At 37.2% G+C, this 144,179-nt stretch overlaps 3 protein-coding genes and 1 pseudogene across 3 annotated transcripts; 3 read left to right on the forward strand and 1 right to left on the reverse strand.

The window, feature by feature from the left end:
- Positions 1–23,218: 23,218 nt before the first annotated feature.
- NAP1L3 (nucleosome assembly protein 1 like 3) lies at positions 23,219–26,103 on the reverse strand. Its single transcript, XM_059157890.1, has one exon. It carries the CDS (start codon positions 25,685–25,687, stop codon positions 24,293–24,295), a length of 1,395 nt encoding a protein of 464 aa, XP_059013873.1. The 5' UTR covers positions 25,688–26,103; the 3' UTR covers positions 23,219–24,292.
- A 933-nt stretch (positions 26,104–27,036) lies between these two features.
- On the forward strand, positions 27,037–83,154 carry FAM133A (family with sequence similarity 133 member A). The gene is made up of 2 exons (XM_059158390.1): positions 27,037–27,173; positions 80,269–83,154. The coding sequence occupies exon 2, from the start codon at positions 80,378–80,380 to the stop codon at positions 81,119–81,121; it is 744 nt and encodes a 247-aa protein (XP_059014373.1). The 5' UTR covers positions 27,037–27,173; positions 80,269–80,377; the 3' UTR covers positions 81,122–83,154.
- Positions 83,155–98,507: 15,353 nt separating this feature from the next.
- Positions 98,508–108,768, forward strand: LOC131821001 (putative ribosomal protein uL13-like; annotated as a pseudogene).
- On the forward strand, positions 100,645–105,929 carry LOC131822088 (uncharacterized). The gene is given in 2 exon segments (XM_059158478.1): positions 100,645–101,530; positions 101,533–105,929. Coding segments are annotated over 2 exon segments (5,259 nt in total). The 3' UTR covers positions 105,906–105,929.
- Positions 108,769–144,179: the final 35,411 nt, after the last annotated feature.

The following is a 144,179-nucleotide window of genomic DNA, read 5'->3' on the forward strand; positions in this document are numbered from 1 at the left end:
TAAAAGGTTTGGGGCACCTGGGTGACTCAGTCAGTTAAGCACTGGACTCTCGGTTTTGGCTCTGGTTATGACCTCAGGGTCCTGAGATAGAGCCCCACATGGGGCTCCATGCTCTGCCTAAAGTCCGCTTGACCTTCTCTGTCCTCCCTCCCTCAACTCATGCTCTCTCTCTCGAAAATATACAAAATATTTTTTTAAATTAAAAGGCTCAAAGGTTTTCAGAGATCCTGTAAACTAGTAGTAACATCAGATGATCTATTTCATTAAGGATCAGGAATATTTATACATTCAGTAGTTATTGTGTGTTTAGTAGGGGTTGACACTCTGCACAATAATGGCAATTCATATAAGGTTAAACAAAATGAATACTCTTCCCTGATACTATAGAGGTAACAGTAATAGCAGGGAGAGAGACATGAGTGTATCACACAACTCCACGTTACTTAATTGCCACAGAAAATTAAACAGCTTACTTGCATGTGTATGTGTGTACAAAATTACACACATACACATGCAAGTAAGCTGTTTAATATGATAGATATGATATTTAATATGATAATATCATAATGTGATTTAATATGATAAGATATATTCTCCCAAGTGTTTTACCTTACGAGTCAGTCAAGGTATCAATATAAACTCTAGCTTTGCATTATAATACAGTTCACAAGACTGGAAGGAAAAAGAAACTTTCTTTCAATTATGTGATCTTTCCTTTCCTCCACATAGAATATTGTCTTTGTCTAAAATACTTTTGTTTTCCCATTTATGTTCACCTGGAAAAATTCTACTCATCTTGCAAGACACAATTCACATTCACAATGTCACATTCTCTAGAAAGATTTCCTTTATCCCTCTCAGGCAGTTAGTTAGTTTTTCCTTAATCTGTGTTTCCATAGCATTTGGCATACACAGGTTTTTATTTCTTTTCATGCTAGATTTAAATGACTTGTTTACTCATTTGTCTCCCCCACCAAACTATGAGCTTCTTGAGAATAGCAACAATGTGTTTTTGAGCTTTTCAAATTAAAGTCCAGCAGAGAATCTGTTGATACATAAGAGGTATATTGAATAAATAAATGATTGCAAGAATAAACAAATCGGCATGTCCTATAATTGAACAGCATGCTGCTTGGATGTTTGCAATGTTTATCAGTCAGAATCAACTGGGTTATGTTGTAGAAACATAGGTATAAAACAAACTTTACTTATACTGTACACTGGATCATCTATCATGGATCTACGGAGAGGATCATTTCACCATAATCATTTTACAGACATCTGCTGTCCTGAATTTTGCTAGTCACTAGGCCAAAAGGAAAAAAAAAAAAAAATTAAAGGATCTTACACAGAAGTTAAATGTTGGGATTAGAAGGCAGTCGGGTTATATTTATTCACAGTCCATTGACAAAGTGGGTCTGCAGGTTACACCCAATTATAAAGGAGCAAAGAAAAAGCAATCCCACCATTTGCCTGTAAGAAAAGACCAGTAAGCAGCACTAATTTCTGCTACACTTTCTTTAATTAAGAAAACCATCTATCTGGGGCGTCTGGGTGGCTTCAGCTCAGGTCATGTTCCTATGGTCATGGGATCAAACCCTGCATCAGGCTCCCTGTTCCTCCGGAAGCCTGCTTCTCCCTCTCCTACTCCCCCTGCTTCTTTTTCCTCTCACTTTGTCTCTGTCAAATAAATAAATAAAATCTTTTAAAAAACAAAAAAGGAAACCATCTTTTGTATCACTAGAAGACATATGTTTAAGAGTCATAAAAGAAATTGTAGAGCAAAAATTAACCATGAAACGCTGTATTTAAAGATTTTATTTATTCATTTATTTATTTAATTTCTTTATTTGACAGACAGAAATCACAAGGAGGCAAAGAAGCAGGCAGAGAGAGGAGGAAGCAGGCTCCTCACTGGGCAGATATCCCAATGCGGGGCTCGTTCCCAGGACCCCAGGATCATGACCCAAGCTGAAGGCAGAGGCTTTAGCCCACTGAGCCACTAAAAACCCTGTTTACTATAGCACTATAAAGTAATATTTTAATATTCTCTAATTTTCATTATTGTCTTTTTAAAAAGTTTCATGTTCTCTATTCCAGTTTATGTCACTTTTTTTGGCCACTAATATTGCCAGAATTTTCAGGTGTAGATAAATATTGCAAAAATGTTGTAGTGGGAGTATCACAAAGCAAGGACAAAGCACTAATATTATAATCTGACACTGCTCTAACAAGTAGTTAACCTAGACCCCTTTTCATCAGACACTCATTTTAATTGTTCTAAATTAATTGTTTTGGGGCTGATTTTCATAAAGTTGTGTTAGTGTCCGACCTACTTATATAGGCATAGTATATAAAACTGTTAACCCAAGTAAAGAAGGACAGATAAGATCACAGAAAATAAACCCCAAAGAGCACAATTTCTACATCTTCCCTAACTAGTACAATATGGAGAAAGGAGAGGGAAAACACTTCTTAAAAATAATTTTACAAATATGATAAAGCAATACGTGGTGTGATGCAGTGGGAGGAGTCCTAATGTTAGATCTGGAAGACCTGATTTTAGTCTCAGCACCTCTGATTATCAGCTGTATGATTCTGAAACTTCTTTAAACTTTCTTTCCTTTTAAATGTTTTATTTATTTCCCAGAAAGAGAGAGCACAAGCAGGGAGAGCAGCAGGCAGAAGGAGAAGCAGGTTCTGTGCTGATCAAGGAGCCCAATGCAGGACTTGATCCCAGAACCCTAGGATCATGACCTGAGCCAAAGGCAGACACTTAACCGAGCCACCCAGGCATCACAACCTTTTTGAAACTTTCGAAACCTGTTTTCTCTATTGTGAAATGGGGAAATTAATACTTGTTCTATCTTGTTCCTAGGATTCTTTAAAGACTTTTTTGAGACTAAGTATGAAGGATGTTTTGAAACTGTAAAACAAATATGTCATATTAGTAGTAGTAATTACTACTAGAGTAGTTACTACTACTAGAGTAGAGCAGTTACAACTACTAGAGTAGTTACTACTAGAGCATCCCACAAAAATCACTGAGAGACTGTGTATTAGATTCCATAGTGTTCCTCAATATTTTAAGAAAAAAGAACATTAGTTTATAACTTATTTAAAATCAGAAACCAAAGAACAAAACTATTTTGTATGATATTGTAGTGGTAGATACATAACATTATGCATTTGTCAAAACCTATAGAAATTTGCAATACAAAGAGTGAATGTTAATGTATGCATATATTTAAGATATCATTTAAATAGCCATTGGAAAATATATCTCTTGTGAAACATTCATGAAAGTGTTTTGTTCAACAGGTATGTTACTTGCCTGAGGAAAATCTCATCACAACGTTTCTGTATTTTCGTGTAACTTGAAAAAATCGTAGTTTGAGGCTGTTAGAGTCAAATGGATTGTTTTTGTTTTGTTTTGTTTTTCCCCAAATGACAACTGGAAACATGTTTGAACCCCAAAGTCTAAAGATCGGTGAGCTGCTAATTCCTGAAATTTTGGTCTTTTTTCTAAAGTGCAAATTCCCTGCTCTCTAATAAGTGGCCCATAGTAGACTCAATTTAAATATATGACTTATTTTACTCTATGTATATATGCACAATTTAACTACAAACATGAATAAATAATATAAAGAATATGGACACACAGACATGATCCATAATTCTATATATACCTTCATTTTAAAAGTGATTCCCTTGCTCAAGATGACATAACTGATTAATTAGCACAGCAGATTTGAATCCTTCTTCAGGTCTGAGTCACTTTAAAGAATGTAAAAAATGTATGAACTATAATCAGTGGGGCTCCTGTGTGGCTCAGTCATTAAGCATCTGCCTTCGGTTCAGGTCATGATCCCAGGGTTCTGGGATCTAGCCCTGCATCACATCTGGCTCCTCTCCCTCTATGGCTCCACCCTGCTCATGCTCTCACTCTCTCTCTCTCTCTCCTAAGTAAATAAAAATAAAATCTGAATTATGATCAACATCAAAATTTGTTCTATTTTGATTTCTATATTTGATTTGTTATATTTTTAATTTGTTCAATATTATGAACATGTGTGTGTATATAGAAAAAAATTAAAATTTATCCATGCATAAGTGTTGGTTTTTGTCAAAATGCTAGCAATGATTTACTTGAACAACTGGAATGTAACATCATTAATAACTTTCCCTTTTCTTTAGAAACTCCTCAAGGATAGGTTATTTTATGATAGGTAATAATACAGTTGTCAATTTTGGAAAATTTCATTTGCAATTTCCTCATATTTTACCCGCATTTTCATGCAGAAATTCCTAGGTGTGCACTTTATATATTGCTTCTTCTGGCACCACAAATAACTCTTCCTGTTTTTTAATGAGCTCCATCACAGGTTCTCAGAGATCAACTTAATTTACTGAAAACCTACTTCAAATCAAGTGTTTGTATCAGTATGCATTGTATAATTCATACGATGATTGTATGAATCATACAGTGCATACTGATACATACATACACACAGTGCATGTGTCAGTATGCATACATGCATACAGTGTATGTATCAGTATGAATCAGTATCAGTGTATGGATCAGTATATGTATTCTCTGTAGAGCAGGAAAAATCAGCTAGATTTTCCAGAGTCGTCTCATATATAGCACTAAAAATACACATGTTAGAAATAAAGAAACAAGCTAGGAAGAAAAGGGATAGCATTTCATTGATCTCCTTAGTTTACTGAATAATAATACTGTTAGTACTCATTATAGTTAGAATTTACTTATCATTTACTATGTGGCAGAGACCCTGTGCTAGGAGTTACCCACAATATCTTATTCAGTACAAATTTATGAGGCGGTTGCTATTATTATCCCCATGTGCTGCTAAATAAACTGACTTTGAAGAAATTAACTGCCTCACGTACCTTATTCTTGAATTTAGTTCTGAACTCCAACACCAGTTTTTTCACACGTATGTGTAAGCAAAGGCACTGCCAGAGAAGAAATCAATGCAATTATGAAACTTTGGGTTTAGTTATCCTTTTTCAGTGAGGAAAAATTGCCAACTAAATTAAAGTTGACTTCCAGTTGTGATGCCAGGAGATAGAAGGCCAATTATAGTTTTAACAATCGGAATTGCCTGGAAAATACAAAATAATTTGTGAGTGGAGGGCTACTTCTTAGGTAGTGATAGAGAGATTAGAATATATATAACATATATATATATATATATTAGAATATATATATATATTAGAATATATATAAAGTAAAACTTTCCCTAGAAGGGTGGGGGATATTAGACCTTAACGACTCACTGAAATTAGCCTCTATCTGAGGGGTCATTCCAGGTTGCATTAGAATTATGAGAGGGGAAAATAAAAAAAGTTTTCCCAAAGTGAAGGTGGGGAGAGGAGTTACTGTAGAGAAAAATGAGTATAAAAACGAGTGTACTGGGGGTGCCTGAGTGGTTCAGTGGGTTAAAGCCTCTGCTTTTGGCTCAGGTCATGGTCCCAGGGTCATGGGAGCCTGCTTCCCTTCTTCTCTCTCTGCCTGCTTCTCTGCCTGCCTGTGATCTCTGTCTGTCAAATAAATAAAATCTTAAAAAAAAAAAAAAAAAAAGAAAACAAAAACATGAGTATACTGGCTGTAGTAGTCAGGGTTCTCCAGAGAAATAGAACCAATAGACTTTATATTTGTGCATATATGTGTAGGTCTATATGTATTATACACACATATACAACACAGAAATTTATTATAAGGAATTGTCTTATACAGTTTAGAGGCTGACCAGTCCCAAGCTGCAGTCAGCAAGCTGAAGACCCAGAGGAGTCTATGGCATTGCTTCACTCCAAGTCCAAAGACCTGAGAACTGAGAGAACTGATGGTATAATTCCAGTCCAAAGGCCAAATGCCGCTTCCAGCCGGCGACGGGAAAAGAACTAGGCACAAACAAGTCAGCAGCAAGAGACTGGGAGCAGGGGACAACAGTCAAAAAGGACCGCTGCCATGAACAACTCCACAGTCTCACTTTTATTAGATAGAAAACAATGGACAACAGAAGAATCGATGAAGGTCAAATGTTAGTCCCGTCTTGCAGGAAAGCAAGGAGGAGGATAAAGTTTATAGTTAACCAAGCACATTCAAAGGACTCATCTAACTAAGGACACGTGCTTCTGGGAAGAGAAAGGAGCAACAAGGGAAAAGGGAAGCAGGCGGTTTTCGTTCCACCCTGAGCTGACCAGCGTTCCTGGTTCACGGGTGCTCGGCTTCCCTGAAGCAGGCCGCGTTCCGCCCTGGGGGAGCCAGGCGTTCCTGGCTGCCTGGCTTCTGTGAAGGGGAGGCCTTCTACCCTGAGAAAGCCAGGTATCCCCAGCTACCCAGCTTCTGTGAAGGAGCGGTGTTCTGCCCTGAGTGAGCCGGGCATCCCCAGCGGCCCAGCTTCACGGTGGTACATCGTCTTTCTCCCCAAAGACCTGTTGCCAGTATATGTATTTCTTAAGGCCCTATCTAAATGTGCTTGGCAACTAGTAAAATCCTCCGGGATTACAGTTTAAGTAACAAATTGTTCCGAGAGGCAGCAGCAGCCAACAGGCTTGAGACCCAGGTAGAGCCGATATTTTGGTTTGAAGTCCAAAGGCAAGAGAAAATCAATGTCCTAGCTGCAAGGCAGTAAGACAGAAGGAGATCCCTCTTACTTGTGAGACAGTTGGCCTTTTTGTTCTTCTCATCCTTTAACTGATTGGGTGAGGCCCACCCACATTAGAGAGGGCAATCTACTCTGCCTGGTCTACCAATTGAAATGTGAATCTCATCCCAAAACGCCCTCACTGGCACACCCACAATAATGTTTGACCAAATACCCGGGCACCTCATAACCCAGTAAAGTTGACACATGAAATTAACCATTACAGTGGTTATAAGTCATTAAAGTGGTGATTGCTACAACTAATCATCCTCACACAACACTCCTAGGGCAGGCAGGAAATGGTTATGTGGAAAAAACGCAATGGCTAATTGATAGAACAGCAATATAATGGGCTCCAGCTACAAGGCCAATAAGACACTGACACTGAATATCTCCTCATAAAGAATTGCTGAAGCAGAGCTCCTTATAGTAACCAACTGAGCAGTAGACCCAGTAGAGTTTTATGGGTAAATACTCCTTAAATATTGCCTATAAGAATGAGTCTTGTCCTCACACTGTATATTAGAAGGATACTAAACAATAAATAGTAGATCTCTGACCTCCCTCCCCTATAGCCCAGAACTACTTAAGTAACTGAGAAGGATAGGGGAGCATCCCTTAAAGTAGTATGGAAGTCAGGCATTTCTGTGATGGACCTAAGTTAAAGGTCTATATGGAAATGGGAACTCTTTATTGAAAGAATTATTCTCCTACCACTCTCCAAGAGGAAGCATGCAATAAATAACTTTTTAAGGGAGAAATACAGATCCTTACACAAGACATAAAACAGACAAATCCTATGGAATACTAGATGGTGGATAAAGAAACAAAAGATAGATTTAAATAGAGGACCTATACAAAGAGAGGAAAAAAAAAACAATTTCAAGAAAAATGAAAAGTATAACACTATATTATAGAATTGAAATTTGGTAAGAGGGTAGAGAACCTAAATGTTTTCACCAAACAATAAGTAAATAATTATGTTAGGTAAACTGATATATTACTAGAAAGTGGGAATCCTTTCACAATATATACATATATCAAATTCCCACAATGTGCACTACAAACATTTTAAAATTTTGTCAATTATACATAAATAAAGCTAGAAAAGAATTAAGAAAAAATAGGAAAGGAAAGCAGAGGATTTGCTGGCTTTGAAGAAGGAAGGGGCTCATGAACCAAGACGTGTGAGTGGCATAAGAGCTGGGCAAGCTGACAGACAGCCAAGGAAATGGAGAAGTCATCCTACAACCACGAGTAATTGCCAACAACTTAAATGGGCAAGGAAATGATGTTCCTGTAACACTTCCAGAAGGGAACCCAGCTCTGTGGACACCCTGATTTATGGGTCTAACAAGACCCCTAATGGACTTCTGACCTACAGAAATATAAGATAATAAATCTGTGTTATTTTAAGCTACTAAATGTGTAGTTATTTGTTATAGCAGCAAGAAAAAACTAATGCAAACCAGTGATGTGTAGAAAGTAAAAGAAGAGGAGGGACATGTTACTCAGCTCCCTTCTGTCTAAGCAGATTTCCAAGCAGCAAATCCTTCAACTTAAGGAAAAAATGCAAATGGTGCTGAGGCAAAGAAAATAAACGTCATTTGACTTGTCCTGAATGCAGACTCTTGGTTATGCCCAACTTTTAATTAGCCATGTAAACAGTAGTGAGGCAGTATTTTTAAAAGGGCAGGAGGATACAAAAAACATTTATATTTGGGTTTATAATTGATGTTGATTGCTATTAAAATGGAGCAGATTTTTATTCTTTCTTTTTCTTTATCCTTAAAAGCTAATCAGTAATCAGCAATTCCATGTCTTCTTTTAGATCTGGCAGAATATCATTGAAAATCAAAATCAAATCAAAACCATACTGAGATATTATTTCACACCCTCTAAAATGGCTAGAATCAGGAAGAGAGATAATAAGTACTGGGAAATATATAAAGAAATGGAACCTTCCTATTTTGCTGGTGGAAATATAAAGTGGTTCAGCCACTTTGAAAACAGTCTGGCACTTCCTAAAAAGGTTAAACAGTTATCACATGACCCTGAAATTCTACTCCTGGTATTTGCCCAAAGAAATGAAAACATGTCCACATGAATGTTCATAGTAGCATTATTTGTAATAGCTGAAAAGTGGAAACAACCTAAATATAATTAGTGGGTGAATACATAAACAAAGTGGCATATCCATAAAATGGAATACTATTTGGCCATTTAAAGGAGTGAAGTATTGATACATACTACAATATGGATGGACATTGGAAATATGCAAATTAAAATGAGTCAATCATAAAATGCCACATTTTATATTTTTCCATTTATATACAACATATAGAATAGGCAAATTTATAGAGATAGATAGTAGTAGATTAATGGTTGCCTAGGACTGGAGAAGGGAGAGCTGTGGGAAATAAGGAGTGACTATTAATGGGCATAAAATTTCCTCATGTGGTGATGAAAATGTTGGTTGTAGTGGTAATTGTACAAATCTAAATATACTAAAACCCATTGAGTTGTATATCCTAAAAGTAAATTATAATGTTTGTGTATTTCAAAAAACTTGCTATTTTCAAAAGAATAGAAAAACAAAATATTTTGAGGTTTGGAGAAGGGAGAAATGTTGATTTTTTTTTTCTCTATGATCTTGTGGAAGGAAATGAGGGACAATAAACAGGAGAAATGCTGGGTTCCTTTTACTTCAGTATTATTTAAAATAGAATGTTACAGACTTATCTCAAGGATTTAGCAACTACAGAAAACATATCTTGTCAATTACTAACAAGAGACTTGAATTCTTAAAGTGAAGAATGCTAAAAAGGTGTAAACTATGTTCGACATTAAAATTTATTCTGATCTCTATACTGGGGATGTTTGAAATTTTTCAGGTATTGTTTTCCACCAAGGGTGCTCCTGTTAATATATTTTGTATCTCTACGAAAACAGTAATCTCTGTTGGATAGTCATTTTCTAAGTTGGGATTTTTAGAATTAGGTTAATTGGTGAATTTATCTTACCCAATTTAAAATTAAAAATAATCCTCCCGAGACTGCCAATTCATCTTTACAGATTATAGTGCACTAAACTAGCATCAACAACAAAAGGTAATAGAAAAGAAATATCAAAGCCAAAATTGACTTAATCATCTGTCCAGGAAGCCAATAGCAAGCAAATATGTGAAAAGAGAAAGAGGAGTGAAAGAGACAAAGCTAGAAAGTAGAACACTAGAAAAAATGAAAGATAAGCTGAAGCAAAGAGAAAGAGAGGAGAGGCAGTTGAAAAGATACTTCAGGACCTGCAGTTAAAAATTATTTTGTTGGTTCACAGAAGGAAATTCACATACTCCGCACATATATGAATAATCTGGACTAAGAAATGTGCTATTATAATTGTTTTATCTGGAACATAGTGACTAGACCAGTTGTGACAACTGTTAAATATCTCTTGAAGGAACTGAGTTTTTCAATTTCCTCATTGGGAAAATAATAGGCCTTTGACAAGAAGAGGAAGAGTATCCTTTTTCTTTAATCCCCAAGAAAAATGAGAACTCTAGTGACCTGTTACGAAGAAAGAGGTCACTCTCCAAGTGGGAAATAAGTTGACACAACATATATGGCATCAGGAAGGACTGTCATTAAGAGATACCTGTGCAGGGGCATAGATGAAGGATCTCTGATAGCTATCTCTGATAGCTACTTTTAAAACTTCCTTTTTCTATCTGGTAATTTCCTTCTCCTATTCCCAAATCATCAGTAAAATTTTGTTAAGCATGAGAGTCACATATCAGCTTGTCTTTTAGGGGTTTTCTTTTTGGTGTGATGTGTTAATTTTTAGAGTAACATGGATTTGGGTAAGTAGCAGCAACATAGAGAAGTGCTTATGAGAAAGCACAATATGACCAGTGGAAAAGTCTGAAGCACTTGCTCTAAGAAAGCACTAAGTGACCAGCAGGCACAGGTTTGCAACATATAGCCAAGCATTCTTTAGTTTTCTCAGAAATACTTGGAAATGGAAACGAGCAGAGACTACTGAAGTCCCTTGAGTGAATGAAGGCTGAGATTAGGTTTTCTAGGTATTAAAGGGAAAAGTAACCATTGAAAGTCAAAGATGTTAGAAAAACCTCAGTTTTAGAGTAATTGTTAATTATCAAAAAAATGAAAGGGAAAGCAGCATAATTTATGAACTTTCTATTACTACCTGTTGTGTGACCTTGGATAGTACTTAGATACAATGAGCCCAAGATTTCTTATCTAAGAAATGAGAAAGTAGATCATCTTTAACAATCAGCTCTAATAAATTGGTTTTTTTTAAAGATTTTATTTATTTATTTGAAAGACAGATCACAAGTAGGCAGAGAGACAGGCAGAGAGAGAGGAGGAAGGCAGCTATGCTCACCACTATACCACCAACGCAAGAGAGAGAGGAGGAAGCAGGCTCCCCACTAAGCAGAGAGCCTGATGTGGGGCTTGATCCCAGGACACTGGGATCATGACCTGAGCCGAAGGCAGAGGCTAAACCCACTGAGCCACCCAGGCACCCTAATACATTGTTTTATAAAATAGTCTCTATTTCACTCAGCATAATCTCTTCCAGTCCCATCCATGTTGCTACAAAAGTTGGGTATTCATCCTTTCTGATGAAGGCATAATACTCCATTGTGTATATGAACCACATTTTCCTTATCCATTCGTCTGTTGAAGGGCATCTTGGTTCTTTCGATAGTTTGGCAACCGTGGCCATTGCTGCTATAAACATTGGGGTACAGATGGCCCTTCTTTTCACAACATCCGTATCTTTGGGGTAAATACCCAGGAGTGCAATTGCAGGGTCATAGGGAAGTTCTATTTTTAATGTCTTGAGGAATCTCCACACTGCTCTCCAAAGAGGCTGCACCAACTTGCATTCCCACCAACAGCGGAAGAGGGTTCCCCTTTCTCCATATCCCCTCCATCACATCTTGTTTCCTGTCTTGTTAATTTTGGCCATTCTAACTGGTGTAAGGTGATATCTCAATGTGGTTTTAATTTGAATCTCCCTGAGGGCTAGTGATGAACATTTTTTCATGTGTCTGATAGCCATTTGTATGTCTTCATTGGAAAAGTGTCTGTTCATATCTTCTGCCCGTTTTTTTTTATATGATTGCCTGTTTTGTGTGTGTTGAGTTTGAGGAGTTCATTATAGATCCTGGATATCAACCTTTTGTTTGTACTGTCATTTGCAAATATCTTCTCCGATTCCATGGGTTGCCTCTTTGTTTTTTTGACTGTTTCCTTTGCTGTGCAAAAGCTTTTGATTTTGATGAAGTCCCAAAAGTTTATTTTCGTTTTTGTTTTCTTTGCCTTTGGAGACATATCTTGAAAGAAGTTGCTGTGGCTGATATTGAAGAGATTACTGCCTATGTTCTCCTCTAGGATTGAGATTATGCTGAGTGAAATAAGTCAAGCAGAGAGAGTCAATTATCATATGGCTTCACTTATTTGTGGAGCATAACAAATAGCATGGAGGACAAGGGGTGTTAGAGAGGAGAAGGGAGTTGGGGAAAATTGGAAGGGGAGGTGAATCATGAGAGACTATGGACTTTGAAAAACAATCTGAGGGGTTTGAAGTGGCGGGGGGTGGGAGATTGGGGTACCAGGTGGTGGGTATTATAGAGGGCACGGATTGCATGGAGCACTGGGTGTGGTGAAAAAATAATGAATACTATTATGCTAAAAATAAATTAATAAAAAAATAAAATTAAAAAGAAAAAAAAATTAGTCTCTAATACTGTGTAGTTCAAATATGTGCCTATATAACACCTTCAAAATTCTTTGTTTTCTGACTCTACAGTTCCACACAATTGCCTATAATTCTAACATAACCCTGTTCCTCCCACTACACATTTTCTGATCACAATAGTTAAACTCTTGTCATTATATAAAATTTAGAATCCCCAAAATCATGACTATAAATTACCTAAAACCCCATTACACACAGATAACTAGTATCAACATTTTTGTGTAATATATATTATTTGCATATGCATGCATACATTTCCATATTTTTAAAAAGATTTTATTTATATTTTTGACAGAGGGAGAGAGAGCACAAGTAGACAGAGAGACAGGCAGAGAGAGGGGGAAAGCAGGCTCCCTGCTGAGCAGAGGGCCCACTGCGGGCCTTGATCCCAGGACCCTGAGATCATGACCTGAGCCGAAGGCAGAGGCCTAACCCACAGAGCCACCCAGGCACCCCACATTTCCATATTTTTGAGAGCATTTTCATTAAACAATTTACCTTAGCTATTTTTCAATGTCAGTATAGATCTACATTATTACCTTAAATACTTTATATTGTTCAACTATAGGAACAAATAAAAACATAAATTGAATCCCCTCTTTTTAGATATTTAACTTGTTTCTGAGATTTCAGTATTATAAACAACACTGAAAGAAGCATTCTTATAATTGGTTTGTGATTATTTTCAAGTTATGATAAATTTCTTGAAGATTTGTTGGGTCAAGTAGGCACATTTTTCACATTTTTATTAAGTACTGCCAAATAATACTCCAGAAAATATGTATTAACCTTTCCAATTGTGCATGTGACATGAGTTTTCTTCACGCTACGGAACACTGATGGGGACTTTAAAATTTTAATTTTATCAACCAGACAGGTAAACAGCAGTATCTCATTGTTATTTTAATTGTCATTTTTTTATTAGTAGTGCGTGTGAGGTTTTTCATATTTATTAGCCAAAAGATTAATATACATACAAAAATAGTTTTCTGATTTACCTATTTAGCTTTTCTACAAGTAGTTTTCTCCTCAGTTTGTTCATTTATCTTATATACATATATTGTCTTATAAATGGTGTTAGTATGGCTTTAAATAGAGAATATCAAGATAGATCCTAAAATTAGAGAGGAATGTCACTCAGTATTCTCTCTTCTACCTTTCCTTAGATACAAAGTGTCCATAGGACAACTTTCACAAAGCAGGTTGTTGGATAGAGAAGACAGCCCAACTAAAGCATTTAAACATCAACAAATTCTGGTACTTTTATGACATAATACATTTTTGGTGGATGGAGATTTGTGAATCTAGCCTGAGTAACAAAACTTTGACTCAACTGTACTTTAATATATGCAAACACTTTTTATTTACTGAAAATATTAAGAAAATATAGAGATCTAAGCTATATTTAATATCAAGTAAGTTTCTGCGTCAAATAAAACAACTAAACATTCTTGTTTCACATATAAATATTGTGGTAATTGAGGCATGCCAGTGCCATTTGTGATCTCATTTCCTCATGAAAATATCTTAAAATGAAAATCAAACTACTTGAGACGATACTTCTTCAAACATGTGGTTTAAAGTATAGCATTTATTTTGTTGGGTCTTGTGAACTTTTTTCTCCCCCCACTATTGTACCTATGAGAATATTTAATAACACAAGCTAAACAAACCTAAACCCATCTGAAGAGACCTAACTTATTTCTAAAACTGTTGTCTAGAAAATCAACTAGGGATTTCATTGCTTCAGGATTCTTGCTTTAGAACAGATTCAATTGCAAAATGTCAGGATTCATTTTCCTAAAGCCCCGTCATCTACACAGATTTTCAAAAATAGCTATGTTCTTTCTCTGACCCATCAGCCTAATTAAATACAGCTGCAAGTCTTGGCTTAAAGGAATTTCAAACAATTGGCAACCTGCTAACATGGTAAGTAGGCTGTGAAAATCCAATTCTTCCAAGTATATTACATTTGTTGAACTGTTTTCCTTGCATCATGAGCCCAGCCAAAAATAATAACAAAAAAAGATCTTAAGTGACCTATTTGTCCTGGTGCTTTTCCTTGTTTTGTTTTTCAATCCAAAAACTGAAGAATTTTATTAAAATTTGAATTCTACTTAAATAATTATAAGTAATGAATCTTATTCCCATAATCCTTTTGGGGGGATTTAAAGAGACTTTTTTTTCCTTAAAACAAGACAGGCTAGTATAAGTTAATACCAATTTTAGCAGCTCTAACATCATGATATTTTACCTGAATTTGTAATTAGTGGTTATAATTAAAGGAAAATATTACATGAAATATTTTTTACTTTCCTCAAATTTCATTTTTATGGGGTGTGGTGCAAATTTTTTAAGTAGATGTCATCCAATATGCTGTTCATTGCCTTTTACTTCTCACCTCTTGTGTTTCTTTCAACTTTTGCAAGCAATTCTTAAAAACTTCCTGACCAAAAAATCATTTTTAGAAACCAAGGCAAAACTGGAAGAGGATGTATAGAAAACATTCTGGAAATAGTTTGTAAATCCTTATTTTACATAGAAGTGGGCAACTAGGGTCTGGAAATGATCCAGTTGTATTCAACATTACTAAAGAAAGAGTTTATGTCATAGACTTTTGGTAAGGAAACGCACTGAGTAGAGTATTGGATCTAAAGAAATGGATAAAAATTCAAAAAGATCTTAAAAGACTGAAGATACAGTAAAGATGCAGGCAGTACATGTTTACCAGGAGCTGATTTAGGTAAGAAAAATCCAAGAAAGAACAGGAACAGTTACATGAAATCCACGAAAATGATTTTTTTCCTTGAAGATGGACACATCTGGATGACTGAATACTAATTGTAAAATATTTAATATCATGATATTTTACCTGGAATTCCAACTAAAACTCACTGAGCCTAATTATAGCAATAATAATAATTATTATCTGACCGGTTACTGCATGCCAATAAGTATGTTAAGTATTTTATAAAGAATATCTCATGTAAGCCTTACAATAATTCTATGAAGTAGGAAGATAAGTCCCAGTTTATAGATATGAAAAACAAAAAGAGGGGTTAAGCAACTCACATAAGACGGAGACAAACCATAGGAGACTTTTTTTTTATAATTTATTTTTTAAATTTCTTTTCAGTGTTCCAGAATTCATTGCTCATAAGGGACTCTTTTTTTTTTTTTTAAGGTTTTACTTATCTGACACAGAGAGTGATCACAAGCAGGCAGAGAGGCAGAGAGAGAGAGGGGGAAGCAAGCACCCTGCCAAGCAGAGAGCCTGAAGTGGGCCTAGATCCCAGGACCCTGAGCTCATGACCAGAGCTGAAGACAGCGGCTTAACCTACTGAGCCATCCAGGCACCCTCATAAGAGACTCTTAATCTCAGGAAACAAACTGAGGGTTGCTGGGGATTGGCAGGGGTGGGGGTAGGGTGGCTGGATTATGGACATTGGGGACAGTATGTGCTATAGTGAGTGTTGAGAATTGGGTAAGACAGATGATTCACAGACCTGTACCCCTGAAGCATATAATACATTATATGTTAATAAAAAATAATAATACAGTGCCAAAACAATAGAGTTAATAAAGTTAAATGAGTGGGGAAAAAAAAATCACAGAATCAATAAGTGACAAAAGTGGCAGTCAAAACCAGGTGTATTACAGACTTCGAATTTCTGCTTTCACCCTCTACAATGCCCAAATCCTATACATGTCCCTTTGGGTTCTCATCAAGGATGCTGAAGAGTAAATCACTTTTCAGCTTCTTTTGCTTCTTACATCTACTAGCTTAAAAGGCTCTTTATTGCTGCTGACTGTAGGAAAACAGACAGGGAATTATAAGTATATAAGGAGTCGGAAAGGTAAAAGAAAACTCTAATAGTAATAAATCATCCTGCATTTAATTAAAATATAAATTCACTAAGCCAGTTCTCATCATACCCCTGAATATGATGGATATCACCCAGGGCCTAAACCCTACTTATCGCCCTCGCCCCGCAAGGATGACAAGAACCCTGGTTCAGATGCATCTTCTCTCTCTTCTCTCTCTTCTCTCTCCACAAGTCTACACACTTATATATGCTTACATGACCAATCAGCGAGCAGGGTACAGGAGGGAGCAAATCAGGCTGTGCACCTAAACGAACAACTTCGCTAGCAACCAATGCTGTTTACTTCCTCTTTGGGCGTTCCGCTTAGTCTCAGGAGGCAATCCTAACCTGGCAACTAGCCAGGCGCCATCTTTTAATGGCGGAGGCCGCCCTGGCCAGGGGCCTGCCTCCGACACCTATTCAGTGGTCTAATTAAGCTATAACCTTGACAAAGTTACTCAGACATGAGCTACAAGCAGATTCAGGGTGCACCACTGTTAGATAAGACAAAATTCTTAGTTTTCCTCTATATATGGACAACCTGTTTGCCTCCAGGTTATATTTATTTTTTCCCTACTGTTTCCCTTGGGCCCTTGTCTAGTCCTGAGAATGGACAAGGAAGGTGTTTTTCTATGTGGTATAACATGGTAGAGAGTAGTGTAGCAGAGCAGTTAAGAACATGGACTCAAGGCAGATAGCCAAATTTAAAACCTGGCTTTGGCACTTATCATTTGTGTCAGTTTCGACAATTTACTTAACCTCTTTGTACCACAGTTTCTCCATTTGTTAAATATAGATAATAATTGTACCTATTTAAGACTGTAGCAAGAATTACATAAATAATAATTTATATTTTACTGGTGTATAGTAAGCATCACACAAGCATTTTCTATTGATACTATTAAACTTTTAAATTTTACAAAGACTTTGTAATTCCTTCTTTTATCCCTATGGGAGGTTCTGGGCACTGGCAGTCCTGTTTACTTTTCACCCGGTTTTATTCCCCTATAGCATAGTCACAGATCAGTTATTAACATACTGGAATACTATTGAGCCGTAAAAAGAACAACCTATTGATACTTGTATAGCTTGGATGGATGTCAAAGTGATTTTGCTGAGTGAAAACAGGTCAATCTCAAAAAGTTACATACTGTATAATTTCATTTACATAACTATCTGTTTTTCATTTCAATACTGAAAACAAATTATTGGTTTCCAGACATTAGGTACAAGAGGGAAAACATTAGTATGAGGGAGTTAATTTGTGATAATGGAACAGTTGAATCTTGATTACAGGGTTGTTCCATGAATCTGTACATGTGATAAAACTACACAGAACTACACGCACACACACACACACACACACACACACATATCCAGGAATGCATATAAAATGTGACAAAATCTGAATGAGGTCTGTAGATTGTACCAATGTTAATTTTCTGGTTTGGGTATTATATTACAGATAGTCATGTAAGGTATTACCATTTGGGGCAGCTGGGTGTAGGATGCATAGGATCTTTCTGTACTATGTTTGCAATTCTCTGTGTGTTCTTTGTCTCAAAAAGGTTTTTTTTTTTTTTTTTAAGATTTTATTTACTTATTTGACAGACAGAGATCACAAGTAGGCAGAGAGGTAGGTGGGGGGGTGGGGGGTGGTAGGGAAGCAGGCTCCCTGCTGAGCAGAGAGCCTGATGTGGGGCTTGATCCCAGGACCCTGAGATTATGACCTGAGCTGAAGGCAGAGGCTTAACCCACTGAGCCACCCAGGTGCCCAGAAAAAAAAAAAATTTAATATATATTTTTTAAATGTCAAGGGATGTTTTTACCAATAAATGAAGATGGGTTAATTTACATATTTAGCCAAAGCCAAATCCACCAAACTCATATTTCGGGTACACCATTCAATTAGGAGAGTTAATAGCTGTGTTGCAGAAAAGGTTTTCTGATATCAATACATTTAGAGAACATTATATACACCCTCCTTGGAGATTCTTCTCTACATTGCTCTCTGGTTCTCAATTCTGCATGTGCGACAGATTCATCCGAATAAAAAATAAAGGCAGAAATGATCTTCAACTCAAAGAAACAGCCACAGTCACAAGTGACACACACTGGAAAGAATATCTTTCAGTTTCAATGAAATTTTAACAACAACAACAAAAAAATGCAGAGCTATGAGTTAATGCTTGCTTTCACAGGTTTCTGGCAATGTGCAGATTTCCTTAATTTAGCCCTGAATTTAGGCCTGTGGCAGATAGTAAAACAGCAAAAATTGACCCTTTTTGGGAAAGCTCCATAACTCAGAACAAAAGGGAGCTGAAGTAAAGAAGAAAAGTGTACCAGCGCATCATCTTTATTTTCTGGCGATTGCTTCAATTTAAGAAAGACAAGCAGCAAGTGACTACAGATGCTGGACAGTCAGCTGAACAGAAATTTACTACATCAACACAGAACACCTCTAACTCAAGACATTTCACTGAGTCATGCTGAACTACTGTTCATCCTAAAGCTAACAATGAGAGAACAACATAAATTGAGAGAAATGGCCTCAGGCAGAAGATATAGTAATTTAGAGAAAGAATGATATGAGACAAACATGAATTGAAGCTTCTGAGATGCTCAAGCTCATTTCTTCCTACCTCTTCACACATCACCCTTCAAGAAACAGATGTCCTAATTCAAAACTGAAAGAAAGGGACAACACCAAGGTGTAGATGATTTAAAAACAAGAAGCAAAACAGCACAAGCAAAAGGCAGACTAAGGAAGAAGAAATTGAAGAACAAGTTCTGAATATTTTCGAAGTCTATTTTAATAGGTAAACTTTAAAATTTTATTGATTAAATGGGAAGACACAGCTTGTTATTGGATAAAAAGACTGAATAATATACAATTATTTATTCTCTGTACATTTATCTATAAATTCAAACAAACTCCAATCAAAATACCCATAGGTTTTAGGGAAGGACCCTGAAAAAAAGCAATACTGCTGCTCATCTGGAAAAATAGATAGGTGAAAATATCTAAAAAATAAACTTAAGAACAAGTTTTTTAAGGAACTTTTCTTACAAGATAATAAAATGTATATCAGAGATTTGTTTGAAAAGATTATACTGGCACAAGAATAACTATTTTAAACAGAACAGACTAGGAGTAGGCCCAAACACATGAAGTGATGGATTACATAATAAAGGTGGCAATTAATTACATTGGATATTTAATATTCATTAAATGGTATTGAAAAACTAGTGAGTTTTGTTGAGAGGGAAAAAAAAGGTGGTACATCTACCTCTATCTTTACATCAAAATTATTCCAGAAGGATTAAGGCATTAAATGAAATTATAAGAGTACTGTAAGAAAACATGGGCAATTAAAGAAAAGATCTTGATGTGTAAAGTTCTTTCTAAGTCAAATACCCAAAATCTATTATAGGGGGAGAAAGGATCAATGTGACTGTATTAACATTAAAACTCTTCTGCAGGGAAGAAAGGAATAAAATCAAAAGAGAAAATGTTTCAACATATGCAACATTTTTCCTTTGAAACAATTAGAAAAAGATGTTCCTAACCTAAATACCCATGACAAGAAGCTGATGCAATAAATTATGGCATATCCACTTTATATATGTTAAAACAAAATATGTTAAATGAAAAGTGATAGAGATAGTAGTTATAATAATAAAGCTATAGACATCTTTATGTAATTTGTGGTTGTCTTTGAAGGCCGAATTGTTTAAAATAATTTTTATGCTTTTCAGTATAATTTCCAAACTTTTTGTAATGAACATATTTCATAATCAGAAGATGTAATACAACAGAGATCAAGTGACAACTTTCAATGAAGCGTAGTGGAAAGAAAATAAACTCCATTACCTTAACTTACATAACTCATGAATACAGGTGAATGAAACACTTACAAACTCTAGCTTTTATCAGCATTACAAAGGAAAAACAACTTCATTATGTTTATTTTTTCTTTATAAATCTATGTGTCACACAAAAATTAAAAATTCATCTAGGATAATTGATATTAATGTGTTCTTGAAAGTTCTTAACTCTATGCTACTTTAATCAAATGATAAAATTTTGTAAGGTACCATCTCACAACAAATCACATTTTTACAGCACAGTAATGAAGGCACACCTGGAGCAAGCTGACTTAAACTCTCCTACTTCTGAGCTGGAGGCAAAACACACACTTGGATTGGCTCCCCAAGTACTTTTTTTTTTTTTGCTGCAAGTAAATATTTGCTTCAGTGAAGAGTTCTAATAATTTTCCCACTCTCTAAAAGCTGTATCACACACACACACACAAAAATCTTAAGGACTAAACTACATAGAAATAAGCAAAGATGCTCTAGAAAATTTATGTTCTGCATCTCTTGAAGAAAAGTATACTTCTAAAATGCTATGTATTTAATAATTAAATATTTCACTTTAATTAAAAAATGTACTCTACAAAAAGCACAAAACAACATCTGAAGTAGTCCATAAGCTTACTGAAATTATTACACGGCCCGTTGTCCTAATTAGTACGTGTGCTGGTGGGCACAAACGCCTACCTCATCAAGTGAGGATTTATACTTTTTTCCCAAGAGGCTGCAATTCCTTTTTTTTAAACATTTTAAAAATTCTTTTATAAACATATAATGTATTATTGGCCCCAGGGGTACAGGTCTGTGAATCGCCAGCTTTACACACTTCGCAGCACTCACCATAGCACATACCCTCCCCAATGTCTATAACCCCACCACCCTCTCCCGACCCCCCGCAACAACCCTCAGTTTGTTTTGTGAGATTAAGAATTTCTTAAGGTTTGTCTCCCTCCCGATCCCATCTTGTTTCATTTATTCTTTTTACAATTCCTTTTTAAATTTGGCTTCTAACTTATCGCATGGCCCCTTAAGGTTTTTTTAGCGGGGCGGACCAGTATTGCTAGACTCACACATATGGGGTAATTTGCACCATTTTGACTAACCGTACAGTCACTTTGTCCACTTAGATGGAGTTTCTTCCATTACCTCTTCAGCAGTCCTTACTTTTGCTTAGTCAGTCAGGAGGAGAAGAAGGGCATGGGATAGGGGAGGAGGAGTCCTCCTTGGTCCGGTTGGAGGCAGGAAAGGAGGTCGCCTGTTTCCGCCTCGATTCACATATAAAGGAAAGCAGCGCGCCAGAAGGTAGTCGCAGAAGACTTGAGTAAAAGCTCTTCTGCCTCTGCACTCCGCTCCTGAGTTTCAAGCTCAGTCAGCTCCTCCTTCTGGCATTAGTCATTGGCTGGATAAGTATGATGGACAAAGCGGTAGCCCAGCGAATGTGCCAGCCCAAAGATTGCTCTGCTCTTGCCAGTTTCACTAGCCAGGGTGGTAGAAGCACCAACCGCAGACAGCTTGCATTTCCGGAATTCTAGCCTTACTGATGTAAACATCTTTGGCACCTACCCTGCCCCTCTCTTTTCCTTACCCTGCCACCTGTGTCTTAAACAGTAAAGGTAAAAAATAGCTGCCTTTTCACTTCACTTTACATCTGCCCAACTTGAATTAATCTTTAGATTTGAGCCAAGAAGTTGTGAGAAAATCTCATTAAGAGACAGACTGGGAGAAAGTACACCAATCAACAAACAGGTTATCTTCCTGCAGCGTGTTTCTGAATGATTTTTATATTCTACATTTCCGCTGTAGAATATATATTCTACATATTCTGCAAATATTCTGAGATGTGTTCCTTTAATATTGGAAAATACAGAGTGGGTAGGGTCTAAACACTTCAGTAAGTGTTCTAAGATGCGATAAAGGTTTTACATTCCACGTAGAAGTTGTAAGGGCTCTGCTGTGTTGTCTGGCAAGCACAGTGTACCTCCAATTTGGGAAACTCTGCAGCAAAGATCCAGGTATACCATATTTATTATAGTCTTCACTTTGGCCCTGGTATATAAGTAAATCTGTTACCATACCCTTTCTTGATGGATACGGTATCTCAGAACTAAAAGAAAGACACTCTCAAAATTGCAGTGGTGTTGCTGAAAGTAATTCATTTGCTTCCTGATTTTGTATAAATCCTAACAACCTAAATATCTAAACATATATGATTGGTTAAATACAGTGTCATGGACTGTAATTTTTCTACATTTATAGGTATGAGGCTAGGCTAATGTTAAACAGGGATAAAACCAAGATATTAAACTATATGATGGGATTTGGAAAGATTTTCAGGTAATTTTATACCTAGAGACCCAGAATTCCCCAAATCCTCCTGTCACAGCTCTTTCCTTCAGGTTTTGAAGGAAAATATACATGGACAGGGAAAACAGCAAATGTGAAATAAAATACTACTTTACTCCCACAAACAGTAAGAGACTGTGGACTCTGAGAAACAAACTGAGGGTTTTGGAGGGGAGAGGTGTGGGGGGTTGGGTGAGCCTGGAGGTGGGTATTAAGGAGGGCACATATTGCATGGAGCACTGGGTGTGGTGCATAAACAACAAATTTTGGAACACTGAAAAAAAATTATATTTAAAAAACCTATTTTACTATTTGTTGTGCTTTTGCCTTTCTGCCCTGTGCAAACCTCTCTGGTAAGCTTTTAAGGAGCCTCAACCCCAAAATCTCAGGATTTCATTACCCTGTAACCAGCTGCAAGGTCTGAAGAGGTGAAAGTCTGTTGCCATCTATTAAAAAAAAAAAAAGCCACATCTGGGGGTCATTTACCCATCCTACTCTTGGAAGTGAAAGCAACAGCTTATACAGATGTCCTTTCTGGGTGAGGTGCTACTTCCCTCTTCCCCCTTCTGCCTATCCCCACTCCCTCCTATCCCTTCCACTCCCCACCCTCCTTCCTTTCCCTTCCTCCCCTACTACTCTCTTTCCCTTCCCCCTCCCTTCCACCCACTCTCCTTCCATCCTCCTTTCCTTCCCCTCTCTCCCCCCTTCTCCTCTCCCTTAGCCTTCCTCCCCTGTTCTCTTTCTCTCCAATCACTCGAATGTATATTATGCAAAGAAGAGCAAAGATCTGGGAAACATATCAGAATGTTAATAATAGTTACATATTCTTTTTAAATTTCCTTTTCTTCAGTATTTTCTACTTTTTCTAGAAGACCCACATTTTTTATAATTTGGAAAAATGTTAGATTTTTATAGCATGATATACTTTATTTGACATTTATTTTAGGATGCAATAGAACAACATAAAAAAATATCAAATGATATAAAGTGATCATCCCAGTGAAAGACAAAATACAACATATTACAAAGAAAATGTGGTTAGTAACTTTAGTTTACAATTACACGGTATAAGATGAGGAAACTTTTAAAAACTACTGTCATATTAACCCTTCAGTGGTAAACAATAACTTTGTTATTATTAATTTATAGACCACTATGTCACACAAATAAATGCCATAATATCATATATGGTCTTGATGGACATTCTTAAATTTATGCTAATTTTTTCAAGCAGCCAAATTTCATGGTTCAGCTGTTCTAGTTAATGTAAGTACTGTATATCTATAGCAAAGTAATGAAGGCACAGCTAGTGCAAGCAGATTTAAACGTTTAGTTTTCTGGGCTGGGAAAAAAAAACACACTTGTACTGGTATTTCAGGAACTCTTTTTTTTCAAGCCAATATTTGTCTCAATTGACATGACAGTTTTCACAGCTACATTCTAATAGGAACATAACTAAAGGACTTTGCAAAAACAAAACTCTATAGCACCAAAGGAGCATGCTTTAGATAACTGACAGCATTTACGTATTTTGAAGAATATTACACTGCAACAGTCTAGATACTGATACTTGGACACTGAAAGACAATTTTTTAGACTACCAAGAAAATATGAAAACACAGGACTGTAAGGAATGCTAGTGTTGAGGTTATACAGCAGTCCTCCCATCTTGCCTGAGGCTATATAAACCTGCTTCACTGCTACTTGACGTTTTGAGAGGCTTGAAAATTCTTTCAGGTAGCCTCTTTTTTATTTTCGATATTTTCTGTTTCCATAACCTTTACCATCATCATAGGTACCTTTGACTTCTCCTGTATAGTAATAGATTGATTTCAGAATGACGTTATCATGTAAAATTTGACCAATTTCAAAGTCCTCACCCAGGATAGCATCTTCTCGTGGTTCCAGCTTTCCAATCTTAGGAATCTCAGGAGGGCTAAAGAAATTGAAGAATGATGCATTAGGAACCACTCTTGGCTGAATTTCAATTTCTCCAGTTGCCGTTGTGCGACTCTGGGTGGTTGTCACGGTCACATCCTTTCCGCTTTTCCAATCTATCTTACAGCCTTTGCAATCTTGGATTTCCCATCCCCAAGAGAAGAAGGGATCATCGTGATCTGGTTTTGACTTTATTATATATGTCTTGGTCAGCATCTCATTTCTGAAGTATGGATTGGGTAGAAAATAAAATTCAAACGTGTAGCTTATAGGTTGGCCAGGTTTTGAGAACTTTAGGCTAATATCTGACAAGAATTTCAAAATAGGGGCATCATACTTCTGAATCATGGGCCCGAGCTTGTCAACATTCTTTAAAACAGTCAACCAGTAGTCAGGAATGCCTTTAGGATCTTCTTTTTTAGGCTTTCCTTTACGAGCTCTTTTAAGATTCGCTCTTTCTTTGGGCCTGACCTCAGGAATTCTTTTAGGAGCCTCTATTCCAGCAGTCTTTGCCTTAGCCTCGGCTTCTTTAGGCTGTTCTTTATCTTCTGCCTTAGGCTCTTCTTTCATTTCAGGCTTTACCCCCAGAAAATCTTTAGACTCTGCATTTTCTTCAGCCTTTGCCTCAGGAATTTCTTTTCGAACCTCTTTTTCTTCAGCGTTCACCTCAGGTTTTTCTTTAAGGTCATCATCTTCTCCATCACCCTCTAAGGCAGGCATTTCACTGTCTTCCTGCACTTCCTCATCACTGCTGAACGCCTCATCCTCTGAATTCCATTCATATTCTTCTTCTGCAGGTTCATATTCTGCATTGATTATTTGAAATCGCCGATCGTACAGAGGCTTATTGAGTTCGGCATATTTTCTTTCGAGATCGTGAACTGCCTCTAAAAACAGGATGTCTACCTTGTCACATTCATCTTGAATATTTCTGAGCGCCTGCACACGATTTCTAACTGCCTGAGGCAGCCGATCTACGAAACTTTTACCCAACTGAGTCCGCCGTGCTCTTCTGGAAGGTTCAGATACCCTCTTCTTTCTATATAAGCGGCTGCGGCTACTGCTGCTGCTGCTGCAACTAGTGCTGCTGCTAGAGCTACTGCTGTCAGATTCTTCCCCAGAATTACTAGCCGAGCTAGCCATCTTCTCTTCAGCAACCCCTTGGGCGGCTGGTTCTGAGACCATGTTAAGATCCGCTTCTGCCATTTTGCAACCCTGGAAACCTCTTAATGTGGTGACTACCACTGAGACCGCGCGCTTGGAGATGGACAGAAAATGACTCACGGATGCTTGGGTAGTGGCGGAGGCCGGGGCTGAGAAGGTTGCAGCCGCGAAGGTAGCAGCCGCGAAGGTAGCAGTAGCGCAGGGCGGGGCTGGGTTAGGCTGGGCTGGGCTGGGCTGGGCTGGGCTGGGCTAGGCTGCTGCGATCGCGCAGAGGTGGAAGCGGCAATGGAGGCTTGGGCGAGAGCGGCGGCAGCAGGGCCTCTCACTGTACCTGCGGCCAACCAACGCGTGCCGCAGCCTAATGGCGAAGTGTAAGACCCCAAGATCTCTCCAGACTTTAGATCGCAAGCCCCCACCCCTTGCAGTCAGAACTGCCGTTAATTTAGTTCCCAGTGTGCCCTTAGCTCGCGCCTCATTTGCTGGGCAAGTTTTGATTGACGGTCTCTAAGCCTAATGAAAAACCAAAAGCACCCGCCGCCCTCCAGGCCCCTCCCACCTTCCCAGATGCTCCTTGGTAGCTGAGGCACACACCCTTGTAAGACGTTTATTTCCCCTCAAAATTCTGTCTTTATAGTTATATAATTCAAAAACAAGCTTAGATATGAGGTAAAAATACTAGCCATCGTTCCTAACAAGGGAAGAGGGGTATCTTTCTCCCATCATCTCATCCTGAAATCCCGTTTGGTTTGTCAGAAGCCTTTTGACAAAAATCTGTTTTTAAAAAATTGGATGAAAATACTCCAAATGGCATCATTGGGTAGTGTGACTATGATTTTTCCAAAAAATATCTTTTTCTAAATACCCTTGGGCATGTATTTTTACACTGGAGAAAAAAAAAAAAGGGAGTCATTTACTGGCAAAGGGGGAAGGGGCTAGAAAGCAGGCATAATGTGTCCACGTATCAGTTTTAATAAGTACTATCTGTGGTGTTTGGCAAGCCTGGTTTATATCCATCTATTGTAGATGGATATACATGTTGGATATAACCCATGTTGCTGTGAGTCAGTTACACCATTTTTGCTATATTTCTCTTTTTAAACTGGCATATAATATATCCCAACCTTGCTACTGACTTGCCAGAATGCTTGCAAGAACTTTGTAGATGAAATACAAGGGCATTCAAACGTTAGGCAATATTATTTAAAAGCAGACGGTTTGCTCTATATTTCTGAGCAGCGGTTTTCAATTCCATGAACAGCCAGATAGGAGGGGGAATTTGGGCTGACGAAAAGGTGCATCCTCTGTCAGGGTATATTTTACAACGTCATCTGCCACCAATTTTCTTCTAACATTCTAATATTCCAGCCACACTAACGTATGATTTACAAATCCAGTGATATGTGAATAAACTTTTGTAAAATGAAGATTAAAAACAGGCATCTGTTATTTTTATTTACAGGAAACATTTCTGCTACAGAACACCTCCATTGGTACAATCCAAAAGACCAGTGTTTACTTTTCTTTAAAGGTAAGAAATATATTTAGCCCATTTTTATGAATGACAAGAATTACCTATCTGTATTTGGATAAAAATTCACAGGATATATTACAGTCTTTTAAAGACTTAGTTGGAAGATAGCCTGATATTTCTGTGGAAGAAAAAAAAAAACACATATTTGAGTGATTTGATATACTAATGTAGAAAATAACCTAATAAATCACATTCAGTGTCTAAATCTGTTCATAGAATACAAGTAGTAAATTAAAATATAAAACATGAATTATCACTTCAAATGAGTAAAAATATTAAAGTTTAGATTAATCTTTGTGTTACCTGTTTATTATAGAATTTATGCTTTGTCATTTAGTCATATATTTTTAAAAAGTTAAGGAACACTTTTCAATTTTGGAAATAAATTTACTTTTATTATTTCTGATTTTCAAGGTATATAAACATTGGAAAGAAAAAACATAGAAAATTCCAATGATGGTAAAAATACAGAATATTAACAATCAAATGATAACCATTGCTAGCATTTTGATGAATTTCCTTCTTTTCATATTTTTATTGTCCATTTGAGAATTACCTATTTATATCTTTTGCTTGCTTTTCCACTGAATTAAGAAATAAATTAATCAGTGGTGAAATCTTACAGAAAAATAATTTAAGTCAACTCCTTTAGGAAATACATCTTTCTGACTTATAACATTGGAAAATACATCTTAACTACAGCTTTCATTATAAATTACCTAATTTCAATTTAAATTGCCATCTAAACAATACTTTTCAGGGATTAGTACTTAATCATAATGAAACAATGACGTTTGGCATGAAACAAGGAGAATAAAAACAGAAAAAAACTTGTAAAAAAACCTCAAATACAGATATTAATGAACTATTTTAATTTTTTGGGTGTCCTTTTTCCCAAGCCAAAGACTATAGGTGGCTTCTAACCATAGTGGTCTACTTTTGATGTGTCTGTGCTACCTTAGGTTCTTGTAATGTACTTTCATTTTTGAGGCTTTTCTTGGTCTATTAGTTAACTTAATTTTATTATGGCAATTTCCTAAAAGAACATAAGTGTTTTCTTTATATAACACATTTAATTAATGCATTATATTATATATTTTCTACTGTGAATACTTTTGTAAGCATTCTAGCATATAACATGCTTATTATTCTTCATAAGGCCATCTTTAATTTATTTGCATAGTGATATGTTCTCTGTTTCATTATTTTATGATATTCTTTTTGGGGGTCAAATGTTCATACTTGTACATGAGATGATGCTTAACACAGAATCTATTGGTATATTCAGGCTGACCATGACTCTTAGATATCTGTTTATACCTTCCCTGTTATGAACATATACACAATCCCAACTACTACCAACCCTGTCACACAAACACATATACATAATATGCAATAAGTGCTATAGCATTATCTCTGTTATAGATATTTAAGACGCCAAGCATTGCAATTTCACTTATTTGTGGAGTTACTTTTTTGTTGTTTTAATTATTCATCTAGACAGCTTTTATTGAAAACACAAGTTAATTCTTTTTAAAAAATAATTTTATTTAAGTGCAATAGATACAACTGTACATAAAGTACACAATGTGATGTTTTAATAAATCTTTATATTGTGAACTCATCACCCACAGTCAAGATAATGAAAATTTTTGTCACCCCCATCGGTCCACCAAAAAAAAAAAAAAAAAATTTTTGTCACCCCCAAAAGTTTCATTATGCCTGCCCTTGTTCCTACCTAGGCAAGTACTGATCTGTTCTCTGTTTCTATAGACTAGTTTGCATTTTCTGGGATGTTATATAAATAAATTGATGACTCACATGCTATGTGTATATTTAACGTTTTAAGAATTAACTGTTATCCAAAGTGGTTGTACAATTTTGCATTCCTACTAGGAACACCAACACTTGGTATGGTCATTCTTTTTAAATTTAGCCATTTTGATAGGTATGAAGTAGTATCTCATTTTGGTTTTACTTTGCATTTCCCTAATGACTGAGGGTGCATTTAATTATATAATTATATGATTTTTTTGTAGTGACTTACCATCCACATATCTTCTTTGGTGAACTATCTATTCATATTTTGCCCATTTTCCTATAGGGTTCTGGTCTTACTATTGAGTCTTGAGAATTTGTTATATAATGTGGATACATGTCCTTAGCAGATGTAAATTCTGCAAGTATTTTCTCCTAATCTGTGGATTTTCTTTTTATCCTCTTAATAGTGTCTTTCATAGATTTATTTTTCAGAAAAAAAGAAGTCTGTAATTTTGATGCATTCCAATTTATCATCTTTGTTTCTTTTATGAACCATGTTTTTGGTGTCATCTCTAAGAAATCTTTGCCTAGCCCGAGATCAAAAACCCAAATCAGGAAGATATTCTTCTATGCTTTTTTGGAAGTTTTATACTTTGAGATTTCACATTTAGATCTGACCTATTTTTGTACCTGGTATAAAATATAGATTGAAATTAGGTATCGAATTGTCCCAGCATTGGGGACATTTCTCTACTGAATTATCTTTGTACCTTCATCAAAAATTAGTTGTCCATATATGTGTTGGCCTCTCTATTCTCTTCTATTGTGTATCTATTTTAATTGCCTAAATTGTAAACATTTCTTAGATATTTTTGGGAGGGAATGAGAAACAAATTGTGAGATAACAGAATTTAATTATAGTGGAGACAGTTAAATAGCTGGATCTTCATCCTTGGCCTTTCATTTTTGCTCTCAGATATCTTAGGAAAAAGGAAAATAATAGCACTGGTAACCTAGAAAACAAATCAAAACAAGAAACACAAATGCTTTTCTGTTTTTGTGGAATAGTCAGTGTGTGGCTATCTACAGCCCAGCCACAGGAGTGGTAGCTAGCATTATTCAGGAGCATAAATAATTCCTTTGTTTTCTCACCTGTGATAAGAGAGACCAGTTTACTAAAATGTACAGAAAGCATTTTCAAGATGTTAGTAAATTATGATTAAAAGACAGAATTGTCATAAATAACTGGTTATTATTTCATATTGTGAGTTTCAAATTTCATATATTGGTTATTATTTCATCCTGCAAGTTTCAAAACAACATTATCTCATTCAATACTCATTCCTAAAATAAAGATACACACAAATGAATAGAATATGGTATATAGCTATAACATTTGAGTTTTAAAGAAAATATTTGTGATTTACATTTCTGGCATGATAGCCTTACTTCATGGTGTTGAAAGGGGCAATTACAGGGCACCTGGTTGGCTCAATCATTAAGCATCTGCCTTCAGCTCAGGTGATGATGCTGGGGTACTGCGATGAGACCTGTATCAGGCTCCCTGCTCAGCAGAAAACCTGCTTCTCCCTCTCTCACTCCCTCTGCTTGTGTTCCATCTTTAGCTGTTCTCTGTCAAATAATAAATAAAGTCTTTTTTTTTTTAATTTTGAAAAGGCAGTTACAATTAATGCAATGACAGAAAAGGAAAATCAGTTACTAATTTGGGTATTTGTTCTAATGCTAGTTTTAAACTTAAAAATAGCATACATGTTCAAAAATGTAAATCCACATTGCAGAGAAACACTTTTACGAGGGTGTTCAAAAATCTTTTGCCCATGGTACTTATTTGAAGAATTCTTACATTAAAATTCAAATAAACCAAACATTTTTTTTATTACAGATGTGGGGGCATTTTATTTAACTCTTCTAAAAAGGAGTGAAAATTTTAAAGAACTTAAATGGTGACCAGTGTCCATGCATGTGTATATGATTACAGTAACTATTTCTAAATTTTGCATTACATATGGACAATATAGAAAAAGCCCAAATGGATGTTCTTTGCCAAATTTTTTCAGAATACTAATATATATTTAATTGATTTAGTGCAACAAATACATATCCCACAGCTCTTCAGAGTTGATGGCCATTTTTATATCAAACAACATACACACAATTCACAAAACCCTTTCTTAGAGTATAAAAGAGGAGAATCCCAATAATTAACAAGTCTTAGCATTTGATTTCCTTACTAAGACATTATGACCTGATTTTTAGTGTAGGTTCTAGAGTCAGAATTGCTGGGCTTGAATTCTGTTCTTTTCTCTTTGCTAGTTGCATTAGATAGTGGGCAAGCTACCTAACTTTTTTTTCTTTTTTTTTTTTAAAGCATTTATTTATTTGACAGAGTGAGAGAAGGAGAGAGAGCACAAGCAGGGGGTGCTCCAGAGGGAGAAGGGGAAGCAGGCTCCCCGCTCAGCAGGGAATCTGATGCGGGACTGGATCCCAAGACCCTGAGATCATGACCTGAGCCTTAGGCATAGGCTTAACCCACTGAGCCACCCAGGTGCCCCTACCCCACTTTTCTTACCTCTGTTCTCCCTCTCTAAAATGGGGCTAAGAATGGCACATAGAACTAAAATTCAATATTGTTTGCTACTTTTCATATTACTAATAGTACTAGATCTTGATAGTTCTGAGGCCAAATAGCCACTTATCCTGGTTGGCATTATGTGCCTACAGAATATCTTCTGTTATTTCAAAGGTAAAAAAATAAAAAATCAGCACAACACAAATAAAATTCCAAACCAAGTATTGTTTTAATTTTTATACCATACACAGCCTCCTTTCTTTCTTGAGAACTTTTAAACTTCCTGACAGTCCTAAATTATATAATCTTCTTTATCTCAACCTCAAACATATCTCGTGTTTATTTTTATGCCATTTATTTTTTATTCTATTATAAAGGTTAAGAGTATAAAATTTGTATATAATTAACTACATATATCTAAAAATATAATAAAATAATTCCCAATGTGTTAGTGACTTCTGTTCTTGGTATTAACATTTTTTTTACTTTTAATGTGTTCTTTAGACATAAAGTGCTATTATTGTGACTTAATTTTAAATACCCATCAAATGCCTTAGATTTTTCTTTTTTTCCCTTTTGCTTAGAGTAGTGGTCTCAAGCCTACCTAATAGCTGTGTCAAAGTATTGTCCTTGTTGGAGGTGGAAGGGATTTTAGAGATCCTTTAGTCCAATATCCTTATATAGACTGTGAAACTGAGGCCTTCCCTATTGGATGGACATTCTCTGTGTTTTTAAGTGTTTGTCACTACAAGCAACACATTTACAAACATTATTATGTATTCAAAGTCGTTCTTACCAATGTTAATGATTTTGGCTTAGGGGCAGATTAAAGAGTAAAGAAAGGTCCTCTAATAATGGATAATTATTCTAAGAATTATGTAGTAAGTGCTCATAGTTGTCACTGAATAATAGCTAACTTCATAATTTTCAATGTATCAGACACTGAATCAAGTACTTTACTTTTACTCTTTCATTCTAATGAACACATTGAGGGGTTCATTATTATCCTCATACTATCCTCATATAATATTATCTTCATATCATCCTTAATGTTCTTAATGAGAAAACTAAGATTTTAAGTGAATAACTTGCCCAAGGTCACATGGTTTATAATCAGAAGAGCCCAGACGTAAAACCAGATGGTTTGATTCCAGGTGTTAAATTCTTACTCTGCCATCTTTAGTGAACAAAAATGAATGAACTCTTCAACAGAGACGCTTAATTTGGATTTATTTAAGTGATAACTGCTGCTACTTTTCTGTTCCTCTGGTAGTAGTTGTTTTTATGATGTGAGTACCTTTAGGGGCACTAGTCCTCAAGTTCCTCTGATTTATACATGAGTGTTGTCTTGAACTGACAAAGTATACTAGAACAAGCTAATTTAACAAACAAGACGGTTTTCATTGGTTCTAGCATGCCTAACAGCTTTATTTGTTTAATAAGCAAACACTGGGAGGTGCCAATGTATCCAGTCCATAATTAAATGAAAAACATCCTAGGGAGTTTACCATTTAAGTACCCCTTATGGCAGAGGAACCTGTATTTTGACGAGCCTGAAGGTATGAACTGAAGCTACCCTTCGAAAGCAGGAAACTCTCTTGAAATCTATACATTTTAACTATAAACTTATTTTCAATATTTTATGTATATTTTATAATTTATTGACATTAGTTTTTATGTAAGACAAAATTTCCTGCCCTTTAGTAAAACTAACACCCAGGAAGATGTGTTATGATGATCCAATCCATTTTCATATTTCAGGCAACACCACAGGCTCTGGGGCTGTACTTGCCTAGATTTAAATTCTTTCACGTACTGACCATGTGGCTCTGGAGAAGAAGTCACACATCTCTAATTCTCAGTTTCTTTATCTATAAAAAGAGGGTAATGATAGGAACTGCCCTTTTGGTTGTTATATAAAAATTAAGGGGATTATATAAATTGTTTAGTAGATGCATAAAGGCTCAGTAAGTGTTATTATTATTATACACTTCACAGAGCCACATAGGGATTCCTATCTCAGTTCAATAAGTATGATCCACAGGCAAAGCTAATGACTTTAATCAGCTTAAATTGTGTTCTATATGTACACCATTCCCTTCAACTTAGAAAATAAGTTGAATTTGCCATGTGACCCAAAGTTACATTTTATTGTTAAAGTGAGAACTGATATCCTTGGTTTAGTTATTTTCCACTGTGGCAGGATTTTCAATTTAATTGTATAAGCATGTAATAAAGCCTAATGTTTCACTTTCAAGGCAATGATAAGTAACACTTCATTGTTCTTTGAAAAATCTTCCTGAAAACACTTATCATATGCTTTCTATAATCCAAATTTTAGTAATACTCCAGTATTTGGAATCAGACCTGTGTTTATATTATAAGCTGTATTTTTTAATTGTATTATGTTAGTCACCATACAATAAATCATTAGTTTTTGATGTATAAGCTCTATCTTTTACCTTCTGGTGACCTTGGGCAAATTTCTCAACTCCCTTTGCCTGAAGTTCCTCATCTGTAAAATAAAGATAATAGTACCTACCTCCTACAGTCACAATGAGTTTTGAATAATGTAATACAGCTTAGACCATGGTGAGTCTCAGCAAATTCTAAATTTCTTACTAAACTTATCCAAGAACACTTACACAATGGAATATAGTTCTTTAACTCTTCATTTCCTTTAGGGCTATTTACTCAGCCTACCTTACATTTTGTATGTTTTCTGAATTAATGACCTGACTTCCTGATAGTAGAACTGTTCCCACATGCTGCTGAAGTAGAAATAATTTTTAACCTTTAATTACACCCTCTTTTATATAACAATTGTCTCCTAAATGTGTCTAATATACTGGTATAACTGCTATGTAGCAAATAATATCAGTTTGATTCAATTTTCAGGATTTAAAGAGTTCATGTTTTTGCAGTCAATTTTTAAATAGAAGTATGTCACATATCTTATTAATAGCTAGAGACCATGCAGAGTCTTCTGAAGAAAAATTCTAGAAGATAATGAAGATCTATATTTAATATTAAATTGTTTAACCCCTTCGTTAATTAGCTATTACTCCATAAGACAAGATTTCTAGAAAATAATTATCTGAAACTTGCTTTACAAATAATAGGCATTTAAAGGTAAATATATATCAAACTATCAGGACATCGCCTTTCAATAAATTGCATAGTAAATATTATAAAAATTGCTACTCAAAAATTTCAGTTAAGTAAAATGAATAAGTCCTAAGGATCTATTGTACATTGTACCTGTAGTCAACAATATTTATTAATAGTACACTTAAAGTTTAAGAGGCTAGATATCATGTTGAGTTTTTACCATAGTAAAGTAGGGTGTTATATGCAACTGATGAATTATCAAACACTACATCTGAAACTAATGATGTGTTGGCTAATTGAATTTAAATTAAAAAAGTAAATGATAAGAAGGCTACTCAGAGAACCAGATTAATTTTTGTTTTTGTTATCAGAGCTTTGTTATCTGAATTGAGCTTTGTTATCTGAATTATCAACATGTCACACTTGATTTTCCTTTCTTTTAGTATATTTAAAAAAACAAATTCCTTAATTTTTTAATTATTTGAAACACACTTTTCCTTGGGAAATAATTTTTTTTTAATTTTGGGTTTCTTTTTGTTTTGTTTTGTTTTTCTTGTTTTATTTTTATTTTTAATGTTTTTTTTTACACAAAAGGCAGTTATTAAGACATTTAAGTGATTGGGAAAATGCCAGAAACCAGAGCTTGAGAACACATCTGCCAAAAGGGCTGGTTCTAAATATGTACAAATGATGTCCATAGTAGAGTGACAGATAAAGAAGGCAGACTGCAAAACAATATCTTCAGTATGATCTCATCCATATAAAAAAGTACATATGAAAAGATTATATATATATATGTGTGTATATATATATATATATATATATATATGGAGTGTGCATGTGTCTATAATTTCATATTCATTGAAAAATGTCTGAAAATATATGTAACAAATTAATGCAATCAGGTGAAAGGGAAACTTAACTTTTTATTTTCTATTCTTAAGCACAGTTTGAAATTTTAAACAATGAGAATATATTATTTTTTAACTAAAATTTGTAAAGAAAAATTTAAGGCAACAAGGCTTAACATATTTTTTAAAGATTTTATTTGTTTATTTGACAGAGAGAGGAAACATAAGCAGGGGGAGTGGGAGAGGGACAAGCAGATTTCCCACGGAGCAGGGAACCCAATGCAGGGCTTGATCCCAGGATCTCAAGATCATAACCTAAGCTGAAGGCAGACATTAACCGACTGAGCCACCAAGGTACCCCTATGCAAAAGCTTTTTGATTTTGATGTAGTCCTAATAGTTTATTTTTGATTTTGTTTCCCTTACCTGAGGAGAACATATCCATAAATATGTTGCTAAAGCTGACATCCAAGAAATTACTGTCAATATTTTATCTTCAGAGTTCTATGGTTTCATATCTCACATTTAGGTCTTTAATCCCTTTTGAGTTTATTTTTGCGTATGATGTAAGAAAGTGATCCAGTTTTATTCTTTTGCATGTAACTGGCCAGTTTTCCCAATACAATTTATTGAAGAGACTGTCTTTTCCTCATTATATATTCTTGAATTTTTGTCATACATTAATTGGCCATATAAGTGTGAGTTTATTTATGGGCTTTCCATCCTGTTCCATTGATCTATGTGTCCAGTTTTATACTGTTGCCATATTATTTTGATTATTACACCTTTGTGGTTTATCTTGAAGTCTGAAATTGTGATGCCTCCAACTTTGTTTTTCTTTCTCAAGATTGCTTTGCCTGGGGCGCCTGGGTGGCTCAGTGGGTTAAGCTGCTGCCTTGGGCTCAGGTCATGATCTCAGGGTCCTGGGATCGAGTCCCGCATCGGGCTCTCTGCTTAGCAGGGAGCCTGCTTCCCTCTCTCTCTCTCTGCCTGCCTCTCCATCTACTTGTGATTTATCCCCGTCAAATAAATAAATAAAATCTTAAAAAAAAAAAAAAGAAAAAGAAACTGTTTTAAAAAAAAAGATTGCTTTGCCAACTTAGGCTCTTTTGTGGTTTCATACAAATTTTAGTATTATTTGTTCTGGTTTTGTGAAAGATGTCGTTGGTATTTCAATACAGATTGCATTGAGACTGTAGATTTCTTTTGGTAGTAGGGATATTTTAACAATATTAATGCTCCAAACTATGAGCATGGAGTATCTTTCCATTTGTTTGTATTGTCCTTAATTTCCTTCATTGTTACTTTATATTTTTCAAAGTACAGGTCTTTTACCTCCATGATTAAGTTTATTCCTAGGGATTTTGTTTTTGGTGCAATTGAAAATGGAGTTGTTTCCTTAATTTCTCTCTGCTACTTCATTATTAGGGTATAAAACTCTACTGATTTCTGGATATTAACTTTGTATCCTCCAATTTTACTGAATTCATTCATTACTTCTAGTCTTTTTTTAAGATTTTTTTTTTTTTTTGACAGTCAGAGATCACAATTAGTCAGAGAGGCAGGCGGGGTGGGGAGCGGGGAAGCAGGCTTCCTGCTGACCAGAGAGCCCAATGATTCCAGGACCCTGAGATCATGACCTGAGCTGAAGGCAGAGGCTTACCACACTGAGCCACCCAGGCGCCCCATGTCTAGTCATTTTTTGATTGAGTCTGTCATCCTTAACTTCTTTCCCATTATGAATGCCTCTTATTTCTTTTTCTTATATGATTGCTGTGACTAAGATTTCCAGTACTAGGTTGAATAAAAGTGGTTAAAGTGGACATTCTTGTCTAGTTCCTGATCTTTAAAGAAAAGCTCTCAGTTTCACCATTGATATTAGCTGTGAGTTTTTATATAAAGCTTTATTATTGCAGTATTTTCCCTCAACACACTTTAATAAGAGTTTTTTTATCGTTATGGGTGTGGTGTTTTGTCAGATGCTTTTTCTGTATCTATTTAGCTGACCATATGATTTTATCCTTTGTTTTGTTGATGTGGTATGTCATGTTGATTGATTTGTGAATATTAAACCATCCTTGCACACCCAGAATAAATCTCACTTGATCATGGTGAATAATCTTTTTAATGTATTGTTGGATTTGATTTGCCAATTTTTTAAGGATTTTTGCATATATGTTTATCCAGCATATTGACCTTAATTTTCTTTTTTAAAATTGTGCATTTATTTGTTTATTATTAATTAATTAATATTATGATAGTCACCATACAATACAACTGTGGTATATGCATGGTTTCGATATAGTGCTGGCCTCATAGAATGTATTTGGAAGGTTTCCTTTCTTTCCATTTTTTGGAATAGTTTAAGGAGGATAGGTATTCACTCTTCTTTATGTGTTAGGTAGAATTTTCCTGTGAAGCCATCTGGCCCTGAAATTTTGTTTGTTGGGAGATTTTTGATTACTGATTAAATTTTTTTTGCTGTTTATCAGTCTTTTAAAGTTTTCTATTCCTATTTCACTTTTGGTAATTTATATGTTACAAGGAATTTATCCATTTCTTCCAGGTTGTCCAATTTATTGGCATAAAATATTTTGTAGTATTCTCTTATAATCCTTTTATTTATGTGATGTCAGTTGTTACGTCTTTCCTCTCATTTCTGATTTTATTTATTTAGGCCCTTTCTATTTTTTGTGGCTGAGTCTGGCTATAGGTTTATTGATTTTTCAATTTTGTTTATTTTTTTCAAAGAACCAGCTCTAGGGTTCATTGTTTTGTTTTGTTTTGTTTTTTTCTTTTTTTCCTTCCTTGTGTTCACCTTGGACTTTGATTGTTCTTCTTCTTTAGGTATAAATTTAGATTATTTATTTGAGCTTTATCTTTTTTTTTTTTTGAGATTTTTTTTTATCTTTTTTTTTTTTTTTGCATATTTATTTCCTTCATAGAACTGCTTTTGCTGTGTCCCAGAGTTTTTGGAGCACTGTGTTTTCATTTGCCTCCGTGTTTTTTTTTTTTATTATTATTTCTTCTTTGATTGTTTATTGGTCCATTGATTGTTTAGTGTCATTTTTTTTCCATTTTTTTCTTGTGATTTATATTTAGCTTAATACCATTATGGTTAGAAAAGATTCATGGTATGATATCAATAGTCCTATTTTTATTGAGGTTTGTCTTGTGACTAACATGTTATCTATTCTGGAAAATGATCCCTGTACATTTAAAAAAAATGTGTAGTTTGTTGTATTGGGATGGAATGTTCTGTATATATCTGTTATGTACATCTTTTCTAATGTTTCATTCAAAGCCACTGCCTACTTTTTGAGTTTCTGCTTGGGTGATTTATCCATTGATGTAGAGTGTTAAAATCCCCTACTATTATTGTATTACCATCGGATTCTCTCTGTTAATATTTGTTTTATGTGTGTAGGTGCTCCAATGTTGGGTTCATAGATATTTACAATTTTTCTATCCTCTATTTGGATTGATCCTTTCATTTATATATTGTTCTTCATTCTCTCTTAGTGTTATTTTAAGTCAGTTTTGTCTGATCTAAATATTGCTACTCCATCTTTATTTTTATCTTTGGCTTCCATTAGCATGGTAAATATCTTTCCATCCTTTCATTTTTAGTCTGTCTGTGTCTTTAGGTCTGAGGTGAGTCTGTTGTAGGCAGCACACAGATGGGTCTTGCTTTTTTATTCACTTTGTCATCCTATGTCTTTTGATTGGAGCATTTGGGGTATTTACTTTTAAAATAATTATTAATTTGTTATTTGTGTTCTGGTTGTTTCATAGTTCTACTGTATTCATTTTCTTCTCTTACTCTCTTTGTGATTAATGAGTTTCTGTAGTGTTATGTTTGACTTTTTTCTCATTTTTTTGTGCATGTACTATAGGTTTTGGGTTTGTTGCTTGCATGAGATTCATAACAACTTCCTAAGTATATAACTGTGTATATTAATTTAATGGTCATGTAACTTCAAACACATTTTTTTAAAAAGTTCCTTTCTTGCTCCCTCCTCCAATTTTATGTATAGGCGATATTTTTTATTATTTACATACAATTAATTAACATATAGTGTATTTTTAGTTTCAGAAGTAGAATTCGGTGATTGATCAGTTGTATATAACACCCAGCGCTCATTCATCACATGCCCTCCTTAATGCCTAGTACCTTTTTATCCCATCCCCCACCTCCTTCCCTTCCAGCAATCCTCAGTTTCTTTCCTATGGTTAAGAGCCTCTTTGGATTGTCTCCCTCTCTGATTTTGTCTTGTTTTATTTTTTTCCTCCCTTCCTCTATGCTCCTCTGTGTTATTTCTTAAATTCCACATATGAGTGAAATCATATGATAATTGTCTTTCTCTGATTGACTTATTTCACTTAGCATAATACACTCTAGTTCTATCTACATTGTTAGAAATGGCAAGATTTCATTTTTTATGGTTGACTAATATTCCTATGTGCAAGTGTGTGTGTGTGTGTGTGTGTGTGTACCAACTCTTCTTTATCCATCTATCAGTAGACATCTGGGCTCTTTCCATAGTTTGGCTATTATAGACATTGTTGCTATAAACATTGGGATATAGGATACAGGTACAAATCACTACATTTGGATCTTTGGGGTAAATACCTAGTAGGGCAGGATAGCTCTACTTTTAACTTTTTGAAGAGCCTCCATATTGTTTTCCAGAGTAGCTCTACCAGCTTGCATTCCCACCTGCAGTGTATGAGGGCTCCTCTTTCTCTACATCCTCCCCAACATATTGTTTCCTGACTTGTTAATTTTAGTCATTCTGACTGGTATGAGGTGTTACCTCATTGTGATTTTGATTTGTGTTTTTCTGATGCTGAGTGATGTTGAGAATTTTTTCATGTGTCTGTTGGTCATTTGTGTCTTTTTTTGGAGAAATGTCTGTTCATATCTTTTGCCCATTTCTTGACTGGATTATTTGTTCTTTGGGTGTTGAGTTTGGTAATTTCTTTATAAATTTTGGATACTAGCCCTTTATTTGATAAAACATTTGCAAATACCTTCTCCCATTCTGTCCGTTGTCTTTTGATTTTGTCAACTCTTTCTTTTGTCTACAAAAACTTTTCATCTTGATGAAATCCCAATGGTTCATTTTTGCCTTTGTTTCCCATCCTTTTGGAGATATGTCTAGCCAGAAGTTGCTGTGGTTGAGGTCAAAGAGATTGCTGCCTGTTTCTCTTCAAGGATTTTGATGGATTTCTTCCTCACATTTAAGTCTTTCATCAATTTTGAGTTTATTCTTGTGTATTGTGTAAGAAAGTGATCCACTCCCATTCTTCTGCATGTGGCTGTCACATGCACCAATTTTCCCAGCACCATTTATTAAAGAGACTGTCTTTTTTCCATTGGATATTCTTTCTATATTTGTTGAAGATTAGTTGAGCATAGAGTTGAGAGTCCATTTCTGGGGTCTCTACTCTGTTACATTGATCTATGTGTCTGTTTTTTTTGTGCCAGGACCATACCATCTCAATGATTACAGCGTTGTACTATAGCTTCAAGTCTAGAATTCTGATACCACCAACTTTAATTTTCTTTTTCAACATTCCTTTGGCTATTTAGGCTTTTTATTTTATTCCATACAAATTTTAGGATTATTTCTTCTAACTCCATAAAAATGTTGACTTATTTTGATAGAGATTGCTTTGAATGTGTAGATTGCTTTGGGTAATATAGACATTTTAACAATATTTGTTCTTCCAATCCAATGAGCATGGAACATTTTTCCATTTCTTTGTGTCTTTCTCAATTTCTTTCTTGAGTGTTCTATAGTTTTCAGAGTACAGATGTTTTACCTCTTTGGTTAGGTTTATTCTTAGGTATTTTATGGCTTTCAATTTAATTATAAATGGTATTGATTCCTTGATTTTTCTTTCTACTGCTTCACTATTGGTGTATATAAATGTAATAGATTTCTGTAAATTGATTTTATATCTTGCACTTCTTTAGTCCTGCTGCTTTTAGAATTTTTTCTTTATCATTGTATTTTGCCAATTTAACTATGATTTAACTATGTCTTGGCATTGGCCTCTTTTTGTTGATTTCAATGGGAGTTCTTTGTGCCTCCTGGATTTGCATATCTCTTTCCTTCCATAGATTAGGCAAGTTTTTGGCTATTATATCCTCAAATAAACTTCTGCCTCTTTTTTCTCTCTTCTTCTGGAACTCCTATGATAGGAATGTTATGTTTGATGGACTTACTAAGTTCCCTACATCTATTCTCCTGTTGCATAATTCTTTTTCTCTTTTGTTCAACATCATTATTTTCCATTATTCTATCTTTTATATCACTATGTTCCTCTGTTTATTCCATCCTTGTGGTCATTCTGCTGCTATATTTTTGGCTACTCTTTTCCTCAGGTCATTTGTCTGCAGAGTTTCTCCTTGTCTGCAGTGGGCAGTGTTTGGACCTTGGCTAGAGTACGGCCAGTTTTATCTAGTTGTTTCCTGGTCTGCTTGTTAAGCGAGACCTGATGCTACTTCCACTAGGACTGATGTCCTGCAGAACTCTCTGTCTGGGAGACAAAGTGCATCCAGTGGTTTCTACTGTCTTCTAGCAAAAGGGCCCATTGCATTGGGACTCAGGCACACTTGCCTGAAAAAAGCAGTACCAGCAAAGTACAGGAGGGCCAGACTTGGTGTAAGCAGGTTAGGCAAGTGTAGGCTCTGTACCACTACCTAAATCAAGTATAGGCTGTACCACTTACTATACCTGGTATATGCTGTGTGTGTGTGTGGGGGGGGTGGAAATGGTGTCAGCCAGTTCCTTTGTCCCCAGAGAGTGGTCTCTGTGGCTAAAGCTCTCAGGTAAGCGCTCCCAGAGGAGTGAATAATTTCCCCTTATATGACTCAAGCATTTTTCAGATCTCTGTTTTTAAGCTGTCTCCAGGTTGCTTGTCTGCCTGGAGCAATGCATCACACTTTGGCCTCTATCCCACCCAAGCCTGCTGCCTTTTAAAACTCCAAACCTTAGAGTCATCCTGTGGTAGAGGCCTGCTCTGGTCTTCTAGGAGAGGGTCTTGCTGCACTGGGATGGATGCAGGTTTGACAGAGATAGGTAGTCATGCCAGAATGCAGGGGCATGGGATTTGAAGCAAGCAGGCTAAACAACCAATGTCAGTATGAGAACCCTCAGCAGGTATGTCTGTTGCTTATACTGAGTGGTAAGGGAGCAAAATGGCTCCCCCAGCTCTTTTGTCCCTGGAGAGGCATCTCGGTGAATACCACCTATCACAGAAGTACTCTAAGAAGAGGGAAGAATCTCTCCCCAGTGCACCATAGGATCCTCCAATCTCACTGTGTGCCATAGGGTTGTTTGCCTGCCTTCTCTCCAGTGTCCTCAGTTCTCTATCCCAGCCAAGTCCACAGACCTTTAAAACTCCAGTGTTAGAGCCCTGCCGGTTGCAAAAACTCACAAGAAATCAGACCCTGTCATTTCTCCAACCAATGGCTTTAGGGAATTGTTCTCCTTGTGTGTTTTCCTCTGGGCTCCTCTCTCTCCTGCCTTTCTCTGCAACCAGGGCTCCCTTCCCTCCACAGACCTGCAATGACATTTCTCCTCCAAACCACATCATTGTACTTCCTACCTTCCTTGATGCAGCCTCTTCTCTCTCTCTAGTTGTGGAGTTTGTTCTGTCAGTCCTCAGGTTTATTTCTTAAGTATTCAGAATGATTTGGTAGTTATCTAGTTGTGTTTGAGGTAGCAGATGAGCCTAGGATCCTCCTACTATGCTGGCACCTTAGCTTTTCTGTATATGTTTAATACCACAGGAAATAATAGATGAATAAATAGTTATTGCTACCCTAATGAAATTCTCCATGTAGTATCAGAGTCTAAACTAATCGAAGTATAAAATAGACAGCCAAATGTGTGTCTCTTTTGAGCTCCAGGTGCATATAATCAACTGTCGATTCAAAATCTCTATTTGGATATCTAGCAGGCCTCTCAAAATTAACATGTGCAAAAGTGAATTTGCTCCCCATCTTTTGCCACTTATTCTCTTTTAGTGAGGCCCATCACAATAAATGGTACCTCTCTCTACCAAGTTCTAGATATTTGGTAGTCGTCTTTGATTCCTTTTTCTCCCTCACCTCATATCTAATCAGTTCCTGAGTCTTCTTAGTTCTACCTCCAAAATAGTATCTCTTAATTTCCCATTTTTCTCCTACTTTGGTTCCAACATCCTAGTCCAGACCATCATTATCTAGTACCACTACTGCATTCAAAACTGTCATACCTAGACTACTGCCTAACTCATCACCCTACATTCCTTTTTAGCCCACTAATATTACTTATTTATACAAGAGACAAAATTATCTTTTATTTATTTTTTAAGATTATATTTACTTATTTGACAGAGAAAGACACAACACAGCAAGAGAGGGAACACACGCAGGGGGAGTGGGAGAGGGAGAAGCAGCCTTCCCACCAAGCAGGGAGCCCAATGTGGGGCTCCATCCTGGGATGGGACCTGAGCCAAAGGCAGACGCTTAACAACTGAGCCACCCAGATGCCCCTAACATGGTCTTTTAAAGATGAAAGTATGATCACATCATTTCCCTGTTTAAAATTTTCAGTGATGGAATGCCTGGGTGGCTCAGTTGGTTAAGCATCTTCCCTTGGCTCAGGTCATGACCCCAGGACGTGGGATCAAGTCCCATACTAGGCTCCTTGCTCAGCAGGGAGTCTGCTTCTCTCTCTGCCTCCCTTTCCCCCTGATTGCGCTCTCTCTCTCTCTCTCTCTCTTTGACAAATAAATAAATAAAATCTAAAACAAAAAAAATTAAAATTTTCAATGGCTCCCCACTTGGCATACAATATGCTCAGTTAAGGGTATAATTTAAGAGCCATGGCATTCTAGCCCCAACTTAGTCCAAGTAAACATCATCTTTCTCACTGGATTAACATTTCTTTCGCATCCCATTTTACTTACCTCCTGTCTATTATTCATGTGATAGAATGATTTTTCTATATGTCTTTCTCCTTTATTCTAAACTCTTCCCATGGCCTTGTGGAGGAAGTTCAAAATCTTTAATATTGCCCACAAGATCCTTTATGATCATGCTCCTGCCCATTTCTCCATCATCATCCCATGCCACCATAATCATTGATCATTACCCTCCTGTCATATTGTCCTAATGTTTCTTTTTTTTTTTTAAGATTTTATTTATTTATTTGAAAGAGAGAGATCCCAAGTAGGCAGAGAGGCAGGCAGAGAGAGAGAGGAGGAAGCAGGCTCCCTGCTGAGCAGAGAGCCCAATGCGGGACTCAATCCCAGGACCCTGAGATCATGACCTGAGCCGAAGGCAGCGGCTTAACCCACTGAGCCACCCAGGCGCCCCTGTCCTGATGTTTCTTGAAGGAAGCAAACTAATTCCTATTTCAGTACCTTCATATGTGTTTTTCTTTCTGTCTTGAACAGGACCCTATCCACTCTACCTGGCTGAAGGCTGCTCATCTTTCAGGTCTTATTTTAAGTCCTACTTTCAAAGAGAGATCTTCCCTGAACCTATAGACTAAGTATTGGTTATGTGCCTCAAACTCTGTGCATTTTCTTTGTAGAATCATTCTAGTTTTCATTATGTTGTTATTTGTGGGTTATTTATTTACTATTAGCATTTCTTTTTTTTTAATATAATTTTTTATTTTTTATAAACATATATTTTTATCCCCAGGGGTACAGGTCTGTGAATCACCAGGTTTACACACTTCACAGCACTCACCAAAGCACATACCCTCCCCAATGTTCATAATCCCACCCCCTTCTCCCAAACCCCCTCCCCCCAGCAACCCTCAGTTTGTTTTGTGAGATTAAGAGTCACTTATGGTTTGTCTCCCTCCCAATCCCATCTTCTTTCATTTATTCTTCTCGTACCCACTTAAGCCCCCATGTTGCATCACCACTTCCTCATATCAGGGAGATCATATGATAGTTGTCTTTCTCTGCTTGACTTATTTCGCTAAGCATGATATGCTCTAGTTCCATCCATGTTGTCGCAAATGGCAAGATTTCATTTCTTTTGATGGCTGCATAGTATTCCATTGTGTATATATACCACATCTTCTTGATCCATTCATCTGTTGATGGACATCTAGGTTCTTTCCATAGTTTGGCTATTGTGGACATTGCTGCTATAAACATTCGGGTACACGTGCCCCTTTGGATCACTACGTTTGTATCTTTAGGGTAAATACCCAATAGTGCAATTGCTGGGTCATAGGGCAGTTCTATTTTCAACATTTTGAGGAACCTCCATGCTGTTTTCCAGAGTGGCTGCACCAGCTTGCATTCCCACCAACAGTGTAGGAGGGTTCCCCTTTCTCCGCATCCTCGCCAGCATCTGTCATTTCCTGACTTATTTTAGCCATTCTGACTGGTGTGAGGTGATATCGCAGTTAGCATTTCTAAAATCTACAAGTTTAGTGACCATAATTATATTTCAATGTCATCAGCACTTCCTAGGATAATGCTGGGCATAATAAATATAAGATGAGTGAATGAATGAACCTGCCATAAGAATATTAAAAGATAAAGAAATTATTCTCTTCTAAAAGGATCTGGAAAGTCAGAAATTGAAGGAAAAGTATTCTAGGCAAAGGAAGCATGTTTGTTTAAAGTCAGAGTTAGGAAAGTTCTTGGAATATTTGAATAATTGTAAGCTACCTGTTACTAAAGCATAAGGATCTCAGTGATACATGGAGGAAGAGGAAAGAATAAGAAGAATGGGGTAAATGGGAGATGAGGTTAGAGAAGTAGATCAAGGCCTGGATCTTTCTGCCAAACTAGGGAATTCAAGTGTAATTAAATAAATATTTGGGAGTGACTGAATGAGGTTTCTTTGTTTGTTTGTTTTTTGTTTTGTTTTTGTTTTTAGGAAGGGTAACTAGAATTGGCAGTGTGGAAGATAGATTGGACAGAGAAAAGAGTAAAAAGTATTATGTGTGCAAGTAGGGCATACTTGGTGCACAGTATTTGCAAAGCAAACTGTATTATTTATAGGACCCTCCTAAAAGCTTATTACTGTGTGCATGCAATGTCACTGAGATAACTATTACTTAATTTCAAAATTTTCTTTGAAATTTTTGCTAAATATGAATATAGGTCCTCCCATTATACCTTCATGATGTAATGATAATTCTTAATACTAACAGTTCTAACACTATGAAATTATATCAGCCTGACACATTTACCTTTTTGAAGTATATTCACATATAGTACCTTATTTGATTTTCACCAAAACTCATAGACTAGAGACAGCTCTTCTCATTTTATTGAAGTAAAAGCTGGACTCTCAGAGGGTAAGAGATCATCCTAAGTTTATATAATTAGTATATGTGAGATGTAGCATTAGAACTTCTTTCTAAGTCCAAGGCTGTTCTCAATTCAGCACATACCCATGCATATTAGCACCAATTTTACTGTCATTATTTTTTATAACTAATGTATTTTATAAAGGTTTTATAACAAGTTCTTATAACTTTGAAGTAACAAGGTTAACATTTGCTACCTTCAAGTTGCTTTTGAAATCTTTCCACAATCTATAAGACCTGAACAAAGGCTGAAAATAATCACATAGATAAATGGATTATGTATTTATTATTCATTTAAATTCAATGTTGGTTATTTATTAAAAATAGCACTTATATTTTAGATATTTAAAAAATCTAGGAGTTATTTTAAGAGGGCAAGAGTGAGTGTCCATGTAGAATAATTGCATTGTGTTGGCAGAATAGGGATTACCTCATTATCTTTAGAAGGTGAAGGATGGAAAGAAACTGGAGTAGAAATGAAGAAAGATGGAAATGGAAACATCTTTTGAGAACAATTACACAGCATGTTTATTATTTTTGGTAATTTTGTTTGGAATGTCTTTTTTTTTTAAAGATTTTATTTATTTATTTATTTGAAAGACAGAGATCACAAGTAGGCAGAGAGGCAGGCAGAGAGAGAGAGAAGGAAGCAGGCTCCCTACAGAGCAGAGAGCCCGATGTAGGGCTCGATCCCAGGACCCTGGGATCATGACCTGAGCCGAAGGCAGACGTTTTAACCCACTGAGCCACCCAGGTGCCCCTGGAATGTCTTTTTAAGACTAGTTTTTTTTAGAGCAATTTTAGCTTTACACCAGACTTAAGAGGGAGGTACAAAGATTTCACATATATCCTTTGCCCTCCACACCTGCATAGCCTCCCCATTATCTACATCACTCACCAGAATGGTATTTTTTTTTTTAACCAAGGATGAACCTATACTGACACATCATAATTATCCAAAGACTGTAGTTTACATTACGTTTTTCTCTTGTGCTCGCTTCGGCAGCACATATACATTAGGTTTTTCTCTTGATGTTTATGGGTTTGAACAAATGTGTAATGACATGTATCCACTGCCCTAAAAATCCTCTGTGTTCTGCCTTTTCAACACCCCACCACAGGAAAACACAGATATTTTTACTGACTCGATAGTTTTATCTTTTTCAGAATGTCTTATAGTTAGTATTATACAGCATATAGCCTCTTTAGATTGGCTTATTTCCCTTAGTAATATGCATTTATATTTCCTTCATGTCTTTTCATGCCTTGATAGCTTTTTTTTTTTTTTTTTTGGTGCTGAGTAGTATTCCAATATCTGGATGTACCACGCTTTATTTATCCATTCACATACCAAAGAATCTCTTCGTTGCTTCCAAGTTTTGCCAGTTATAAATAAAGCTGTTATAACCATCTGTGTGCAGTTATCTGTGGAGACATAAATTTTAAACTTTTTAAAGATATATACCAAGGAGCACAATTGCTAAATCATATGGTAAGAGTATATTTAGTTTTGTAAGAAATTGCCAAACTGTCTTCCCAAGTGGCTTATCATTTTGCATTTCCACCAGCAATGTATGGAATTCTTGTTGATCCACATCCTTGCCAATGTTTTGTGTTGTCAGTGTTCTGTATCTGGGACATTCTAATAGGTGTGAATTGATATTTCATTGCTGTTTTAATTTACATTTCTCTGATGGCAAATCTTGTTGGACATCTTTTCATAGGCTTATTTGCCTTCTTTGTACAGTGCCTTTTAACATAGGAGAAAGTTTCAAAAATATTCTCCAGTTACCATGATATAAGAGTTATAATGTAAAACTTCTGCCCTGATGCTTTTAACATTATAATATAGTATGATAGCATACTGAATATTCTTAAGAGCTCTTTACAGATTTATTGTTTATATTTTTGAAATTCCAAGTGTCGTATAAAATCAGTACAATGGTGTTAGAATTTCAAAGTGAAATTAAGAAAAGTGAAAAGCTACAGTAATATAAGCCACTTGCAAAATTATACAAAGGAACTGCTGGTGAGTAGATAATTTGATTTGGAAATGCTAGGAGTTTTGTTTGAGTTTCAAGGAAGCATTCATAGAATGTGATGATAAATTGAAAAGGCCAAATCTAATCATTTAACAGGAAACTGAATAAACAGAAAGAAAATTACTATATTAGGAAAAATTGGAGAGCTAGTTGTGAGTTTCCAGCTGTGTAGGAAAGGAAATGTCCTAATTATCAGATTGGAATTTTCTCGCCCCCAACCCAATGTTAGAGGTGGGTAGGCAGATCAAATTAATTTTTTTTAAAGATTTTATTTATTTATTTGTCAGAGAGAGCGAGAGAGAGAGTGAGCACAGGCAGACAGAGTGGCAGGCAGAGTCAGAGGGAGAAGCAGGCTCCCTGCAGAGCAAGGAGTGCAATGTGGGACTTGATCCCAGGATGCTGGGATCATGACCTGAGCCGAAGGCAGCTGCTTAACCAACTGAGCCACCCAGGCGTCCCTCAAATTAAATTCTGAAGCAGTAGTAATTAAGAATACTTACTGACTACTTTTCTAGTGATTCCTGGCTCACCATGGTAATTTCCCATTAAAACTTTTGCATGTGAAAAAAAAATATATATATATATATTAGATAAACTAGTAAAAAATCGTTAAAAAAGAAAAAGGTAACAGTTAAAAAAAAATTTTACCCGAAGGCGAGAAAAAAAAAAATGAAAAAGAAAAAATTAAATTAACTGCAAGACTAAAAAAATCACAGGAAAAAAGCCATGAGTTCCGTGCTTGGCTTTCTCCTCCTCTGGAATTCTGCTGCTCTCCTTGGTATTGAAACCGCACTCCTTGGTAGGTGAACTTGGTCTCGGCTGGATTTCTTGTTGATCTTCTGGGGGAGGGGCCTGTTGTAGTGATTCTCAAGTGTCTTTGCCCCAGGCGGAATTACACCGCCCTTACCCGGGGCGGGGGTGAGTAATCCGCTCGGGTTTGCTTTACACCAACAGCAAGACAGAAGAAAGAGATATTAAGGAGTCAATCCCATTTACAATTGCATCCAAAACCATAAGATACCTAGGAATAAACCTAACCAAAGAGACACAGAATCTATACTCAGAAAACTATAAAGTTCTCATGAAAGATATTGAGGAAGACACAAACAAATGGAAAAATGTTCCATGCTCCTGGATTGGAAGAATAAATATTGTGAAAATGTCTATGCTACCTAAAGCAATCTACACATTTAATGCAATTCCTATCAAAGTACCATCCATCTTTTTCAAAGAAATGGAACAAATAATGCTAAAATTTATATGGAACCAGAAAAGACCTCGAATAGCCAAAGGGATATTGAAAAAGAAAGCCAACGTTGGTGGCATCACAATTCCGGACTTCAAGCTCTATTACAAAGCTGTCATCATCAAGACAGCATGGTACTGGCACAAAAACAGACACATAGATCAATGGAACAGAATAGAGAGCCCAGAAATAGACCCTCAAATCTATGGTCAACTAATCTTCGACAAAGCAGGAAAGAATGTCCAATGGAAAAAAGACAGCCTTTTCAATAAATGGTGCTGGGAAAATTGGACAGCCACATGCAGAAAAATGAAATTGGACCATTTCCTTACACCACACACAAAAATAGACTCAAAATGGATGAAGGATCTCAATGTACGAAAGGAATTCATCAAAATCCTTGAGGAGAACACGGGCAGCAACCTCTTCGACCTCTGCCGCAGCAACATCTTCCTAGGAACTACGCAAAAGGCAAGGGAAGCAAGGGAAAAAATGAACTACTGGGATTTCATCAAGATCAAAAGCTTTTGCACAGCAAAGGAAACAGTTAACAAAATCAAAAGACAACTGACAGAATGGGAGAAGATATTTGCAAACGACATATCAGATAAAGGACTAGTGTCCAGAATCTATAAAGAACTTAGCAAACTCAACACCCAAAGAACAAATAATCCAATCAAGAAATGGGCAGAAGACATGAACAGACATTTCTGCAAAGAAGACATCCAGATGGCGAACAGACACATGAAAAAGTGCTCCATATCACTCGGCATCAGGGAAATACAAATCAAAACCACAATGAGATATCACCTCACACCAGTCAGAATGGCTAAAATCAACAAGTCAGGAAATGACAGATGCTGGCGAGGATGCGGAGAAAGGGGAACCCTCCTACACTGTTGGTGGGAATGCAAGCTGGTGCAGCCACTCTGGAAAACAGCATGGAGGTTCCTCAAAATGTTGAAAATAGAACTGCCCTATGACCCAGCAATTGCACTATTGGGTATTTACCCTAAAGATACAAACGTAGTGATCCAAAGGGGCACGTGTACCCGAATGTTTATAGCAGCAATGTCCACAATAGCCAAACTATGGAAAGAACCTAGATGTCCATCAACAGATGAATGGATCAAGAAGATGTGGTATATATACACAATGGAATACTATGCAGCCATCAAAAGAAATGAAATCTTGCCATTTGCAACAACATGGATGGAACTAGAGCGTATCATGCTTAGCGAAATAAGTCAAGCAGAGAAAGACAACTATCATATGATCTCCCTGATATGAGGAAGTGGTGATACAACATGGAGGCTTAAGTGGGTAGAAGAAGAATAAATGAAACAAGATGGGATTGGGAGGGAGACAAACCATAAGTGACTCTTAATCTCACGAAACAAACTGAGGGTTGCCGGGGGGAGGGGGTTTGGGAGAAGGGGGTGGGATTATGGACATTGGGGAGGGTATGTGATTTGGTGAGTGCTGTGAAGTGTGTAAACCTGGTGATTCACAGACCTGTACCCCTGGGGATAAAAATATATGTTTATAAAAAATAAAAAATTAAAAATTAAAAAAAAAAAAAAAACTTTTGCATGTGTATTATCTGAGAAATTCAGAATATGTTTGTTATCAAACTGAATATTCATGTGTTAATAGTATTTCTCATTATAAATTGATAGATGGACATATTATTTTATATGTTGTTATCTTATAACTATAGTTAGTTTAATTTAATGTCCCTAATCTTGGTACTACTAGAACACTGATTGAATAGTAAATAGTGTCTACACAGAAGGAAGCAAATATTATGTGGAAGGTTACATGGATGATATCCATTTGCAATCAATAAAACAACTAGGTAGTGATACAGAATATGCCAATTTCCTTATTTTTATAGTTTCTTTTTTTAAATTTTGTTTAAGATTTTTATTTATTTATTTGACAGACAGAGGTCACAAGCAGGCGGAGAGGCAGGCAGAGAGAGGGGGAAGCAGGCTACCTGTTGAGCAAAGAGCCCGATGTGGGGCTCAATCTTAGGACCCTGGGATCATGACCTGAACCGAAGGCAGAGGCTTAAACCACTGAGCCACCCATGCACCCTTTTTTTTTTTTACAGTTTCTTATTGAAATTTCCTTTATGGCAATAGTTTTCAGACTATAACCTCTAGCTTGATAACCTAAGGAAATTATTAAAATTACAAATTCCTAGATCACTGACTGCCAGAGATTCTGATACATGTTAATCTAGGATGGAGCACAGGAATCTGCATTAAACACACACACATGCACACACACACACACACACCCTATATGATTCTGATCTTGAAGGTTAGTGGGCTACATCTTGAGTAGCACTGTTCTACAGAGAATTTTACTTTCTTTAAATAACACTGTGGTGCTTAAAGCATGGTTCACTGCTGGGCAAAATTTCATTGGTTTTTGATAGGTTTCTGTTAATTGGTTAAATCACTAATACCATAACCATTTCCAGGCCTCTGACTGGTCAGAACTGTGCATGAAAATCACAGGAAACATTAAGGAAGTAGAAGATGGCAGCTTTATGAGAATAACTGATTTGAGGTGGGGCTAAGGTAACTGATTTGGGGTGGGGCTAAGGAAGGAAAAAGTGGCCACCAGCTTCATTGTGCCATGTACTCCAAGATGAAGAACAGAAAATAAAATCCTTTGAGGAGGACTTTCCTGTTTAGGAGCAGAGGCAAGTAAGTAAGTGGTTATGCCCATGAGTAGCCTAGGGGATATTTTCCCTCTACCAGATACCTCTCTTAATCACCCCAAATAGAAATACTATATAAAAGCAATGTGCTTCCTGTGGAAGTGCAACTTTAAGCCCCTACCTTTCTAAGATACAAATGATAGCTGCTTCTAAACTCCTGTTTCATAGAAATTTTGGAGCTTCCTCTGGAAATGAGGAAATATTTAATTGAGGACATGCAGTTGGAAGAGGATTCAGGGAGGGGAAAGTAAGATTAGGTAATCAGTGAAGGGTTTTATACCCTAGGGTTATAACAAGGAAGCAGCACAACTAGGGTTTGAATCCATCAGACTCCAAAGTCAATATACCTCTTTATTAGAATTTTCTAATATTAGTATGTATAAGAGTCACCTGAGGGATATGTTAAAATACAAGTTCATGACCCCTGAATTTCTGATGTCCAGAAATCTATCTATCTATCTATTAAAGACTTTATTTTTTTGACACAGAGAGAGAGATCACAAGTAGGCAGAGAGGCAGGCAGAGAGAGGTGGGGAAAGCAGTCTCCCTGCTGAGCCATGTGGGGCTCAATCCTGGGACCCTGAGATCATGACCTGAACTGAAGGCAAAGACTTAACCCACTGATCCACCCAGGTGCCCCCAGAAATCTATATTTTAAATAAATATCCTAGATAGCTATGATACAAATAGTCAGTGCACATACTCTGAGAAACATTTTCTCACAGCAATGGTTCTTGATGTTTTGTGTTTCAGGATTCCTTTACTTCATTATAAATTGCAGAGGACCCCAAAGAGCATTTGTTTATGTGGTAAATAATACCTGATAAATAATAGTTATTGATCTTTAAGGTATAAAAAGTGAAAACTGAGAAATGTTTAAAATGTTTATTAATTCATTTGAAAATAGCAGTTAATAAGGTCATTGCATTTAAACTGAATAACATTTTCTGAAAAGTAATTATAGCTTCCAAATTAAAAGTATTTAGTGAGCAGGATGTATTATTTTACATTTTTAAAATTTTTTAAATTACTTTTCAGTGTATTAGAATTCATTGTTTATGCACCACACCCAGTGCTCCATGCAATATGTGCCCTCCACAATACCCCCTACCAGGCTGGCCCAAATTCCGACCCCCCACCCCTTCAAAACCCTCAGATTGTTTTTCAGAGTCCATAGTCTCTCATGGTTCATCTCCCCCTCCAATCTCTTTAATGCTAACTTAATAATTCTCATATATGTTTCAACATTTAATCTCTTGTAATATGATGTTTTGGTTGAAGTATATGAAGAAAATAAGGCCTCATAAAAATAACATAGTTGGAAAAATGAGAAACTTGCAGACCCCCTGGGAGTATCTTGGAGAACCCCATGGATCCTGGTATCCCAGTTTGAGTTATAATCTTAGAGTAATATCTGTTTGTTGCTATCAGAAGGGTTTATATTAGTCCAATTTGGTCATGAGTATTTAGAGATATGGACATTTATTCCATAGATTGTTTGAGATTGTCAAATTATTTCATAAAATTTACTCTCATATTTCTTTCATTAATTTACTCTGTAAATTTGAAAGCACTATAGAGATACAAAATTAGGAGTCCAGATGGTGGAATAGAATTTGTTTAAGGAAATTGAGTCTCAGAACAATGATTCCATTGAGGCTAGAGGAATTTAAGCAATGAGGAAGAATACATTAGATGACCAATTATAGGAAATATGTGATAACAGGGATTGATTTGTAGTTACTTATAGTAGTTATTTACAATTGATTAAATAATTACAATAGTGAGAAAGTGCTAATCATAACCTTTTAAGGAGGATTATTACTTTGCCTGAATAAAAGAACTTTTTGTTTTCATCAGCATACCTTTCAAATTTGGTTATTACATATTTTTTAATTTAATTTTTGTTCTGCAACCTAAAACTTACTACCAGTTTAGTGCACAAACTTTAACAAATATTATTTTTAATTTATTTTTGACCAGTGTGAAAGAACCTGAAAAGGAAACAGGGAAGGAGCAGCTAGAATGTGAGAGGAAAACCAAGAGTGTGTTTAATCCAGGAAACCAACTAAAGTCAAAATGTTTCAAGGAGAAGGGAGTAATCCACTCTGTCAATTGATGTTGATTTGTGAAATTAAAATAAAAAATTAAAATCGATCATTAATTTTAGTGACATGGAAGTCATTAGTGACCTGGACAACAAAAGTCCTCGCAGAGTGGTTGAGGTAAAAGCCCCAAACTTGTGTGCATTCAAGAGAGAATGGGAGGAGAGGAGTTGAAAACAGTGTATAAACATCCCTTTCCAGAGGTTTTGCTAAAAAAGGACAACAGAGAAATGAAGTACTAGATAATAGGAGAAATGGGGTTAAAAGAGGTGGTTTTCTGTTGGTTTTTAAATGAGACAATTAGCATGTTATATGCTAATGTTTTCTTGAAAGCTTCCCTAGTGAACATAGTACACATAGAATCCTTTCCTTACAGAGCTCATAGTCTAGTGGAGAAAATGGTTTTAAACAATTACATAAATTAGATAATTATCATTGCAATGTGTATTAAAAGAAACACTACAGAGTTCTATCAGAGTATACTTGTTAGACCTAACTTTTTCAAGGAAATCAAGTCAAGCTTCTCTAAATAAGTGATTTTCAAGTTCCACTTTGGGAGGGGAAATAGTATCTGCAGAGGTCCTGGGTAGGGTGTGTGTGCGGCATATCAGAGATACTATAAAAGGCCATTGATTTTGAGGTGCAGAGGGGGAGGAAGATGAGTGAGGCAGAAGGTAAGGAGGAAGAGATAAGCAGTGAGGAGATCATTTAGATCAGAGCCTAAAGACTCATGTAAGTCTTTGGTTTTATGTTAAGGTCATTAAGGATCCTTGACTTTATGTATTGCCCACAAAAAAAAGTGAACCAGCCAAAAGTGAAAAGTTAAAGGTGTAACAGATAGGAAGCAAAATGGAAAAGTGAATTGCATGTTTACTATTTTTACTGCTGTAGACAGGACATTAGGCCAAGTCTATTTGCAGCTTCATAATCAGTTACTTCCCAATATATTCATTTTATTTGGTTTTCAGCAACTGAGTGATTTTTGTCTTACTTATCAAATCACACAGTAAGCAAGTCAAATTTGTTAAGGTGCCTAAAAACAATTGACGCTATCATTCCCTATTTAATGTCTTCCAATCACTCTCTTTTTTTTTTCTTTTTCTCTTAAAAAATAACATACAACTTTTTGTGAAATTTTCAAGAATGTAGAAAGCTTATAAGACTTTTGTTGTGAATACCTATATGCCCACAACCTAGAGTCAAGAACTTTTATCATTTTATTGTGTTTGTTTTCCGTTTGGCTGCACAATTTGAAAGTAAGTTACAGACCTCATAATGCTTTAGATGCAAATTTTCAACATGTATCACCTAAAAATAAGGATATTTTCTTCTATACTTTCAATGTTATAATCTAAAGATAATAAAAAAAATAATTTCCTGATATTATCTAATACCCACCAATATTAGATACCTTCAGTGTCCCCTCAAAATCTTTTTTTAACAGTTTTTATTGGGGTTATTCATTTTGACTGTGTCAATGATTTACTGCAAATTTGCAAAAGTTGAGTATTCAGTTTCACAATCTAATTTTAGAACATTTCATTTACTCCCAAAAGAAACCTCATATACTGATTTTTTTTTTTTATTGAAACAGGATAAAATCAAAGTTCACACATGGTATTTAATTATGTCTCCTTAAATAATCTTTTTTAAAGAATATCTTCATTTTCCCCCATGTAATTTCTGGAAAAGACCAGCTGTTTGTTTTATAGACTGTCCCACATTTTGGTTTCATCTGAGTGTTTCCTCATTGTGTCATTTAACTTGTTTCTTTATATCCCCCACACAGTGTTTTCTATTAAAGTCTCGATTAGATACATTATGACATATTTGGAATAAAGCCCCAATTTTTTAATTGCCTTCCTCTTCTAAAATGTATGCCCCATGAAATCATTGACTTGATCTGTCTTGTTTAACATCAGTGCCTGTCTCATGGGTTATATATTTCTGCCATATAGATTTATAACCTATGTATACATAGGATTATGTATTTCTGCCATATAGATTAAACCTTAGTTTAACATATTTTAAATTTTAGTATAGTCAGAATAAATTTATGGATCCATGATTTATTTTCCCTTTTTTAAAAATATTTTATCTATTTATCTGACAGAAAGAGAGAGCACAAGCAGGGGTGAGCACCAGGAAGAGGGAGAGGGAGAAGCAGGCTTCCCACTTCACAGGGAGCCCAATGAGGGGCTTGATCCCAGGACCCCAGGATCATGACCTGAGCCAAAGGACAATGCTTAACAGACTGAGCCACCAAGTGCCCCCCATTATTTATTTTCTAAGCCAGTAATTTGAACTGGTGAAAAGCAGGTTTTCTTCCATTTTAACATGTCATAAACATTTTAGATGTTCCTCTACTTTTTAAGGTATCAAGTTGATTTCCATGATAAGGAATTTCATGCTCAAATATTTTAAAATAAATTAAGCCCAATAGATTTAAGGTTTTGGTAGGACTGTTTATTATAAGATTTAAGGAATTTCATTAAATAATCAGTACGGTCATATTCAAGGCTGTTGAACAATTTCAGGTTAGATAGACTTTTTCCATAGAGAAAAAGTTATCTGGAGTTATTGAGTTTGTAGTAAATCAAACAAATCAATCAAGCAAAGTTATTTGAATCTTCAGATTTCTAATTTAGGCAATTATATAGGCAGATTATTTCAGTGTCAGTCAAGTGGTCAAAAAGATTCAAGGGAGTCTAGGCAAAAGCAGCTGACTTCCTAGTGTCAAACTTTGCTATATTTCTGAATACTGTATGACAACTGGCAATGATATAATAAATAGGCAAAAATAATGATATTAAAAGTTGTTATGTGTCAACTTAGCAAATTCTTTGACTCAGGATATATGCCAAAACAGTAAATAGAGCATGGTCGTCAGGGCAAAGCTATGCTTTTATCCTTTATGGATCTTCAGTTCATGGAGGGAAAAAGAAATTAGAAATGACTATCTATAATGTTCATAGCAGCAATGGCCCGTCTCCAAACTGTGGAAAGAACCAAGATGCCCTTCAACAGATGAATGGATAAGGAAGATGTGGTCCATATACACTGTGGAGTATTATGCCTCTATCAGAAAGGATGAATACCAAACTTTTGTATCAACATGGATGGAACTGGAAGAGATTATGCTGAGTGAAATAAGTTAAATAGAGAGAGTCCATTATCATATGGTTTCACTTATTTGCAGAGCATAACAAATAACATGGAGGACATAGGGAGATGGAGAGGAGAAGGGAGTTGAAGGAAATTGGTGGGAGAGATGAACCGTGAGAGACTATGGACTCTGAAAAAATATCTAAGGGTTTTGAAGGGGTAGGGGGTGGGAAGTTGGGTGAGTCTGGTGGTGGGTATTAGAGAGGGCATGTATTGCATGGAGCACTAGGTGTGGTGCATAAACAATGAATTCTGGTACACTGAAAAGAAATTTAAAAAAAATTTTTAAAAATTAAAAAGTCAAAAAAAAAGAGAAAATAAATGACAATCTATAAATACAAATGGCAGAAACATATACAACTGTGCAAAGAAACAGAGATAAGTAATAAGTAACCTGTAATATAAAAGGAAGAAACTGTTAGTGGAGTTTATCGATCACCCGGGCTGATTTGGATAGTTTCCATTTCCTTTTTTGCTTCTGGTAGTTAAACACTGTTCCTTAGGCATCCTCACACTTGCAAATGAAAAGAGAAGGGAAAACTTGAATCAGTCCATTTTAACTGTTCTGGTGATCATCAGGTTGGGTAAGAAAAGAAGTTGAACTTAATAGCTTACGTGGTGTTTTTGAGTTTTCCATGCATTTCCAATTTCTCAAGTTATCCTTGTTATCATAAAATTTAGTTGTATCCAGCCACATGCTAATGCAGGAAAAAAAATGCTGATTAGTGTAGGCTAGGCTCTCATCCCCACCCCCACCCCATGAGAGATTTATGCTTCATGTATCTAAAAATTTTAGATAGATTTGATAAATTAGTGGAACTCCCACTTCAAGTTGTTCTAGTTTATAGAAACTTATAGTATCAACCAATTCAAATTTTATTAACAGTAGACTCTTTTCTGCCCTTTGAAGTAAGTACTTGTCCTGCAACCTTCTAAACTTGAGGGATAGAAGAACAGCTACAAATAATAATCATATTTTCTTTAAAGATTTTATTTATTTATTTGGCAGAGATCACAAGTAGTCAGAAAGGCAGGCAGGAAGAGAGAGGAGGAAGCAGGCTCTCTGCAGAGTAAAGAGCCTGACATGGGGCTCCATCCCAGGACCCTGGGATCATGACCCAAGCTGAAGGCAGAGGCTTTAACCCACTGAGCCACCCAGGCACCCCTCATATTTTCTTTTTAAAGTTATTTTATTTTATATAACATAAAATTTGCTACATTAACCATTTGTAAGCATACAGTTCAGTAGCATTAGTATTTTCTCATTGTGTGCTTCTATCACCACTGTCTATCCACAGAACACTGTTCGTCTTTCTTACAGGGTTTTCAAACATTTTGATGACAGTGATTGTTGCAGGCTTTAGTTTTCTCATGAAGCAGAGTTTGAGTTCCTTCTCATAGCTTTACAGAAATGAACTTCTTTTTATTTTAATTTTTCAGTTAAATTGTTTTACAATGAAACATTACATATACAACGGAGTATATAAAACATATAAGAGTTTAAGAAATTATAATGAATAAAACACATATGTAGTCACCATCCAAGTAACGAAATAGAACATTACCAGCATTCTGACAGACCTCTATATGTCCATTCCTGATTACATTCCCTTTCTTTTTTACTTAGAAGCGACCTCTATCCTGGCATCAGTGCCTTTCATTCACTTCCTTTATTCCCCAGCCTTACCACCTCTGTAATGTACACTTTTATTTTTACTTGCATTTCTTTTTTTTTTAGTACATCATTAGTTCCTGATGTAGTGTTCAAAAATGCATTATTTGCATATAACACCATAATGTTTTCATTAGAGTTCTCAGTGAGAATTTGCAGCTATTTTTCATGGTACAACTTTCTTGAAAAATGCAAGTTTTAAATCAGACTCATAGGGGTCTAATTTTGGTTCTAACACTTACTAGCTAGGAGACAGACATTTTACTTAACCTTCCTGAGAATGGGTTTCCTTATCTATCAAATGGGGAAAATAATAGTATCTACTTCATGTGGTAGTGAGAATCAAATGAAATAGCCATGTAAACTACTTGGAAGAGTTCCTGTTTATGGTGAATATTCAGATCACTCTTCAGTATTCACCATGAACAGTGAATGGTAGCCAAAGAGTATTCCATTTGAACCTGGGGGCAGGGAATGAAGTTGTAAATGATCATATATCAACTCAACTTTCAGAAATAAGAACTGAGACACAGAGAGGTTATATGATTTGTCTGAGAGCATTCAACAATTGAATGGAAGAGCTAGGCCTTCAACTCTAATGATAATGAATTTTAATGGTGATTTGCTGCATGTGTGAAGTTAATATAGCCTGCCTAGTGAATTTTCCTAAGATATTTTATGTGCTTCATCAACCCAACCCTTCTTCAGTCTTCTTCCTGGAATTGAGATACATTTTTGTCATTCCCTGAGGATGAAAACTGAGTCATATTCCCACGTGAATACTCATATTAGGTAAGTCATGGAAATATAGTACCCTTTGATTCTGGCATGATAAAGCAATGCCAATACAAATACAAATTTTTAGTTTGTGATGCTTCCAAGCACAGCTTACTATTGTTCCCAATAAATACCATAATTTAGTTATTGTAACAAAGAAGTCTAAATGCACTGGCATTTGAATTTTTAGGAACTATGCATATGTAGTCATTTCTAATATGAAAAGAAATGTGACTCATTTAAATGTAGCCAGCTTCAGTAAATAACTGTGATGCTCTATGCTATTTAACAGCCATTATATTCATATACACAGATTACATCAAATTATCTATTCTCTTTTTAAAAATACATTTTAAAAATTGTGTTAGGGTGGCAGGTTATGGAAGGTAGTGATTGAAACACTGATTCATGTAAAACTAAGTAAGACTACTTAAAACCATGCATAAATAGATGTATCTTTGAACTGTGCTCTCTGACAAAAAAGTAAGAAGTTCCCCCTGGTATTTTGCTTCCTATGTTTAGGGCCTTATTTTTGTTTATAAACTGTTAGAAGAGATGATAGGTGTAACCTGGTACAACTAGATCCTAGGGAAAAGTTAACAGATTTTAGACTGTAGATCACTTTGGATACACAGTGTATTGCCTCAGGAAGCATCTTATGATTCTCTAATATAAAATACATCACTTTTAGCACTAAAATATTTATTAAATTATAAGGACTATGAAAGGTACATGCCTATCTCACTTTTAAAGTCTAATATATAAATGATATTCCATTTACACTCTGGTCAGATATGAACAAAATTGATTTTAGATGTTTAATGCTAAAATACACTGACTTAATAAGATTTGGGACTTAAGGGATCTTGTCAAGGGTCTTGTCAAGGGTTTCTTCAAAATTCATATTGTGAGACATTTGCTAAATGAATAAAAACTGGATTAGTATGGAGAAGATATGTGGCTAACCCTATTTTGGGAGTATATTTTCATTGGAGTCATCATGCAGATGGAAAGAAACTAGTATCCAATTAGGTTTGGTTTATGTAAGAGAACTCCTTGAATAGAAGAACTGGAATCTTCAGTGTTAATAGGACATTTTGGTTACCCCATGTATAGCCCACACCTTATTCATCTAAACACACATTGTAGGACAAAATTCGTTGTCAAGGAAGACTTGAGAAATTTGCTAGTGAGCATCCAAAACTTACTGAAAGTATTTTATTGGAAAATCCGTAGTTGAATTTAGTACTTACGTATATAATGACTTTCTACATAAGGTTTCTTAAAACATTGACACTAGCACTATAAACAATACCATTATTCTCTCCATGGCTTCTTCACTAGGGCAAAATGCTAAAGGGGCAGAGCTAGTTCTTCTGAGGTGCTTTTTTCTTTAGACTTTTAGACTTTTCAAGCAATTTCAGAAATACACAGTAGAGCTCCTTGCTGTTAATCAAGAAACAATCACAACATGGACTCTGTTGATGATGATTCAGTCCTATCACCTAGATGTCACATTATAGTCAACAAACTATTCTGCACATTATCTGTAAATAATTTATATTCATTATACAAGTGTCATGTATTTATTTCAAACTTCATATATGATTGGATGAAATAAAACCACTTCCTATATTTCCTAGCCCTGTCTGCTAAGAGGGCCTAGTGCAACGAAACCCTGATAGGACTCTAGGGCTAATACAGGGGATATGCAAAATGATTTTTGAGCATCTTAGCTAGAAAATAGGGAGTGCTTAATAACCAAAATGATGAGTGGGGACTGCGATGTATGGGTGATGGGTATTAAGGTGGGCACTTGTGTGAGCACTGAATGTTATTTGTAAGGGATAAATAACTAAATTCTACTCCAAAACCAATATCACATTATATGCTAACTAACTGGAATTCAAATAAAAATTCGAAACAAAGAAACAAAAAAAGAAACAAAATGATGAGGGCAGTCAATAGGAAAAAGGACATAGGAGCCAACCAAAAGAGTTCCCAAAGGCCAAAACTAGAACTGTTTCAGCAACAGAATAAAGTAGCACTGAAATATTACCCAAACTATAAAATCAATACTCTTCATCTATACTGACACAAATAAATGATTGAAAGAAATAAATCAGTGGTTATGAATGGACAAATCTCCTACTCACATAAATTTCAAATAATTTATATAGATACTCCTCCAACAAAGAGGTGGAGCATAAGTCTCCATTCTTCAGGTGTGGGCTGCACAAAGTGACTTCCTTCCAAGCGATAGAGCATGGAAAAGGAAGGTAATCTACAGTGGAGAAATAGGATAAACACTACCTCAGTCAGGTGATCAACATATGTACTCTCGATATGATGTAGTAAGAATGGCTCCTTACCTCTGTTCTTTCTTCCAAAAACTTTAAACCTAACTCCTGCAATGAGAAAAACATCAGACAAGCCCAAATTGAAGAGGATTCTAATGTCTGATCAGTACTACTCAAAACAGTCAAGGTCATCAAAACCAAGGAAATTCTTAGAAACTTACATAACCATGAGGAGCCTGGGAGACATGGTGATTAAATATAATGTGGTATCCTGGATGGGTTCCTGGAACAGAAAAATGGCATTAGCCAAAAACTAAGGGAATTTGAATAAATAATGGACTTTAGTTGACATAAATATGTCAATATTGGCTCATCAATTGTGACAAGTGCTCCAAATTAATGTTGGATATTAAATAAGGGAAACTGGGTACAGAAGATATGAATTGCAACATTTCTGTAAATCTAAAAATATCCTTAAAAAAATGTTTTAAGAAAGCATTTCACTCAAAATGGATTAAAGACCTAAATGTAAGACCTAAAAACATGAAACTCCTAAAGGAAAACATAAGCAGTAATCTCTTGGACATTGGCCTTAGCGAGATTTTTCTGAATGTCTACTCAGGAAATGGAAACAAAAGCAAAAATAAACTGTTGGGACTATATCAAGATAAAAAGGATTTTTCAAAGTGAAGAAAACCATCAACAAAATGAAAAGGCAACCCACAGAATGGGAGACGATATTTGCAAATGATATATCCAATAAGGAGTTTATCTGCAAAATATCTAAAGAATTTATACAACTCAACTCACACACACACAAACAAAACAAATAATCTGATTTAAAAATGGGCAGAGGAGGGGTACCTGGATGGCTCAGTAGGTTAAAGCCTCTGCCTTAGGCTCAGGTCATGATCCCAGGGTCCTGGGATCGAGCCCCGCATCAGGCTCTCTGCTCGTCAGGGAGCCTGCTTCCTCCTCTCTCTCTGCCTGCCTCTCTGCCTACTTCTGATCTGTCTCTGCCAAAGAAATAAATAAAATCTTAAAAAAAAAATATTTAAAAATGGGCAGAGGACCTGAATAGACATTTTTCCAAAGAAGAAATACAGATGACCAAATGTCACATGAAAAGATGCACAGCATCACTAATCATCAGGGAAATGCAAATCAAAGCCACAAGAAGATATCGCTTCCTACCAGTCAAAATGTCTACTATTAAAAAAAAAAGAGAGAGAGAGAAATAAATAACAAATGTTGACAAGGATGTGGAGAAAAAGGAACCCTTGTGCACTGTTGGTGAGAATGTAAATTACTGCAGCCACAATGGAAAACAATATGGAGGTTCCACAAAAAATTAAAAATAAAAATGCATACGATCCTGTAATTCCACTGTTGGGTATTTCATCCAGAAAAGAAAACAAAAACACTAATTTGAAAACATATATGCACCCCTGTTTATTGTAGTATTTTTTACAAAAGCCAACATATGTAAGTAACTTAAGTGTCCATTGATAATTAAAGCATCCATTAATGAATAAAAAAAGCTGTGTGTGTATGTGTGTATGTATGTGTGTGTGTAAAATGAAATACTAACCATAAAAAAGAGTGAAGTCCTGTCATTTGTGACAACATAGATGGACTTAGAGGCTATTATGTTAAGTGAAATAAGTCAGACAGAGAAAGAATACCATGATTTCACTTACAAGTAGAATCTAAAAAACAAAACAAATGAGCAGAAAAACCAAACAGATTCATAAATACAGAGAATAAACTGATGGTTGCCAGTGGAGAGAGTGTAGGGAGATGGGCAAAAGGGGGATTAAGAGGTACAAATTTCGAGGGGTGCCTGGGTAGCTCAGTGGGTTAAAGCCTCTGCCTTTGGCTCAGGTCATAATACCAGAGTCCTGGGATCCAGCCCTGCATCGGGCTCTCTGCTCGGAAGGGAGCCTGCTTCCCTTCCTCTCTTTCTCTCTGCCTGCCTCTCTGCCTACTTGTGTTCTCTATCTATCAAATATATAAATAAAATCGTTAAAAAAAAAAAAGAGGTACAAACTTCCAGCTATAAAATAAATAAGCCATGGAGATGAAAAATACAGCATAGGGAAATAATCATATTGTAATGAATTTGTATAATGACAAATATTATCTACACTTACCGTGGTAAGCACTGCATGATGTACAAAATTGTCAAATCACTTGTTATGCACCTGAAACTAATATAACATTGTGTTTCAACTATACTTCAATAAAAATATCCTTTCCTACGTAGAATTCATAATATATATAATTACATTATGGTATGCTGTATCACACTGAAATTTTTAATAAAAATTTTAGAAAGCATTTTACAATAATGATTTGTTTTTCTTAATATAAAATACAAAATGTTACTATGTCAACATAAATAAGTGGGTGAAATACTCATTTCTTTAAACAGCTAAAATTTATACTTAGAAATTCTACCCTCTTAAAACCATTCCCTCCTATTTTATCTCTTGCATCTTCAGTATTTTGTTGCTGCTGTAAGCTGTTTGCTATCATCCTTAACATGGCAGAGACTGATATTTAATTATTTGGCAGTTCTATAAAGAAAAGAAGGAGCAGGCAGTATTTCAAATTCTGTACCTTTTCTTTAGAACAATGAATGTTCCATGACACAAGTATGCTGGAGGGAATTCACATGAGGAAAATGGTCTCAACACAGTATAGTTTTCTTTTTAAATGTTATTTATTTATTTATTTATTTAATTTTTTGAATGTGTTCCAAAATTCATTGTTTATGCTCCTCACCCAGGATTCTATGTAATATGTGCCCTCCTTAATACCCACCACCAGGCTCATCCAAACCCCATCCCCCTCCCCTCCAAAACCCTCAGGTTGTTTCTCAATCCACGGTCTCTCATGGTTTCACCTTCCTCTCCAATTTCCCCCAATTCACTTTTCCTTTCCTTCTCCTAATGTTCTCTGTGTTATTCCTTATGCTCTGCAAGTAAGCGGAGCATATACTGACTCTCTCTGCTCGACTTATTCCACTCAACATAATCTCTTCAAGTCCCGTCCATGTTGATACAAAAGTTGGATATTCATCGTTTCTGATGGAGGCATAATACTCCATTGTATATATGGACCATACCTTCTTTACCCATTCGTCTGTTGAAGGGCCTCTTGGTTCTTTCCACAGTTTGGCAACTGTGGCCATTGCTGCTATGAACATTGGGGTACAGATGGCCCTTCTTTTCACTACCTCTGTATCTTTGAGGTAAATACCCAGTTGTGCAATTGCAGGGTCATAGGGTAGCTGTTCTCTCTATAATATTCAGTGTGGAATGGCAAAACATACTGTGATAATTTAAGATATTGTTAGTATGTATGTGTAGACTATTGTTCTTTTTTTTAAAGATTTTATTTATTTATTTATTTGACAGACAGAGATCACAAGTAGGCAGAGAGGCAGGCAGAGAGAGAGGAGGAAGCAGGCTCCCTGCTGAGCAGAGAGCCCGATGCAGGGCTCGATCCCAGGACCCTGGGATCATGACCTGAGCCGAAGGCAGAGGCTTTAACCCACTGAGCCACCCAGGAGCCCCTAGACTATTGTTTTTTTTTTAATAATTTAGTAAATTCAATACTATCTTAAATCCTCTCAGTAACTTTATAAGAGGAATTTATTCCAGTAGAATGTTATTTCAATTTAGTTTAACTAATGTAGACAAAGAATGTAAGTTTATTTTTATCGGAACCTCATCCAAATGTCCAGAACTTTGCAGAAGAGTTGGATGCTTCAGATTAAGTCTCAGAGTGATTACCAACTAATTTGGAAAGGTTTTTCGATTGAAGTACATGTGTCTATGGTAATTTGTCTGCAGTTAGACATATCACTGAAAATTCAATGAAATTATTTTTAAAATAGAGGAATTCTCTAAAGTAACTAGTTTTGGTGATATTTACAATATGAATTACATTGTGAAACTTTAAAATGTGCATTTAATTAACTAAAATTCATATTGACTTTGCCCAGAACATGTTCATTGAAAAATAGTACAGATACAATCACTTTCAAGAAGGAGAAAATGATATGATTACTGATTTTCAGGAGTGTAATAATGTCAATATTTTGCATTGTATTTGGCTTTTTCTTTTTAACTTCAAGACCTTAGCATCTGCTACTCCTTCTGCTTGGAATATTCAGTCAACTTTGGCTTTTTTATTACTTACCTCCTGTTCAACTCTTTCATCTGGCTCGCTCTGATTTATCTATAAGGTCACAGATTATATGTTAGGGTCTGAGAACTGACCTTGCATTCTGAATTAGGTCCTCATTATAGCTTCCACTAGCATCCTGTACTTTTCCTTCATCATTCTAATCATGATTATAATTACATACTCATTTTGTTAAAATTTGTGTAATAGCTACTGCTTTACTAGACCATAATCTCCATGACAAATAACATAGTGTCTGGTACATAATAGAAGATCAAAAGGGAATTATTTGTTTGTTTATGTTGCAAAATAATTTCTTTATGGTTATTTTTTATTTCATTATTTTTATTTTTTTATTTTTAATTAAAGTTTTTATTTAAATTCTAGATAGTTAATGTATATGGTGAAATTGGATTCAGGTGTAGAATTTAGTGATTCAACCCTTACATACAACACCTACTGCTCATCACAAGTGCCCTCTTTAATACCCATCATCCACTTAACCCATCCCCACCCACCACCCTCTACCAACCCTGTTTATTCTCTATAGTTTTGTCTCTTTTGATTTGCTTCCCTCTCTCTTTATATTTTTCCCCTTCTTTATGTTTATCTGTTTGTTTTGTAAATTCCACATATGGGTGAAATACTATGGTATTTTCTTTATTTGACTGACCTATTTCACTTAACATAATACACTCTGGCTCCATCCTCATCACTGCAAATGGCAAGATTTCAATTTTTTTCATGGCTGAGTGATATTCAATTGTATATTACACACACACACCCCACACACATACTCCAAACTCCTTTATCCATTCCTCGGTTGATGGACATTTGAGCTCTTTCCATGATTTGACAATCGTTGATTTGTTAATAATGGCTGCTATAAACATTTGGATGCATGTGCTCTTCTAATCAGCATGGTTGTATCCTTTGGGTTAATACCTAGTAGTGAAATTGCTGGATCTTAGGGTAGATTTATTTTTAACTTCTTGAGGACTTCACACTGTTTTCCAGAGTGGCTGCACCAATTTACACTCCCACTAACAGTGTAAGAGTATTCCCTTTTCTCTGCATCCTCGCCAATGTCTGTGGTTTCGTGAGTTAATAATTTCAGCCATTCTAATAGGTGTGAGGTGATAACTCATTGTAGTTTTGATTTTTACTTCCCTGATGATCCGTGATGTTAGTCATCTTTTCATGTATATGTTAGCCATTTGGGTGTCTTATTTGGAAAAAGATCTACTTATGTCTCCTGCCCATTTCCTAACTGGATTATTAGGGTTTTTTTCGATATTGAGTTTAATAAGTTCTTTATATATTTTGGATACTAACCCTTTATCAGATATGTCATTTTCAAATCTCTTCTCCCATTCTGAAGGTTGCCTTTTACTTTTGTTTCTTTCCTTTGCTGTGCAAAGCTTTTTATCTTGAAGTCCAGGTAGTTCATTTTTTATTTTGTTTCCCTTGCCCCTGGAGATGACTAGTAAGATTTTATGGCTGATGTCAAAAAGGTTGCTGTCTGCATTCTTCTCAAGGATTTTGATGATTTCCTGTCTAATATATAGGTCTTAAATCCATTTTGAATTTATTTTTGTGTATGGTGTAAGAAAGTGGTTAAGTTTCATCCTTTTTCATTTTGCTGTCTAGTTTTCCCAACACCATTTGTTGAAAAGACTTTTTCCAACTGGATGTTCTTTTCTGTTTTGTTGAAGATTAGTTGACCATATAGTTGTGGATCCATTTCTGGGTTCTCTATTCTGTTCCATTGATCTATGTGTCTGTTTTTATGCCAGTACCATACTGTCATGATCATTACAGCTTTGTAATATAGCTTGAAATCCTGATTTGTGATGCCTCCGTTTTGCTTTTCTTTTTTAAGATTGTTTTGGTTATTTGGAGCCTGTTGTGGTTCTATACAGATTTTTAGGATTGTTTGTTTGTTTTTAAGATTTTTATTTATTTACTTGACAGAGAGAGAGATCACAAGTAGGCAGAGTGGCAGGCAGAGAGAGAGAGGGAGAAGTAGACTCCCCGCTGAGTAGACAGCCTGATGCGGGGCTCAATCCCAGAACTCTGAGATCATGACCTGAGCCAAAGACAGAGGCTTAACCCACTGAGCCACCCAGGCTCCCCAAGATTGATTGTTTAATTTTATGAAAAAATGGTGGTGGTATTTTGATAGGGATAGCATTAAATGTGTATATTCCTTGGGGTAGTATAGTCATTTTAATAATGTTTGCTCTTCTAATCCATAAGCATGGAAAGTTTTTCTACTTCTTTGTATCCTCTTCAATTTCTTTCATAAGTGTTCTGTAGTTTTCAGAGTACGAATCTTTCACCTCCTTGGTTAGGTTTAGTCTTAGTGATCTTACGTTTTTTGGTGCAATTGGGAAATGGATCGATTCCTTGAGTTCTATTTCTGCTGCTTCATCACTGGTGTCTAGAAATGCAACAGATTTCTGTACTTGATTTTGTATCCTGTGACTTTGCTGAATGGGTGTGTGAGTTCTAGCAACTTTTTGGTATTTCAGGTTTTCTACATAGAGTATCATGTCATCTACAAATAGTGAGTATTTGACTTCTCCTTTCCTGATTTGGATACATGTTATTTCTTTTTGTTGTCTGATTGCTGACACTATGACTACCAGAAATGTGTAAAATAACAATAGTGAGAGTGGACATCCTTGTGTTTTTCCTGATCATGGAGGGAAAGTTCTTGTTTTACCTCACTAAGGATTATATTAGTTGTATATATTATAATATATTAGTTGAGGGCTTTTATCAAAATTGATGCTGTGTTTGTCAGATGCTATTTCCACAACTATCGAGATTATCACATGGTTCTTATCATTTCTTATATTATATCACGTTGATTGATTTGTGAATATTGAACCAACTCTGCAACCCAGGAGTAAATCCCACTTGATCATAGTGAATATTTTTTTAATGTAATGTTGAATTTGATTTGCTAGTATATTGTTGAGGCTTTTTATATCCATATTCATCAGAGATATTAGCCTGTGATTCTCCTTTTTAGTGGGATCTTTGGTTTGGGGATCAAGGTAATGCTGGCCTCATAGAATGAGTCTGGAAGTTTTCCTTCCATTTCTATGTTTTGGAAGAGTTTCAGAAGAATAGGTATTAATTCTTTAAATGTTTGATAAAATTCCCCTGGAAAGCCATCTGGCCCTGGACTTTGATTTGTTGAGAGATTTTTGATGACTGATTCACTCTTTTGCTGGTTATGGTTCTGTTAAAATTTTGTATTTCTTTGTCTTTCAGTTTTGGTACTTTATATGTTTCTAAGAACTTATCAATTTCTTCCACATTGCCCAATTTATTGACATATAATTTTCATAATATTATCTTATGACTCTTTTCCTGTGGTTTTGGTTGTGATCTCTCCTCTTTCACTCATGATTTTATTTATTTGGGTCCTTTCTCTTTTCTTTTTGATAAGTATGTCTAGTGGTTTATCAGTTTTGTTAATTTTTCAAAGAACCAGCTATAGTTTCATTGATCTGTTCTACTGAGGTGGACTTTGTTTCTATATTATTTATTTCTATTCTAATCTTTTTTATTTCCCTTCTTCTGTTTGCTTTAGGCTTAATTTTTCCTTCCTTTTGTGGATCCTTAAATGTATGATTAGGTTATACATTTGAGACTTTTCTTGATACTTGAGGTAGGCCTGTATTGCAATATACTTCCCTGTGAGGACTACTGTTGCTGCATCCCAACCGTTTTTGGACTGTTGTCTTTTCAATTTTGTTTGCTTCTGTGTATTTTTTTTTATTTACTCTTTAATTTCCTGGTTAACCTATTCATTCTTTAGTAAGATGTTCTGTAACCTCCATATATTTGTGGTCTTTCCAATTTTTTTTCTTGTTGAATTTAAGTTTCATAGCGCTATGATCCAAAAATATGCATGATATATTCTCAGTCTTTTTGTACTTGTGTAGGCCTGATTTGTGACCCAGCATGTGATTTATTCTGTAGAATGTTCCATGTGCAGTCTAAGAATGTGTATTCTGCTTCTTAGGATAAGGTGTTCTGAAAATATCTGTTAAGTCCCTCTGGTCCAGTGTGTCATTCAAAGCCATTGTTTCTTTGTTGATTTTCTGCTTAGATGATTTGCCCATTGCTATAAGTGGGATGATAAAGTTCCTTATTATTTTCTTGTTATCAGTTAGTTTTTTATGTTTGTCAGTTAATGATTTGCATAATTTGGGTGCTACCAAGTTTTAGGCATAAATATTTACAATTGTTATATATCTTCTTGTTGAATAGACCCCTTTGTTTTGATATAGTGCCCCTCTCCATCTCTTATTACAATCTTTGTTTTGAAAATCTACTTTGTCAGGGCGCCTGGTTAGCTCATGGGTTAAGCCTCTGCCTTTGGCTCAGGTCATGGTCTCAGGGTCCTGGGATCGAACCCTGCATTGGGCTTTCTGCTCAGCTGGGAGCCCACTTACCCCTTTCTCTCAGCCTGCCTCTCTGCCTACTTGTGATCTCTCTTTCTGTGTCAAATAAATAAATAAAATCTTTTTAAAAAATCTACTTTGTAAGGATGGCTACTACAGCTTTCTTTTTATCTCTATTAGCATAACAAATGGTTCTCTATTCCCTCACTTTCTATCTGCAGGTGGCTCTTGGTCTGAAATGAATCACTTGTAGGTAAAAGATAGATGGATCTTGTTTTTTGTTTGTTTGTTTTTTGTTTTGTTTTGTTTTATCCATACCAATAACCTATGTCATTTGTTTGGAACATTTAGTTCATTTACATTCAGGGTATTGATAGATATGAATTTAGTGCCATTGTATTACCTGTAATGTCATTGTGTCTGGAGATTTTCTCTGTTCCTTTCAAGTCTTTGTTGTTTTTGGCCTTTCTTTTGCACTCAAAGAGTTCCCTTTAATATTTCTTGCAGGGCTGATTTAATGTCATAGCCTCCTTTAGTTTTTGTTTGTCTGAGAAACTCTATCCCTCTTTCTGTTCTGAATCACAGTCTTGAAGGAGAAAATATTCTTGACTGTATTTTTCCCACTCAATGTGTTGAATACATCATGCCACTCTCTTCTGGCCTACACAGTTCCTATACAGAGATCTGCTGCTAAACTTATTTTTTTTTTCCTTGTAGAGTAAGGATTTCTCTTCCTTGTGCTTTCAGGGTTCTTTCCTGATCTCTGTATTTTGTAAATTTTATTATGATGTCTTGATGTTGGCCTGTGTTTTGTGTTTTGTTAATTTTTTTATGGGAGTTCTCTTCTTCCCCATATTAGGGACACTTTCAGCTATATTTGCTCAGATAAACCTTGTGCCCCTTTTTTTCCTTTCTTCTTTTTATGGGACTCCTATGATATGAGTGTTATTATGTTTCATGTAGTCGCTGAGTCACCTAAGTCTACATACATGATCCAGTATTTTTCTCTCCCTCTTCTTTTCAGCTTCACTTTTCCCATAATTTTATCTTCCATATCACTTATTCATTTCTCTGCTTCTTCTTTTCTTGTAGTTATTACATCCAGTTTGTTTTGCAGCTCAGTTACAGTATTTTTTTGTTTCAGCCTGACTAATTTTTAGGTCTTTTATCTCTGTGGTAATTGACTCCCTGGTGTCCTTTATCCTTTTCTCAAGCCTAGCTAATATCCATGATTGTTGTTTTAAATTCTTGTTCAGACATATTATTTGTATCTGTTTAGATTAGATTCCTGGCCATAACCTCTTGTTCTTCTGGGGTGAATTCCTCCATCTTGTCATTTTTGTCTAAGTCTGTATCTGCTGTATGTTAGGAAAGCCTGTTACGTGTACTGCTCCTGAGAGTAATGACTATATTAAGAAGGGGTCATATACTGTCCAGGGCCTGATATTTCAGGAAACGTTTCTGGTGTATGTGGTGTACACTCTGCTCTTATGTTTTGGCTGCTGTTTCCCTCATGTCTGTCCTCTACAGAGTTTTTCCTTGCCTGCAGTGGGGAGTGTTTGAACCTTATCCACTATGTGGTGAATTTTAACTAGGTGTGTTTTGGTCTGCTTGTTAAAAGAGGCTTGATCATATTTCCCCTAAAGCTGAAATTTTGCAGTGCTCTATGATGAGTAGACTTGACGGGTGTGGGGGCTGGTTCTATTATTCTGGGGGAGGGGACTGCGGCTACTTTGACTCTCAGGCACACTTGCCCTAGTAAAAAAGCATCTGCAGAATGCAAGGAGTTGGAGCTTGGTGTAAGCGGTTCAAGTCTCCACTGTGGGCACTCTGCTGCTCACTGAAGTCCTTCTATGCTGGTGGACAGGGGTAAAAATGGCATCAGCTGTGTTTCTCATCCCCAGATCAGGGAGTTTATGCCTGCCACTACTCAGGAAAACCTTGCAGAAGAGTGAAGAATTAATCCCTTTTCTGTCGCAAGCATCCCTCAGATCCCTGTCTTCTCCCTATTTATGTCCAAGCCATCTGCCCACAGAGTGCCTCAGTGCTCTTATATTTTGTGTGGGGCATGCTAACATGCTAGCTGGGTTTCAAAACTCCAAACTTTAGGGACCTGGCATCTCACAGACCTGTGCTGAACTTCTGGGGGAAGGCTGCAATGTGGCTATTGTTGATTTGTCCCAAAAGGGCAGTTGCACTAATATGTAGGGCCTTAGAGTTTACAGTAAAGTACAGCAAAGACCTAGTGTCTAGATTACCTGCCCTCAGCAGCTGCCTCTGCTCCTGTGCTAATGAACTGGGCAGCTCAGTGGTGCCTATCAGCTCTCTTGTCCCTAGAAAGGCAGTGCCACCCCCAAGAAGGGGAAAACTCTCTCCCAGTGCATCCCAGGGGATCCTCAGACCATGCTTTCCATTCCTAGGCCTCTGCCCTCTTCCACTCGAGCACTTCTACACCTGCCAGGCTCCACCCTGGCAATGGCATACACTTCTAAAACTTTAGACTTTGAGCTCTGCTGTTTGTAAAAACCTGTAATTATCATCCCCTCTTGTTTTCCCTGTCAGTGGTTTTAGGGAAGTGTTTTTTTGTGCAATGCCTTCTCTCTCTCTCTCTCTCTCTCTTTCTCTCTGTATGTCTCTCTCCTTCTCTCCTTTCTCCCTGATCAGATCTCCTTCCCCTCTGAAGCACCTGCATTCTTTTCTCCCCCAAATCCCATCTTCACACCTACCTTCCACTATGTGGCCTTTTTCCTCCATCTAGTTGTGCATTTTGTTCTTTTACTTCAGATTGATTTCCTGGGTGTTCAGAATGATTTGGTATTTATCTAGCTGTATACCAGGGATGAGACAACTATAAGGTCCTCCTACTACTCTACCATCTGAACTCCTATCTAGATCAAAAGGGAATTATTTTGATAATGAATGAACATTTAATTATTATAATACTCAAATTATCAGCAGGACTGTCACAATTTGTATCTGATCTCTATACAAAATTAGCATACTTCATACAGATAAATAGAAATTCAGAAAATCAAGTTTCTCTTCTGGAATAGAAACAAAGTATTTTAAATTCTAAAGCAAAGATTATTTGAGCAAGAGATTTTGTTGGTGTGACTTTTTCTTTTTTCTCAGTGTGCTTAATCTTCTAAGAAAAGTGTATGTAGCCCTCATACACTTATCTGGTATCAGCACCCTCTCTCATTCCCCTCTGCAGTTTTTCCAAATTTTAGTTATTGGTCTCAAAACTTACCTCGGCCTACCTTAATTTTAGTAGATGACCTTGTCATGTATCACTAAGTGAAAATGAAGGCCATTATGTGAGAAATACTTCAACTTTTTCCCTTTAATTTCTCCCTCCACAAAAATGAAAAAAAAAAAAGAAAAGAAAAGAAAAATAAAAGCCCTGCACCCATACCATTTCTTTATTCTTTGCCTCTGTTCTTGCAAGAAGAGGCATCTCTTATTTATGACTTTGAGTCCTCTCTGCTTTCTCTATGGTTTTGCCACATTAATTATTCCCTCTCTTTTCTATCTTCTATTTTTAAAAAGATTTTATTTATTTATTTGACAGAGAGAAAGAGATCACAAGTAGGCAGAGAGGCAGGCAGAGAGAGGGGGGAAGTAGGCTCCCCGCTGAGCAGAGAGCCCTATGTGGGGCTGGATTCCAGGACCCTGAGACCATGACCTGAGCTGAAGGCCGAGACTTAACCTACTGACTCACCCACTTGCCCCTCTTTTCTATCTTCTTAAAACTCTCTCATTACACTCCATTCTTCTTGTTACCCTGTGAATATGTCCAAGTTTCTTCAATGACAAAAATTAAAGAAAATAAAAGACATTTTCTTTAATCCTGCATCTTTCATGATAGTTATCATCTTTTCTTTTTATTTTTTCTTCTCAAATGAATACACTCTATATCTCTACCTTCTCACCTCTCATTTAGTCCTTAAAGTCTTTAAACAGTGGTCTTCTGGCTTCTTCCCTCAATGTTTAATTGAAATTCCATTAGCAAAGTTTACTAATGATTTCTTCATAGCTAAATATAATGTATACTTCCAGATTTTCTCTTACTCGATCAGTCTGCTGTATTTAATATTGTCCATGATATCTTTTCTTTTCTGGATTTTTAAAAAGTAAAGATGACACCTGCTTATTATAGAAAATGTAAACATTATAGAAAAACATACAAAAGGAAATGATGCCTCTCCAATATGCAGAGATAACTGTTTACATTTGACAAACTATTCACTTAACAATATGTTGCAGATATAGTATTCCACTATATATGTATACTATAATTCACATAACCTGTTTTTTAATTTTTTAAATAATTGTATGTATGTATGTATGTATGCATGTATGTATGTATTTAGAGAGTGCATGTGAACAGAGGGAGGGCCAGAGGAAGAGGGAGAGAGAATCTCAAGCAGACTCCAAGCTCACCACAGAGCTCAATCATGGGGCTCAAACATAGGACTCAATCCCTTGGCCCTGAGATCATGACCTGAGCCAAAATCAAGAGTCAGACATTTAAATGACTGAACCACCCAGGAGCCCCAAACCTGTTTGTTATTGATGGACATTTAGGCTTTTTCCAAATTTGTTTATATTTAAAAATTGCTCAAATTAAATCCATGAACACATACCTTTGAAGATTATTGTCCTCACCGTGAAACTTTATTCTCCTTCTGTGTGTTTCTGTAACTCTTACTTTTTTTTCTGATAGCAATCTAGCTCTTAACATTCTAACTAATTTTCTGAAGTCTTATTTATAAGCTTCACTCTCTCTGGCAACCTCTTGCTTCTTGTTAAATTGGATCCAGTGCTCAAGTCTTTTTTCGTTTGAAATCTCCCCAAGGTAATTTAACTTTCTCTTATGTCTTTAGCCTTCACTCAGTGACTGCCAATGCTACATGTCTAACTCAAGTCACATTCCAGAACGCCAACATCCATACATCTAATTTTCTATATGCAGCTTCATTCAGATGTCTCATAGGCACCTCAAACTTTGACTCCAATACTGATTGTAGACCTTTTCTGAAAGTCTGTGCCATTTCCTACTTTATCCAATCATTGGCATTGCCTTTTATCTAGTCTCACAAGCCAGAGTCTTGTCCTTTCTCATTCTCACCCTTTGCATGCAATTAGTCATTAATTTTAGTGTAATCACATCAACATTTCTCATGTATATTCCCCTCTCTATTCAAAATTCTACTGATTTTATTTTAGACCCTTTCACTTCCTGTCTGCATGAATACGTAAGTGATCTCATTGCCTTCATTCTTATTTGCATCCAATCCAACTTCCATGCTATAAATATTGTTTCATAAACACTCAAACATGGCCATATCATTCTATTTAAAATAAGCATTATCTCCCAATTAACTTCACTTTAAGTCTCATAGAATGAATTCCAACATCCTTAGCATCACATCCAAAGTTCTTATGAACTTCTCTTTGCCTGTCTTTCTAGATGATGTCAGGACTAAGTCTCAAGGAACTGAAGTTAGAATGAATTATGCTATTCTAAGTGTCCAGTAGTGAGAGAACCAGCAAGCTGAATATGAACTAAAGTTTTTAAGGGCTTTTTATAAGGTCAGAGAAACAATAATATCTGATAAATATTTAGAGTATCAGTCAGAATGTAAATGACAGAAAGAACTAAGAGGAGCTGGACAGAACTGAAAGGGAAGGAGAATAATATCATGAACACAACAATTAAATGCAGGAAACTATCACCAAGAGTCACTGTAACATCTGTGATATTGAGTTTATGATGAGTAGATATGTTTGGTTGATTTAAAGGGTCAGAATCAGAACAGAGACTGACAAGAAAAACTATGATATACCTGATCATCTTTTTCTTCTCTTTAAAGGACTTTGTTGGCTTCCTAACAACTATATATTTTAGAGGGGCTCTGTGATCAAGCTATTTCCTCTCTATGTAGCCTTACTTCTAGCCATTGCTTTTTTTGAAATTTAGGCTTCATCAACATGAACACATGGTGCTCTTTCATATTCCTGGTTTTTTGGTCCCCCTCCCCCCACATTGTGTTTTCTCTGCCTGGAATGTTCTTCATGTCTTCATTTCCAGGGTGAACTTTTATTCTTTAAAACTCCTGTACAGACATCACCAATTCTAGGAAGCTTCTCTAAATGCCCTTTCTCCCAGAGCCATAAACCCATCTATCCACATTTTTGTTTATTATTGAACCAATATTTATTGAATATTTAATGTGAGCCACATGGCATGCTAGATACTAGGAGCACCGTGGTGAATAAGAAAGATTAAACATGGCCTTTACTCTTCTTGGCCTTATATTTAGTGGTGGACACAAACACACACACACACACACACACACACACACACACACAAATAACCAGACAAATGAAATAATCACCAGTTTGATAAGTATTGTGCATAAAAGATACAAGGAACTATAATAGAGAATAATGTGTATGGGGGAAGGTACAAAGGCAACATGCTTTAATATAAAGTTAATACTTATGAAGTGGCTGGTATTTAACTGTTTCTGTCCCATATAATTGGCAATTTTATGTAGTTCCACCTAATAGTTTCTTTGTGGAGGAATTGACATTTAGAGACCTGGGCACCTGGGTGGCTCCATGGGTTAAGCATCCAGCTTTTTTCTTAAGCATTCTATTTTATTTATTTATTTATTTAGTTGTTAGTTAGTTAGTTCAGTTAGCTAACATATTAGTTTTTGATGTAGTGTTCAATGATTCCTTAGTTGCATATAACACCCAATGCTCTTCACATCATATACCTTCCTTAATACCCATCACCCGGTTACCCATCCTCCCACCCCCCCTCCCTTCTGTAACCATTCCCAGAGTCCAGAGTCTCTCATGGTTTGTCTCCTTCTCTGATTTCTTCCCATTGAGTTTTCCCTCTCTTCCACTTTGGTCCTCTGTGCTATTCCTTATGTTCCACATATGAGTGAAACCATATGATAATTATCTTGCTCTGCTTGACTTATTTCACTTAGCATAATACCATCCAGTTATATGCATGTTGATGCAAATTGTAGATATTCATCCTTTCTGATGGCTGAATAATATTCCATTGTATATATGAACCACATTTTCTTTATCCAATTCATTTATTGAAAGACATCTTGGCTCCTTCCACAGTTTAGCTATTGTGGACATTGCTGCTATGAACACTGGGATGCATGTGGCCCCTCTTTTTGCTACATCTGCATATTTGGGGTAAATACCCAAGTAGTGCAATTGCTGGGTCCTGCAGGCTTGTGCAGCCATTCTGGAAAGTGTCCAGTTCTTGATTTCAGCTCAGGTAATGATCTCAGGGTCATGAGATCAAGCCCCACATTGGCCTCTGCTCTGGGCATGAAACCTGCTTAAGATTCTCTCTCCCCCTCTGACCCACCCCCCTCTAAAAATACATATATACAAATAAATAAATAAGCTGAGACCTGAAGAATGGGGTAGCATGGGCCATGATGGCTAAGCTTGGAGTTTATCATGTTCCAGAAACCAAGAGAAGATAAGAAAAGATAGAATTGAGTAAAGGGATGATGAAAGTAAGAGAGATGGGTACCTGGGTGGCTTAGTTAAGTGTCTGCCTTCAGCTTAGGTTATGATCCCAGGGTCCTGTGATGGATCCCCACATCAGGCTCTCTGCTCAACAGGGTGTCTGCTTCTCCTTCTCCCTCTGCCTACTGCTCTACCTACTGCTCCATCTACTTGGGCTCTCTCTCTCTCTCTCTCTGCCAAATAAATAAATGAAATATTTTTAAAAAATTTAAAAACTAATAAAAAGAAACAAGATGGATCATATAAGACTTTTATGGGAGTCTGGATTTGATTCTCATTAAAATATAAAACCACTGTATTATTTTAAGACCTACTGGTTGTAGTGTGGGGCTGGAATTGAAGAAAGTAAGGGTAGAAATAAAGGTATCAATTAAGAGGTTGATGTAGAGAGACAATATAGTGTTACATTAGGTGTTTGGGGTTTGGAGTCAGACTGCCTTGGTTTAAATCCTAATTTGGACATTTTTTAGCTGTTAGTTTATGCAAGTTACTCAAATTCTCTAAGACTCAGTTTCTTCATCTGTGAAATAGGGATAATAATATAATCATCCTCATAGAGTTAGTCTAGAGATTAAATGAGGTAATCTGTTACAAAACACTAAGCAGTCCCTGGCAGATAATACTTAATTGATAATAGAGATTAATAGTCTAAGTGAAAGATGATGGCATCTGTACTAAATTGGTGACAATATATTTGGAGAAAAGTGAATAGATATGAGACCTATTGTCAAGGCTTAAACAACAGGATATAGTAATGGATTAGATATAAGACTTGAGGGACAGGATTTCTCAGGTATGACTCCTAGGTTTCTGTCAGAGTGGATTGTGCTGCACTTTGTTAAGGTGGAGGAGATCTGCCTCATACAGAATTCAGCTATAGAAATTTATTTCTTTTTATACTACATAAGGCCAAATGAAAGAAAAAAAAGCAGTATCACATAATATAAAATGAAATATTTATTTAAAAATTAGTAAGAACCTTACCTGAGGTATAAAAAATACTGTATGTTATATTCATACCACAATATCTTAAGTATGCAAAAGTCTTAAATGTGCATATTCTTTGTTCCAAAGGTCTAAGATTTTGAAAATTTCTACTATACTATACTGATAGGTACTGATGAACAATTAAGCTTATGTGTTTATTTTGTCTCATATTAAAGGCATTTTGTAACCATTCGTTCTGCTTCTCTAACAGGATGATATACTAATAGGATGCTTGATATATCAGCAGATGAAGAACCAAAAGAGAGTTTATCTTTATTCTTCTTGGCATTGAGAGTCTGCTCTTGGAACAATCAGGCACCATGGGGAAGCGAGATAATCGAGTGGCCTATATGAATCCTATAGCAATGGCCAGATGGAGGGGCCAGACTCAATCTACAGGCCCAACAATACAAGATTATCTGAATCGACCAAGGCCCACCTGGGAAGAAGTGAAGAAACAATTAGAAAATAAAAAGAAAGGCTCCAAGGCATTAGCTGAATTTGAAGAAAAAATGAATGAGAATTGGAAAAAAGAATTGGAAAAAAGTAGAGAGAAATTATTGAGTGGAAATGAGAGCTCTTCTAAAAAAAAAGAAAAAAAGAAAAAGAAAAAGAAGAAATCTTGTCAGTCTTCATCTTCTTCATCAAGCTCTGATTCTTCAAGCAGTTCTGATTCTGAGAATGAGGAAAAAAAACAAGGAAAAAAGAGAAAGAAAAAGAAGAACCATTCATATAAATCATCAGAAAGCTCTACATATGAATCTGAATTAGAGACCAAGGAATCTGTGAAAAAGAAAAAGAAGTCAAAGGATGGCACAGAGAAAGAAAAGTATATTAGAAGTCGCAGCAAAAAAAGAAAGAAGACTTATCCTGAAGATAAACCCTCATCATCAGAGTCCTCATCGGAATCAGATTATGAAGAGGAAGGGCAAGCAAAAAAGAAGAGAAGACATGAAGAGCGAGAAAAATCAACAGAAAAAGCAAAGAAGAAGAAGAAGAAACAGCGCAAGAAACATGGTAAGAAGAAGAAAAAGAAGTCGGGTTCAAGTCACAAGTCAGGATAACAAGAAAAAAATAAGATTTTCCTATTTAAAAAAGCAGGAATTTAAGGAAATATCAACTGTGAATGTTAGGGAATATTTTTAAAAATGCATGAATTTCCCTTTGTTTGTAGAATTATTCCTGACTGAGTGCCAGTCATATGCCACTGTGCCAGAAAGGGCCATAACCATTGCCTGCAGTATAAATATATAATTTTGTTTGTGTGTGTGTTTTCCCTTCCAATGGTTAATTCTTCTGAGAGCTAAAACCCTGTTGTTCATACTAGTAGTTAAAACATTTGGAATTGAATTAAATGTTTTAGATAATAATTTTGAGCCCCAAATTTATCTAATTTAAAAATATCTAATTTGGATATATCTTTAAAATATAATCAGAAATATCCAGACAGCTGTAGTTGACATTTTTGAAGCGTATAATTAATGATGACTCAGAATCCTTACTTTTGAAGATTAGTTTATTTTACTTCTTGATAAACTTTAGTTTACATGGGGAAAGGGCTTGTGGGGGAAAAAGAGTTCGCTACCACTTTGGCTAGCTGAATAGTGTGCCTTTGATATTTACACATCTTATTTTTGCCAGTGCAGCAGCCATTCTTTTCTTATTTAGTGAAATTCTGGAATGTTGTATGCTGCTTCAAGTGAACAAGAAGACAGGAAGGATAAGTAAGCCCCCAGTTCTATGAAATTTACCTCCATTTCAACAGTACTGAATAATGTTTAGCATTAGAGTGTTACCTTATTTGAATTAACTTTGATACCCTTTAGAGGGGAATCATTTTAAATAAACCCTGGTATTTTTTGATTAATAAAGATTCGGAAATATTTTGCATGTTTTATACTATTAATTTTTGATTATCCAGGGATATTCTACATAACCAGTAATCCTTTTTATATGATTTATGCTTAGGTTACAAGTTTGTAATTTCCTAATCTTACTATATTTCATTACTAGGTTTAATTGCACACTTGACAAAATACTTAGCATGTAAAAAGAAGGTTTTTGAAAAAATATTTAATGCCTTCATATTGAAGCTTGTTTATTGTAAGCAAGTTAAGTGCCAGACCTCTAGTATGCTATGTGTCTTGTTACATAAAACTACTGCCAAAATCTTAATAAGTATGCTGTTTAAAAACTCAGTGTGTTAAGCATTGGTATTGGAGTAAAATAGGAATTCAATTTAGGACATAATGACACCTTTGATCTTCCTGTGTCATATTTTACTAAGATTTGGTGCCTCGTGCTTGTTTACCACTAATGCTGAAATGAGTTGAGAATTATTTTTATTTTACATATTGATATATCAGAGTAATATGAATCAATTGATGTCTCAGAAAGAACTACTTGTTACAGAGGATGTGCTAATTGTAATGTCATATTTATAAAGTATTTTGGCATGATGAGAGAATCAATAAATTTTTAATAGCTGATTTCATATCAGCTCCCTTGAATCAAAGGTAAAGTTATTATAAAGATAGAGAACACCAAGTAAATAAATATTGGCTTCCCCAATTTTTGCAGTTGAAATGCCGGAATCTCTCAGAAATGCTCTTGAAACATAAATGTAATGTCATGTTAGATCATCTTAAATTTTCATAATTTTACTTGTTTGCTAAAAAAAATTGCTGATAAAAATATATTTAAGGGATATTTTATATCCACATAGAGTTTTTCAAAATTGTTTTTCATTAAAATATGAAAAAAGCTTATATAATTTGTAGAATATGGCAAAGACATTAACAGCTTACCAAATATCTGTGTGCTCCCATTCACTTCCCAGCCTCTTGTAGTTAGGCAATGCCATTTGACTACTTCTAGCAGAGGGATTGCAGAAATTGTAAACAGAAATGAGGTATGATTTCATAATGGAGGAGCAAAATGTCCTGCATGACCTTCCAGCTCTCTCAGTGTACTCCAAATGGTATACCTACAAGATGGTTGCAGACTGTATCTCTAAGTTACTGTTTATTAGGCACCAGCCCTGGAGAGTTGATGGACTTGCTGTGAACCTTTAGAGAGTAAGAAATAAACTGTTATATGTTAAGCCACTGAGATTTGGGGTCTTTTTTTTTTAATTACCATAGCATCACCAAGCCTAATTTACTACCATAGCATTCTAGAATGTCCGTTTTGTTGTTTACATAAAGTAATTCATGGATCTTCTCTCACATCTTTCTTCAGATTGTTTCAGAAGTGACCATTTATGCCATAGTAGAAGGAAATGTTATTTTGTTTTTTGGTTTTTATGTAATAACTGAGGAAGAGAGTGGTTTAGCATAACATTTTATGCTTATCAGCAATGCTGACTGTTGGAAAGTAAGACTATTTCATTATTTCTCTGATTACAGCCAAAATAATATTTCAGTAAATTGTAGAGGGAGGAATTTTTAAAAGCACTCTTGGGGACTTGGTAAGGAAGTAAGGAAGAGGAATGCTTTTTTTTTTTTTTTTTTTAGATGTAAGTATAGATGATATGGTAAAGCGATATGGAAATATGTAGAAGACAATAGATTAAATAGATTTATGTGAACACTTAATATGTAGCCTCCAGATTGAAAACAAAATAATGTATCCCTTATGTGAAAAGCACTGAAGTTTTTATTAGTGACTTGCTTATATGATTCATAAGAAAGTTAAAAATAGAACTACCTTATCCAGCAATGGCTCTGCTACATATTTACCCAAAGGTTACAAAAATGCTAATTCAAAGGGGCATATGCACCCAAATGTTTATAGCAGCATTATCTATAATAGCTAAATTATGGAATAGCCAAAATGTCTACCAACTGATGAATGGATAAAGAATATGTGTGTTTGTGTGTGTGTATCATATATAATTATTCCATTATATTCCATATATATTTCATATAATGGAATATTACTCAGCCACAAAAAAGAATGAAATTTTGCCATTTGCAATGACATGGATGGAGCTAGAGTGTATTATGCTAAGTGAAATAAGTTGCTCAAAGAAAGACACCTACGTGACTTCACTCATACATGGAATTTGGAAAACAAAACAAATGAGCAAAGGGGAAAAAAAGAGACAAACCAAGAAGCAGCCTCTCAATTACAGAGAACAAACTGATGGCTACCAGAAGGGAGGTAGGTGAGGGGATGGTTAAATAGGTGATGGGGATTAAGGAGTACACTTTTGGTGAGCACAGGGTGCTGTATGGAAGTTTTAAATCACTATATTTTATACCTGAAACTAATATAACACTGTATGTTAACTAACTGGACTTGGATTTAAAAAAAAAAAAAAAAAAAAGAAAGGAATATCTTTAGCCATTATATTCAACTAACTTTGGCTATGGGAAGAAAAACAGTGAGAAAATCAACAAGACACTAGAGGGGAAAGATCAATACAATCTAGTTTAGGAATGTAATCACTAGCACAAAAAGAATTTTAAAGATCTCAGGCTGAAGGGACGCCTGGGTGGCTCAGTGGGTTAAACCACTGCCTTCGGCTCAGGTCATGATCCCAGAGTCCTGGGACTGAGTCCCACATTGGGCTCCTTGCTTGGCGGGGAGCCTGTATCTCTCTCTGCCTCTGCCTGCCACTCTGCCTGCTTGTGTGCTCATGCTCTCTCTCGCTCTCTCTCTCTGACAAATAAATAAATAAAATCTTTAAAACATATATCTCAGGCTGAAGACAAGGGATTAGATTGAAATTAAGAAGAGTGAATAAAATGTGTTATCTCGTTTTGGATATTGTAATAGATTCTTTGTTTATTGTAACTTTTGCTGAGGAGAAAGTTGCACCTTTGAAAGTTGCACATTGTAACTCTGTAGTCATTTTCCGTTTGATCTTATTTATTTTACAAAAAATAGTGTAGTGTAGGTTTATAGCTACTTTATGAGTCATGAAAATTGTAGTCAGACATTCAAATACACATATGTATTTTAGAACTGGACTGACTGCTAATTATTCCTGAGCTGCAAACAGGATGTGTTCTTCAATTGGCTCATCACTTTTACTTGATTCTTTAATAACACCTTAATCTATCTTGTATTAAATAATTATGTACTTATGGGCTCTAGTGGTTTAAAGCACTGGCTTTTGGCTAAGCATTATGTTGAAATTCTCACTCTTCATTTCTTGATATATGACCCTGAGTTCACATCTTTGTACCTCAATTTCCTTAGATACAGTGTCAGAAAAATAATAACATATATCTCTAGGATTGTAATGAGAATAAGACATAATTACATTTAAAGAATTTAACACAATTCCTGGCATATAGTAAATGCATAGTGAGTATTAATTCCCCTTTTCCTCCTCCTACCATCATGATTATCATCATCATCACTATAGTTATTTTTATTATATCATCAACCTCCTACTGTGTTGTAATCTCCTTAAAGGTAGAGGCTGTTTAATCTTTTATCTCTTGCAATGATGGTACAATGTGCATTGCATATGACAGATGCCTCATGACTTTCATTGAATTGAATTAATTCATCAGACCCTGGTGGATTGGAGAATGCAATGCAACACTACGAGCAGTTGACGTCGGACAACCTGGGGGTTAGTGGCACCAACCACTGTGCAGTGAAAAATTTGTGTATAACTTTTGACTTTTGACTCCCCCAAAACTTAACTATTAATAACCTACTGTTGACCAGAAGCCTTACTGATAACATGAATACTCGATTAATATATATATATATATATATATATATATATATATTTTTTTTTTTTTTAAGATTTTATTTATTTATTTGACAGAGAGAAATCACAAGTAGATGGAGAGGCAGGCAGAGAGAGAGAGAAGCAGGCTCTCTGCTGAGCAGAGAGCCCGATGCGGGACTCGATCCCAGGACTCTGAGATCATGACCTGAGCCGAAGGCAGCGGCTTAACCCACTGAGCCACCCAGGCGCCCACCGATTAATATATATTTTTATCTTATATACATTTTATACTGTATTCTTACAATAAAATAGATATTAAGAAAAGCATAAATTAAAAAATCTTTTAAAAAAAAGCATAAGAAAGAGAAAGTACACTGTACTTATCAAGGAAAGTCTGTGTAAGCAGACCTGCACAATTCAAACCCATGCTGTGCAAGGGTCAACTGTCTCACTTTCTAACTGCTTTTATTGAGATATAACTCACATATGATATGATTCAACTTCTTAGTGTATACAATTCAACGTTTCTAGTATACTTACTGATATATGCAATCATAACTACAATCAATGCTAAAACATTTTAATCATCTCAAAAAGAAACTCCATATCCTCTCCTCCCTACTACCCCCAGCCTCTTTATCCTACCCCGCCCTAAGAGACTAATGACTACTTTTTGTCTCTATAGATTATCCTGTTCTGAAAATATCATATAAATGGAAATACACAATATGGTCTTTTGTGACTGATTTCATTCATATAACAGTATTTTCAGGGTTCATCAGTTTTGTAACATGTAACAAGAATATTTTTTTAAATTTTTTATTTCTTTTCAGTGTAACAGTATTTAACCAGAATATTATACCAAGATAAAATAAAGAAAATCTAGTACTTCCTACCAAGTCTCTGCTAAAACCGGAGAAACACCACATTCCATAGACATGCCTGGCATCATTAATATGACTTGCACTGCTTTAAAAATCCTGAATATACAGTATACTATTTGAGGGATTATATTTTCTGGATGTAAAGTGTTCAAATAAGGATTCATAAGAGGGAGTTGGATCAGTTTTTGTGATGGAGGCTAATAACAATGATAAGATACTAGTTTGACTTCGTGTTCAGAAACTTAGGAAGCATAGAATTGTTTTAAGGAGAGCTTGCATATGGTAATACTCCCTCCAATAAGCTACTACTTTGAATGGTACAATCAAGAATTCTACATAGTATATTTCAGATGTCTTTTCCCAGAAGCTGTTTATTAAAATTGAATGATTACATTATTAGTGATATTGCCATTATAAATTATCTAATTATTTTTAGCAACTTGTTGCTCATGGGTAGAAAGTAAATCTCTTATTTTTTCCTTGCATTTGAGCTGGAATGAAATTTATAAAATTACTTTATACACTACAAAATGGTCACCATGTCTCCTACCTTACTGAGAATTCAAACTGCTATATAGCTCTATGGAAATTTACAAAATAGAAATAGAAATTAACTTATTAACCATTAAAATAACCACTTGTATCACTTGAAATGGTTATAGTAAATCATCGAATATTTACAGACTTCATTTTTCAAAAAATCTTGATCAAGTATTTTAGTAGTAATATTCTCTAAGAATAGCTAATGAAAATATGGCTTTGTAAAAGCCCAGGCTTTATCCATACAAGGAGAAAATTCTGGATAGTTTAAGTCTCTGCATTTGATTCATACATCCTGCTGAGTGATAGGCTCACAAACAATGAGGTCAGCATTCCCATCATTCAGACTATCCCCTTATAGTTTTAGACTCCTGTGGAATTGCACCAAAGAACATGAAACAATAATGCTGACAACATAGGAGAGCTTTTATTTACCTATTTATTTTTACTGAAGTTGTCAGATTATGTAGTACTTTTACAAAAATCCTGTTTCACAGAAATAACTCTAAAGGGTATCTCTAAAACTGTTTTGTTTATACTAAAAATTAAGGTTTTCTATCTGTTGCCATACCCTTTCCTTTGAAGATTTAAATACATAAGATCCCCACTTATTCTGTGAAGGACTATCATAGACAATCAAATCTTACACTAAAAAAAAGGAACTTTGGGGGTGCCTGGGTGGCTCAGTTGGTTAAGCAACTGCCTTCAGCTCAGGTCATGATCCTGGAGTCCTGGTATCGAGTCCCACATCAGGCTCCCTGCTCAACAGGGCATCTCCTTCTCCCTCTGACCTCTCCCCTCTCATGCTCTCTCTCTCAAATAAATAAGTAAAAACTTAAAAAAGAAAAGGAACTTTGTATGATCTCATCCCCAACTTCATGACAGGACTGCTGATACATATGGTTAAAATAAGCTTAGGGACAGGAAGATGGCAGTGAGATAGGAGGAACCTAGGCTCACCTCATTTCACAAGCATGACTAGATAACTATGAAATCATCCTAAATATCCCAGAAATCAACCTGAAGACTGATGGGGAAAATTACAGAACCAAAGGGAGAGAAGAGGCATTATTGAAGAAGATAGAAAGTTCAGAGACATGCTTTATGGGATAAAGGAATCCTGGCTGCTGTGCAGGGGAGGGAGCCATGATCACTGAGAAGGGTGAGATTAAAAAAGAGAGGGAGAGGAGCACACAGGGGAATATATAAGAAAAACATTTCCCCATAGCCACTGGCTAGAAAAACAAGAGGGGATGAATTTTGTGAGTGCTTACAACCACTGGGGCTTAAAGCCTAGAGTTGTAAAAGTCAGTGGGCTTGGCTGGGATAACACCTAAAGGGCACTGTGCTGTTCTTGGACAGAAAGCAGGCAAAAAATGGGGACAGATAGCATGGAAACAACAAACAAAAGAGTGCCTAGGACAAAAAGTGCAGAGATCATTTGTTCTTGTCAGAGCCTATCATTGAGAGGCAGCTTTCCTGGAGACACCTCTCCAGGAACAAAGGAGCTGGCCAGCACCATTTCTCTCCTCAGCCCTCTGCATGAACACAGAGCCACCTACAGAAAGTTGTGCAGCTTATTACTAAGCTCCATACTCTGTGCTGTATACTCAGAGGGTAGTAGAACTACCCTTCTCAGTAAGCTTACTACAGTTCCAGTGTGGCAGTTCCTCCTCCAGGAGACTAAAACAAACCCCTTCCCAAACCACATCTCCTGACCAGAGAATTTCGCAGGTCCTTAGTTCAGTTGGAGGCAGTAACGTGTTTTTTTTGTTTTGTTTTGTTTTGTTTTGTTTTAAGATCTTATTTATTTATTGGACAGACAGAGATCACAAGTAGGAAGAGAGGCAGGCAGAGAGGAGGGGGAGCAGGCTCCCTGCGGAGCAGAGAGCCTGATGTGGGGCTCGATCCCAGGACCCTGGGATCATGACCCGAGCTGAAGGCAGAGACTTTAACCCACTGAGCCACCAGGCGCCCCGGCAGTAACATGTTTTATTTCACAAGCAGATCAAAACACACATAGTTAAAGCTCCCCACATTCAGACCAGAGACCAAACACCGCCCATAGCAGGCAAAAAGAGCTCCTGCAGGAGACTGGCCTGCAGGATAAACCAGCTAGAGCACAACAGAGCACACACAGCCTACACCAGAGACACTCCCTGAAGTACGAGGCCCTGGGCAGTACATGACCTCCTTTTCATAAGGTCATTATTTCCAGAAGCAAGAGACATAAGTGGCTTTTCTAACACAGAAGATGGTAGACACTTAGACAAAAATGTCACAATGCAGATATTTATCCCAAATGAAGAACAAGGTAAGGTCACAGCCAGAGCTCTAAGGGCAACAGATATAAATAACATGACTGATGGAGGATTAAAGCAATGACCATAAGGATATTCACTGGACTTTGGAAAAGAATGGAAGATTTCAGGGATAGTCTCACCACAGAGATAAAAGAGTTAAAAAAGGATCAGTGGTGAAGAGTGCAATAAATGAGATTAGAAACACAGTTGATGTAAAAAACAGCAGATTGGAAGTACCAGAGGAATGAATTAATGACCTAAATGACAAAGAAATGGAAGGTAATGAATCAGAACAAAAGAGAGAGAAATTATGCAAAACAAGAATAGACTTAGGGAACTTAGTGACTCCATCTAATATGATAACATTCATATTATAGGAGTACCAGAAGAAGAGCAGGAAAAGAAGGCAGATAAATATTTGAAGAAATAATAGTTAAAATTTTACCTAATATAGGGAATGGAACACATCTAGTAGACATAGAGAACTATCAAAATCAACAAAAGCAGACCAACACCAATACATATTATAGTTAAACTTGCAAACTTCAGTGATACAGAGAGAAATCATAAAAGCAATGAGATAAAAGAAGTCAGTAAGTTACAAGGGACAGCCTAAAGGGCTAGCAGGAGATTTCTCAACAGAATCATTGCAAGCCAGAAGGGAAGGGCATGATATACTCAAAGTGCTGAATGGAAAAAGTCTGGAGCCATAATGCTCTATCCAGCAAAGCCATCATTCAGAATAACAGGAGAGATAACGAGTTTCCCAAACACAAAAACTAAAGGAGATCATGACCACTAAATCAACCCTGAAAGAAATATTAAAAGGGACACTTTGAGTTGGAAGGAGAGACAAAAAGTGATGCCATAATAGTAGGAAACACCAAAGCAGTAAGGTGAAGATTTCTGTAAATAATCAGTCAAGGAACTCACAAAAAAAGATATAAAATATAATAGCATATCTGAAATGTGGGCAAAAGATGAGAAAATAATGGGTTTAAACATAAATTATCATCAACTTAACATCAACTTTCTGCTATATACAGAAAAGATTATACACCTAAAGGAGTTAGAAAAGTAACAAGAAACAAATCTTGAACAGAACAAAGGAAATATAGAAACAAACAAACAAACAAAGAACATATCAATGAACCTAGGATCTGGCTCTTTAAAAAAAAATAAAATTGATAATCTTTTACCCAGACTTATCAAGAAAAAAAAAAAAAAGAAAGAAAATCACAAATGAGAGAGGAGGACTAACAACCAAGACCACAAAAATACAAACAACTGTAAGAGAATATTATGGAACATTATGTCCAACAAATTGGACAACCTAGAAGAAATGGATAAATTCCTAGAAATATATAAGTGACCAAAACTGAAACAGGAAGAAGTAGAAAATCTGAACAGACCCATAACCAGCAAAAATACTGAATCAGTAATCAAAAATCTTCCTACAAACGAAAGTCCAGGACCAGATGGCGTCATAGGAAAATTCTACCAAACACTTAGAGTTAAAACTTACTCCTCTCAAACTATTTAAAAAAATAGTAAAGGAAGAAAATCATCCAAATCCATTCTATAAGGACAGCAATACTCTGATAACAAAATCAGATAAGAACTCCACTAATAAAGAGAACCACAGGCCAATACCCCTGATGAATATGGCTACAAAGACCCTCAATAAAATGCTAGTAAGCCAAATCCAACAATACATTAGAAAAATCATTCATCGGGCACCTGGGTGGCTCAGTGGGTTAAAGCCTCTGCCTGCGGCTCAGGTCATGATCTCAGGGTCCTGGGATCGAGTCCCACGTCAGGCTCTCTGCTCAGCAGGGAGCCTGCTTCCCTTCCTCTCTCTCTGTCTGCCTCTCTGCCTACTTGTGATCTCTGTCTGTCAAATAAATAAATAAAATCTTAAAAAAAAAAAAAGAAAGAAAAATCATTCATCATGATCAGGTAAGATTTATTCTTGGGTTGCAAGTGTGGTTCAATATTCACAAAACAATGTGAGACATCACATTAGTAAATGATAAAAACCATGTGATCCCTTCAATAGGTGCAGAAAAAGAATTTGACAAAATAAAGTATCCATTCATGACAAAACCCTCAAAAAAGTACAGTTAGAGGGAGCATGCCTCAATATTATCAAGGCCATATAGGAAAAACCCACAACTAATATCACCCTAAATGGGGAAAAAATGAAATCTTTTCTTCCAAGGTCAGGAACAAGACAAGGATGTGCACTGTCACTACTGTTATGTAGCATAGTACTGGAAGCCATATGTTCAGCAGTCAGATAACTAAAAGGAAAAAATGGCATCCAAATTGGTGAAGAAGTAGTAAAACTCTCACTGCATTCAGGTGACCTAATACTATAAACAGAAAACCTGAAAGACTCCACAAAAAAAACTGCTAGGACAGATATATGAATTCAGTTAAGTAGCAGAACACAAAATCAATGTATGAAAATCTATTGCATTTCTACATGTCAATAATGAAACAGCAGAAAGAAAAATTAAGGGAACAATCTCATTTACTATTGCACCAAAACCCATTAGCTACCTAGGAATAAACCTAGCCAAAGAAGTAAAATACCTGCACTCTGAATACTGTAAAACACTGATGAAAGAAATTGAAGAAGACACAAAGAAATGGAAAGACATTCCATGCTAAGGCATCAGAAGAATAAATATCATTAAAATATAATACCCAAGCAATCTACACACTTAATGGAATCCTTATCAAAATAGCAATAGCATTTTTCACAGAGCTTGAACAAATAATCCTAAAATTTGTATGGAAACACAAATGACCTTGAATAGCCAAAGCAACCATGAAAAAGCAAAGCAAGCAAGGCTGGGGGCATCACAATTCCAGACTTCAAGTTATATTACAAAGCTGTAATGATCAAAACAGTATGGTACTACAAAACCAGACACTGACTTAAGTATTTAGTTATCAGTCTATCTCATTTTCAACCCATCTACTCCACATTCTAATCTTTATTCAATTAGTTTACCTAATTTTGTTTTTAAGCTATATCCCTTATCCTTATCTCAAACTTCACAGGATTAGTTTATCTAGAGTTTCTCCTTATCTCAAACTTCCCAGGATTAGTTTATCTAGAGTTTCCGAGATAAGAACGTGTTTTCCTTTATTATAACATTTTCACTCGGATAACGATTTTACCAGTACAACAAACTTAATAGAAAGTGAAGAATCATAGTTAAAACCTCATTACATCTTTCACAAATGAACAAGAGGGAAACCGGTGAATAAAATTCATGACCTAGTATAACTGAAAATAACCTCAATATTTTGGTACACAAGAACAAGATAAAAACAAAAGAATAAATATGATCCCAAATTTTGAAACTTTTAAAAAGACATATTATGGCCATTAGTCACTGCTCCTGTCTGATGCCCAAAATTTCTAGATTTAAGAATCCAATATAAGCTCAATAGTTCTTTATAAAATTGCATAAATCTTTAACAATCAATTCTAAAGATGAGTGCAATCAGCTAACAGGACAAAGTTTGATTACCCCCAATATATGTCCATATATGCATGTGATGGCTCATACCCACTCAGCCATAAACAGTAGGCTACACTGCCTAGAAGATGTAGAAGAACCACATGGGGTACTGCAATAAACTAGGGCTAGTAACAATTAGCCACTTCTAGGCCTGAAGGGACTAGAGCTAGAGTTGTGTAGAGGAAACCACCTTGAGCTGAGCATGGTCACAGTCAGCCTGAGTTGATTATTCAGGGAACAAATACCCTGATCTTACTTCCCTCCTTTCTTCTGATCTCCTATCCTGGTTCCTCATTACCTGAACTCAACTGGGAATCAGAAGTCATGGGATCTCATTGATAAAGCCCATGTAAGTCAGCTCCCTGAGCACAGAGCCAGTTAAAGGGCAGTGGAGAGTAGAGCTTCAGGGGCAAATAAGATACCTTACTGCCCACCCCTTTTGTAGCTCAACATCTATGTTTGTCCTTCTGAGTGAAAATTTCATGTCTACATCCTTGCAGGGTGATGTCACTTTGATTACACTCTTTGATTATACACTTTGATTATCTAAAATATTAGCCACTATTGACATTATTCATTAAAATAGTGGTGGAGGTAGTGGGGGAAGAAACACAAAGCATAGTGTTACATTTTTCTCCTGTGTAACTATTCATGAAACTAAACTGTTAACTATGGCTGCCTTTTCTCTTTCATTTTATGCTCCCCTTGCCCTCTACCAACAACTAAATGGATGAGACTCTTTACCTTGTTGAGTGTAACAAATCTTTATTCCTGAAGGATCTGAGTCCTGTGGTTCTTCACTTACTGGGTTGCAGCAGTTTTCAGTTCATGATGACAGTGGGCAAGGCGGTATTAAGAGAGTGCCTCTTGTTATTCCCTTGCCAAACTGTGAAGTCCCTGGATCTTAAGCAAAACCTCTCAGTCCCAGCTTCTAGCAAAAAACCAATTCTTCCCTAAATTTAGAATCAACTGCCTAGTCCAATACAGTGATTTCCTTCTTTGTCTTGTCTTCTGGTTTAGTGGCATGAACAAGTCAAAAACAGTCATGAGGTAGTTTCTACTTCCCACCCATCATACCTATGAACTTATTTCCTAGTGGGAATTCTTCCCTTGTGCACTCGGATTTCCATACCTACCATGCCCAAGACTATGGGAATTGAAGCAAAAATTCTTCAAGAATATTATGATATTTAATAACAGGATGGTCCTCTCCCACCCACAACCTAGTTCCTGGCTATGGGAGAAATTGCACTATTTACTGACCACTGATTTAAGGCATATATTGCACATTTTAGGACAACATACCAAAATTGCATATTGTTTCTCCTATTTTTCATAACAAATGAATCTTTAGCAGACCACATGAGACACATAATAAACCAGTGAATTCTGTAGGTATAAAACCATTGCTATAAAATGTATTCCCTGGTTGGAGATAATATCATGTGGGATACCATGGTGATTAATAAAGGCATACTATAAGTCCATGAACAGTGGAGCTGGTAAAATATTTCCAGGCAGAAAAAGAAAATCCATATCCAGAATATGTATCTATACCATCAAGGACAAAGTGTTGCCTCCTCCATAAGAAGAGGGGCTCAATTATATTAATCTGACGCCAGATAGCCTGCTGGTCTGTTAGAAATGATACCATATTAGGAGGTCAACATTGGCTTCTGCCATGAGCAGGCTGGGCACTTAGAATTGGTGGTAGCCAAACCAGCTCTGGCAATGGAAAAACTATATTATTGAACCTACACATTGAATCTACCCCTGTCACCATGTATACTTTGTACATCAGTCTATTGAATAATCATGTGTGACTGGGGAAAGAGGCTGACTAACCAAAAGAGCAGGTCCTCTTGTCCATGTGATTATTGAGAATCTCCCCTGACATGGATGCCCCCTGGTTGGTATTTGATAAGGTATGAATGCCTTCATACTCTTAGCTCATTTGAAGAGGTCTGTCCAAATGCCTCCCCACTCCCAGACTTTCTTGTCACTGATTTCACAATTCTGGTCTTTCTAAATCCCTAACCAATCCATTAGGCTTTTCTCATAAATTTATGTAGATACTTCAGGCCATCTTTATTTCCACTGATGTGCAAAGTCAATATACTACCAAATATTCCGCCTACTGGAAGACTTTCCCTTCAGCGATTTTCACAGCCATTTCTTCTAGGTGGTATTTACATACCATGGAAATCCATCTATAAATCAGGTCTATGTTTTTTCCTCCTCATTAACTATTCATAAGGAACTCCTCATAAGCTAATGGGTGTGTTTGAGAGAGAAATGGTAAAGCAGTACAACCAGGTACTTTGAGAATCTGAAATATCTGCTCATAATTTTAATAGACTTTATTTATAGAGAATTTTAGGTTCATAGCAAAATTGAGTAGAAAGAACAAATGTTCACACATTCCCCCCATATGCATAGCCTCCCCTACTCTCAACATCCAGCACCAGAGTGGTAAATTTGTAACAACTGATGAATTTACATTGGTAGATTATTATAACCCATAGTTTACATTAGAGTACACTTGGTATTGTATAGTCTGTGGGTTTGGACAAATGTATAATAACATGTATCCACCATTATAATTTTATAAAAATAGTTTCATTGACCTAGAAATACTCTGTGCGCTGCCTATTTCTCCTTTTCCCTCAACCCCTGACAACCACTGATTACTGTCCCCATAGTTTTGCTGTTTCCATATGCCATATAGTTGGAATCATATAGTATATAGAATTTTCAGATTGGCTTTTTTCACTTAGTAATATGTATATTAAGTTTCTTCCCTGTCTTTTTGTGGCTTGGTCATTCATTTCTTTTTAGTGCTAAATAATGTTCCATTTTCTTGATATACCACAGTTTATTTATCCATCCATTTACTGAAGGGCATTCTGATTGTTTAAAAGTTTTAGCAATTATGATTAAAGCTGCTATAAACATTCATGTGCAAGTTTTCACATGGACATCTTTTCAATTCATTTGGCTACATACCATGGAGCATGATTACTGAATAATCTTCTCCTAATGTTTATTTTACCTTCTAGATCTGCTTACTTCCATTTTATTGTGATATACTGCTGTATACATCCAAATTTATGGGTATGTGAATCATCATCAGTTCATGATGAGCAATACAATCTCTTCTAAGGTCCATTCTTAAACCAGGAACTGTTTTTTAAATGGTGAATAGGTAAGGTAAGACCTTTCTCCTCAACCAAAGTGTTCTGTGCTATTATCTTCCCTTTGTGGTCTGGAAGAGGCTCTCTTTCTGCTGCAGAAACTTCCCATACCTTTGGGACCTCTAGTTCATAAAGCCTTAGTAGTGTAACATACTGCACTATAGCCTGGAATGGATGGAGAGCCCATTGATTTCTAGAACCCAGTTAAAATCAGAAGCTTTAGATTACCAGTGGATCTGTCAGAGCAGCATAACTCTTTTATTTTGCCTCCCAAACCAAAAAGATCCACCAAGCACTATGCTTATTTGTGTGTGTGTGTGTGTGTGTGTGTGTGTGTGTGTGTGTGGTGAGTGGTAAAATGTGAAGCAACTTGTCTCTTGTTTTGGAAAGAAATATTCCAATATATCCAAGACCAGAGGACTCCTAGAAGCCTTACTAATGTGGCAGGTCTTAAACTTTTGCATAGTTTATCTCCTACTTTCTGATATTCATATGTCTTACTAAGACATAGAACCCAGCCAAAATGAACCTCAAGGATGAGATTTATATAATACCAGAACAAAGACAAATACACAGAAACACTAACAGAAGAAAATGATGGGAGGGTGGTTATAAATCCTCAATATGGGCGAGGAAAGTTATTTTGATTCTTCCTGGGTGTACTTGATATCTTTGTTAAATGACTCAACTTTCCAGAACTAAAGGGAGATTAAAACTGGTTTATATATAGGGGTAGTATTCAATAGGGAAAGAGGATTATCTTGAAGTTTATATCTATATGTATATATAAACAAATAAAATAGAAAAGAAAAAAGAAAAATACAGGTATATGTATGAAAAACAGTTCAAGTTAAAAGGTTATTATGGAATATGTTGTATTAAACCTATAGCTTTAATATTAAGTAGACTAAAAAATTAAAAAGAACAAGAATAGTGAGAACAAATTAAAAAAAAAATGTATCTATGATATATAACAGGTTCTAGGCCAATACCGGGAGCTTAATATATTGTTTTCCCCTGATATTGGGATTTTATATTTTTATGGGGACCCTGTGGTGGTTGGCCTTCTGTTCTTTTGGCTGGCTTTCTGGAGGGGGGGACTGCTGCATTGTTTTTTCAGTCAGTCTTGCTGTGGGTTGGGTCCTCCTGCCTCCTATCAAGGGGCTGGGCTCTGTGGAAACTGGTTTTTCAAGCTTTGTTCTCTGGAGGTTTTGGATCTTTGGCAGATTTTTGTGTCTGTTTGGAGGTTTAGTGGAAAGCAGACTGCATCCAGACCTCTGTCTCAGAGAGAAGCCTCAGTCTGCTCCCCTTTGAGTGGTCCAGTACACATAGCCTCCTCCTCTGCAAACTCCACTGACCTGTGCAACCTCCCACAGGCAGTGCACGTCCCTAACCACCCACCATCTCAGGGGTCGCCCAAAGTGCCTGCCTGTCCCTGCACCCCCATGCCAAAAGCGGGGTGATAATGGGTGGCCTCAAGCCACACAACCCTGGGGGCTCCAGGACCAGGAACTGGAGGCTCTGACTCTCTACCCTTGCTGGCACGGTGGTCCTGGGCGGTGGCCCATGGACTGGGTCCATGGGCTTTGGCCCATGTCCATGACCATCTGATTCTACCAGTTGCCCTTTAAGATCTTTTGCTTTTTTAAGGCCACAATTGCCAAACTGTGGAAAGAATCAAGATGCCTTTCAACAGATGAATGGATAAAGAAGATATGGTCCATATATACAATGGAGTATTATGCCTCCATCAGAAAGGATGAATACCCAACTTTTGTATCAGCATGAACAGTACTGGAAGAGATTATGCTGAGTGAAATAAGTCAAGCAGAATCAATTATCATATGGTTTCACTTATTTGTGGAACATAAGGAATTACACGGAGGACATTGGGAGATGGAGAGGAAAAGTGAGTTGGGGAAAATCAGAGGGGGAGACAAACCATGAGAGACTGGACCCTGAAAGACATATGGAGGGTTTTGGGGGGTGGGGGGGTGTTGAGCCTGGTGATGAGTATTGTGGAGGGCATATATTGCATGGAGAACTAGGTGTGGTGCATAAACAATGCATTTTGGAACACTGAAAAAATTAAATTAAATTAAAAAAAGATTTAAGATATAACATATATTTATTACTATAGATTTGAATTTAAAAAAAAAACTTGAAAGTTTGAATGCCAGTTGGTTATATGTCAATAGATCTTTGAGTTTTGATATGGCCTCTCCCAAAGGTAATGGGATGAAAGGCAGAGACTATGTTTCAGACTCCTTTGATATGGCCAGGTCCTTATTCGACATGACCATCATATGTATGGTGTGCTTCTATGAGGCAGTAGTAAGTAAAGGGGGACTTATAACCACCAACTCATTTGTATCCTAGGTGAGCCTGGCTCACTAGGGTCCAGAGGTGCTTTGTGTTCCAGAAGCCCAGAGATTTTCTTCCTAAACAACTGTTGGTCAGAAGCCAGGGCTGATAAGATTACAGAACTAACTTAAGGGGAAAATGGCCAGCTGCATGATGTGGTATGAAAAACACAATGTTAAACATTATACCTTCTCAAAAGTCTTCTTTTGAAATCAAATTATTTCTAGGAGGATACTAAAAGTACTCAATATATAGAACTTCTTTATTGGTAATCTTTAGTATATATGATGTTTCTTTTTCTGGAATAGAAGAGCAGTAAGTGTAACAGGAAAGCACTTGATAGCTAAGAGATAAGAAAAATAAGTTTAACAAATATTTTAATAGATAAGAGGTGGGTGGTAGATGAGTTAAGTAGGTGATGGGGATTAAGGAATGCACTTGTGATAAGCACCAGGTATTGTATGGAAGTGTTGGATCACTATATTGCACACCTGAAACTAATATTACACTGTATGTTAACTACATGTAATTTAAATAAAAATTAAAAAAATAAAGTATAAAAGGCTATTGAAAATCAGGCAGTATGGTTAATAAGATGTATAAAATAAAAATTTCCTACCCTTCTTTCAAAAAAATGATAAGATACGCTGTGTCAGAAGTCACTGTGACATAATTTATATTTTTATCCAGAACCAGCTGTAAAGATTGTTCATTTGATTTTCCTGATGACCTAGTGACTGTTGGTTTGGCTCATAGTCATACAAACTAGCTATCTTTAAACAAAAATATCTGCTTTGGATTATGTGGGAATAGCATATCATTCTCTTTCACTCTCTTCTTTGAGATAAGTGAAACCATTGCACTGGCATGGAATAAGAATTGCTTATACTTCCAAGCACATAACCACATATTTTGCCAGACAGTGCAAGGCATGCTGCCGCACAAGACCAAGTAAGGTCAGGCTTTCCTGAACCACCTCAAGGTGTTTGTTGGGATACTGCTACTGAAAGACCCCTCTCCTAGATAGACCCCTCCCCTAGTAGATAGATAGGATAACTAACTGCTTGTTTGCTTTTCTGTAAACCGCTGGCTTTTAGGTATGAAATTAGTTTATCAATTGTGTGAATTGCTCTCTTACCTTTCTCTAGCCGCGTGGCTTATAGAAATAATAGAGACGCCATGATGGCATTCCTCCCTTCCCCCTTCTTGTTCCCCTTCCCCACCTCTCCTTTCGCGCGCGCGGGCCCTCATAACCAATCAGCTTATTCCCCCCTCCCCGCCGCTCTCTTCGCGCGCGCGGGTCCCTGGAGCCAACCTGCAAACTCCAAGTATGCCTTTTTCAAAAGTTCAAACTGTCCACCAATCAGTTGCGCCCCACCCAAAACTTGTTTGTACCTTCCTATAAAAGACCCTGCTTCACTCCGGTCGGTGTGCTCGGTTAGCTGGAGCTGCCGACCACCCGCCGGTACCTGCGTGACAATAAACCTCTTGCTGTTTGCATCCAGTGGCAGTGTTGGATTCTTGGGTAAGGGGATCCGCGGGTCTTTCATTTGGAGGTCCCACCGAGATCGTCGGACTCCTGCCCACGGATCCAACTGACTCCCACCGGGAGGTAAGCTGGCCAGCATTCTTGTCTCCTGTCTCATGTTCTCGTTTGTCTCGTGTTCTCGTTTGTCTCTAGTCTTGTGAGGCCTCTGTTTGACCTATACTGCGGGTAGCGGTATAGTGTTTGTACAACAGCGTGCGTTGTTGGATTGTATTTGTAGGCAGCTTGAGAAGGAGCTGACGAGCTCGGACTTCTCCCCTGCCAACCCTGGGGGACGCTCCAGGGTGTCGAGGGGCCCAATTTTTTGGAGCCCCTCATTTGTCCGAGGGATATATTCGTTTGTCCGTTCCAGAGGAACCCCTCGGCCCTGGACGGAATTTGTCCACCGCAGGGAGATCTCGAGGCTCCTCTGGGCCGGTGGAAACCTTGCTTTCGGTAGCATACCGAAACCGCGCAGCGACCTTTTTGTTGATTGTTTTGTGCGTGCTGTTCATTGTCCTTGGTGTTTTCTTTGAGTCTAAAATGGGGCAGACTCTCACAACCCCTCTGAGCCTCACTCTAGGTCACTGGAAAGATGTTCGGATCCGAGCCAACAACTTATCAGTGGAGATTAAGAAGAGTAAATGGCAGGCTCTCTGCACCTCTGAATGGCCCACCTTCAAGGTTGAATGGCCTGCAGAAGGAACTTTTAACATCAATATTATCTTGCAGGTCAAAGGGCAAATCTTCGAACAGGGACATCGAGACCAAACACCGTACATCGTAGTCTGGGAAAGCCTGGTCAAAGAGCCCCCTTCGTGGGTCTCTCCCTTTGTTCCCCCTTGCCCTCCCTTAAGCCCTTCGGCGCCGCCCCCGCCGCCTCCAACCCCTCACCCAGCTCGCTCCGCCCCACCGATACCGACTCCACGCCCCAGACAAACTCCCACTGACCCCTCCAAACCACCCACCTCTTCCAACCTTTACTCTATAGTCCCTACTGAATCTCCCTCGTCCAACAACGATTCCTCTCTGCGACGCCCCAGGCAGGTCCTCCCTCCCGAGGAATCCCCTTTGATAGACCTCCTAACCGAGGACCCTCCTTATCATCCTCCTAGGCCGGCATCTGGCCCCATGGGGGAATCAGATCATCCATCTCCAATCGCCGGCAGAGTTAGAGGCCGGCAGAGACCAGAACAAGGGGAGACTTCTAAGCTCTTTCCCTTGCGCCAAGGGAGGGAACCAGGGAGCCTCCAATATTGGCCCTTCTCTGCATCTGACCTATATAACTGGAAGTCTCATAACCCTTCTTTCTCACAGGACCCTATGGCCCTAACCGCCTTAATTGAATCTATCTTAGTTACACATCAGCCTACTTGGGACGATTGCCAGCAGCTCTTGCAGGCTCTTCTCACCACAGAGGAGAGACAGAGGGTCTTTTAGAGGCCAGAAAGAATGTCCCAGGGGATGACGGAAGGCCCACACAACTTCCTAACGTGATAGACGAAACTTTCCCTCTGACTCGCCCTGACTGGGACTTCAATACAGCTGCAGGTAGGACCCACCTACGTCTTTACCGCCAGTTACTTATAGCAGACCTCCATAATGCAGGGCGACGCCCCACTAATTTGGCCCAGGTAAGACAGGTGACTCAAGGAAAGGAGGAATCTCCAACCGCCTTCCTAGAAAGGCTTAAGGAAGCTTACCGCAGGTATACGCCTTTTGACCCAAATAGTGATGAACAGAGAGGAAATGTCTCCATGATATTTATTTGGCAGTCGGCTCCAGATATTAGGAACAAGTTGCAGCGTTTGGAGAACCTACAAGATTTCTCCTTGCAGGATTTATTAAAGGAGGCAGAAAAGATTTTTAATAAACGAGAAACTCAGGAAGAGAAGGAGGAACGACTTAGGAAGTTGCAGGAAGAAAAAGAAGAGAAACTAAGGAAGGAAGCTGAAGAGAAGGAAGAGAAGCGTGAGCGTAAGCGAACCAAGGAACTTAGTAAAATCTTGGCCGCCGCAGTGCAAGGCAGTCAGGGCTTAGAGATAGGAAGGCCAAATAGGGAGGGAGAGATAAGGAGGCTCCGGATAGAACGGGACCAATGTGCCTATTGCAAGGAGAGAGGACATTGGGCCAAGAACTGCCCGAGGAATCCTAAGAAGAACGCTAAGCAAGTCACAAAACTTATGGCTTTAGATGAAGACTAGGGGCGTCAGGGTCAGGAGCCCCCCCCTGAACCCCGGGTAACCCTAACCGTCGGGGGGCAACCAATCACCTTCCTAGTAGATACAGGGGCTCAACACTCCGTTTTGACCAAGAACCCGGGGCCACTCAGCAACCGGATGGCCTGGGTTCAAGGAGCCACTGGAGGGAAGCAATATCGCTGGACTACGGACAGGAAAGTACACCTGGCCTCAGGTAAAGTTTCTCATTCATTTCTTCATGTCCCCGATTGCCCATACCCACTTCTGGGTAGAGACTTATTAACCAAACTCAAAGCCCATATCCATTTTGAACCACAAGGGGCCACCGTAACCGGCCCTAATGGGACTCCTCTACATGTCCTCACCCTACAATTGGAAGAGGAATATAGACTACACGAGAAGCCCTCTCAACCTCAGAGGGACATAGAGTCCTGGCTCACATCTTACCCGGATGCCTGGGCAGAAACAGGAGGAATGGGATTGGCTATCCAGCAGCCCCCCATTCACATACAGTTAAAAGCAACCGCCGTTCCTGTCAATGTTAAACAGTACCCCATGTCCAACGAGGCCCATCAGGGCATCAAGCCACACATACGGCGGTTACTAGACCAGGGTATTTTGACCCCATGCCGGTCTCCTTGGAACACCCCTCTGTTGCCCGTCAAGAAACCCGGCACCAATGATTACCGGCCAGTTCAGGACCTCAGGGAGGTCAATAAGAGGGTAGAAGACATCCACCCTACGGTGCCCAACCCTTATAACTTACTTAGCACCCTGCCTCCAACCCATTCCTGGTACACCGTCTTGGACCTCAAGGATGCTTTCTTCTGTTTAAGACTGAGTCTGCAGAGCCAGCCTCTCTTCGCCTTTGAATGGAGGGACCCAGACTTGGGAATACCAGGTCAGCTGACCTGGACTCGGTTACCGCAAGGGTTCAAGAACAGCCCAACGCTGTTCGACGAGGCTCTTCACCAGGACTTGGCCGACTTTCGGGTAAGGCACCCCTCCCTGATCCTGCTTCAATACGTCGATGACATCCTGCTGGCAGCCACCAACGAAGAAGACTGCCGGACAGGTACTGGGGATCTCTTAACGACCCTAGGCCAATTGGGGTATAGGGCATCTGCCAAGAAGGCCCAGATTTGTCAGGTTAGGGTCACCTACCTGGGCTATGAACTATATGATGGACAACGGTGGCTAACGGCTGCAAGGAAAGAAACTATTTCTAACATTCCTGCGCCTCAAAACCATAGGCAATTGCGGGAGTTCCTAGGAACAGCGGGCTTTTGCAGACTATGGATCCCGGGATTCGCAGAGATAGCGGCCCCTTTATATCCATTGACTAAACAAGATACTCCTTTTGTTTGGACTGAGCAACAGCAACAGGCGTTCTATCATATCAAACGAGCGCTTCTTAAATCTCCGGCATTAGGCCTGCCAGACATAACGAAGCCCTTTGACCTCTTTGTTGATGAAAAACAAGGCTTCGCTAAAGGGGTCTTGACCCAAAGACTCGGGCCTTGGAGACGCCCCGTCGCCTACCTCTCTAAGAAATTAGACCCCGTAGCGGCTGGCTGGCCACCATGCCTAAAGATGATTGCGGCAATTGCAGTCCTTATCAAAGACGCCACCAAACTGACACTGGGGCAGCCCCTAACCATACTAGCTCCACATACAGTGGAGTCTTTAATCAGACAACCACCGGACCGCTGGCTGTCAAACGCCCGCCTGACTCATTACCAGTCCCTCCTCCTGGACACGGACAGAATCCAGTTCGGGCCTATAGTGACTCTTAACCCTGCAACCTTGCTGCCCACTCCTGGAGAGATGCCGCCATTACATGACTGTCACCAGATCCTTGCTGAGACTCAAGGGACACGGCCCGACCTGACTGATCAGCCTATCAAGGATGCAGACCTGACCTGGTACACAGATGGCAGCAGCTATCTACAAGATGGAAAGCGACGGGCAGGGGCGGCCATCACGACTGACTCTCAGCTTGTATGGGCCAGCGCGCTGCCAGAAGGTACATCAGCACAACGGGCAGAGCTGATAGCTTTGACCCAGGCCCTCCAACTGGCAGAAGGTAAGAGCCTTAATGTCTATACCGACAGCAGATATGCTTTTGCCACTGCCCATGTCCATGGAGAGATCTATAGAAGGAGGGGACTGCTCACCTCAGATGGCAAAGAAATCAAGAATAAAGCCGAGATATTAGCCTTATTAAAAGCCTTATTCCTTCCCAAAAAGCTGAGCATAATGCACTGTCCTGGCCACCAGAAAGGGGAGACCCCTGAGGCAAGGGGAAACCGCCTGGCTGATACGATGGCTAAACAGGCAGCCCTGGGACCCCAATTGCTAACTGTCACAATACTTACTGAGACAGAAGACATAGATAATGCCACCACTTGGAATTATGAGGAGGCCGATTTGGACTATGTACAAAAACTGGGAGCTGACTACAATCCAGCCCTCAATCGATGGGAATATAAAGGGAAAGCTGTAATGCCCATAAAAATGGCAAAGGAGCTAATAACTCACCTACATCGGCTAACCCACCTGAGTGCAAGCAAAATGAAGGCCCTCATGGAAAGGGCCAACTTAGAAAACCATTTCCCCAAACAAAATTTTCTTCTTCATCAAGCAGCTGCTAATTGTAGAGCCTGTGCTCAAGTCAATCCTGGAAAGACTGTTATTGGACCAGGTGTCCGGGCACGCGGACGGCGACCTGGCACACACTGGGAAGTTGACTTTACCGAGATTAAACCCGGCATGTATGGATATAAGTATCTCTTAGTATTTCTAGACACCTTTTCAGGATGGACGGAAGCTTTTCCTACCAAAAAGGAGACAGCTACCATGGTTGCTAAGAAACTATTAGAAGAAATCTTCCCAAGGTATGGTATGCCTGAGGTGCTAGGGTCCGACAACGGGCCTGCCTTTGTCTCCCAGGTAAGTCAGTCGGTGGCCAAGCTGCTGGGGATTGATTGGAAACTACATTGTGCTTATAGACCCCAGAGTTCAGGGCAGGTAGAGAGAATGAATAGAACCATCAAGGAGGTTTTGACCAAATTACTGCTTGAAACTGGCTCTAAAGATTGGGTATCACTCCTACCTCTAGCACTCTATCGGGCTAGGAACACCCCAGGGCCTCATGGCCTGACTCCCTTTGAGATTCTCTATGGTGCTCCACCCCCCGCTGTCACATTCTTTGCCCCCGATATCTCCGCTCATGCCCCCTCCCCCTCTATACAGGCCCACCTGCAAGCTCTGCAGCTGGTGCAGCAGGAAATCTGGAGACCCCTGGCAGCCGCCTACAAGGAGAGACTCGACGTCCCACTGCGGCCACACCCCTATAAGATAGGGGACACCCTCTGGGTTCGCAGACATCGGGCGGAAAACCTTGAACCCCGTTGGAAGGGACCCCATACAGTGCTCCTGACGACACCCACAGCACTGAAGGTTGACGGGATTGCAGCCTGGATCCACGCCTCCCACGTGAAAGCCGCGCGTCCGGAGGAACAGACGGAACCCCTTCGGGACTCAGAATGGACCATCCGACGATCCTCAAATCCACTAAAGATAAGACTCATGCGCCGCTAGTCCTCCTCCTTGTTCACACTTTCCTTTCCTTTGGAGGTACCAGTCCACATTTCCCCAAACAATTAACTTGGCAAGTCATTAGTCGTGCAGGCCTAGTAGTCTGGAACATAACACACACAGCCACTCCCTACACTTGGTGGCCTAACTTGTACCCTGACATCTGTAAACTAGCCATGGGAGCTCCAGCTAACTGGGACATAGAAAACTACTTCAACCTACGGAAGCCCCCTTCACAACCATCCCCCCCGGGGCGACTCGGGTTAGATCCTTGGGGAGGCTGTGGGGGCTGGAGTCAGCGAAGTATGTTAAGCACACTTACTTTCTATGTATGCCCCGGGTTTCACAGACCCAGGGAATGGACCTCATGTAGTGGGGCAGCCCACTTTTATTGTCGCACTTGGGGCTGCGAAACTACGGGTGACACTTATTGGAAACCCACCTCAGGCTGGGACTACATAACCGTGACGGCGAATTATTCTCACGCCAGGAGCCGCCCCAGATGGACACAGAACCCAGCCTGTAAAGATAACTGGTGTCACCCACTCAAAATAGTCTTTACTGATTCAGGAAAAAGACAGCTTAACTGGGCGAGGGGATATACATGGGGCCTCAGATTCTACAAAGAACGTTATGACGACGGTCTAACGTTCACTATAAAACTTTCTATAGAAAATCCCCAAACTTACCCCATAGGGCCAAATTCTGTTCTGGTAGACCAGAAACCCTCCAACCCCCGGCGCCCTTCAGCTCCACCAGGTCCCGCCCGCCAACCTCCCATACTTCCCCATCCAACCCACGCCTCCGAAGGCCCCGCCTCTAAGCATGAATTAGAAACCTATAAAGGGACTTCCACACCCTCTGCACCCCCCGCTGCTAGCTCAGTCGGTAGAGCAGAGACTCCGCTTGTTGGAACTGGGGACCGGCTTTTCAATTTAATTTTAGGAACATATACGGCCCTCAATTATTCCAATCCTGAATTTACTGAAGACTGTTGGCTTTGTCTGGTTTCAAGTCCCCCCTATTACGAGGGGATAGCCATCGTTGCCAATTACACCAACCACTTAAGCCCCCCACCTGCTTGCAACTCCCAGGGGCATAAACTCACCCTTTCTGAAGTATCTGGCCAGGGACTATGCTTAGGCCCCATGCCCGCTTCCCATCAGGCACTATGTAACACCACCATCCGGAATATCCCTCCTGGTAGTAATTATCTAGCAGCACCTAACGGGACATATTGGGCTTGCAGCACCGGCTTGACCCCTTGTGTCTCTGCCCAAATTTTAAATGTTGCTGCTGATTATTGTATATTAGTGCAACTTTGGCCCAAGGTAACTTACCACAGTTCGAGATTTGTCCTTGACTTCTTCGAGCAGAAGCATAGGTCTCGATACCAGAGGGAGCCCATAACTATGACTATTGCTTTACTGTTGGGCATTGGAGGAATAACAGCAGGTATTGGAACAGGAGCTTCTGCTTTAATCCAAGGTAATCAGCTCAGACAGTTACAAGTTGCTATGAACGCTGACCTTGAGGCCATAGAAAAATCAATCACAGCCTTAGAAAAATCCTTAACTTCCTTATCAGAAGTTGTACTACAAAACAGGAGAGGACTAGACCTCTTATTTCTGAAAGAAGGAGGATTATGTGCAGCCTTAAAAGAAGAATGCTGCTTTTATGCCGACCATACCGGGATGGTTAGAGAAACAATGGACAAGCTAAGGGAAAGATTAGCCCAAAGAAAAAGGGACTCTGAATCCCAACAGGGCTGGTTTGAACGATGGTTCACCCGTTCCCCTTGGTTTACAACCTTAATATCCACCCTTACGGGGCCCCTCATTATCTTATTACTAATTCTGTCAGTTGGCCCTTGCATTATTAATAGACTTGTCCAATTCACTAAAGACCGCTTGTCCGTAATTCAGACTATGGTACTAACACAACAATACCAACTTTTAAAACGATCAGAGTCCCGGACAAGCTTAGAGCAGGAACAAGATGAATGGATATAAGATTCTATCCATGATAAAGAAAAAGGGGGGAATGAAAGACCCCTCTCCTAGATAGACCCCTCCCCTAGTAGATAGGATAACTAACTGCTTGTTTGCTTTTCTGTAAACCGCTGGCTTTTAGGTATGAAATTAGGTTATCAATTGTGTGAATTGCTCTCTTACCTTTCTCTAGCCGCGTGGCTTATAGAAATAATAGAGACGCCATGATGGCATTCCTCCCTTCCCCCTTCTTGTTCCCCTTCCCCACCTCTCCTTTCGCGCGCGCGGGCCCTCATAACCAATCAGCTTATTCCCCCCTCCCCGCCGCTCTCTTCGCGCGCGCGGGTCCCTGGAGCCAACCTGCAAACTCCAAGTATGCCTTTTTCAAAAGTTCAAACTGTCCACCAATCAGTTGCGCCCCACCCAAAACTTGTTTGTACCTTCCTATAAAAGACCCTGCTTCACTCCGGTCGGTGTGCTCGGTTAGCTGGAGCTGCCGACCACCCGCCGATACCTGCGTGACAATAAACCTCTTGCTGTTTGCATCCAGTGGCAGTGTTGGATTCTTGGGTAAGGGGATCCGCGGGTCTTTCACTACCCTATGACAATAAAAAGTGAATGGTGGTTTCTGCTGCCCTCAAGGTTGTGCATCTGAAACCTACAGAAACGTTTGCTTACCAGGGCCACCTGGCTCATGAGGTTGCCTGGAAGCACCAGGCAATAATAGCCACCCTGGAGGAGAAGAGGAAGGAATAGGCCAAGAGCCATTATTAGAAGAAAAAGCAGCTTGTGAGGCTATGGAAACAGTCCAAAAAGACATGAAGAAAATTGACAAGTACAGAGAAGTCTTCAAGAACCACAGACTTCTGGTCTGAGTCTGAAAAAAACTGTTTATTATTAAAAAATAGAAAAATATTTAGTCAAGCAAAAACCTTGACTATTTCTAGCTTATCTTGTTATAATGATACTGACTCGATTTATGAAAACCTTATGTTATTACATTGGGTTTATGCTTATCTCCTGAATTAAAAGCAAAACATTCTGATAATGTGTTCTTCTGGGTCCACGTATCTCTAAAATGCTTAAAGAGGACCAATTTCATGATCCCATGGTATTAAGCTACCTAAGAGATGGCAACTGCTTTTCCTGAAGTGTAAGCTCCTTTAGGGCAGGAAGTAGATATAATTCCTTTCTGAACGCTCAGTGCCCTGTGCAGTGTCTGGCACAATAGAAGGGAGCAAGATTTTTTTTTTAAACTAACTGTTTTAACTGCCTTATGTGGGCTTACACAGGGAAAGAGGGATAACAGGAATAATAATATCTAAAAATGAGTTATGTCTGATGAGGGAGCAAGAGGCTGGCTGAAGACAAATCAAAAGCTGGCACCTTGCACCCCATCCCCACCCACTCCCCTTGGTAAAGTGTGTGACATTCCTCAGGCAGCCCTGACTGCCATTAGAGAGAAACAAATAGTTAACTTGCAGAGATCACAATCCTGCAAGACAGGAGTCTCCCTTGGTTTACAAATCAATAGCCAGAGGCAAATAACTCAGTTCCTCAAGCCCTGCTGTCTCCCTCCCCACCATAAACACTGAGGGCGGCTGAGGTAGAAGGGAATATAAATGTAGTTAAATCTCTTCTAAACCTAAATCTCACTAACAAAGATGCTTGATAGCAGAAATGTGAATGGCTGGCCAAAAGACAACACTGATCAAGCCGCAAGGCCTCAGATATCCCGGCACCTTTGTAGGCCCTCTTTAGCATATGAAAACTCCGTTGAAACCTCCCTTCCCCTCACCTTCCCCCAACCGCAGGGTACTCAACCTGCCATCCCTCTCAACCCAGAGCAGGAGCTGTTCCTGCCCACGGGTCCTGTCCCCGTGCTCTAATAAACCACCATTTTGCACCAAAGATGTCTCTTGGTCATCGGCTCCGGACCTCAGCCCACCGAACCTCACCTGGGTTCTAGAACTTCATCAATGTCCAGAGTAGATTTTAGTGAAAAATTGTTAGGGAAAAGAGGACTATTTTAATTCTTAAGCCAAAATAGAAAAACAACAAAAACAAAAACAGAGAGAGAGAAGGAAGAGCATGAATGGTTAATTTATTTCATCAGTACAAACTGGTGTGCTGTTTTTCAGGAGATTCTGGGACAACATACTGAAAAGGAAAATGCACTTGCAGTATAATGCAAATGCGAGGGTCATTTAAATGAGCTACCCTCTCATCAGGTGGCTAGGGCAGAGAGCACAGGAGTTGAGAACTGCTGGCAGGACATGCTACCACTGTTTCTTTATTGTGTAGTCATGGTGCTTTATGATTCATTCATGCTGTAAATACAGGAAATGAGGTCAGAGAAAGAAAGGAGGGGTGTGTGTGTGTGTGTGTGTGTGTGTGTGTGTGTTTAGCATAAAACCAAAACCATTCACAAACTGATTTACTCTTGATGTGTTATATATTTTTTCCAAACATTCATAAAGGCAGTTTGGTTTCTCTACCTTTCCTTCAAAGGTAAACAAATAGACAAAAATTGCAACAATTCCACTCATACCCTATAAAATGAGTAACTATACCTGGACTTGAGGTTTTGAGTTGTCTTGCAAAGTGATTGCTCAAAAAGATGAGTTCTCACTGTGAGGCTGCAGGCCAATATGGTCTTGAATTCCTATGGAAACTACACTGAAGTCCCTTTTTAGACAAAATCTGCCTTGTAGGCAGAATGAGGTTCTTCTGAACAAAAGATTCATAACAGTTGTGTTTCAGTTTCAAAAAGAAAAGAAAATTGTTATTATCACAGAATCCTAACAGAAACAGAAGAGGAAAGGAATCTACACATAAATGAAGGTAATTGTAGGCAATAAATAAGAATAAGGCAAAGTGACATCAAATCGGATGGGTACTTTCAACATCCAACCTCATCAGCTGGAGAAGTCCGTGGAGACAGCCAAGCCAGAGTCCCAACTTAGAGGCCTGGGCAGTGTGTCCTTCCTTCAGGTGAGACTTCCCACTGACCATCCCCATCAGGGCTGTATTTAGAGGGCAAATAACAAGGTTTGAAATTACACATTTGTTCATTAACATGCATTTTGTAGTGAGCTGCATTTCCATGTTACCATGTTTCTATAATTTCAGGGAACCCTGGCTATGTGTACCTTCCTTCCCTCCTGTATTCTATTCTGGCAGGCCAGCCCAGCCTAGAGCAGGAGGGGGTATTGATGAAGTTCTAGAACCTAGGTGAGGTTTGGTGGGCTGAGGTCCGGAGCCGATGACCAAGAAAGAATTCTTGAGACATCTTTGGTGCAAAATGGTGGTTTATTAAAGCACGGGGACAGAGCCCGTGGGCAGGAAGAGCTGCTGCCCCGGGTTGTGAGGGGTGGTTGGTTATATACACAGGAGTTGGGTAAGTGAGGACAAAGGGGTGTTCAGAAGGGCTATTGGGGCAAAGAATACTATCAGGATATTGAAGGCTTAGTTGCTATCAAGTAAAGACAATTGGGAGTCTGGTGGAATGTTACATTCCTGCTATCAAGCATCCTTGTTAATGAGATTTAGGTTTAGATGAAATTTAACTTTATTTACTTTTCCTTCTACCTCCACCTCCTTCGGTTTTTCATGGAGGGGAGGGTGACATTAGGGCTTGAGGAACTGAGTTCTGTGTCTTTGGAAATTGGGCTATTGATAAGGTTACTTCTTTGTTGTAATCTCAAGGACATTTGCAAACCAAGGGAGACTCCTGTCTTGCAGGATTGTGATCTCAGCAAGTTAACTATTTATCATTTTATGGCAGTCAGGGGTGCCTGAGGAATGCTACACATATGGAGGGGAGCGGATGAAGGGGGGGTGCAAGGCGCCAGCTCTTGCTTTGTCCTCAGCCAGCCTCCTGCTCCCTCATCATTATGAGACAAGATTTGTAACTCTTGGCATCCAGAAAGGAAGGTTCAGCTCTGACCTGGAGACCAGATATATTTCAAATATATTTCAAACAACCACACTCCCAAGTTTATTTACACAGCATGAGTCCCACAAACAATATTCCTTAGCCTGCCTGTGTATTTGCAGGCCCGGGTGGTCAGTTATGCAGGACAAATCAACCTATCCATACAGAATATAGGACCAGCACCATTTCTTGTTCAAGTTTCCTACAGAAAAGCTATTGAAGGGGAAGAGAAAAAAAAAATGTAGAGGCTTTAGAAGTCAATTAACTCTTTCAGGTCCTGGAAAGCCTTAAAGCCTAGGATATAATAATAATGGTAATATTTTGGCGTACTAACAGAGTGACAGGCACTTTTGCAAGGGTTCAACATAGTTTCTTTAAATCATCATAAATATTAGTAATTTTCTAAACAAGGTACAAAATTTAGGTAATCTAACTCCAAACTCTGGGTCTAAAGTCCCATGCATACTGCCAGATATATAAGCCTTGGGTTCAGACAGCTCTGGATTAAAATGCAACCTTTGTTAGTTCCCAGCCTTGTTATTTTAGGCACATAACTTTATTTAGCTGCATTCCCTCATTTGTAAAACAGGGAAAACAATACATGGATCGTGGAATTGTCATAAGTCTTAAGTGAAATGAGCCTTACACTTTGCATTTTGCCCAGTGTCTAACACTTAGTAATTCCTCTACACGTGGTAACAATTTTATAAGCAATGGAATGTTTTTGATCATGTATTTATTACACACATATTTTTGGATATCTGCATAGAGAATGGTGATGAAGTCATAGTGAAAGGCAAAGGCCAAATGAGAAAAGACCTTGTCCATTTTGCTCTCTAAGGAGAATCTCATGAATATATTTATCTTGTTAAAGGATAATTCTGTAGCACGCTAAGTGGAGACTGACCTTTGAAGTAAAAAAAAAAAAAAAAAAAACAAAAAAACCAGAATATTACAGCAATGGTCTAGAAGAGAAATAAAGACTAAATGTAAGAGACTAGAAGTATGAGAAAATAGAAAAGAAATTTTCACCCTTGTAGTACTGAAATTACCTAAGAATTGCTTGGATATGTGGGGTAAGGGATATGGAATTGATAAAGATATCACCTACATTTCTGGCTTGAACAGATAGTGGAATTAAGTTTTCATTGACTGAAATAGGAAGAGGAGTAGGTTTGTAAAGGAATAGGTTTACTTGGAAAAACAGGAAAGTTATATTTTGGACATGTGGAAATGGAATTATTTGTGGGACATCTGGAAAACAATGTCTAATGAAAAACTGAGAATTCCTGAAAATTAAAAAATTGAAATTAAATAATTGAAAATTAAAAATGGTTTTTTGCTCTGAGAAAATTTATGATCTAGAGAAATAGATTTGAGATTTGTCAGTACACAGTTGAAATACTAGATGTGACTGGGATTAAACTAAGGACCACATTTTGCAATAAGGCCAAGGGCAAGGCTTTTGCAAGTAGGCTGAGGGCAACATCCTGGAATACACCCATAAGTGTAGGAAGAGGTAGGAAGGAGAAAGAGAAGATCGCACACACACACACACACACACACACACACAAATCAAAAAACAATCAGGGAGGTCAGAGGTACTAAAGGAAAAATATGCATAAATCATTGTGATGAGGGAGAAGGAGGCTGGCTGAGGACAGAGCAAAAGCTGGCGCCTTGCACCCCCTCTTCACCCGCTCCCCTCCATATGTGTAGCATTCCTCAGGCACCCCTGACCACCATAAAACGATATATAGTTAACTTGCAGGGATCGCAATCCTGCAGAACAGGAATCTCCCTTGCTCTACAGATGTCCTGGAGACCTAAACAGGGAGGTTACCTTATCAATAGCACAAATTTCCAGAGGCAAATAATTCTCGGTTCCTGAAGCCCTAATGTCTCCCTCCCACCATAAACTGGAGGAGACTGAGGTAGAAGGGAATGTAAATGATAGCAGGATCATAATACCCCACCAAGAATCTCCCAACTATCTTGATGTTAGTGCCTGACCTAAAGACGACATTGATCAGGCCATAAGGGCAAGACCTCCCCCTGGCACCTTGTAGGCCCTCCCTAACATGTGAAAACTCTGTTGAAATCTCCCATCCCTTCCCTTCACCTTCCCCCAACTGCAAGGTATATAACATGCCTACCCTCACAACCCGGGGCAGCAGCAGCTCTTCCTGCCCACGGGTCCTGTCCCCGTGCTTTAATAAACCACCATTTCGCACCAAAGATGTCTTAAGAATTCTTTCTTTAGTCGTCGGCTCCGAACCTCCTCACCCCACCGAACCTGACTTAGGTTCTGGGACTTCATCAATTGGAAGGGAGAATTTTAAAATGATTAGAGAAAACCATGGTGTCAAATATTACAGTTTTCAAATAAGTTTAGAATTACAAGGTGTTCATTGGATCTGGGAACATGGATGTGCTGTGTTCTGTAGACCTCTCCAGAGCCACCATTCATCCTTCTCCACTGCACTCTAATCTGTTCCTGGGAAACTGATGTGTATGAACTTCATTAATGGAATTTGATTTAGGTTCACATGTTGGGGAGCCCTTGCAGGAGATCTGAAGGAAGGAGGAATGTGAGGTTTGGATATTTATTCACCTTACTTCCTCCCTGTGGTCAGCATATACTAGATTTTTCCATGACAGAAAAATTATGGAAAATCACAGCTTCTGCCCAGTGTCTACCTTTGGACAGTTTTCTCCATTTCCAGGTTTTAGGAGCTGCTTCCTTCTCTTGCTCCTTTAGCCTGAAGAATGGTAAAGTGATCCCACTGTTTCTAGCCCTAGGATTCTACAGTTGCTTTCTTTCACCCAGTCTATATCTTTATAAATAATCCCTTTATTGCATTATCATTAAATCATCAAATTTCAGGATGCCATCTCTTTCCTGCTGGGGCCCTGACTGATACATTGGAAATGGTTGGAGCAGGTTTGATGTAGTAGTGGATACAAAAGCTGGACTAGATAGAAATAAAACCAAATGAAAAGTGAGGGAATGTAAACTGTGAGTATAAAAAGAAAAAAAAAAAAAACTTTTAAGGTTAACCATTAAGGAAAGTGGAAGGGAATTAGTAACTAGAAAAGAGAAGGGCCAAGGTCTTAATATTTTTGGTGTGCAAAGATTCTGAAATATTTATAGACCAAAGTTAACCAGCCAGAAAATAGAGGATAGATTGAAAATATAGTAAATGAGAAAAGTAGTTAGAGCAAGATTTCAGAGGAGACAAGAAAAAATAAAGCCCAGTGCATTGGCAGAAACATTCATCTTTGAAAGAAAAAAGACTGAACCAGTAGACATAAGGTTATACATACGTACAGATAAGTCTGCCAGTCAGAAACAGGAAATTGCAGTAATTTTTCCCTTAAGACTTCTATTTTCTGAGAAAAATAGTGAATTGTGATGATTTCTACTCTTCCCTGAGATGAGTAGAAAACTCCAAAGAATAGAATATGTGGGAAATGGAAGAAGGATGGATCTTCCTGGGGACACTTAAACAAATTAACCTGCTTTGCTGAGAGCTCAGCTGTGGTTGGAATCTATAAATTTGTAGTTGTACCAATATTGACATTTTGGTGAGATAGCCCATCTCAGTGACCTAAGGTAGGATTGAGGGAGTTACTAGGTTGGATTGATCCAGGTTTTGGAATTTGAAGGTCAATATCAGTGCAACCACATGGAAACAAGGGAGCAGAGGTTGTTAATAGGAGAGTAAAGAGATGGATCATAGGGTCAGAGTTAAATAGGGAGGAAACTGAGATTGGAAGGGAGCTGATGGCTTGAGGAGAAAGGAAAGGATGAAGGGACCAGAGATCTAGATTAGCTCAAAGAACAACTACAGTAGAAGTAAGGAAATAAAAACACCCAAGGCAATATTGGTAAGTTAATTTTCAATGAGTCAGCCCTGAACAATAAGGTCCAAGGTATGGCAACCAATAGGTAAATGAACTTGATTTACAAAACATACAATTTAGTGTTATGTTAGCTTATGCTTCCTTGGTTTCTTCACATTGTTCTGATACTTCTATTTACCAATTCATTTTTTAAATTTATTTTCTAATTGGAAAATATTATATGATTCTCTCAAGAGTTTTTTTTTCCCCTCAAATTCAGAGTATTTATAAAAGCTTAGAAACATGTCATAGAAATGTTGATTAATGATATCAAATGCCACTTGTAATAGTTGGTAAGTGTAAAAGATTTTATTAATAGGTCTTCCTTTTTCAATTTTAAAATTGAGCAGATTATTTTATTATGTATAACATTAGGCAGGTTTCTTTTGCTGTTAGCATTTTGTACCTTGTCCAGCATCAGTTATCTCTTGGTTATTCATGATTAATGGCTAATAATTGGTAGTTGAAAGAAGAATAGCAAGTCTGACTTGAGATTCTCAAATAATAGCATAGATGCATAATAATTGTCATTTATGTAATCTTTGGCTAGAGATTGAAGACAGAATCTTTCTATTGGGGGAGAACATTTATTCTCTACCTCTTTTGCTTTCTTCCATGTTGAGGAAACTCCAATGGAGAAGGAACTGAGTGTGTTTGTAGTTCAGTGATTACCTCACCCATCCTCTTTGGGGTCTGTCTGCATCTGTTTTGTAGTAAGGCCAAGGCCCTGTGTGCAAGGCCTAGATGTTCCATGGCTGCTTGTTACCCTGGCATGATTCTGATGAATTAGGGGTTGAGTGTTAAGAATCACACTTTTCCTCTCATGGAGACCATAGTCTTCAATATCAGTTTTAGAAGTTATAAAAGGGACCTTTTTTTCCCTTCATTTTTTATTTAATATATAGTTAGCTAATATACAGTGTAATATTAATTTGGAGCATAGAATTTAGTGACTCATCATTTACATACAACATCCTGTGCTCATCACTACTAGTGTCCTCTTTAATATATTACCCACTTAATCCATCCCCCAGCATACCTCCCCTCCAGCCCTCCAGTTACCATCATTTTTCTCTTTGAAGTTAAGAGTTTGTTTTCTGGTTTGACTCTGTTTGTTTTTTTTTTCCCCATATGTTCATATATTTTGTTTCTTAAATTCATATAGGAAATCATATGGTATTTGTCTTTTTCTGACTGACAGACTGACATAGAGTATCATGTCATCTGCAAAGAGTGAAAGTTTGACCTCTTTCTTGCTGCTATGGATGCCTTTTATTTCCTTTTGTTGTGATTGTTGAGGATAGGACTTAAGTACTATGTTAAATAACCATCACAAGAATGTACATCCCTTTTTCCTGACTGTAGAGGAAAAGCTCTTAGTTTTTCCTCATGGAGGATGATATTAGCTGTGGGTTTTCCATGTACTGTCTTTCATATGTTCAGGTATGTTCCATCTACTTGTTGAGGGTTTTTATAATGAATCGATGTTTTAATTTGTCAAATCCTTTTTCTGCATCTGCTGAGAGGATCATATGATTCTTATCCTTTCTTTTATTAATGTATGTGATATATTCTGGAGAATGTCCCTTACACACTTGAAATGAATGTGTATTCTGCTGCCTTAGGATGGAATGTTCTGAATATATCTGTTAAGTCATCTGGTCCAGTGTGTCATTCAAAGCCATTGTTTCTTTGTTGATTCTCTCCTTAGATAATCTGTCCATTGATGTAAGTGGGATGTTAAAGTCTCCTACTATTATTGTATTCTTACCAAAGAGATTATTTATCTCTTACCAAAGAGATATTGTACCCTTCTTCATCTCTTGTTACAGTCTTTGGTTTGAAATCTACTTTGTCTAATATAAGTATTGTTACTCTGGCTTTCTTTTGATATCCATTTGCATAATAATATGCTTCTCTATCCCCTCACTTTCAATCTGTGGGTGTCTTTAGGTCTAAAATGAGTCTCTTCTAGGCAGGATATAGATGGGTCCTGCTTTTTTTGTTTGTTTGTTTGTTTTGTTTTTTTGTTTTCCTTAATCCATTCTGACACCCAGTGTCTTTTGTTTGGAGCACTTAGTCCATTTACATTCAAAGCAGTTATTGACATATATGCATTTAGTGACATTTTATTTATATTTTGTTGTGTTGTGGTTTCTAGAAATTTTCTCTGTTCCTTTCTAGCCTTTGTTCTTTTTGGTCTTTCTTTAGCACTCAGAGAGTCCCGTTTACTAGTTTTTATATGGCTGGTTTAGTGATCAGAAGCTCCTTCAGTTTTTGTTTGGGAAACTCTTTATCTCTCTTGTCTTCTAAATGAGAACATAATTAAATAGAGCATTCTTGGCTGCAGATTTTTCAAATCCGTCACTTTGTACATATCATGCCACTTACTTCTGGGTAGTCAAATTTCTGTGGAGAGAGCTGCTGCTACTTTATTGGTCTTCCTTTGTAAGTTAGGGACTTCTTTTGTCCTGCTCCTTTCAGGATTTTTTTTTTTTTTAAATCACTGTATTTTGAAGATTTAACTACCATATGTAGTAGTGTGCTATTTCCCCTAGAACTGAAGCTTTGCAGAGCTCTGATTTCAGTAGACATGATGTGTGTAGAGGTTTGTGTTAGTCTTCTTTTTTTTTTTTTTTTTGATCATGTCTTTTTTTTTTTAATTTTTTATTTTTTATAAACATATATTTTTATCCCCAGGGGTACAGGTCTGTGAATTGCCAGGTTTACACACTTCACAGCACTCACCAAAGCACATACCCTCCCCAATGTTCATAATCCCACCCCCTTCTCCCAAACCCCCTTCCCCCAGCAACCCTCAGTTTGTTTTGTGAGATTAAGAGTCACTTATGGTTTGTCTCCCTCCCAATCCCATCTTGTTTCATTGATTCTTCTCCTACCCACTTAAGCCCCCATGTTGCATCACCACTTCCTCATATCAGGGAGATCATATGATAGTTGTCTTTCTCTGCTTGACTTATTTCACTAAGCATGTGAAAATGTCTATGCTACCTAAAGCAATCTATACATTTAATGCATTTCCTATCAAAGTACCATCCATCTTTTTCAAAGAAATGGAACAAATAATTCTAAAATTTATATGGAACCAGAAAAGACCTCGAATAGCCAAAGGGATATTGAAAAAGAAAGCCAACGTTGGTGGCATCACAATTCTGGACTTCAAGCTCTATTACAAAGCTATCATCATCAAGACAGCATGGTACTGGCACAAAAACAGACACATAGATCAATGGAACAGAATAGAGAGCCCAGAAATAGACCCTCAACTCTATGGTCAACTCATCTTCGACAAAGCAGGAAAGAATGTCCAATGGAAAAAAGACAGCCTCTTCAATAAATGGTGCTGGGAAAATTGGACAGCCACATGCAGAAAAATGAAATTGGACCATTTCCTTACACCACACACAAAAATAGACTCAAAATGGATGAAGGACCTCAATGTGAGAAAGGAATCCATCAAAATCCTTGAGGAGAACCCAGGCAGCAACCTCTTCGACCTCAGCCGCAGCAACATCTTCCTAGGAACAATGCCAAAGGCAAGGGAAGCAAGGGCAAAAATGAACTATTGGGATTTCATCAAGATCAAAAGCTTTTGTGTTAGTCTTCTGATGAAGGGGCCCGTTGTGCTGATCCTTAGGTACACTTTCCCAAGAATAGCAGAATCAGCAGAGCACAGGCGCATGGGACTTGGTGTAACCAGGTTAGTCTACCAGTGTTGGCATTGTGCTGTTTACTGAATTTTATTATGCCGGGAAGGGGGGGGTGATGGTGCCAGTGAGCTCTTTCGTCTTAAGAGGGGAGCCTGTGCTTGTTGCTCTCAGGGAAGCACATTCAGAGGAGGGAATAATTTTTCACCATGTGTCCCAGGTGTTTTTCAGATCACTGATTTCCCACTGTCTCTGTGTCATTTGTCTGCCTAGAGCAGTGCAGCATACCTTGGGGTCTATCCCATTGATGCCTGATGACTTTTATAATTCCAGACTCCAGGAACCTCATGTGGTGGGACCTAAAATGGTCCTCTGGGAAAGGGTCTTTCTGTACTGGGGCTGATGTATGTTTGACCTAGAAGGATAGGTATGACAGAAAGCACAGGTGTAGGATTTGGAGCAAGGAAGGCTAAACAGCCAGTGTCTGCCTTAGCCACCCTCAGCAGGTACATATGCACATATGCTGAAGGATGGGGGAGGGAAGTGATTCTTTTGTCCTTAGGGGGCAATGCCATCTCTTACACATGGGCTCCAAAAGGTATGAAAAATCTCTCCCTGTGTGCCTTTGCTGATCCACAGATTGTGCAGTCTGCCCCAGAGTTGTATACCTGCCTCCTCTCTAGGAATAAAACAACAACCCAAGCTCTCCATTCCAGCCAAGCCAAGGGACTTCTAAAATTCCAGTAGTTGAGCCAAGCTCCAGTGGTTGCAAAAAAATCGCAAAAATCAGCCCCTGTCATTTTCCCAGCCAATGGCTTTAAGGATGTGGTGTCCTTGTGTGTTTACCTGTATACTCCCATGTCTCTTGTCTTTCCCCTGATCAGGTCTCCTTCCTGTCAGTTGCCCCTGCAATCCATTCTTCTCCCAAACCGTGTCTCCCCTCATCCTACCTTCCTCTATGACCCCTCTTTTCTCCCTTTAGTTGTGCATTTTGTTCTATCAGTTCTCAGGTCAATTTCTTGGGTATTCAAAATGATTTGTAGTTATCTAGCTCTGTTTAAGGAAGCAGGCAAGCCTAGGTTCCTTCTACTATGCTTAGCTTCTAAAGGAGATCTTTTGATAACCATCTACTACACCTGACCACCTCTGTTTTTTAGTTAGCTTTGATGCTGACAGTAGCTCTGCAATGGAAACATGGCATAGTGGTTAAGAGTGGGATGTGGAGTTAAACTGCTAGACTTTGAATGTCACTGATACTTTATGCTAGCATTGTGATTTGAGGATTTTACTTCATTTCTGTGTCTTTAATTTCCTACTCTATGAAATGAAGATTACGATAGTATCTATCTCATGCAGCTATAAAGACGAAATGAAGTAATACATTTAAAATACTTAGATCTGTGTCTGGAACTTTAAAGTACTAAGCTGCTATTATTGTCTCTTCTTTAGAGATAAAAATCAGCCATTCAGAAAACGAATGTGTCTTGCCCAAGGTGACTGGGTAGTAACTAGAACCAGAATTCTAACCTAGATCTTTTGAGTTCCAAAGCTCCCACGTTTTTCTTTTCTTTTTTTTTATACCAATTCTTCTTTATCCATTCATCTATTTTTTTTTTCTATTTTTTTTTTATTTATTAATTTTTTATTTTTTATAAACATATATTTTTATCCCCAGGGGTACAGGTCTGTGAATCATCAGGTTTACACACTTCACAGCACTCACCAAAGCACATACCCTCCCCAATGTCCATAATCCCACACCCTTCTCCCAAACCCCCTCCCCCCAGCATCCTTCAGTTTGTTTTGTGAGATTAAGAGTCACTCCCACGTTTTTCTATACCTGCATCTCCTCTTGGGAAGGCTTGATTCATCCATTTTTATTTTGAGATTGTATTTCATTATTTTCCTAGAGGAAAAGCGTGAAACCAAAAGATCTGATCCACTTGGAAGAAAGCCCACCTCTGTGTTATGTATGATGAGAAAACCAGGAAGTATATGGAGTATATGGATGGACTTTCTGTCGATATGCTTGTATTATGACCTACATTTGTCTTCACAGCACTTAATATTACTTTCTACTCCATTGTCAAAGTTGTCAGGATCAGTAGAATACTTGAGAATTTGTTAGAGATGCAGAATTCCAAGTTCCACTCCAGACTGAAACAATCTGCAATTTAATACGATGCAGTTGATTCATATGTACATTACTGTATAAGAAGTACTGCTGTGGTAATTCAGTAGAAATTAATTAAATGGTGTTTTGACGTGTTACATTTTATGCATATTTAGTCATATTTTAGTAAGCCTGTCTACCCTATTTATTTAGTTAGGATTTAGGCAATATTATTGCCTAAGCATTTGAACATCTAAATAGTAAACTAGATATTTATTTTTAAGAGAAAAGTGAAGAGTCTAAGGGATTAGAATTTCTGCATGGCAACTCAGCCCCAAATTACTACAGTTCTTAATTTTTCCTGAACATGGGTGAAGTAAAATTATAATTCACTAAGCTTTGAATAGTAATTGTTTATGTGCTATTAGAGTGTTAAGAAAAAGCAAATCAATAATATGCAAACTCACTTGAGAACCTTGCCAAATGTTTCAATAATTTATTTTAGATTATTCAACTAAGGAATTCATTACTAATAATTGTCTCTTTCTCCAGCAAGCAAGCAATTAATTCCGTGATAGATGCTGAAAGAGGAAAAAAGAAATTTTGAATTAGGGGTGAAGTTATGTACCAATTATTTTCTACAGTAAAATTATCCCATAGTTCTGAATATTTCTGAAAATCTCTCTGAAATCCAAATGATGTTAATAAATCTTTGTGGAGTTACTTATCATGAAATTTTTAATCACTATATTAGAAAGATGTGGCAATATTTCACTAAATATGAAAGACTGCAAAGAGATATTTTCAGATTCCATTTTTTTTTAATTCAGAGGTATCTTGACAGTAATGCTCTTGATTTACAAATAAAGCTTAGCAATTAATAAAGTAACATTAAACGTGACTGAGAAACACCCCAATTTAAATGAAAGGAATTTCCATAGTAGATAAATATGGACTCATAAACTAAACAAAGTGAGATTGACTTCTGAGCTGAACCTCTTGGAATTTTGTTTTTATCTCTTCTATGACCTTACTTATTTTTAAGAGTTGGACAGATTTTGACCACACTGCATGTATTATGGCCATGACGAAACACTATCAGTTTTAACTTATACCTTTTGTCCCCAAAAATGGCAATAAATATATTTTCAAATAGATTGCATTTTCAAATGAATGTATCTTATATAGACTTTGATAATACTTGCTTCTTGAAATATATTTTTTGATTAACAATGGGCTTTCTAGCATATCTTGAAATGCAGTCTCTATAGTTTGACATAGAAAATTCCCTGAAACTTAGTTCATTTAATTCAGCCTATAAATATGTTAATAAATATATCAATATTTTAATATATTATAAGAAATCTATGGATACACATATTAGTTTCAATGTTTTAAAAATTTTACATATTAGAACAAGTAAATGCTACACATTACAGAACAAGTAATTGATTGCTTGTACTTCCAGAAAGCCAAACTGGGATACATAGTGAGTTTATGTAATTGAAATTAAAATCCTTTCACCAAGTAGTATAGTCTTTAATGCAGGCGAAGAGTAGACAGTGACAAGAGACAAACATTATATGCAAAGAAACAGTGAAATATAGTATAAATTAACTGCTGAACAGAGATATATTCAGGCCGTTAATGTCTTCCATCTATGTGGCATGAAAATGATTTCCCATACATTATTTCCTTATCTTTCTTGTAGAGATGCTAACTAGACACATGATATAATCTCCATTTTGCAGAGGAGGAAGGTGAGGTTTAGAGAGATTAACAGATTTGTATAGTCACATAACCAGTAAATGGCAGACTAAAGTCAAATTAGGGTTCTTAAATCCCAATAAAGTACACATTTCCATTATATTGTACTGAATTTCTGGAGGCTGATTGTGAAGATGAAAAGAATACTATCAACAATGCTTTATTTTGTTTGATGAGGACCTGAAACCAATATTTTTATGGTTCCAAAAAAGCGAGTAAGTATGTGTTCATTTTCCTCTTCCTCCAAATTTTTATAAGAATATAAGAGGTTATTTCTATGGATAATAACAGCTTGATGGGTTAAAAGCTGGTCACAAAACTTGCAGCATTGTTGCAAATGTCAATTAAAAAGCAACGTATTTATAATGTTGCTCTGAGCACAAATAATATATTCCATAGGAAGGAAAAGAGGAAGAAGTTTGAAGGAAAATAATAAGTGCCTATTGTGTGCCAGACACAATGCTAGCCACCTGTTGATGCTATTTCATATTTTCGCTGTTCTCCATGGGTATCAGGAGAAGTTGTTTGAAAAGCTTTCATTTTACTGATTTCACAGATGAGTAAATTAAGGCACAGAGACAAAGTGAGTTGCTTAAGGTCATGCAGTGAATGGAATCAGAACTGAAATCATGATCTGTGAACTCCTAGTCTGGTATTCTGTTAAATATCTTCAAGATGAGTCTCAAGACCTTCCCATAAATAAAGGTGAAGATAAGTCACAAAGGAAAATCCAAGATGCCCAATCATCCTGAAACACAATGATATTCAGGCTGATACTAGAATAATTAAATATTGGCATCTAGTACAAGCATTGGTGAAGTAATGAATTTTAGAAAGTGAAACATCTAATATGTTGGCATAGGATTAATTCCTTGAACAAATAGTTATGGAGCTTCTACTATTGCTAAGGTACTATTCTAGGCTCAAAGACTACATTAGTGAACACAACAAAGACACTGCTCTCATGGAGGTTAGTCTGGGCCATGGAGGGTGTTTGCAAATGGAAAATAATCAAACCAATAAACAAAATACACTAGATCATTAGCTTTTCACTTACAGAGGATGATAAAACTATTTACAACTAGATAACTAAGAGATTTCTGAACAGCCAAATCAATTTCATATAGGGCAATTTTCAGATGAGATTCTTTTATTTTAATTCCAATTAATTAACATACACTGTTATATTAGTTTCACATATACAATATAGTAATTCAGATGATTTTTGTTGCGGGGGGAGGACAGTTGGAGAGGGAGAGAGAATCTTAAGCTGTCTCCACATCCAGTGCAGAGCTTGATGCAGGGCTCAGTATCACAATTCTGAGTTTATGACTTGAGACAAAAATCAAGAGTTGGACACTTAACTGACTGACCATCCAGGCTCCCCAAGATGATTTTTTAAAGCAGCATCTTTATGGAATTTTAAAGGAAATGATTGTACCATAAAGTATATAATTTGATGCTTCTCTAACAGATGTTTTTTTAAAATGGATCAAAAGGGAGAACTAAAATTAGATTCTGGGACAGTGGGTATTCAAGACTTGCCTAGGTACCACTTTCATTACAGTGTGAATGGATTTCTTATTCTGTATGTTAAACTCACTCTATTTGCAACTTTTAGATTTGTTGGTTATGAACTGTTGGCACCAAGTAATTTATGTAACTTCTTCCCTTACCACCTTATTACTGGATGTTTTTAATTAAAATTCAAGTACATGCCAGCATCTTTTTCATGGATGTAAGATATATTCTCCTAAGTCTGTTCATAAATCAAGTAGAGAAACCACAATGAAGCTAATTAAAGATTATTTCTTTTATGGGAAAAATGTTCATAAACAATCTCAGTTTTCCATATGAAAAATGTAGGCACTTGGATGAACGCTTCCTCAGGAGATAGACTCTGAAATTTTTCAGATAAATGCATAAAATGATTGTTACCAAATGAAGTAAACAGAAAGTTTGGAATTTTGTATTCATGTGCTATTTAGACACCTGGTCATGTGAATAGGGTAAAACTTCATGTAGTTTCAGTAACTTACTGGTGTATAGTAATCATCGGGTTATACAAGTTATCTAGCCCCATGTCTTTTTATTTCCATATTTTATCAATGGCATATCCAAGGGTGCCTTAAATAAATGCTGGTACAAAGAAGATGATCAATAACTATTTATTAAACAAAATAGTTACAAACCATATAATTTCTGCTGCAATGACAAATAACTGAAAAACAAATGGACTTCATTCTCTGAACATGTTTTCAGTAACAAAAATATAGTAGTAGTAGTAGTAGTAGTGATAGCAATAGTGTATTTAACATTAATTATGTCATGTCCCAGGCACTTATTATATGGAACAGATAATCCCATCCTCACAACAACCATATAGGATAGGTATAATAATATTCTTATTTCCATTCTGAAGTTGAGGAAACACATACATAGTTGTATATCCCCCTACAAACCTAGCACATGAAAAGATCAGGTCTCAGTTGAAGTAACATGGGTTTAGTCTAAGACCCAGGTTTGAACCTTGCCTCTACCACTTAGTGATGAGAACTTAGGTAACTTTTACTTAATTTCTCTGATCCCCTAATTTTCTCATGTATAAAATGGAGTTTGTATCTATTTTATAGGATGTGAAGATTAAAGTAGATAATGTGTGTAAGTATGTAGATGTCCAATAAATGTTAAATTCCCCTTTCCTCCTTTTACAATGCTCTTCCTTCCCCAAAGTTAAAAAAAATAGAGATTGGAAAAATAAAATGAAAATTTGAAAAGCATTGCTGTGTTTACTAGGACCTAACACTGAAAGGTATGAGAGTTAAATTGGTAGTGAAACTTCACAAAGCACAGTAGAGATATTTAAGCAAATGTATATTGGTAATAATTGACCTTTTTTTAATTTCCAAAATTTCCATTCAGTAACATGTGTTTTTCCCCAATAAAAACTTTCAATTAATTATGGTGTGTCTTCACTTAAGACCTATGTATTTCTTGTTTAAATTCCAGTATTTTTGTGAATGGAATCATTCCTTCCCCATTATAATTAAAATTGTCTATTTGTAGCAAATTTTTAAAAACTTGTTTTTAGTTTGCTTTATTTTGCATTTTCTTTATGGCCACCTTACTAAACTCTCTTATTAGGCTTGATTGTTTTTCAGTTGGTGTTCATGGGTTTTCTGGATATACAATAATATATACAAACAATTTTGCCTCTTCATTTTCAATAGCACTACCTCTCCAGTTCAATAGAAATGCAGGGTTTAACTGCCTCTGCTAGAATTTGGCAAAACAGACTCCAGTATATAAAATAATATAAATGTATGTATCTGGGCACCATGGTTGCCTGTGATTTTTATTTTCGTAGTCATACTTTTCAACATTTTCTACCTATTTTTTTTCTAAAAAGCATTTCCTTTATAACCAGAAAAAAAAAACACTGTAGTTTTTTGCTTTGTTTTGTTTTAATTCTGTTTAGTTTTTAATCTGGTAATACCAGTTACCTTTCATAGTCCTTAGCCAAATTCCTAGGGTCTACCAAGATTTACTTCACATGTCTCTGTCCCTGCTGTGCCTGGTTCTCTCTTCAGACAGAGGTCAGCTTCCGCCCACCCCGCCCCCTGCAGCTCTGAAACCATGTGTAGTTTTTTGTTGTTGATTTTCAGTTTTTGTTTGTTTGTTTGTTTGTTTTCCCCTGGGAAGAATGAGTGCATGGAAAACTACAACTTCCAATGAACAAAGCTCCCAAATAATTTCTATCCCTTCCTGTTAATGAGTGTATGACCTCATAGTCCAGAATGCAATGTGACAAATGTAGACTTCCACCAGGGGCCAGGTTACATTACTGGGATGTGTAGTCCAAGAATTGAGGTGGACACTGAGCTACTGACTGCGGGGGAGGCCTAGGTTAGAAATGGAGATAGGGGCAACTATGGAGATTGGAGTAAAACTACTGTTAGGGACAGGTGCACCTGCACGGTAGAGGAAGGTAGCTACAGTTCTTTGAGTCAGGAAGGTTAATTCAATGGTTCTTACACTTTTTGCTTACATGTTTCCTAAAAGAACTGTGACACTATAAACCCCTTTGAATATTTTGATGATTTCTTGATTTTTTTTCATTGTGAGTTTAAATAGTTGCAACAGATTTGATTCCCAGGGTTCTGTAAATATATTATTGTATTTTAATTTATTTGTTGTGGTATAAGTAAATACAATGAAGTCCAGAGATCTTAAATGTACTGCTGGATGAATATGCATACTGCCATGCAGTCCTGCTAATTTATTGATTGACGGTATTCTCATATTCTTTAAAGGCGATGTACCTCCTAGACCAAACACCCCAGAGGTAATCACTATCTTTACTTTTATCACAACTGATTGGTTTTGCCTATTCTTGAACTACATGCACAACAGTGTATAAACAAGCATACAGCTAACAATATTATAGATGTACTATGGAATGTATGTATTTGGAATGGAAACCAAATACCGGAGTGAAACCCATTATTACACATTTAAAATTCATGAAAAATATCTTCTTAACATTTGAAAATTCTATATAGTTTCTTTTTCTACCTGAACTTCTACTTCCCATCTCTGACTCCGACATAACTTTATTTAAATGTTATTTTACTATGCTCTCATGTTGGAAAGGATTTTGTTGATTACCATGTCATACTCTGTGCAATAAAATATGTAAATAGGCTGACATTTGATTTTTTATATATCTTCTCATTATAAAGCTGTAGGTTACAACATTTTTTTCTAGATTGAGTTATTATCATTATTCATAGAATCTTGATCAAAACAACCTAAAATATATAATTTTTATTAATAACTATTAAACATTAAAACTAAATATGCAATTTGAAATCCATTTCTAAATGTAATGGAGTTTGTAATTAATTTATATATATGCATTAATATTACTTACTGTCATGAGACAATTTATCAACAAACCTCTATCTCTTTTGTTTGTAAATGCAAGTAATGAGGATATTTTCTCAGTACATGAGAATGCAAGATTTGTTATAGCAATATCATTCAATTCTTTAACTTCCTTCAGCATTATATGCTAAAAATAACATAGTGATCTGTCATCAAGAATTATTTTTAATGACCTACTGGATGATAATTGGATTGAGTACCTTTCAATTTTGTTGAAAGCAAAAAATTGGACATCACTTGGTTTGTAAATGGATTTGTTCCCAATCATTACAGTCCAAGTAAACAATTTTATTTGGCTCCTTGGAGTTTCTCCTTTCAACAGATTCATTGGGGCATAATTTACATATCAAAAATTCACCCATCATCATGTACACTACAATGATTTTTAGTAAACTTGTAGAATTGTGCGATCATCACCATAATCTAGTTTTATTTTTTTAAGATTTTATTAATTTATTGGATATACAGAGAGAGATCACAAGTAGACAGAGCAGCATGCAGAAAGAGAGGGAGAAGAGGCTCCCCACTGAGCAGAGAGCCCAATGTAGGGCTTGATCCTAGGACCCTGAGATCCTGACCTGAACCCAAGGCAGAGGCTTAACTAACTGAGCCACCCAGGTGCCCCACAAACTAGTTTTAAAACATTTCCATCATCCCTATTTTTTTTTTTTTTCTTACACCTGTATGCCATCAATCACTACTCCTTAACCCAGGCCCAGGCAACTGAGTTTATGATTAATTCATTTATAAACTGACATTCTCTTAAAAAATTAGGAAGTCCTTTAAGGAGAACTTTTCTATCAATTAATTGATTACCTGACACACAGTTTATAAAATAAAGTCAGGATAAATGCTTGATTCCTTTTCTTCCACCAGTTTTTAATTTTTTTTTAAATTTTTACTATTATGTTTTGTTAGTCACTATACAGTACATCTTTAGTTTTTGATGTAGTATTCTGTGATTCATTGTTTACATATAACATCCAGTGCTCCATGCAATACGTGCCCTCCTTAATACACATCATCAGGTTAACCCATCTCCCCACCCTCCTACCCTCTAAAACCCTCAGTTTGTTTCTGGGAGTCCATAGTCTCTCTTGATTTGTCTCCCCTTCTGATTTCTCCACCTTCATTTTCCCCTTCTTTCTCCTAATGTCCTCCAGGCTATTCCGTATGTTCCACAAATAAATGAAACAATATGATAATTTACTTTCTCTGCTTGACTTATGTCACGTAGCATAATCTCCTCCAGTCCCATATTGATGCAAAGTTGTGTATTCATCCTTTCTAATGGCTGAATAATATTCCATTGTGTATATAGAACATATATTGTTTATCCTTCATCTGTTGAAGGACATCTTTGTTCTTTCCACAGTTTGGCTATTGTGGATATTGCTGCTATGAACACTGGGGTGAATGTGGCCATTCTTTTCACTACATTGTATCTTTGGGGTAAATACCCAGCAGTATAATTGCTGGGTCATAGGGTAGCTCTATTTTTAATTTTTTGAAGAACTTCCACACTGTTTTCCAAAGTGGCTGTACCAATGTGCATTCCCACCAATGCTGGAAGAGGGTTCCCCTTTCTCCACAGTCTCTCCAAAATTTGCTGTTTCTTGCCTTGTCAATTTTTGCCATTCTAACTGGTGTAAGGTGGCATCTCAATGTTGTTTTGATTTGAATTTACCTGATGGCTGATGATGAACGTGTTTTCATGTGTCTGTTAGCAATTTGCATGACTTATTTGGAGATGTGTCTGTTCATGTCTTCTGCTCATTTTTGACTTATTTGTTTTTTGGGTGTTGAGTTTGAGAATTTCTTTATAGATCTTGAATATCAGCCCTTTGTCTGTAATGTCATTTGCAAATATCTTCTCCCATTCCATGGGTGGCCTCTTTGTTTTGTTGACCATTTCTTTTGTTGTGCAGAAGTTTTTTTAAATCTCAGTTGAAGTCCCAAAAGTTCATTTTCATTTTTGTTTTTCTTGCCTTTGGAGACATGTCTTTAAAGAAGTTGTTGTGGCTTATGTCAAAGAGGTTACTGCCTATGTTCTTCTCTAGGATTTTGATGGATTCCAGTCTTACATTGAGGTCTTTCATCCATTTTCAGTTTGTCTTTGTGTATGGTATAAGAGAATGGTCAAGATTCATTCTTTGGTATAAAGCCCTCCAATTTTCCCAGCACCATTTATTGAAGAGACTGTTTTTTACCACTGGATTTTTTTTTCCTTGCATTGTTGAAGATTATCTGACCATAGAGTTGAGGGTAATTTGTAATATCTGGACTCTTTATTCTATTTCACTGGTCTATGTGTCTGTTTTTGTGCCAATACCATGTTATCTTGGTGATCACAGCTTTGTAATATATCTTGAAAACAGGCAACATGATGCCCCCAGTTTTGTTTTTGTTTCAACATTTCCTTCCAATTTGGGGTCTTTTCTTTTTCCATACAAATTTTAGGATTGCTTGTTCCAACATCTTGAAGAATGCTGATGGTATTTTGATCAGGATAACTTTGGAAATATAGATTGCTCTGAACACAATAGACATTTTAACAATGTTTATTCTTATGGTCCATGAGCATGGAATGTTTTTTTTTTTTTCCATTTTTGTGTCTTGTTTGATTTCTTTCATGAGTGTTCTGTAGTTCCTAAAGTATAGATCCTTTACCTCTTTGGTTAAGTTTATTACAAGGTTATCTTATGATTTTTGGTGCTATTGAAAATGAAATCAATTCTCTAATTTCCCTTTCTACTGTTACACTGTTATTGTATGAGAAAGCACCTGATTTCCGTGTATAAATTTTGTATCCTGCCATATTACTGAATTGCTGTATGAGTTCTAGTAATTTGGGGGTGGAGTCTTTTGGATTTTCCATATAAAGTATCATCTCATCTAAGAAGAGAGAGCTTGACATCTTCTTTACCAATTTGAATACCTTTTATTTCTTTTTGTTGTCTGAGTGCTGTTGCTAGGACTTCTGGTATTATGTTGAACAATAGTGACAAATGTGGCATTCTTGTTGTGTTCCTGATCTTAAGGGAAAGTCTTTCAACCTTTCCCCCAATGACAATGATACCATTGTCACTGTGGTTTTCATGGGTGGATTTTATGAAATTGAGGAATGTTCCCTCTATCCCTATACTTTGAAGAGTTTTAATCAGGAAAATATGCTGTATTTTGTCAGATGCTTTTTCTGCATCAATTGAGAGGACCATGTGGTTCTTGTTTCTTTTCTTATTTATGTATTTTATCACATTGATTGATTTGCAAATGTTGAACCACCCTTGCATCCCAGGGATAATCTCACCTGGTCATGGTAGAGAATCCTTTTAAGGTACTGTTGGATCCTATTAGCTAGGATCTTGTTGAGAATTTTGGCATCCACATTCATCAGGAATATTGGCTGAATTTCTCCTTTTTCTTAGGGTCTTTGACTAGTTTTGAGACCAAAGTAATGTTGGCCTCAGAATGAGTCTAGAAGTTTCCCTTCTGTTTCTATTTTTTTGAAACAGCTTCAGGAGAATAGGTATTATTTCTTCTTTGAATGTTTAGTAGAATTCCCCAGGGAATCCATTAGGTCCTGGACTCTTATTTTTTTCAGAGGTTTTGATCACTGCTTCAATCTCATTACTAGATATTGGTCTATTTTGGTTTTCAATTTCTTCCTGTTTCAGTCTTCATAGTTTATAGGTTTCCAGGAACACATCCATTTCTTCTAGGTTGCTTAACTTATTGGCATATAGCTGTTGATAATAATTTCTGGTGATTGTTTCTATTTCCTTGGTGTTAATCATGATCTCTCTCCTTTCATACATAATTTTATTAATTTGGGTCCTTTCTCTTTTCTTTTGAATTAATCTGACCAGTGGTTATCGATCTTATTAATTCTTTCAAAGAACTAGCTTCTAGTCTCATTGATGTGTTCTACTGTATCTCTGGTTTCTAATTCATTGATCTCTGCTCTAATCTTAATTATTTTCATTCTCATGCATGGGTTAGGCTTAATTTGTTGTTGAATTTCCAGTTCTTTAGGGTGTATAGAGAGTTTGTGTAGTTTGAATTTTTTTTTTTTTAAGTGAGGCTTGGCTGGCTATGTGTTTCTGTATTTCTCCCTTACAACAGCCTCTGCAGCCCATAGGTTTTGAACTGAGTTGTGTTAGTTCTCATCCATTTCCATGAATTAAGTTCTTTGATTTTCTGGTTGCCCCAAACATTCTTGAGCAGTATGGCCTTTAGCTTCCATGTGATTGTGTTTGTTCTAAACTTTTTCTTGTGATTGAGTTCCAGTTTCTAAGCATTGTGGTCTGAGAATGTGCAGGGAATAATCTCAATCTTTTGGTATCAGTCGAGCCCTGATTTGTGACCCAGTATGTGATCTATTCCAGAGAAAGTTTCATGTACACTTGAGAGAAATGAGTATTCTGTTGTTTTAGGGTGGAATGTTCTGTATATATCTATATAGAGATAGTCCAGTGTGGACTGGTGCAATGTGTCATTCAAAGCTCTTGTTTCTTTCTTGATTTTCTGCTTTGATGATCTGTCTGTTGCTGAGAGCGCAGTGTTAAGGTCCCCTATATTTAATGTATTCTTATCAATTTGTCCCTTTATTTTGATTAACAGTTGGCTTATGTAGTTGGCTGCCTCGTGTTGGGGGCATAGATATTTATAATTGTTAGGCCTTCTTGTTGGATAGACATTTTATGAATGATAATAGTGTCCTTCTGTATCTCTGACTACAGTCTTTAGCTTAAAATCTAATTTGTCTGATATAAGAATTGCTACCCCAGCTTTCTTTTGTGGTCCATTGGCATGAAAGATGGTTCTCCATCTTTTTACTTTCAGTCTGGATATATCTTTAAGTTCAAAATGTGTCTCTTGTGGACTGCATATGCACGGGTCCTGTCTTTTTATCCAATCTGCAACCCTGTGCCATTTCCTGGGAGCATTTAGGCTATTCATTTTGAGAATGATTATTGAAAGATATGATTTTATTGTCATCATGTTGTCTGTGAAGTCCTTGTTTCTATAGATTGTCCCTGTAAATTTCTGTTCTATATCACTCTTGAGGTCTTTCTTCTTTTATAGAATCCCCCCTTAATATTTCTTACATGGACTACTTAGTGGTCATATATACTTCCAGTTTTTGCTGGTAGAATCCCAATTAATATTTATTGCAGGGGTGACTTGGTGGCCACATAATCTTTTAGTCTTTGCTGGTCTTGGAAGCTCTTTATCTCTCCATCCATTCTGATATCAGCCTTGCTGGATTAAGTACTTTTAGCTGCATTTTCTTCTCATTTAGTACCCTGAATATGTCCTGTCAGCCCCTTCTGGCTTGCCAGCTCTGTGTGGACAGGCGTGATGTTATTCTAATATTCCTGCCTCTGTGTATAAGAAATCTCTTCCCCTAAATGCCTTTAAAATGGTTTCCTTGGTTCTAAGAATTGTGAGTTTTACTATTACATGCCATGGCATTGGCCTATCCCCTTGCTTGTGGGAGGGGTCTTCTGTGCCTCTAAGACATAAGCGTTTGTTTCATTCTCCAGATTAAGGAAGTTGTTGCCTACGATTTGCTAAAATAAATAAATAAATAAATAAATAAATATTCTTCTAGTCCCCTCTCTCTCCACCCCCTCAGGGATCCCAATAGTTCTGATATTGGAACATTTCATGGCATTATTTATTTCTCTAATTCTGTTTTCATGAATTTTAAGCTGTTTGTTCCAGGCCTCCTCTTGTTCTTTCTATTCTATTTTTTTGGTCTTCTGAGTCACTAATTTGTTCTTCTGCCTCATTTACCCTAGCTGTTAGAGTATCTAGATTTGATTGGATCTCATTGATAGCATTTTTAATTTCTGTCAGATCAGCTCTCATTTCTGCCCTTAAAGAATCTATGTTGTCATTAATAGTTTTTCCAACCTAGCTATTGTCTGCATAATTGTTACCCTGAAGTCTATTTCTGACATCTTGATTATATCCCCATCCATTAGTTCTCTGGCACAGGTGATAGTCTCTGAATTTTTCCTGTGTTGGGTGTTCCTCCTCTTAGTCATTGTGTTGAGGAGTGGTTGAAGGAATGTACGGAGTCCAAAATATTGACCACAACCCAGGCAAGATGTACCAGCTTTACAGGGACTTCAGGGTTGTTGGCCACTTTTTCTTCTAGCCTGTCTTCTGGGAGTGGGGTCTGCCATGCTATTACTCAGGCAACTCTGTTTGGACAGAGTTTTCCTGTGCCCTGTGGGGGGATGGGCTCTGTGATAACCGGTTTTGGGGGGTTTTCATTCTCTGATATCTTTCCCTGGTGGCGTCCCATGTCTTTTCCAAGAGTCAGAGTGGAAGTGACTGTATCAACTTCTGTCTCAGACTAGAGAGATCACAGAGCGGTCTCCAGTGAACTCTACAGGCCACACTGTCTCCTTTTCTGTTTGTGCTGGTAAAAACCACAGCATCCTGGGTTGTGTGCCCCAAGTGCACTCCCTGCCCTTGCTTCCATGTACAGGCATGTTTCTGAACTTTGTGCTTCTAAAAGTTCCTTGAGGCTCCTGGGTGACTCAGTGGGTTAAGTCTCTCCCTTCAGCTCAGGTCATGATCTCAGGGTTCTGAGGTTGAGCCCTGCATCAGGCTTTCTGCTCAACAGGGATCCTGCTTCCCCATCCTCTCTACGTGCTTCTCTGCCTATTTGTGATGTCTCTCTCTCTCTCTGTCAAATAAATAAATAATATCTTAAAAAATAATAAAATAAAACAAAACCTCCAGTTTATACCCACACCCCTGCAGCTCCATGTTTCAGTCTGGAGGGCTTCCCTAAAGTCCAACCCCCAACACTACTGATCTGTGAGTCTGTGCCCAGTCCCCAGTGCAAGAAGCTTTTGTGTTTCAGTGGTGCAAGATCCTGGAAGCTCCCTCCCCCTTCCACTTATCTTCCAATATCTGCCCACAGAATCAGGGCTTCCCACTTCATATCTTGAGACAAACCACCAGAGATATTCTGTTTGTAGAGATCCAGATACACCTTCTTACATCTCAGGCTGATTTCATGAGTATTCAGAGTGGTTTGGTTGATATCCAGCTCAATTCAATCCAGTTGAAATAGGGTCCCCTACTCCTCTGCCATCTTTCCTCACCTCCTAATTTTTTTCAAAGAAAATGATCTTGTTTTCATTGATCTGTTCTACTGTTTTTTCCAATTTCTATATCATTCATTTCCACTCTAATCATTATTATTTCCTTCCTTCAGCTAGCTTTAAGCTTCATTTTTTTCATTTTCTAGCTTCCTTCGGTTTAAAGTTAGCTTAATTTATTTTCTAGATTTGTCTTCCTTTTTTTTCAATATGCTTATATTAGCACATGCTTCCTCTAAGGACTGCTTTTGCTAAAACCAAAAATTTTGCACAATTTTGTTTTCATTTTCATTTGTTTCCATTTATTTTCTTTATTTTTTCTTTGATTTCCTGGTTGACCCATTCATTCTTTAATAGCATATTCTTTAAGCTCCATGTATTTGTTGTCTTTCCAATTTTTTTCTTGGGTTGACTTCAAATTTCATTGCATTTATGGTCAGAAAATTTGCATGATATGATCTCAATCTCTTTGTATTTGCTGAGGTATGATTTTTACCTTATATGTGATCTATTGGGAAACTGTCCGATGTAAAGATTGTGTATTCTGCTGTTTTAGGATATGTTGTTCTGAATATATTCATTAAGTCCATCTTGTCCAGTGTGTCATTCAAAGCCATTGTCTCTTTGTTGATTTTCTGTTTAAGTCATCTGTCCATTGGTATGAGTGGAGTGTCAAAGTTCCATACTATACTGTGTTATTATCAATGAGTTCCTTTATGTTTGTTGTTAATTGTTTTATATATTTTGGTGCTCCCATCTGGGTGCATTAATATTTATAATCATTAGATCTTCTTGTTGGATGTTCTCTTTAATTATGATATGGTGCCCTTCTTCACCTCTTGTTACAGTCTTTGTTTCAAATGTCTAGTTTGTCTGATATATGTATTGCTACTCTTGCTTTCTTTTGCTATCGATTTGCATGATAATTGTTTCTCTATCCCTTCACTTTCAATTTGCAAGTGTCTTTAAGTCTAAAATGAGTCTCTTGTAGACACCATACAGATGAGTCTTTTCTTTTTTTTTTTTATCCATTTTTAATCCATTCTGACACTCTATGTCATTTGATTGTAGTGTTTAGTCCATTGCATTCAGAATAATTATGGATAGGTATGTACTTAATGCCATTTTATTACATGTTTTGCCATTATTTCTTGACATTCTTTCTTTGTCACTTTTGTTATCTCCTTTCCACTCAAAGTGTCCCGTTTCATAGATCTTGCAAAGCTGGTCTTGTGGGGGTGGTCACAAACTCCTTTGATTTTTATTCATGTTGGAAACTCTTTATCTTTTCTTCTAGTCTAAATGATAGCCTTGGTGGATAGAGTATTCTTGGCTGTAGATTTTTCCCACTTAATACTCCAAACATATCATTACACTGTTTTCTGGCTTGCCAAGTTTCTGTTGAGAAATATGCAGCTGCCTTATAGATCTTCCCTTATAAATTGAGGACCATTTGGTCTTGCTGCTTTTTTTTTTTAATTTTATTTTTTTCAGTGTTCCAAGATTCATTGTGTATGCACCATACTCAGCGCTTCATGCAATAGATGCCCTCATTAATTCTTGCTGCTTTTAAGATTTTTTCTTTATCACTATATTTTATAAATTTAATTACATTATGTATTTGTGTTGACCTGTTTTTGTTAATTTTGATGGAAGTTTTCTTCACTTCCTGGATCTAGATGTTTGGTTTCTTCCCAAGATTAGGTATGTTTTCAGCTATTAGTTCCTCAAGTAAGTTTTCTGCCCCTTTTTTCTCTCTTGTCTTCTTCTAGGATTCCTATAATATGAATGTATGAATGTGATTATGTTTGATGGAGTCACTGAGTTTCCTGAGTCTATTCTTGTGTTCTCCAGTTCTCTCTCTCTTTCATTCAGCTTCATTATTTTTCATTATTTGTTCTTCTGTCACAAGTTCATTCCTCTGCTTCTTCCAGCATTCTGTTTATTGTATCAAGCCTGTTTCCAATCTCATTCATTGCAATCTTCATGTATGATTGATTCTTTTCTAACTCTTTTATCTCTGTGATAAGGGCTTCTCTGAAGTCTTCCATTCTTTACTCAAGCCCAGCATGTATCATTATGATTGTTGCTTTAAATTCTCTATCAGCAATGTTACTTACATGTGTTGCACTTAGATATCTGACCGTAACCTTATCTGGTTCTTTCATTGGGATGAATTCTCTCTTGGCATTTGCCGAAGTCTCTGCCTTCTTCTGTGTGATAGAAAAGGCAGTTATGTTTTTTGTTTCTGAGAGTAGTGGCTTTATGAGGAAGAGGTCATGTATTATCTGGGGGCTAGTGCTTCTGGGAGGGTCTCTGGTGTGTGTTGTGTGTACTCTGGTGTTGTATTTTGGCTGTTTTATCTTTCATGGCAGTAGTCTGTAGAGGCTCTCCTGGCTTGCAGTTTGGTCCTTGGACAGAATGTGGGAGTTTTAACTAGGTGTGATCCAGTCTGCTTGTTAAATAAGACCATGTTAGACATGAAGCCCTGCAGAACTCTCTAGTCAAGAGTGGTGGCTGCTGTCAGCAGGTATTTCTGTTGTTCTTTTGGGGGTTGGGTCCACTGCACTGGGACTGAGGCAAGTTTGACTGAGAAGGGCAGTCCTTCCAGAGCGCAGGGTTGTGGGACTTGGTGTAAGATGGCAAACTGTGCTGAGCTGCTTCCTCCAGGTGGCTCTATGTTTATGCTGAGGGGTGGGGGAGGAAGATGCCACAGGCACACAGTCGGGATAGTCCTAGCTCTTCTGGAGTACTTCCCTTAGAGACAGTGTTAATGGAGAAGCTTCTCTAGGGGCAGAGGGGCTGGCTGTCACCATGCTGTTCTTTTAAAACAGTTTCATATACTTAGATTCACACACTATAAGGAAGACATGTAACACACACTTAAGATAAATGGGAAAAAATCTCTCTACAGATTAAAATCTTTTATACATTTCACCCAGTTTTTAACTTAGTTTTTCCTAATGATAAATGCTATCTACAGGGTAAGTGTGAAATATTTGTGAAGCATTAAAATGTATGTAGAAACAAAAGAAAAAGAAAAGCATATTCCATCCCTCAGAGAGATCAGGGTGTTTTGTTTTGATATTTCCTTCTGGTCTCTTCTCTTTATTTTGAAAGAAGCATATTCTAAACATATAGGAATGTATTGAGAATAATATAATAGTTATTCATTTAACCAGCTACCCAGCTATAACAAGTGTTAACAATTTGCCATAAAATAACATCACATTTTGGGGAGGCTGGGTGGCTCAGTGGGTTAAAGCCTCTGCCTTCAGCTCAGGTCATGATCCCAGGGTCCTGGGATCGAGCCCTGCATTGGCTCTCTGCTCAGCAGGGAGCCTGCTTCTGCCTCTCTGTCTCAGCCTGCGTCTCTGACTACTTGTGATCTCTGTCTGTCAAATAAATAAATCATTTAAAAAAAATAAAAAAGAACATCACATTTTTTAAAAAGTAAATAACATTTAGCAAAGAGATTAATGACATCCCCCAAACTATTCTTCCTCTGCCCAGTAATTACCATCTTGAAGATGATTTTTATATGTTCCATATTTTATACTTTTATAATCTATATACATATTCATAAATGATATAAGGTATTATTTTGTATTTGAAAAACTTACAAAAATGGCATGTCACTGTGGATATCTTTTTGAAACTCACATTTTTAATTTACTATTGTATGTTTTAAAAGATTGTTTATGTGGATACATGTAGATCTAATTGTTTCATTTGGACTACTAAATGATATTCCATTGCATGAGTATACAGGATTTTATCCATTTTCCTATTAATAGATATTTCAGTTATAACCATTAAAATTTTTTTTTTAATTTTTTATCTTTTATAAACATATATTTTTATCCCCAGGGGTACAGGTCTGTGAATTACCAGGTTTACACACTTCACAGCACTCACCAAAGCACATACCCTCCCCAATGTCCGTAATCCCACCCCGTTCTCCCAAACCCCCTCCCCCCAGCAACCCTCAGTTTGTTTTGTGAGATTAAGAGTCACTTATGGTTTGTCTCCCTCCCAATTCCATCTTGTTTCATTGATTCTTCTCCTACCCACTTAAGCCCCCATGTTGCATCACCACTTCCTCATATCAGGGAGATCATATGATAGTTGTCTTTCTCTGCTTGACTTATTTCGCTAAGCATGATACGCTCTAGTTCCATCCATGTTGTCGCAAATGGCAAGATTTCATTTCTTTTGATGGCTGCATAGTATTCCATTGTGTATATATACCACATCTTCTTGATCCATTCATCTGTTGATGGACATCTAGGTTCTTTCCATAGTTTGGCTATTGTGGACATTGCTGCTATAAACATTCGGGTACACGTGCCCCTTTGGATCACTACGTTTGTATCTTTAGGGTAAATACCCAATAGTGCAATTGCTGGGTCATAGGGCAGTTCTATTTTCAACATTTTGAGGAACCTCCATGCTGTTTTCCAGAGTGGCTGCACCAGCTTGCATTCCCACCAACAGTGTAGGAGGGTTCCCCTTTCTCCGCATCCTCGCCAGCATCTGTCATTTCCTGACTTGTTGATTTTAGCCATTCTGATTGGTGTGAGGTGATATCTCATTGTGGTTTTGATTTGTATTTCCCTGATGCCGAGTGATATGGAGCACTTTTTCATGTGTCTGTTGGCCATCTGGATGTCTTCTTTGCAGAAATGTCTGTTCATGTCCTCTGCCCATTTCTTGATAGGATTATTTGTTCTTTGGGTGTTGAGTTTGCTAAGTTCTTTATAGATTCTGGACACTAGTCCTTTATCTGATATGTCGTTTGCAAATATCTTCTCCCATTCTGTCAGTTGTCTTTTGATTTTGTTAACTGTTTCCTTTGCTGTGCAAAAGCTTTTGATCTTGATGAAATCCCAATAGTTCATTTTTGCCCTTGCTTCCCTTGCCTTTTGCGTTGTTCCTAGGAAGATGTTGCTGTGGCAGAGGTCGAAGAGGTTGCTGCCCGTGTTCTCCTCAAGGATTTTGATGGATTCCTTTCGCACATTGAGGTCCTTCATCCATTTTGAGTCTATTTTTGTGTGTGGTGTAAGGAAATGGTCCAATTTCATTTTTCTGCATGTGGCTGTCCAATTTTCCCAGCACCATTTATTGAAGAGGCTGTCTTTTTTCCATTGGACATTCTTTCCTGCTTTGTCGAAGATTAGTTGACCATAGATTTGAGGGTCTATTTCTGGGCTCTCTATTCTGTTCTATTGATCTATGTGTCTGTTTTTGTGCCAGTACCATGCTGTCTTGATGATGACAGCTTTGTAATAGAGCTTGAAGTCCGGAATTGTGATGCCACCAACGTTGGCTTTCTTTTTCAATATCCCTTTGGCTATTCGAGGTCTTTTCTGGTTCCATATAAATTTTAGCATTATTTGTTCCATTTCTTTGAAAAAGATGGATGGCACTTTGATAGGAATTGCATTAAATGTGTAGATTGCTTTAGGTAGCATAGACATTTTCACAATATTTATTCTTCCAATCCAGGAGCATGGAACATTTTTCCATTTCTTTGTGTCTTCCTCAATTTCTTTCATGAGTACTTTATAGTTTTCTGAGTATAGATTCTGTGTCTCTTTGGTTAGGTTTATTCCTAGGTATCTTATGGTTTTGGATGCAATTGTAAATGGGATTGACTCCTTAATATCTCTTTCTTCTGTCTTGCTCTTGGTGTAGAGAAATGCAACTGATTTCTGTGCATTGATTTTATATCCTGACACTTTACTGAATTCCTGTATAAGTTCTAGCAGTTTTGGAGTGGAGTCTTTTGGGTTTTCCACATATAGTATCATATCATCTGCGAAGAGTGATAATTTGACTTCTTCTTTGCCGATTTGGATGCCTTTAATTTCCTTTTGTTGTCTGATTGCTGAGGCTAGGACCTCTAGTACTATGTTGAATAGCAGTGGTGATAATGGACATCCCTGCCGTGTTCCTGACCTTAGCGGAAAAGCTTTCAGTTTTTCTCCATTGAGAATGATATTTGCGGTGGGTTTTTCATAGATGGCTTTGATGATATTGAGGTATGTGCCCTCTATCCCTACACTTTGAAGAGTTTTGATCAGGAAGGGATGCTGTACTTTGTCAAATGCTTTTTCAGCATCTATTGAGAGTATCCTATGGTTCTTGTTCTTTCTTTTATTGATGTGTTGTATCACATTGACTGATTTGCGGATGTTGAACCAACCTTGCAGCCCTGGAATGAATCCCACTTGTTCATAATGAATAATCCTTTTAATGTACTGTTGAATCCTATTGGCTAGTTTTTTTTGAGTATTTTCGCATCTGTGTTCATCAAGGATATTGGTCTATAGCTCTCTTTTTTGATGGGATCCTTGTCTGGTTTTGGGATCAAGGTGATGCTGGCCTCATAAAATGAGTTTGGAAGTTTTCCTTCCATTTCTATTTTTTGGAACAGTTTCAGGAGAATAGGAATTAGTTCTTCTTTAAATGTTTGGTAGAATTCCCCCGGAAAGCCGTCTGGCCCTGGGCTTTTGTTTGTTTGGAGATTTTTAATGACTGTTTCAATCTCCTTACTGGTTATGGGTCTGTTCAGGCTTTCTATTTCTTCCTGGTTCAGTTGTGGTAGTTTATATGTTTCTAGGAATGCATCCATTTCTTCCAGATTGTCAAATTTATTGGCGTAGAGTTGCTCATAGTATGTTCTTATAATAGTTTGTATTTCTTTGGTGTTAGTTGTGATCTCTCCTCTTTCATTCATGATTTTATTTATTTGGGTCCTTTCTTTTTTCTTTTTGATAAGTCGGGCCTGGGGTTTATCAATTTTATTAATTCTTTCAAAGAACCAGCTCCTAGTTTCGTTGATTTGTTCTATTGTTTTTTTGGTTTCTATTTCATTGATTTCTGCTCTGATCTTTATGATTTCTCTTCTCCTGCTGGGCTTAGGGTTTCTTTCTTGTTCTTTCTCCAGCTCCTTTAGGTGTAGGGTTAGGTTGTGTACCTGAGACTTTTCTTGTTTCTTGAGAAAGGCTTGTACCGCTATATATTTTCCTCTCAGGACTGCCTTTGTTGTGTCCCACAGATTTTGAACCGTTGTATTTTCATTATCATTTGTTTCCATGATTTTTTTCAATTCTTCTTTAATTTCCCGGTTGACCCATTCATTCTTTAGAAGGATACTGTTTAGTCTCCATGTATTTGGGTTCTTTCCAAACTTCCTTTTGTGGTTGAGTTCTAGCTTTAGAGCATTGTGGTCTGAAAATATGCAGGGAATGATCCCAATCTTTTGATACCGGTTGAGTCCTGATTTAGGACCGAGGATGTGATCTATTCTGGAGAATGTTCCATGTGCACTAGAGAAGAATGTGTATTCTGTTGCTTTGGGATGAAATATTCTGAATATATCTGTGATGTCCATCTGGTCCAGTGTGTCGTTTAAGGCCTTTATTTCCTTGCTGATCTTTTGCTTGGATGATCTGTCCATTTCAGTGAGGGGAGTGTTAAAGTCCCCTACTATTATTGTATTGTTCTTGATGTGTTTCTTTGATTTTGTTATTAATTGGTTTATATAGTTGGCTGCTCCCACGTTGGGGGCATAGATATTGAAAATTGTTAGATCTTCTTGTTGGACAGACCCTTTGAGTATGATATAGTGTCCTTCCTCATCTCTTATTATAGTCTTTGGCTTAAAATCTAATTGATCTGATATAAGGATTGCCACTCCTGCTTTCTTCTGATGTCCATTAGCATTAACCATTAAAATTTTTAAACTATTATAGTGAAAACCCTTATCCATATGACTTTGTGCAAGTGGATGAAATTCAGTTATAACCATTAAAATTTTAAAACTATTACAGTGAAAATACTTATCCATATGACTTTGTACAAGTTGATGGAATTTCTCTAGTGTATACATCTAGAAGTTGACATAAAAGGTTGTATTTGTTAGCTTTGTTAGATAAAATGAAAATGTCTTTCACAGTTGCCATAATAACTTAGAATTCCATTAACGATGTGTGAGAATTTACCTTTCCCTACATAGTCATGAGCACTTGGTTTTGTCAGTTTTTTAATATTTTGGCCCATCTGATTACAGTAAACTGATATTTTCTATTCATTTTCCTGATTTCTAATGAGTTAGTGTATTTTTAAAGGGATATATTGGTCAATATAATTTCTTCTTTTGTGAATTTTTTGTTCATTTTTGTATGGGTAGTTTGTCTTTTACAATTTGTAGTTCTTTACATATTATGACATATTATGACTACTGTTGTTTCTGTCAGTTATGTGTGTTGCAGATATTATCTAGTCTGTGTTTTCTCTTTTAGCTTACTTTATGGTGTATTTTGATGTAGGGGGAAAGGGAAGGCCACTCCAAAATGTGCTACTTTGGCATATTGATTATTTTAAACAAAATTTACTTGAGACAGCCTGTGAGAAAAATGACATTTAAACCCTCCTCTGTCACCGTGAAAACAGAAAATAAATCTCTTATGTGAAAAATTCCCTCCCTGTACCAGATAAGAGATAAGAAATTCATGGCCAAGAATATTATATAAACTACTTCTTTGCCTTTTTTTTTTTTTTTTTTTTACAAATTTTCCACCCCAACCCAAATTCTGTTTAGAATTCCTTACTAATTGAAGGTCTTAAAGTTAAGTTTTCTCTCTCTAGTCAATTACTCACAGATTTGTTGTACCTTTTTTTTTTTTTAAAGATTTATTTATTTATTTATTTGACAGAGAGATCACAAGTAGACAGAGAGGCAGGCAGAGAGAGAGAGAAGCAGGGTCCCTGCTGAGCAGAGAGCCCGACATGGGACTCGATCCCAGGACCCCGA

The sequence above is a fragment of the Mustela lutreola genome, chromosome X (genome assembly GCF_030435805.1).
Source record: "Mustela lutreola isolate mMusLut2 chromosome X, mMusLut2.pri, whole genome shotgun sequence".
Taxonomy (NCBI): Eukaryota; Metazoa; Chordata; class Mammalia; order Carnivora; family Mustelidae; genus Mustela; species Mustela lutreola.

Coding starts and splice junctions, on each gene's coding strand:
- NAP1L3 (XM_059157890.1), bottom strand. CDS start 25,687: ATGGCAGAAGCGGATCTTAACATGGTCTCAGAACCAGCCGCCCAAGGG.
- FAM133A (XM_059158390.1), top strand. CDS start 80,378: ATGGGGAAGCGAGATAATCGAGTGGCCTATATGAATCCTATAGCAATG.